The sequence below is a fragment of the Bos grunniens genome, chromosome 23, assembly GCF_055505025.1.
Source record: "Bos grunniens cultivar Pamir isolate PY7600 chromosome 23, Bosgru_T2T1.0, whole genome shotgun sequence".
Lineage (NCBI taxonomy): Eukaryota > Metazoa > Chordata > Mammalia > Artiodactyla > Bovidae > Bos > Bos grunniens.
This window is the reverse complement of record NC_141187.1, coordinates 28,013,593-28,157,771: the sequence shown is the minus strand read 5'-3', so window position 1 is coordinate 28,157,771 and position 144,179 is coordinate 28,013,593. Positions and strand designations below refer to the sequence as shown.

Genomic DNA, 144,179 nt, shown 5'->3' with positions numbered 1-144,179 from the left:
CTACCTGCCAATGCAGGAGACATAAGAGACATGAGTTTGAACCAAGGGTGGGGAAGATCCCCTGGAGGAGGAGATGGCAACCCAGTCCAGTATTATTGCCTGGAGAAGCCCATGGACAGACAGCCTGGCAGGCTACAGTCCATGGGGTCCCAAACAGTCAGACATGACTGAAGTGACTTAGCAATATGCCTAGGATCATAAAGGAATGCAGTGGAAGGTGAAAGTCCAAGGGAAAAACTGAAAAGGTAAAAAAATAGCAGTAATGAATAAGTAGATGTAAAAAGGGTAATGAAACTTACCTTCTTTTGCTTCCGAGCAATTTCCTGACAAACCTGTGTAAGAAAGATTGAATTCAATCAATACAATTAGGAAGCAGATAAATTATTCAGTTTGGTGTTACAAGTTCCCAAAGCAAGGTCGTCTGACAAATTGTAAATGGGCACATTCAATAATGACAGAATGACAAAGGAGAAATTAAAACTTTGATATTTAGAGATGTTAATAAAGATTTCTTGAGAATGTCAGTTAAAAAGGATTTCTCTAAAGTAAAAAAGGATTTCTCTAAAGTAATAGCCACCAAAAAGAAATTTATTAGCCTCTTTATGGCACCCCACTCCAGTACTCTTGCCTGGAAAATCCCATGGATGGAGGAGCCTGGTGGGCCGCAGTCCATGGGGTCTCTGAGTCAGACAAGACTCAGAGACTTCACTTTCACTTTTCACTTGCCTGCATTGGAGAAGGCAATGGCAACCCACTCCAGTGTTCTTGCCTGGAGAATCCCAGGGAAGGGGGAGCCTTGTGGGCTGCCGTCTATGGAGTCGCACAGAGTCGGACACGACTGAAGCGACTTAGCAGTAGTAGTAGTAGGCTCCTCAAAGATTTGGAAAAATTAAAATGAGTGCTTCAAGGGAATTCTGTATCAGAAATTGCAATGCTGCTGCTGCTGCTAAGTCGCTTCACTCTGTGCTACCCTATAGACAGCAGCCCACCAGGCTCCCCCATCCCTGGGATTCTCCATGCAAGAATACTGGAGTGGGTTGTTATTTCCTTCTCCAATGTATGAAAGTGATAAGTGAAAGTGAAGTCGCTCCGTCGTGTCGGACTCTTGGCGACCCCATGGACCACAGCCTACCAGGGTCCTCCGTCCATGGGATTTTCCAGGCAAGAGTACTGGAGTGGGATGCCACTGCCTTCTCCGAGAAATTGCAATAGGTATCTAAAATTTAGAATGCTTTGCAAAAGATTCTACAAATAGCAGTGACTGCAGGGTCCATACATCAGTACTTCTCATTTGAAAATCTTAATGCCTCAACACCTCTCATCTCAATATCTCAAAGAATCTGATAATCATTGGGGCTCACTAAAGAAAAATATTACTCACCTGCTCTCTCTGTTTTGATCACTGGAAAACAAAAGAAAAACATTCTGCATTTATCTAAATGTCAGAATAATTAAGAAAATTTGTGTTTGTGTTCTAGAAAGGTGAGTAGACTAATTTTCAATTTGCTTCTCATAGATTATTTCACAGATTTTATTTCTGCCTCTTATCTCTATCATAGATACTATTATCATCCTGAATGACTACATCATTTATATGGACAAACTTCCATCACATTTGCCATTGCCATTTACAGGTAGATTGTATTATTTTCTATTTAATGCTTTTTCATGTGAATGTACAGTTTTTCCAACACTTTTGAAAAGACTGTTCTTTCCCCATTGCTAAAAATTAGTTGACCTTATATGCATGTGCTCATTTCTGGACCTTTCATTCTGTTTCATTGGTCTATATGTTAGTTTGCATGACAGCTGCATATTGTTTGGATTAGTATAATTTGAAATCAAGAAATCAATAAAACACTTCCATTTTATTCTTGCTCTAGATTGCTATGGCTCTTTGATGTCTTCCGGTTTCATACAAATTTTAGCATTGATTTTTCTATTTCTATGTAAAATGCCATGAGATTTTAATAGGCATTTCATTGACTCTTTGGATTACTCTGGGTAATATGACCATTTTACACTATCAATTCTTCCAATCCATGTGCATATTTTTTCCACTTATTTGTGTCTTCTTAAATTTTTTCATCAATACTTTGTAGTTTTCAGTATATAGATATTTTATCTCCTTGGTTAAATGTATAGGATTGTTTTCTTGATTTCTTCTTTAGATATTTTGCTGTTATTGTAAAGAAATGGTACTGATTTTTGTGGTTTTTTATCTTGAAAATTTATATAATTCATTTATGAGTTCTAGAAGTTTTTTGGTGAAGTCTATGGTCTTCTACATGTAGAATACGCAATTTGGGAATAGAAACAATTTTACTTTTCCACTGTGACTTGGAGAGCTTTACCTTTTTCATGTGTAATTTCTATTGCCAGTACTTTCATGACTATGTTGAATAAAAGAGAGAGAGTGGGCATGCTTGCCTTTTTCAGGATCTTTAAGAAGAAGCTTTTTCCTATTAATTATAATGCTAGCTGTGGGCTCTTCACATATGGCCTTTATTGTGTTTGAAAAGTGAAAGTGAAAGTTAAGTGGCTCAGTCATGTCTGATTCTTTGTGACCCTGTAGACTGTAGCCTACCAGGTTCCTCTGTCCATGGGATCTTCCAGGCAATAGTACTGGAGTGGATTGCCATTTCCTTCTCCAGGGGATCTTCCTAACCAGGGCTCAAACCCGAGTCTCCCGAATTGTAGACCGACACTTTACTGTCTGAGCCCCCAGGAAAGTCCTGCCTGTGTTTAGTTATTGTGTTTAGTTCCTTCTATATCTATTTTGTTTGGAATTTTTCTTTTTTTTAAAAGTCTGAACGGATGTGGAATTTTGTCAAATGCTTTTTCTGCACCTATTGAGGTGATCTTTTTGTTTTAAATATTGCATTCTGTTATATTGTATCACATTGATTGATCTGTGTATATAGAATCAACCTTGTATCCCAGGGGTAAATCCCATTTTGTCATAGTGTACAGTTTTATGACATGCTAGAATTTGACTGAGGATTATTACATCTATGTCTAAGCAGTATTAAGAGGGAAGTTCATAGTTATAAAAGAAAGTGAAAATGTTAATCACTCAGTCATGTCCAACTCTTTGCAACCTGATGGATTGTAGCCTGTCAAGCTCTTCTTGTCCTTGGGATCATCAAGGCAAGAACACTGGAGTGGGTTGCTGTTCTCTTCTCTAGGGGATCTTCCCGACCCAGGGATTGAACCCCAATCTTCTGCCTTGCAGGCAGATAAAATGGAAAGAAAATGAAAGTGTTAGTCTCTCAGTCGATAGTTAAAAAAGACTACACTAAAAAATCTCTAAAATTAAAAAAAATCAAATAATTTAATGTAAGAAAGGCAATGTCAAAGAATGCTCAAACTACTGCACAATTGTACTCATCTCACACGCTAGTAAAGTAATGCTCAAAATTCTCCAAGCCAGGCTTCAGCAATACGTGAACCGTGAACTTCCAGATGTTCAAACTGGTTTTAGAAAAGGCAGAGGAACCAGAGATCAAATTGTCAATATTCGCTGGATAATGGAAAAAGGAAGAGAGTTACAGAAAAACATCAATTTCTGCTTTATTGACTATGCCAAAGCCTTTGACTGTGTGGATCACAATAAACTGTGGAAAATTCTGAAAGAGATGGGAATACCAGACCACCTGATCTGTCTTTTGAGAAATCTGTATGCAGGCAGGAAGCAACAGTTAGAACTGGACATGGGACAACAGACTGGTTCCAAATAGGAAAAGGAGTATGTCAAGGCTGTATATTGTCACCCTGCTTATTTAACTTATATACAGACTACAGCATGAGAAACGCTGGGCTGAAAGAAGCACAAGCTGGAATCAAGATTGCTGGGAGAAATATCAATAACCTCAGATATGCAGATGACACCACCCTTATGGCAGAAAGTGAAGAGCAACTAAAAAGCCCCTTGATGAAAGTGAAAGTGGGGAGTGAAAAAGTTGGCTTAAAGCTCAACATTCAGAAAACGAAGCTCATGGCATCTGGTCCCATCACTTCATGGGAAATAGATGGGGAAACAGTGTCAGATTTTATTTTTTTTTGGGCTCCAAAATCACTGCAGATGGTGACTGCCGCCATGAGATTAAAAGATGCTTACTCCTTGGAAGGAAAGTTATGACCAACCTAGATAGCATATTCAAAAGCAGAGACATGACTTTGCCAACCAAGGTCCATCTAGTCAAGGCTATGGTCTTTCCTGTGGTCATGTATGGATGTGAGAATTGGACTGTGAAGAAAGCTGAGCACTGAAGAACTGATGTTTTTGAACTGTGTTGTTGGAGAAGACTCTTGAGAGTCCCTTGGACTGCAAGGAGATCCAACCAGTCCATTCTAAAGGACATCAGTCCTGGGTTTTCTTTGGAAGGAATGATGCTGAAGCAGAAACTCCAATACTTCGGTCACCTCATGCGAAGAGCTGACTCATTGGAAAAGACTCTGATGCTGGGAGGGATTGGGGGCAGGAGGAGAAGGGGATGGCAGAGGATGAGATGGCTGGATGGCATCACTAACTCGATGGATGTGAGTCTGGGTGAACTCTTGGAGTTGGTGATGGACAGGGAGGCCTTGTGCGCTGCAATTCATGGGATGGCAAAGAGTTGACTGAACTGAGCAACTGAACTGACCTGAATCAACGAAGTACAAAAAGAATAAACTAAACTCAAAGCAAAAGGAAGGAAATAATGAGGTGCAGAGCAGAAAACAAAAACAATGAAAAAAATTAACCAAAAAATGAGTGAGATTTTTTAAAAAAGACAAAATTTGGAAGTACTTAGCCAGACCTTAATAGCTCAGTTTTTTGGGGGGGCTCCAAAATCACTGCAGATGGTGACTGCAGCCATGAAATTAAAAGACGCTTACTCCTTGGAAGGAAAGTTATGTCCAACCTAGATAGCATATTCAAAAGCAGAGACACTACTTTGCCAACAAAGGTCCATCTAGTCAAGGGTATGGTTTTTCCTGTGGTCATGTATGGGTGTGAGAGTTAGACTGTGAAGAAGGCTGAGTGCCGAAGAATTGATGCTTTTAAACTGTGGTGTTGGAGAAGACTCTTGAGAGTCCCTTGGACTGCAAGGAGATCCAACCAGTCCATTGTGAAGGAGATCAGCCCTGGGATTTCTTTGGAAGGAGTGATGCTAAAGGTGAAACTCCAGTACTTTGGCCACCTCATGCGAAGAGTTGACTCATTGGAAAAGACTCTGATGCTGGGAGGGATTGGGGGCAGGAGGAGAAGGGGACGACAGAGGATGAGATGCCTGGATGGCATCACTGACTCTATGGACGTGAGTCTGAGTGAACTCCGGGAGTTGGTGATGGACAGGGAGGCCTGGCGTGCTGCAATTCATGGGATGGCAAAGAGTTGGACACGACTGAGCGACTAAACTGAATAGCTCAGTTGGTAAAGAATCTGCCTGCAATGCAGGAGACCCTGTTCAATTCCTGGGTGTGGAAGAACCCCTGGAGAAGGGATAGGCTTCCCACTCCAGTGTTATTGGGCTTCCTTTGTGGCTCAGCTGGTAAAGAATCTGCCTGCAATGTGGGAGACCTGGGTTGGATCCCTGGGTTGGGAAGATCCCCTGGAGAAGGGAAAGGCTAACTCCAATATTCTGGCCTGGAGAATTCCCTTGGGTCACAAAGAGTCAGATGCAACTGAGTGACTCTCACTTTCACTTTCTTTCACTTAGCCAGACAAGATTAATTAAGAAAAAAAAAGAAGACTCCAATAAGTAAAATAAAAAATGAGTGAAAAGACTTTAAACAAGATACCTGGGAAAATTTTTAAAAAAGGATACTAAGCCCTGTTTGTCATCTGTATAATTTCTTTGGAAAAAACATCTATTCAGTTCTTCTGCCCTTTCATAAATCAGGTTTATTTTTTTTTTATATTGAGTTATATGAACTGTTCATTTTGAATATTAACGCATTTTGGTCATATCATTTGCAAATATTTTCTTCCATTCAGTAGATTGTCTTTCCTTTTGTACAAAAACTTTTAAGCTTAATTAGGTTCCATTTGTTTATTTTTTTGTGTCCCTTGCTTGAGGAGAAAGTTCTAAAAAATATTGCTAAGACATGTCAAAGAGTGCACTGTCTATGTATTCTTCTGGAGTTTTATGGTTTCTGGTCTTACATTAAGGTCTTTAATCTGTTTTTAATTTATTTTTGTATATAGTTTGAGAAAATATTCTAATTTCATTCTTTTATATGCAGCTGTCCAGTTTTCCCAGCACCAAACTTTCAGCTCTAGATGAATAACTACTAAATAATAAACAACATGACAGAGGTAATTAACACTGCTTTACATTATAGATGAACATTGTTCAGAGAATAAATCTTAAGAGGTCTCATCACAAGAAATTTTTTTCTATTTTATGAATATGTATTTATATGAGATGAGGATGTTTATTAAAATTATTCTGATAATCATTTCATGATAAATGAAAGGCAAAAGATGCCATATGCCTTAAACTTATACAGTGCTGTTACACCTTAATAAATGTGAAAGAAAAAAAATTACTGTGGATTTAAAAAAGAATTCGTACAGATTAGTCTTAATTCTGCCTGAGTAATTCTATCAGTTGACTACTAATCAAACTAGATAGTTCATTATGTATTTGAAAGTAAAATAATTGCTACATCTCACAAAGCTTTCCTTTCCCTAAGTCTTTTATTTATTTAATCATTCTTTCTCCATTAGAGTTTGTGGACCCTGCAGATTCTGGAAAATATAATCTGATGTCTTTAGAACTGTTGATCCCAGAGTTAACACAGATTTTATGTGACCACTGAATGATGATGCCGGGAAAGACTGAAGGCAGGAGGAGAAGGGGACAACAGAGGATGAGATGGTTGGATGTCATCACTGACTCAATGGACATGAGTTTGAGTAAAGTCCGGGAGGTCGTGATGAACAGGGAGGCCTGGCATGCTGCAGTCCATGGGGTCCCAGAGAGTCAGACACGACTGAGCGACTGAACTGAAGTGAATGATGAAATGATAGAGCGAGTTTATCAGATATGGTCCATGGAAATTACTTTGTTCAGATACATTAAAACACTGTTCATATCTTTTCTTGGCACCATGCAGAAGTCTAGTATTATAAATACCACTTCACTCATTTTTCAAACTTACCACTTCCTCCAGGCTTCTGAGAGATGCCTTGATAAGACAAAGTTAGCGTGCAGATTAGAAGAGCAGCTAAAATGATACGGAATAATTTAATCATAATGTAAGATATGAAGAATGGAAACCCAGAGATTTCTTAGTTGGCTTCTACGTAGAAAACAAAGTTTTTCTTCGCTTCTTCCCTGTAAACAAACAAAAATCATAACTGAGGTCCATTTTCCCCAGGAAAGCTGACCTCCATTATCCCCTGGGGAGTCAAGGGAAGACTGCTGTCTGGGTTGACCCAAGGTGGGAAATCAAGGAGGGGTTGGGATGAGGAGGAGCTTCTCTCCTGGGTCCTATGCTGTGAGTGAGGTACCTTCATCTGACAGCACCAGCACATGGGAGTGAGGGAAGCTCCACCTGACCACAGACCTGCTGTCATTCTCATCTTCCTTCTCAAAGGAGGTATGAGAAGCTGGAAGGTGTTGGAAAGATTCCAGACCTTTAGAAGAAGGTTTGCCTGAATGAATTCTTGCATTGGTTTTGGATGAATGATTGAGTTCAGGTGAAGGAGTGCAGGTGAAAAGAGACTCACTGTGTTCTCGTCTGACAAAGAATAAATGTCTCTGCTGGCTAGACAGTGATGAAGGAAAACCAAGGGATGTAGAGATAATGCAAGGAACATGCAGAGGATCGAGAACCAACTAGGACTGATCCCCCTGGTGGCTCAGACGGTAAAGCGTCTGCCTGCAATGCGGGAGACCTGGGTTTGATTCCTGGGTCGGGAAGATCCCCTGGAGAAGGAAATGGCAATCCACTCCAGCACTCTTGCCTGGAAAATCCCATGGATGGAGGAGCCTGATAGGCTACAGTCCATGGGGTCGCAAAGAGTCGGACACAACTGAGCGACTTCACTCAGGATTGAACTAGATAAGTTCAGGACCAGAGACAGCAAGATAAAAGCCTAATATCTAAGGTTGGAGAAGATTACAGCTTTTCTAGAAGAGCCCTTAAGGCTTTCCAACTAGAACAAAGATGAACAAATCATGAGAGTTGAAGATGCTAAATTTATTTTGCTTAGACTCTTTACTGTCTCTATTGACCTTTCTCAGATTCTTCACACACACACACACACACACACTCTCTCTCTCTCTCTCTCTCTCACTCTCTCTCTCTCTTCAACACTACCCTTCTTCTACATGATAGAAGTTTCTTTTTACACTTACCTGGCTTAATCAGCGACAGAAAATATCCGTTTCTTAGCATACACTGGGCATTTCTTTTCTCCTTTTAAGCCTTCTCTGAAATACTGAAGCCCTAGAAGCATTAGTTAGACCACTCACTTGTGTCTCTTCTATGTACTCCAACCAACAGGGATATAAGTGTAGCACAAGGAAAGGAGGTAGCTGGGAGGGGACTTTAGACTGCACTCTGCTCTTCTGCATTCATGTGACCATAATAAAAACCTCACAGGGCAATAAAGCCAAGTACTTTGAATGTAATGAATTTGAGTAACTTTTCATATTTATTCTTATAAATATGAATATATAAGAATAAAAATTCTCATATATTCAAAAAGAAAAACAAACAAAAAAAATAAAATAAAATACAATTAACTCTATAGAAACAGAATAAAAGTGACCCTAAAAAAAAAAAAAAAAAAAGAAAATGCAATTAACATGGTTTTCTTTTCATGATGCTATGACGGGGCTCTTGGATATTCTGAAAAGGCACTGGGAAATGAGTGAAAGAGAAAGCAAGTCAGCACAGAAGTCACCTTTTTACATTATTTATGTATCGTGTACATGAAAGTTAGGCAAGAGTGAAGAAATCCATTTGTTTTCTTGCCTGTTATAAGTCAGCTTTTAGGGCCATGCATAGAATGAAACTGACATATTATGCCAAGCAATATCTTTCTTTCTCTTCAATATCTTTCTTCTGACCAAGTTTCTGTACATTTTTCAGGATGTTCACAGACATATAAATGAAGTCTTCAGACCCTATTCACTGAAAAAGTATGCTTGGGAGAGGAGTAAATTAGAGAATGAAATATTTTCGTTAAGTGTGATTAGTCACCAGGAGTGGGACCCAGAAGTTCTTCTCGTTCATTTTCCTCTGAAAACCCTGTGAGTTATAGAAACTCACCTTGCCCTTGTGGTGGACATAGGACTCATATGTTATTTGCCCGTTCCCCAAAGAAGGCATCCACTTTAATCCATTCGATTTTCTTTTTCTTTTTTTTTCCCCTGTTACATTAAAAAAAAAAAATCATAGCATATAGTGTGTGTATGTGTGTGTTAATTGCTCAGTCATATCCAACTCTTTGCAACCCCATAGACTGCAGCCCACCAGGCCCCTCCATCCATGGGATTCTCCAGGCAAGAACACTGGAGTGGGTTGCCATTTCCTTCTCCAAAAGGAACTATAGAAAGAAAGAAAGTGAAGTCGCTCAGTCGTGTCCAACTCTTTGCGACACCATGGAATGTAGCCTACCAGGCTCCTCCATCTGGAGAAGGCAATGGCACCCCACTCCAGTACTCTTGCCTGGAAAATCCCATGGACGGAAGGGCCTGGTGGGCTGCAGTCCATGGGGTCGCTAGGAGTCAGACACGAATGAGCGACTTCACTTTATTTTTTCACTTTCATGCATTGGAGAAGGAAATGGCAACTCACTCCAGTGTTTTTGCCTGGAGAATCCCAGGGATGGGGGAGCCTGGTGGGATGCTGTCTATGGGGTTGCACAGAGTCGGACACAACTGAAGCGACTTAGCAGCAGCAGCAGGTTCCTCCATCCATGGAATTTTCCAGGCAAGAGTACTGGAGTGGGTTGCCATTTCTTTCTCCTAACATATAGTAGAGACTGTAAATGATACTTTCTCACACCAGGGCCCCAGATTTACGTATTTACCTAGATCAGAGGGAGGAATGCGTATATATGCTACCTCTACAAGTTCTTGCAGTCTTAGCCTTATTTATCCTACAGTTTATGGAAAATCTGCCCAGGATGTTGAGAATAGCTGATTTCTACATCTCCAGCCCCATAAATATTTCTAGCCCATTCATTCAAAAAGCTGATGCAGATATTTACAATCATCAAGAGTTCATTTTCTCTAGGATATTCCCATGAATTATGTATTATTAGCCCATAAAATTAATTAGAATTCTAATGACTGCTCTAGGCAAGAACACACCTTTCATGTGTTGTTGGAACATCTGCATTCAGTCTAATCAATTAGGACAAAAACTAAATTCTAGGGATCATCAGCTGAATTTACAAGATGTTTCCTGGTTTCTTGCATTTGATCCCTGATAGACAAGTGTAACTGATTCTAAAGGTTCTCAGGTCCCATGCTGATGTCAACATGATGCATTTCTTTGGCCTTGGAGGTGTTTACACCTGGTCTTGAGAATGCTGTACATGGTCCGGCCTCTCATATGGCAATTTGGATGACTTAGTGCAACAAATTCTCAAACCTATCCCATCCTGCTGTTAAGCTAGAGAATATATACACACAGAAACCTTTGTAGATGAGAAATGCTGAATGATGCTATTTGGAGGATGTTCTTTTAGATTAATGGACAAGATTAAGAACAGATTTCAGTGGTCTTAAATGCACAAGGGACATCAGAAAGGCAAATGCCTCTTTAAACCTCTCACCTGCTTTGGAGAATTTCAGGGACTTGGCCTGCAACTGTGCAGCACCTGTATGGCCTGCAACTCTGTAGCACCTGTGGATAACTCATCTCTCTGAGTCTACCTAGTAATCACTAATAACTTTCTTTTTTACTGGACAAATTGTTAATTCTGTGGTTACTGACAAACAAAAGAGTTAAATAGGAAAGATCTAAGGCAAAAAGTAACAGGCAAGTCCTACCATAAAAATTCCATTAAAAATATCATGAATTTACATGAAGTAAACCCACTCTTGGACTTCCCAGGTGGTGCTAGTAGTAAAAAACCCATGTGCCAATGTAGGTAGACATTAGAGCTATGGGTTCTATCCCTGGGTGGGGAAGATCCCCTGGAGGAGGGCATGGCAACCCACTCCAGTATTCTTGCTGAGAGTATCTCATGGACAGAGAAGTGTGGCAGGTTGCAGTCCATAGGGTTGCACCGAGTTGGACACAACTGAAGTGACTTAGCATGCTCACAAACCCACTATTATTCTAAGGTGGTCAGGTGAGAGAGTTTGCTTACTGCTATAGAGGAATGGGGGTTGGTTTCTCTACCACTTAACTTTATGGAGGGCTCCAAAAAGGAAAAAATGATAAAGACATTTCTGAGATTTTTTGCTTTAAATCCTGGTTTCCCTTGGTAAAGGCAACTGCTTATGCTTCCCTGATTTAAGACTATGTCTTGTGCTTACGTATAAACGTCCTGTGTAATTTTCCTATTTTAGTTTTTGGCATTTCTGCTGAAATATATATATTCTTTCTCCAGTTACATAGTAGCTCATGAAAATTTATTTCCAATAGTAGAATTCCATCACATATCAAATCAAGGGACTATAATTTGTCTCTCCTAATGCTCAGGAGACAATTTCCTTGATTGCGAGCTTTTAAAAATTTTGTTACTTTATACTGACCTGCACAATGTGACTGGGTTAGAACCTAGTAAATACATTTACAACAAATGAGCAATTGAATGAATGAATTTCATATTTCCTTATTTCACTGTATATACCATTCTATTTTATTTTCAAAGTAAGTCATATAGAATAATCTTCAAATTGTCCCCCAAGATTTGCTGATTTTCTCATCTCTGTTTCCTCTTTATGAACTCTCTACTGAGTGTAATAAGTGCCTGTCTCTCTGTCCTTCTCTTTTTTCTTCCATTTCAGTATATTGTTGATCTTTAAACGTTTTACTTTAGATAATGAGAAATCAAGTCTTATAAAGTTTTATTGCCTACATAAGAATGATTGCAATAATAACGCAGCTACAACTGATGAGTTAGCAAAGATATCTGGGATGTATCTGGTTGACCTTTGTCCATAAGGGAGGGGGGAGATATAGTTTTATTGCTGAGAAAATAACTTGATAAGAAACTTTACATGTTTCTTTTTTTAAAAACCAAGAAGATCTTCCAGGTTTAAAAACATATTGGGACATTTCAGAGGCAAAATCCTGACCTAATTGGTGCAAAAGAGCAATTAGAGAAAAGATTTGAAAAGATTTTAACAATTGAATATGATACAGGTCAAAGAGCTTTTGAGGAAGCAAGAGCAAATATCTGGAGGGAGTTGACAGAATCTTGGAAGATTATTTCTATACCAAGATATAATGATGGCTGTGAGGGTTGTTGGTACTGCATTTATAGGGGAATGACTTTGGGCTCAGCCCGGGGGTTGTTATAAATAGATACAACCTTCATGGGACTTGGCAGTGTTTGAGCTCCCCACTTGAAAAAGCCAAATGGTGACAAAGCAAAAGCATAAGTAAGTAAGAGGCAAAAATGCAACTGGAACCATTTTTATGATTTACCTGTACAGACAATTCCATTTTCTCATACTTGTTCATTGTCCTAAACACTCAGAGATGCCCCCTTTCCCAGAGCCTGCTGTCCCCTCTGCTCTCATCATATTTCTCCCAGTTTTTGAGAGTCTTGGCCTCCAGAAGCAGTCACTCTCCATGGGATCTAACCTTGTGTAGATTACTTTAGTCAATTTATAACTGTAGCTTAACTGAGTACTTTGGCTTCCTTGTTGACTCAGTGGTAAAATTTTGCCTGCCAAGCAGGAGATGTGGATTCAATCCCTAGGTCAGGAAGATCTCCTGGAGAAGGCAATGGCCACCCACTTCAATATTCTTGCCTGCAAAATGTGTGGACAGAGGAGCCTCGAGGGCTACAGTCCATGGGGCAGCAAAAGATTCAGACACAACTTAGTGATTAAACAACAACAATTGACTACTCTAACCATGGTTTGGTGGTAATGTTCTTCTGCCTTGAAGATATTTTCTACCATCTAAAACTGGATCTGTTTGCCAAGGACTATATTCTGTCCTTCCTATACCAACTATCTACCTGTTTTGGTTTCTGCTTCCTGGGCATGTCCATCAGACTCTCTGTAGATTTTTCTGCTGTGTCCTCATGAAGGGCCCTCCTTGATGTTGGCTACTTGTGTAGCTATCCCTCCTATTATTTGAGACCTTTCTACCTTGATGGACTCCTTCATCTTCTTGCTGCTGGAACTGAGTCTAATATTTGCCTCATGTTCACCACCTCCCTCAGTGTGTCTAGTTTCTCTAGCCTTCCTGTCTAGCTTGTCCAGTTGCCACCCAAACTCTAGTGCTGGAATTAGGAAGGGCAGGTTTATGAAACTTAAATAAGAAGGTGGTGTTGGTGGGCCACTGGGGCTTTCTTGACTCCACAACAAGTGTTTGTGTGTGTGTGTGTGTGTGTGTGATTTCAGAAAAGTTCTCATAATTCTGTGGACCAGGGACCTTATAAAATATGATAAATGTTTTCATTAGTATAGTATATAATGGTAACGAACATTCAGAAAGTAAGTGTTCAAGGTCAATAAGCATTAGAATTTGCAGAGTGCCGGGAGCCAGTACGGGAGTTCCCACCCATGACAAGGTCATGCGGGAGAGCCCTGATGGGCAAGGCGAGTCAGGACTCGAGGGGCCCCCTGGATCTGCTTGAGCATCTACCCCAAAAACCAGAATCATTCTGTTTTACTATTTCATGACTTTTACCAACTCCTCTGACATTTATGGGGGGCTATCTCCGACCACCTTTCTCTGTAAGAAAATCAACTTAGAGCTCTAGTTAATAATTCTCCAGGGTACAATAGGTGTGTTCCAATTCAAATCCCTTAGATAGTTTTCTAACTTGCCTGACAGGTTTTCGGACTCTTACAGCTATGCATGTGACTGTTCACAGCCTCCCAACCACAAGAGGCACGGAAAGCTTAAGATATTCTAACAATGCAGGGCTTCTTGGGGAGTTAAAATTATTAGGATAGAACTAGTAGAAGATTTCATTGTTGAGCTAATGCTTGCTGCCAAGTTTCCATATCCCTTACCCACTGTGTCCCTGGGAGTATATTAATTAATATAGTTGGTATATAGAAAAAATAACTAGTGGCCTTGGTGTTAACAACTTTAGACCCTTGAGGTAGTAAATTCTTTCCTTGCTACAGCCCACTGCACCTTTGCCCTATAGGAATGTAACTTTAGTGCTTTTGGAGCGTGGCACCAAACTTTAGAAAAATTACTTTTAGAGAAAATAAGTTTTCTGGTTAACTAACCTTTATCAAAACAAAGAGTCATAAAATGTTAATAGACCTCCTGGCCAGAAGATGATGTAAATCACCTAAAGCATTTGTATACAGAAAAGAAAGCCTGGTCTCGATAAGGGTCAAGGACTGCTGACTTTGCATGACTCTGCAACCCCTATTATCCTCTATGTACAACTTAAGGTATAAAAACTCCTTTTGAAAATAAAGCTAAGGGCCTTGCTCATCAGGCTTGGTCTCCCCGAGTCGTTCTTGCTTCCCTTTCTCTCCTTTTCTTCTCTGTTCTTCCTTCAGGATGACTAATTTGGAGAGTGGGGGCCCTCTGAGACCACTTACCTGCCCAGGCTTCTAAGACCTACTTGAGAAGGTGCCTAAGGTGGGGGCACCTTCAGCTATTCGAGAGGGTGCCTGTGGCCTCCGTGGTCAGAGCAAGTTTGGTGTCACGAATTTTATTGGCTTTCCATGTAAACCAGTTAGATCAAGCCTCTTTCTCTCCCTTTTTGCTATTCTTTCACCAATGCCGTCCTCCTGAGGGAATCCCTGGATCCAACTGGGACAGGACCCCGGTAGCAGAGTAAAACTTTCAGAACCCAGAGTGTGCAGATTGCTATAAAGTTAAAGAGAAAGATCTCCTGGAGAAAGGAATAACTACCCATTCCAGTATTCCTGGGACTTTTCTGGTGGCTCAGATAGTAAAGAATCTGCCTGCAATGCGGGAAATGTGAGTTTGATCCCTGGATGGGGACGATTCCCTGGAGAAAAGATTGGATACCCATGCCAGTATTCTTGCCTGGAGAATTCCATGGACAGAGGAGCCTGGCTGGCCACAGTTCACGGGGTCACAAAGAGTCAGATAGGACTGAGTGACTAACACTTTCACTTTCGAAAAGAAAAGGAACACCTGGGCTTCTGAGGGTCTAGTAACTTGTAAGTGTAGGTTCAGATCTAGGTGACACAGGCAGTCTATTCCCAAGTCTAAGATGCAGTGGAAGGTGTGGATTTGGCCAGTGTCCAAAGCTCAGGTGAACTATTAGGAAAAAGTTTCAAAAGTGATTGGCACTGGCCACACTTGCTCTCTGTGACAGTCTGCACTCTGTCTGTGGCGTATGTTTCTAAATAAATCCACTTCTTACTTCTAAAAGAGACACACTTTATCTCTCACTGGATTCTTTCTGCATTCAGCCATCAAGAACCTGAGCTTCATTAGGTCCTGAAACCAGCCCATAGCTGATATGGCTTGAAGAAATATGTGGAAGAGGATATCAAAAGTCTCAGATATACAACTTCTCCATGGGCAGTTATTTCATTTAATGAATCTATTTTTCAGAGCTGACTTGGGCTTCCCTGGTGGCTCAGTGATCAGGAATTCACCTGCCAAAGCAGGAGGCACAGGTTTGCTCCCTGATCCTAGAGAATCCGGCATGCCACAGAGCAAATAAGCTCATGTGCCAGAACTATTGAACCTGTGCTCTAGAGCTCAGGGCCTGCAACTACTGAAACCTGTGCTCCCTAGAGCCCATGCTCCTCAACAAGGGAATCCTGCACTCTGCAACTAGAGGGTTGTCCCCGCTCACCATAAGTAGAGAAAAGCCCACACACCAATGAAGACCCAGCATAGCCAAAAATAAATAAATAAATTAAAAATTTGTTGGGACTTAGGGATCAGTTGAGGGAACTGCTATGCAGAAAATATGTTCAGTTCAGTTCAGTTTCTAAGTCATGTCCAACTCTTTGTGACCCCATGGACTGCAGCACACCAGGCTTCCCTGTCCATCACCAACTCCTGAAGTCTACTCAAACTCATGTCCATTGCGTCAGTGATGCCATCCAACCATCTCATCATCTGTCATTCCCTTTTCCTCCTGTTTCAGTCTTTCCCAGAATCAGGGTCTTTTCCAGTGGTCAGTTCTTCACATCAGATGGCCAAAGTATTGGAGTTTCAGCTTCAGCATCAGTCCTTCCAATGAATATAAGGACTGATTACCTTTAGGAATGACTGATTGGATCTCCTTGCAGTCCAAGGGACTCTCAAGAGTCTTCTCCAACACCACAGTTCAAAACATCAGTTCTTCAGTGCTCAGCTTTCTTTATAGTCTAACTCTCACATCCACACATGACTACTGGAAAAACCATAGCCTTGACTAGACAGATCTTTGTTGGCAATAATCTCTCTGCTTTTTAATATGCAGAGGCATAGCTTTTCTTCCAAGGAGCAAGCATCTTTTAATTTCATGGCTGCAGTCACCATCTGCAGTGATTTTGGAGCCCCCCAAAATAAAGTCTGTCACTGTTTCCATTGTTTTCCCATCTATTTGCCATGAAGTGATGGGACTGAATGCTAGGATCTTAGTTTTCTGAATGTTGAATTTTAAGCCAACTTTTTCACTCTCCTCTTTCACTTTCATCAAGAGGCTCTTTAGTTCTTTTTCGCTTTCTGCCACAAGGGTGGTGTCATCTGCGTATGTAGGTTATTGATATTTCTCCTGGCAGTCTTGATTCCAGCTTGTGCTTCATGCAGCCTGGCATTTCCCATGATGTACTCTGCATAGAAATTAAATAAGCTGGGTAACAATATACAGCCTTGACATACTCGTTTCTCAATGTGGAACCAGTTTGTTGTTCTATGTCCAGTCCTAACTGTTGCTTCCTGACCTGTATACAGATTTCTCAAGAGGCAAGTCAGGTGGTCTGGTATTCCCATCTCTTTCAGAATTTTCCACAGTTTATTCTGATCCACATAGTCAAGGGTTTGGTGTAGTCAACAAAGCAGAAGTAGATGTTTTTCTGAAACTCTCTTGCTTTTTTGATGATTCTACAGATGTTGGCAATTTGATCTCTGGTTCCTCTGCCTTTCTAAATCCAATTTGAACATCTGGGTATTCATGGTTCATATACTGTTGAAGCCTGGCTTGGAGGACTTTGAGCATTACTTTGCTAGCGTGTGAGATAAGTGCAATCATGCATTAGTTTGAACATTCTTTGGCATTGCCTTTCTTTGTGATTGGAGTGAAAATTAACCTTTTCCAGTTCTGTGGCCACCGCTGTTTTCCAAATTTGCTGGCATATTGAATACAGCACTTTAAAGTATCATCTTTTAGGATTTGAAATAGCTCAACTGGAATTCCGTCACCTCTACTAGCTTTGTTTGTAGTGATGCTTCCTAAGGCCCGCTTGAGTTCACATTCCGGGATGTCTGGTTCTAGGTGAGTGATCACACCTTTGTGGTTATCTGGGTCCTGAAAATCTTTTTTGTATAGTTGTTCTGTGTATTCATGCCACCTCTTTTTAATACTTTCTGCTTTTGTTAGGTTCATACCATTTCTGTCCTTTACTGTGCTCATCTTTGCATGAAATGTTCCCTTGATATCTCTAATTTTTGAAGAGATCTCTAGTCTTTCCCATTCTATTCTCTTCCTCTATTTCTTTGCACTGTTCCTGAGGAAGGCTTTCTTCCTCACTTCATGGCATATTTGTCGGGGCTAAGGGGAAGCAGTGAGAGATTTTGATGGGCTCCAAAATCACTGCTGCCGGTGACTGCAGTCATGAAATTTAAAGACACTTGCTCCTTGAAAGTGTCACGCGAGTGTATGTTCCTCGGTTCTTTGTCTCGTCACAACAAAGATTTGGAGCAACGGACATTAAAGCCCTCGGTGCATGACAGCTCTCAGGTCTTGGACAAACCATGTTACAGCTCTTAGGCAAATCAGTGTTACAGCTCTATTTTATTTAGAAGATAGCAGGAGAGTGAGAGAGAGAGAGAGAGAGAAAGAGAGAGAGAAAGAGAAAGAGAGAGAGAAAAGAGCGCACGCACGCGCGCGACAGAGTCCGAGACAAAGTGCTTTGGCTCTGTCTTTTATATGTTTTTTCCTCCACCTGGGCCTGCCCTATGCAAATTGGGCTTAGCCAGGAGTGCTGTTTGTTCTGTTTGTTCTGACTGAAGTCTTCACTCTGGTCCTCGGACCTTCCTTTGACCTTCCTTGTCTTTTAGCCACCGCCATTTTGGACTCCTTTTCCCTATTCTACCTACCTAACAAAAGGAAGCTATGACAAATCTAGACAGTGCATTAAAAAGCAGAGACATCACTTTGCCAATGAAGGTCCACATAATCAAAGCTGTGGTTTTTTCAGTGGTCATGTTATGGAGGTGAGAGTTGGACCATGAAGTAGGCTGAGCACCAAAGAACTGATACTTTGATACTGTGGTGCTGAAGACTCTTAAGAATCCCTTGGACTGCAAGGACATTGAAAGTTTGTAGCTAGGAACCAGGAGCTACACCACGATTTGTAACTTTTGGAGGATAGGATATCGATCCGGGGTCAGAGACGAGGCTTTATCTCATGAAACTTTTGTGTAATAAAGTTTTATTAAAGTATAAAGGGATAGAGGAAGCTTCTGACATAGACATCAGAAGGGAGTAGAAAGAGTGCCCCCCTTGCTAGCTTTTAGCAAAGAGTTATATATCTGTTAAAGAATCACCTCAAAACTGAGAGAGTTCCATCAGGCCCTTCTCCCACAACATGCATTTTGAGATAGCCTGGGCACAAGGTGAGTCATTCCCAGCCATGAAACAATGGACATGAATCTTAAAGGCAGCTTTTCAAGCAAATGCAGAATTTCATTAGCATAGCTTAAGAGAACATTTCCATGAGTAAGACACACTGGTTTGTTCAGCCTTTAGTGGTTCAAGGTTTGAGTCTTAGGCAGAACTGACTTGAAAAAAGGCAGATCCTAAGGCAGATACGTAGTTCATTAACACAGCTTAAGAAAAACATTTCCATAAGAGAAATGCATTGGTTAGCTTAAGGTTTGAGAAAAGTTAAGTTCAGATGGAACCAGGTGTAGTCATGAGAACGCAGAATTTTAAAAGAAACCTCCTTTTAATTTTGTATAGAGAAGGAAACAAAAATGTCTGTCACTTGAGTTTGTTTCTTCCTGCTGCTTTAGAGAGAAAAAAAGTCTGACACTTGTAGTCTATTTCCTTTGCTTGGGGACCTCTAGCCTTCCTGCCTGTTACTCTCTCAAGATCAAACCAGTCAATCCTAAAAGAAATCAACTCTGAATATTCATTGGAAGGACTGTTGCTGAAGCTGAAGCTCCAATACTTTGGCCACCTTATGCAAAGAGCTGACACATTGGAAAAGACACTGATGCTGGGAAAGATTGAAGGCAGGAGGAGAAGGGAGTGGCAGAGGATGAGATGGTTAGACAGCATCATAACTCACGGACATGAATTTGAGCAAATTCCAGAAGATAGTGGAGGACAGAGGAGCCTGGCGTGCTTCTGTTCATGAGGTTGCAAAAAGTCAAGCATGACTTAGAGACTAAACAACAACAGCAACAACAAAATTATAGAGCCAGAATCAGAGGTACCCTGGTACATAAAGCTACATTTTGGAGAGTGTCTATTGTCGTGGTCTGTGCGTGGGTTGGAAAAGAATTTCCAGACATGAGGCAGAATAAGAGGAGAATAAAGTTTATTAGAGTGGGAGATGCTGTTAGAACAGTGGGCCAACCAAAGGGAGAACCGATGTCGAAAAGGAGTCCTTAGTCCACTTTTATACCCAGGGTACAAGGAGCAGGATAGGGGTCTTGGGGGTCATTTGCTGATTGGATGAGGCATGTACACTGGTTGGGAGAAGAGTAAGGGAAATACCTTCTCACTGTGTGGGGTAGGAGGGGAGACAGGCTCAGGAGGACCTGAAATCTGTTAATAGTTACAACATGGGGGAGGGAAGGATGGTAAGGGTCTGATTTTTCTGTTCTTGCATTCCAAGACCCTCCTTGGTTTCATCTGGTCTTTCATCCTTGGGTCACCTTATTCCTTCCTCTATTTTTAGGGGCAATTCTTTGGCCCCTTTTGATACCCTACTCATGTCTCACTATCTACCTATTTCCCTTCTCAGGCTTTTGGGAACCCAATCTCAAAGGAAAAGGGGCAATAACCATTCTCACTTCTTCAGGCTGTACAGGGGTGTCGTTGGGCTCTGGGTTCTCTTTGCCTGCTCTCTGTCAGGTGATTTATGGAGGGAGACGAGAGTTCACAGAAGTATAAGTCAGCTTGTTTCAGCATTGTCTGGGTGTTGGCTAGGGACTATTCTTGTACTACCACTTGGGAATTTGTTGTATTCTAGAAGAAACAGACTTAACAAGAAAGTTAAAGATACATGGCCCAAAGATTAATAGAAGTAGAAAATCGCTGAGGAGGTAGCCTCAGGAGAACCAGGACTAGACATTGCTTTGTGAGATTAGTGTTTCTCTAGGTATGAGAAGATGCAAGAATTTGGGCTCATAAAATCTTTATCTCAAAACATATGACTTTCTGAAGGCTTGTTCTTCCAGTTTTTTCCCAGAACACAGAGTGCCTTATTTCTGATCTCCAAGCTGAACTCCTTTCAAGGGGTGTTGAAGGTCAGCAGCCTGCAGTGGTAATGATTTAATCTTTGTAGAGGCAACTGGCAAGTGCCAACTTCTAGTCAGTAAGGCCCCTTCAGAGCCACATATTTGACCGTGCGTTGGAGCATTTCATGACCATTGTGTCCCGTGGTGCTGGGAAGGCTCATTCCCAGGTCAAACGAAGACTCCATTGACAAGCCACTCAATGTATTGTTACTAGACCAAATCTTGCAAGTAGCAAAAGTCTCTGGACCATACCTGTCTTACTAGCCTCTTGGTCCTGGAAAATATTCCCTCTTGTTGCTTTTCCCATATCTAGAGTTACTTAATTACAGTCATTGATCTCATATGGTACTGCATATTAGCATTTTATCATAGGCTCAGTCACACATTTGGTAACATAAGAAACAATCTTCTGAAACAAGCGACATAGAAAATAATATAGCTAGCAGTTATTAGTAAGGTCACAAGCAAGAATTTAAGTCAAGAACTTTCATTAGCTATAACACAGTATATCCCAGGTCATCCGGCTTAGGTAAATGATTATAGCCAGGTGTTAATCTCCTGGTTGTACATCATGGGGCATCTGACCTTTATCCAAAGACTGGTTACTGAGATAAGCTTTAGAAGCAAACTTAGAGTGTCCTTTTAAATAACTTAGTTAAACCTTTTAGCAATAACAACAAGGAACTAGCTCAGAAGTGAGTTGCTGTAAACACAGACCTTAATTAACAAAATTAGAACTTAATAGTAAGTGAAACACAATTTTTTGGTCAGTATGAAGGCATTAACCATGTAGCCAGGGAAGGCTTTAATCCATCAAATAAGAATGAGATTTGTCAGGGAGCCCAGGAAAGCCAAGCGGCCATCTTGGATTTCCCATAGCCATGACTCTTTGATTTACAGCTATTGTTCACCCATTTTTAATTCCCTGATTTAGGAGCAGACCATGCCATGTTTTAAGGATGTCAGGATAGCAAAAGTCTAACCATGAGGGGTTATTTTTGTAGAAGCAGAATGAGCCTTGTCTACATGTACCATAATCTTAAATAATGCTTATTTACTTTACCAAAGTAACAAAAGATTTAAACAACAAATATAAATCACTTAAAGGCAAAGAAATTCAAAATCTGTTATTGAAAGCTTCATTCTAAGAAAACTTTGTTCTCTTAACTTTGAGAGTAGACTAAATTCCAGCCTGGTACCAGCTTACCAGATAACAAACAAACAAAATTTGTTTATTGGTTAACCTTAGAAAAGTCTTTTCCATACATCTTGAAGTAGCAATATTCTTGCAAAGGCATCAGAATGAAACCATAGAAGGCATGTTTAAAATCTGATTAAATTGCAATTGACAAAGTAACCTGGTCATTGCTGTGACTTGTAACACTTTAATATGTTAACTAGAATTATAACTGGCAACATTTTACCAGGACATATCAGATTTTCATGAATTTCACATAATTTCTGGGATATCTATATTAGTAACATCAACCATACGATATAACCTGAGAAGATTCATCACTCTTCTAACAATACTCCCCGTGTAATTAAACATGTCAAATGAACTCTCTTTGGGATGTCTCAGGGGCCCTTTGAAGCATCCCAAAGTTAGCTAGAAGTCAAGATATTTAGGAAGTTTTGTCAATAAATATCAAAAGGGTTTATAACAGTCAGGTAGGATCATATAAGTCACCGTGAAACATAATCATTCGCTTAGCCAAAGTTAACAAAAGATTTCAAAGGTAAACATAGAACAGATCACTTCAGAGGTAAAGGAACTTAAAATCTATTATCAAAGGCAGTTCAACATCTCAAGAAAACTTGTATTATGTGCAAAATTCTTTTCTGGGAGTCCACTTTTCATGAAACCTCCTTATGACTTTCTGTACCCATTCCTTTGTTTTCCTATCCCGAAACAGCCACATGTGTGTCAGAACTACTTCTTTTTCCCTTCATAAAATGCAGTTTCACTCCTCATACCTTCTTTGTTAACAAAATATACATCCTACTTTCCTTAAGCAACCAAAACCTGACCTTTATATTAGCATTCTATAGATTGGTGAACATAAAATTTAGAAATGATAATTTCTAAAAAAAAATTTTGCTTTCTTATACAGAACATCTCAGGATGGCACCAAATGCTGTTCATTAATACTCAAAAATCTCTTTGGTTTCTGTGTAAGAGGAAGTTAGTGTTAAGTAGTGAATGTTTCAGAATCTTATTTTATTTGGAAATAACCTAACTATTCAATAAACTTTCACGACTTAGTTTAGCACAATGTTAGTAATTCATGTTACCAAAATTTGGAAAGACTATTTTAGACAGACATTTTTAAAGTATAATTATTTTGAATAGTTTATCTAAAAGCTCATATCTCATTTACATTTTTTAGGAGTTTTTTTTTTTTTTTTTCTAGAAGTACTTTTCTTGTTGACACACTTGTAACAGATATAACAATATAGCAATATTTAACTTATAATAAACCTATTATAATATAATGTATAATATATAATATAATATAAGCCTATTTAACTTATAATAAACCTATTATAATATAATATATAATACATAATAATATAATATAAACCTATTTAACTTATAATAAAACTTGGCACAATGAAAATATTATGCTTAATATTAATTAATGGCTCTTAGACACTCATAGCTCAGTTGGTAAAGACTCTGCCTGCAGTGCAGGAGACCAGGGTTCGATTCCTGGATCAGGAAGATCTCCTGGAGGAGGGCATGGCAACCCACTCCAGTATTCTTGCCTGGAGAATCCCTGGACAGAGGAGCCTGGCAGGCTACAGTCCATGGGGTCCCAAGAGTCAGTCATGACTGAGCGACTAAACTACCACCACCACCAGACATGTCTATATCTGATTATCAAGCAAACATTAACACTAGATATTTAGTATTGAATATTTCCCAGTTCAAGTGAATCTGAAATTCATTTAGGATAATTTTTTTGTTGTTGTTTAGAACTGTTTGATTTGTAAGTGCTTACTTTTCTTTAGGCCAATTAAGTAAGAACTCATTTACAACTTCAGCAATATTATCAAAAAACGAAAGACACACAGTGAGACATACATAAATCCACATAGACAGACAGACAGACATATTCTCGTAGTTTTCTGCCTGAGATTTAAAATATTTCTTTGGAACTGTTTTTTTGGCTTGAAGTTCTAATTTGCCTAAGGCTGAGGTCTCAGGCAAAGTGGGCAGTGTATTTCAAGGATATGGAAAGGGTTAACTTTAGCTTTTCCCTAGGCAGGCTTTTTAAACAAGCTAGTTGTTTTTAATTGCATATGCAAAAAAGAACCGGTTTTGTGGTTTCCAAGAAAAAAAATGTCACTTTAACATTTTTCTCTGGAGTCCAAAGAATATCAGGGCCATCAAATCATCTTTTCTGTAGTCATAGTTTTATACCTGAATTATAGACCCAATAGTGTTCAAATTGATCTGATATCAGGGGCAGATCAGCTGATAAAAATCTTGGATTGTCCCTCTGGTGGGAAGTGAGACCTTTGTCCCATCAGAAGAATCTGAAGGGTTAAGGGAATTTGCTAGAGTGGGGGAAGCTTGGTTCATCCCCACCCTGAGAGATAGGAAGAAGTTAGAAGGGAATTCTTTAGAATGTTTGGAAAGTTTTGATCCCACATGTCAGTTCAGTCACTCAGGTGTGTCTGACTCTTTGTGACCCCATGGACTGTAGCATGCCAGTCTTCACTGTCCATCACCAATTCCCAGAGCTTGCTCAAACTCATGTCCATCAAGTCAGTGATACCATCCAACCATATCATCCTCTCTTGTCCCCTTCAATCTTTCCCAGCATCAGGGTATTTTCAAATGACTTAGTTCTTCCAATTAGGTGGCCAAACTATTGGAGTTTCAGCTTCAGCATCAGTCCTGGTGAATATTCAGAACTGATTTCCTTTAGGATTGACTGGTTGGAGATCCTTGAAGTCCAAGGGACTCGCAAGAGTCTTCTCCAACACCACAATTCAAAAGCATCAATTCTTCAGCACTCAGCTTTCTTTATAGTCTAACTTTCACATCAATACAAGCCTACTGGAAAAACCATAGCCTAGATAAATAAGAAAAAAGTGAGTTTGTTTAGGAAAAGTTGCCTTGGATTTGTTGAGTTAAAAGACTGGGACTCTAGTTCCAGTTCTGGCATCTAGTAAATGTGTGACTTTGGGAAATATTAAAAGTCTGATAACAATATAAATAATCAAAGCCTTACTTTACTCATCTGTAAAATAGGAATTAAGGATATTGATAGCTTTAACATGAAACAATGGGTATTAAGGCATGTGGAATTATGAACACTGAAATACAGACATAATTATCATAGAATTAAGTACTTTACATAAATTCATTACAGTCATAGAATTTAAAACTTTTTTTGTATGTTGGTTTTCAACTGTTTCATGAAGTTTATATAAATGCAGAAATTCTCTGGAGTTTCTGTAGCAGGTTTTGGGTTATTAATTTTTTTAAAGAATAAATGAATCTCCACACTGTTCTCCATAGTGGCTGTACTAGTTTGCATTCCCACCAACAGTGTAAGAGAGTTCCCTTTTCTCCACACCCTCTCCAGCATTTATTGCTTGTAGACTTTTGGATCGCAGCCATTCTGACTGGCGTGAAATGGTACTTCATAGTGGTTTTGATTTGCATTTCTCTGATAATGAGTGATGTTGAGCATCTTTTCATGTGTTTGTTAGCCACCTGTATGTCTTCTTTGGAGAAATGCACTGTTTATAATAGCCAGGACATGGAAGCAACCTAGATGCCCATCAGCAGATGAATGGATAAGAAAGCTGTGGTACATATACACAATGGAGTATTACTCAGCCATTAAAAAGAATACATTTGAATCAGTTCTAATGAGATGGATGAAACTGGAACCTATTATACAGAGTGAAGTAAGCCAGAAAGAAAAACACCAATACAGTATACTAACGCATATATATGGAATTTAGAAAGATGGTAACAATAACCCTGTGTACGAGACAGCAAAAGAGACATTGATGTATAGATCAGTCTTATGGACTCTGTGGGAGAGGGAGAGGGTGGGGAGATTTGGGAGAATAGCATTGAAACATGTATAATATCATGTATGAAATGAGTCGCCAGTCCAGGTTTGATGCACGGTACTGGATGCTTGGGGCTGGTGCACTGGGACGACCCAGAGGGAGGGTAGGGGAGGGAGGAGGGAGGAGGGTTCAGGATGGGGAACGCGGGTATACCTGTGGCGGATTCATTTCTATATTTGGCAAAACTAATACAATATTGTAAAGTTTAAAAATAAAATAAAATTAAAAAAAAAAGAATAAATGATCAGACTGTGCTTAACAAACCAAAATAAAAAATAGTACATTGGCTTGCTATGACTATTAATAGACTGTAATGAAGTATCACACATTAACTAACCTTAAGTGACTGAAGTTTATTATATCACAGCTCTGGGGCCAAGAATTGTGATACTAAGGTGTGGCAGGGCAATGCTCTTTCTGAAGGTGCTGGGGAGGAATTTATTCCAAGTTTCTCTCCTAGCAGCTGATATTTTGTTAGCAATCTTGGGCATTCCTTGGCTGTGGAAGCAGACTTCAGACTTCACATGGCATTCTCCTTGTGCCTATGTGGATGTCTAAATTTCGCCCCCTCTTTTTAAAGCCAACAGTTTTACTGTATTAGGGATGCACTCTACTCCATCTTTAATGACACCTGCAATGACCCTATTTTCAAACAAAGTCCCATTCAGAGGTACTGGAGGTAAAGGATTTCAATATGTGAATTTAGGAGAGGTGGTGAGGGAGATACAGTTTAACCCCATAACCTAGAGTATATTCTGAAGGAAATGGGAATCACAGAAATACGAACACAGTTTTTATGTAATTATTTTGAGGAATTTATGAAAAAAGAGTATAGAGGAGGATCCAGAGTAGGTAGAAAATTGTATTGTTTTGATTTTTAAGGTGGACAAGATTTTGAAAAACATAAGGTTCGTGGGAAAAAGCTTGTGGAAAGTCTGAGAGGAACAAGTGAAGGATCGAAGTCCAGAGAGCACAGTACAGAATGAGTGGAGATAAAGATGGGTTGGTGTTCCCTATGAAGAAAGGGAAATAATTCTGTTAATAACACAGTGAGAGAGGAGTAATGGAGAGGTAGAGATTTAGATTTGTTATATTTATTATTGCAAAGATGAGATAATTGTCTTCTAATTGATTATTATTATTATTAATATTATTTTTCAAAGTGGGAACATGGTCATATATTGAGTATAAGGTGGGAGTAGATTTGGAAGTTTAACGAAGGTAGATTTTTTTAATGAATGAGAGGATTACTTGATAGTGCTGGTGTCCAAGTTGTGATAGGTAATCACACATGTAAAGAGGAACCATCTGCTCACATGTGTGGATTTCTATACCAGTATGAGAGATAGGTAATTAGACTTATTCATATTTGGACTTTTTCTTTCCATGTGCATGTGATATAAGGGCAATGAGGCCAAGGATTTTTACTCATTAGTAAGATAATACTTAAAATTATTAACCATGGTAACCACAAAGGAGAGGGTGGGAAGTAAAGTCAAGAGGTACTGAGGATTCATGAGAAATTGAAAGACCCTAATGAGACTGACACACTGGAGTAGCTGAGCAAGCTAGTACAGGACTTTACATTTCCTGTTCCATCCGAATATTCAACTGTGGAAGTCATCTGCCACCATCCTTAAAGGGAGGGTGCTTGAGTTAGTATTGGATTTGTCACAACAGACAAAATACAACATACAAATGGTTTAAAGATATAAAATTTATTTCTTACTGGAAGAAATTCAGAAAGTGAGCATATAGTAGTTTCATAAAGCTGTCAAAACTCTAGACTCATTCTATTAATATCTTTTCTGTCTGTATCATATTACATGGTCAGAGATGTTCTTAGAGATCCATCCATCATGGCACATTCCAGCCATCCAAATAATTAGAGAAAAGGAGAAAATCACATAATTTTCCTTTAAGAACACATTCCAGAGATCATACTGAATATTGTTGTTTAGTTGACAAGCTGTACCCAACTTTTCACAACCCCACAGACTGCAGCACTCCATGCTTCCTTGTCCCTCACCATCTCCCAGAGTTTGCCAAGTTCATGTCTATTGAATCAGTGATGCCATCCAACCACTTCATCATCTGTCATCCTCTTCTCCTCTGCCTTTCCCAGGATCAGGGTCTTTTCCAAAGAGTCATATAGAATAATTCATCTTAAAATGCACTGGTCATAATTTAGTCATATTCAGCAGAGGATGTGAGGAAATTTAATCTTTGTACTAGGCTGTCATAGGCATAGTGATAAGAAGAGGGGCTTATAACTTAGGAAGAGGGGAGAGTTAATATGGGAGACAACCATCAGTCTGTGTATCAGAGCTTCAACTTAGAATAAATCAGTAAAGGAGGAAGAAAAAAATAAATTTGTGTCTAGTGGGGAGAACTGTAATCATCACGGAAGGTTAGGCATGTGAATGGACAACGGTCAGAGGGCCTGAGTCAGAGGACCAAAGTCTAAAAAGTGGTCTTAGGCCACCATAAAATGCTTGTTTGGAAAATGTGTAGATGTGGGATCCATCTGTCATGTTATAGAAAGATACATCTCCAGCCTTATAATCAAGGAATACTCCCACCCTACAGAGTTTTTCTTTTAGAGTAAGAGAAGTTTCTGGGGATGTGAGGCCCCAGTACTCCCCGTCATAGAGCCTAATGGCCCAGAAACCATTCTGCGGTGACATTGTGACCCTCCCCTCCCTTGCTACATTATTCCTACAAACTCCCAGGTCCCAGGAATGTGTGTCCTGAACCTCCACCTCCCAGAAGTATCTCTCTGAGCTGACGTGTAGCTGACCAAGCACACAGGGAATGGAGACAAATCTCTCTGGGCAGCTGGGAAGTTCCTGACATGGTTCTTGCCATGTTACTCTTCTCCCCTCTTCAGACAGGAAGAGGGCAGGATGGGCAGTGGCTGCATCCAGAGTCAGATTTACTGCAAAGACAAGGGATCATCAAGTTTCTGGGAGGGTCTCAGTAGGCTTTGGCCATGGTCTCCCTTCCGTGAGGGCTCCTCTGGCCCTGGGAAGATCCAGTTCACCTCCCTCACCCATCCTCCCTGGACCCCACAAGGGGACCCTGGACCCCACAAGGAGCTGGGTCTCTCTTGGATCATTACAGACTTACCAGTCTGGAACTCTTCTTTCCTCCAGTCTGCAAAGAGCAAATGAACGTAAGAATCCACCTTCTGACAGATAGAGCTTCCTGTCTGTCCAGAATACTATGGTAATAAACGTCTTAATTGAAGAATAACAGCAACCAAAAAAGAAAAGAAAAACCAACCTCTTTTTATACACTTGAACCTCTTTTTACAAGATACTAAATTATGTATGACTTGAAGACCTGTGTCAATGCTATGCTCTCCTCATCCAAAATTCATATAGGACAAATATTTGCAATCTATTTGGGATGTTTGAAAGGAAATATAGGATATGCTGGGTCTGAACATACAGAGTGAAGTAAGCCAGAAGGAAAAACACCAATACAGTATACTAACGCATATATATGGAATTTAAAAAGATGGTAACAATAACCTGGTGTACGAGACAGCAAAAGAGACACTGATGTATAGAACAGTCTTATGGACTCTGGGAGAGGGAGAGGGTGGGAAGATTTGGGAGAATGACATTGAAACATGTAAAATATCATGTAAGAAACGAGTTGCCAGTCCAGGTTCGATGCACCATACTGGATGCTTGGGGCTAGTGCACTGGGATGACCCAGAGGGATGGTATGGGGAGGGAGGAGGGAGGAGGGTTCAGGATGGGGAACACATGTATACCTGTGGCGGGTTCATTTTGATATTTGGCAAAATTAATACAATTATGTAAAGTTTAAAAATAAAATTAAAAAAAAAGAAAAAAAAAACAAATAACTTATTGTTCACTTTAGATTCTTCAGATTTTACAGGTGATAACCATTCTACCTTCACTCAAATCACAATGTTATATGCAACTAAAAATAATAACGCTGTTAAAATGTAATGTTCCAAACACATTATTATCTGTTAGAATAATGAGCAATATACTGAGTTCATGGAATAAAGCCTTGGAGTTTCCTTGATTTTCAGCAAACCATTTTGCACACAGTAGGGTGTTCATTGAAAATATCTTTGATAATAGAATTTTCTTCATCAGAGTCCATGTTGCTCACCAGCATATAATGGTATGTCCCTCCATGCTGCAAAAGAACAAAACAGAAAAAACTTAACTTTTATTCTTGCGTGTCCTCTTTCATTGTCTTTTTTGTTATATTAAAAGCAAATATAAGAAATATTTGTCTTTGTCCTATTTCTTCTATTGAATCCTTTGAACTTTCTCTTTTTATCCTATATCCTCATATTCCAATTTCAAACATGGTGATAAAATTATCAGGTGAAGGATAGATAGAAATATAGAAAAAACAAAGGTGGCAGGGACAGAAGCATGAAGGAAGGAGCAGAGATGGAAGAAAGGAAAGGGGAGAGGAAGGATTACATGCTGAGTCATCATTAGTGGCTTCACTTCAGAGAGAATTTAATAAAGCATTGATATTTATAAAGATAATGCTTCCAGTGCTGTTTTGCTTACACTAAACATTTTTTTAAAAAATATTTTTGCATTCTATCCCACAGGCATAGGGGTAGAACCTAAGAAAAACAGAACAATGAAGGTGTCTGAGAGATAATCATTACTCACCAGACTTGAATTGAGCCTTCCTCCTCTCTGAAAGAAAATACACAATCATGCATGTATATAAACAGATTTTCTTAACATCATGAAGAAGATGCAAGTAACGCCATACATCTGTCAATATTTGTGTCTGAAACTTGCTAAGTAATGTCCATTTCAAAAGCAATGAAAGAAATGTGTAAAGTTCATTCCATCTGGAAACTTCACTATAATTTGAAGAAAATAATCAGATATAAATAGACATGAAGATTTAATAATTCTTGTAGTAGGATACTAAAAATAATGTAGAATTATTTTAGAAAATAGCCATAGAATTTATGTATAAAATATCAATGAAGTTTACTGAGTGACTGAAAAATGTATGTTCAAGACCCTGAAGGAAGAGAAATTTGTTGAATTAGCTATTAAAAAGTTAAAATAAAAATGAATAAACAGTAATAATTTTGCTTGGAAAGAAAAAGTGATGCAAATTCATGTAAAAATATTTATATACCTTAGATTACTGGAGATTATGGTCAAGCAAAGTGTATCAAGATTACACTTGACATTAGTATATGCAAAGTGTTTGAAAGGTCAGCAAAGGAAGAACTTATTCAGCAGCTTTGGAGTCTGAACATTATTCTTAAGTTGAAAGAATATAATATATAAAAAATGGGGACCCCATCTCAGAGCACATAAGAAAAAACCGAAGTTAAAAGAAGCTTTCTATTGAATGGAAATAACAACATTCTTCTTAGCATAATCCCTTTGATCTCACCAATCTTTTTTTTTTCACCAACCTTATAATGAAGTCATGGTAATCACCAGAAAGATAAAATAAAAAGGAAGATTAAAAACTAGAGGAGGGAATTAAGAGACTTAATACAGGAGGAGTTCATGAAACCAAAAAGAAAATGGATAAGGTAATTTGAAATTCACAAGAAGGCAAAGGAAAGACAGGAGTATGTAAGAGGTGAATGTCATAAGAGGAAAACTATATCTAGGAAATAAATCTTTTTAAAAAAGTCACAGGAAAAGAGATACAGATGTATAGAACAGCCCTTTGGCTCTGTGGGAGAGGGTGAGGGTGGGATGAGTTGAGAGAATGGCATTGAAACATGTATATTATCATATGTGAAATGAATCACCAGTCCAGGTTCGATGCATGAGACAGGGTGTTCGGGGCTGGTGCACTGGGATGACCTAGAGGGGTGGGAGGCAGGGAGGTGGGAGGTGGGGTTCAGGATGGGGAACACATGTACACTTGTGGCAGATTCATGTCAAATTTTTCTTAATTAAAAAATATAAGTCACAAAGCTTACCAATTTCCTTCTTGAATTGTTCTGAAAAATATAATGGAAAAACACGTAAATTTCAAGGAAAACCAATACAGAAAATAAAATAAGAGGAAAAATATATATAAGAAATAAATCTTTTTAAAAAAGTCATAAAAATTACCCTTTTCTTTCTTGAGTTGTTCTGAAAAATATAATGGAAAAACTCATGTAAATTTCACGGAAAGCCAATACAGAAAATAAAATAAGAGGAAAAAAACATGTCTAGGAAATAAATCTTTTTAAAAAAGTCATAAAACTTACCATTTTCTTTCTTGAGTTGTTCTGAAAAACATAATGGAAAAACTCATGTAAATTTCATGGAAAGCCAATACAGAAAATAAAATAAGAGGAAAAAAACATGTCTAGGAAATAAATCTTTTTAAAAAAGTCATAAAATTTACCATTTTCTTTCTTGAGTTCTTCTGAAAAACATAATGGAGAAACTCATGTAAATTTCACGGAAAGCCAATACAGAAAATAAAATAAGAGGAAAAAAACATGTCTAGGAAATAAATCTTTTAAAAAAAGTCATAAAACTTACCATTTTCTTTCTTGAGTTGTTCTGAAAAATATAATGGAAAAACTCATGTAAATTTCACGGAAAGCCAATACAGAAAATAAAATAAGAGGAAAAAAACATGTCTAGGAAATAAATCTTTTTAAAAAAGTCATAAAACTTACCATTTTCTTTCTTGAGTTGTTCTGAAAAATATAATGGAAAAACTCATGTAAATTTCACGGAAAGCCAATACAGAAAATAAAATAAGAGGAAAAAAATATGTCTAGGAAATAAATCTTTTTATTTTTATTTATTTATTTATTTTTAAAAATAAATCTTTTTAAAAAGTCATGAAACTTACCATAATCTTTCTTGAGTTGTTCTGAAAAATATAATGGAAAAACTCATGTAAATTTCACGGAAAGCCAATACAGAAAATAAAATAAGAGGAAAAAAACATGTCTAGGAAATAAATCTTTTTAAAAAAGTCATAAAACTTACCATTTTCTTTCTTGAGTTGTTCTGAAAAATATAATGGAAAAACTCATGTAAATTTCACGGAAAGCCAATACAGAAAATAAAATAAGAGGAAAAAAACATGTCTAGGAAATAAATCTTTTAAAAAAAGTCATAAAACTTACCATTTTCTTTCTTGAGTTCTTCTGAAAAACATAATGGAAAAACTCATGTAAATTTCACGGAAAGCCAATACAGAAAATAAAATAAGAGGAAAAAAACATGTCTAGGAAATAAATCTTTTTATTTTTATTTATTTATTTATTTTTAAAAATAAATCTGTTTAAAAAGTCATGAAACTTACCATAATCTTTCTTGAGTTGTTCTGAAAAATATAATGGAAAAACTCATGTAAATTTCACGGAAAGCCAATACAGAAAATAAAATAAGAGGAAAAAAACATGTCTAGGAAATAAATCTTTTTAAAAAAGTCATAAAACTTACCATTTTCTTTCTTGAGTTGTTCTGAAAAATATAATGGAAAAACTCATGTAAATTTCACGGAAAGCCAATACAGAAAATAAAATAAGAGGAAAAAAATATGTCTAGGAAATAAATCTTTTTATTTTTATTTATTTATTTATTTTTAAAAATAAATCTTTTTAAAAAGTCATGAAACTTACCATAATCTTTCTTGAGTTGTTCTGAAAAATATAATGGAAAAACTCATGTAAATTTCACGGAAAGCCAATACAGAAAATAAAATAAGAGGAAAAAAACATGTCTAGGAAATAAATCTTTTAAAAAAAGTCATAAAACTTACCATTTTCTTTCTTGAGTTCTTCTGAAAAACATAATGGAAAAACTCATGTAAATTTCACGGAAAGCCAATACAGAAAATAAAATAAGAGGAAAAAAACATGTCTAGGAAATAAATCTTTTTATTTTTATTTATTTATTTATTTTTAAAAATAAATCTGTTTAAAAAGTCATGAAACTTACCATAATCTTTCTTGAGTTGTTCTGAAAAATATAATGGAAAAACTCATGTAAATTTCACGGAAAGCCAATACAGAAAATAAAATAAGAGGAAAAAAACATGTCTAGGAAATAAATCTTTTTAAAAAAGTCATAAAACTTACCATTTTCTTTCTTGAGTTGTTCTGAAAAATATAATGGAAAAACTCATGTAAATTTCACGGAAAGCCAATACAGAAAATAAAATAAGAGGAAAAAAATATGTCTAGGAAATAAATCTTTTTATTTTTATTTATTTATTTATTTTTAAAAATAAATCTTTTTAAAAAGTCATGAAACTTACCATAATCTTTCTTGAGTTGTTCTGAAAAATATAATGGAAAAACTCATGTAAATTTCACGGAAAGCCAATACAGAAAATAAAATAAGAGGAAAAAAACATGTCTAGGAAATAAATCTTTTTAAAAAAGTCATAAAACTTACCATTTTCTTTCTTGAGTTGTTCTGAAAAATATAATGGAAAAACTCATGTAAATTTCAAGGAAAGCCAATACAGAAAATAAAATAAGAGGAAAAAAATATGTCTAGGAAATAAATCTTTTTATTTTTATTTATTTATTTATTTTTAAAAATAAATCTTTTTAAAAAGTCATGAAACTTACCATAATCTTTCTTGAGTTGTTCTGAAAAATATAATGGAAAAACTCATGTAAATTTCACGGAAAGCCAATACAGAAAATAAAATAAGAGGAAAAAAACATGTCTAGGAAATAAATCTTTTAAAAAAAGTCATAAAACTTACCATTTTCTTTCTTGAGTTCTTCTGAAAAACATAATGGAAAAACTCATGTAAATTTCACGGAAAGCCAATACAGAAAATAAAATAAGAGGAAAAAAACATGTCTAGCAAATAAATCTTTTTATTTTTATTTATTTATTTATTTTTAAAAATAAATCTGTTTAAAAAGTCATGAAACTTACCATAATCTTTCTTGAGTTGTTCTGAAAAATATAATGGAAAAACTCATGTAAATTTCACGGAAAGCCAATACAGAAAATAAAATAAGAGGAAAAAAACATGTCTAGGAAATAAATCTTTTTAAAAAAGTCATAAAACTTACCATTTTCTTTCTTGAGTTGTTCTGAAAAATATAATGGAAAAACTCATGTAAATTTCACGGAAAGCCAATACAGAAAATAAAATAAGAGGAAAAAAATATGTCTAGGAAATAAATCTTTTTATTTTTATTTATTTATTTATTTTTAAAAATAAATCTTTTTAAAAAGTCATGAAACTTACCATAATCTTTCTTGAGTTGTTCTGAAAAATATAATGGAAAAACTCATGTAAATTTCACGGAAAGCCAATACAGAAAATAAAATAAGAGGAAAAAAACATGTCTAGGAAATAAATCTTTTTAAAAAAGTCATAAAACTTACCATTTTCTTTCTTGAGTTGTTCTGAAAAATATAATGGAAAAACTCATGTAAATTTCAAGGAAAGCCAATACAGAAAATAAAATAAGAGGAAAAAAATATGTCTAGGAAATAAATCTTTTTATTTTTATTTATTTATTTATTTTTAAAAATAAATCTTTTTAAAAAGTCATGAAACTTACCATAATCTTTCTTGAGTTGTTCTGAAAAATATAATGGAAAAACTCATGTAAATTTCACGGAAAGCCAATACAGAAAATAAAATAAGAGGAAAAAAACATGTCTAGGAAATAAATCTTTTAAAAAAAGTCATAAAACTTACCATTTTCTTTCTTGAGTTCTTCTGAAAAACATAATGGAAAAACTCATGTAAATTTCACGGAAAGCCAATACAGAAAATAAAATAAGAGGAAAAAAACATATCTAGGAAATAAATCTTTTAAAAAAAATCATAAAACTTACCATTTTCTTTCTTGAGTTGTTCTGAAAAATATAATGGAAAAACTCATGTAAATTTCATGGAAAGCCAATACAGAAAATAAAATAAGAGGAAAAAAACATGTCTAGGAAATAAATCTTTTTAAAAAAGTCATAAAACTTACCATTTTCTTTCTTGAGTTGTTCTGAAAAATATAATGGAAAAACTCATGTAAATTTCACGGAAAGCCAATACAGAAAATAAAATAAGAGGAAAAAAACATATCTAGGAAATAAATCATTTTTAAAAAGTCATAAAACTTACCATTTTCTTTCTTGAGTTGTTCTGAAAAATATAATGGAAAAACTCATGTAAATTTCAAGGAAAGCCAATACAGAAAATGAAATAAGAGGAAAAAACATGTCTAGGAAATAAATCTTTTTAAAAAAGTCATAAAACTTACCATTTTCTATCTTGAGTTGTTCTGAAAAACATAATGGAAAAACTCATGTAAATTTCAAGGAAAGCCAATACAGAAAATAAAATAAGAGGAAAAAAACATGTCTAGGAAATAAATCTTTTTTAAAAAGTCATAAAACTTACCATTTTCTTTCTTGAGTTGTTCTGAAAAACATAATGGAAAAACTCATGTAAATTTCACGGAAAGCCAATACAGAAAATAAAATAAGAGGGAAAAAACATGTCTAGGAAATAAATCTTTTTAAAAAAGTCATAAAACTTACCATTTTCTATCTTGAGTTGTTCTGAAAAATATAATGGAAAAACTCAGGTAAATTTCAAGGAAAGCCAATACAGAAAATAAAATAAGAGGAAAAAAACATGTCTAGGAAATAAATCTTTTTTAAAAAGTCATAAAACTTACCATTTTCTTTCTTGAGTTGTTCTGAAAAATATAATGGAAAAACACGTAAATTTCAAGGAAAGCCAATACAGAAAATAAAATAAGAGGAAAAAAAACATGTCTAGGAAATAAATCTTTTTAAAAAAGTCATAAAACTTACCATTTTCTTTCTTGAGTTGTTCTGAAAAATATAATGGAAAAACTCATGTAAATTTCATGGAAAGCCAATACAGAAAATAAAATAAGAGGAAAAAAACATATCTAGGAAATAAATCTTTTTTAAAAAGTCATAAAACTTACCATTTTCTTTCTTGAGTTGTTCTGAAAAACATAATGGAAAAACTCATGTAAATTTCAAGGAAAGCCAATACAGAAAATAAAATAAGAGGGAAAAAACATGTCTAGGAAATAAATCTTTTTAAAAAAGTCATAAAACTTACCATTTTCTATCTTGAGTTGTTCTGAAAAATATAATGGAAAAACTCATGTAAATTTCACGGAAAGCCAATACAGAAAATAAAATAAGAGGAAAAAAACATGTCTAGGAAATAAATCTTTTTAAAAAAGTCATAAAACTTACCATTTTCTTTCTTGAGTTGTTCTGAAAAATATAATGGAAAAACTCATGTAAATTTCACGGAAAGCCAATACAGAAAATAAAATAAGAGGGAAAAAACATGTCTAGGAAATAAATCTTTTTAAAAAAGTCATAAAACTTACCATTTTCTATCTTGAGTTGTTCTGAAAAACATAATGGAAAAACTCATGTAAATTTCATGGAAAGCCAATACAGAAAATAAAATAAGAGGAAAAAAATATGTCTAGGAAATAAATCTTTTTATTTTTATTTATTTATTTATTTTTTAAAAATAAATCTTTTTTAAAAAGTCATAAAACTTACCATTTTCTTTCTTGATTTGTTCTGAAAAACATAATGGAAAACTCATGTAAATTTCAAGGAAAGCCAATACAGAAAATAAAATAAGAGGAAAAAAACATATCTAGGAAATAAATCATTTTTAAAAAGTCATAAAACTTACCATTTTCTTTCTTGAGTTGTTCTGAAAAATATAATGGAAAAACTCATGTAAATTTCAAGGAAAGCCAATACAGAAAATGAAATAAGAGGAAAAAACATGTCTAGGAAATAAATCTTTTTAAAAAAGTCATAAAACTTACCATTTTCTATCTTGAGTTGTTCTGAAAAACATAATGGAAAAACTCATGTAAATTTCAAGGAAAGCCAATACAGAAAATAAAATAAGAGGAAAAAAACATGTCTAGGAAATAAATCTTTTTTAAAAAGTCATAAAACTTACCATTTTCTTTCTTGAGTTGTTCTGAAAAACATAATGGAAAAACTCATGTAAATTTCACGGAAAGCCAATACAGAAAATAAAATAAGAGGGAAAAAACATGTCTAGGAAATAAATCTTTTTAAAAAAGTCATAAAACTTACCATTTTCTATCTTGAGTTGTTCTGAAAAATATAATGGAAAAACTCAGGTAAATTTCATGGAAAGCCAATACAGAAAATAAAATAAGAGGAAAAAAACATGTCTAGGAAATAAATCTTTTTTAAAAAGTCATAAAACTTACCATTTTCTTTCTTGAGTTGTTCTGAAAAACATAATGGAAAAACTCATGTAAATTTCACGGAAAGCCAATACAGAAAATGAAATAAGAGGAAAAAACATGTCTAGGAAATAAATCTTTTTAAAAAAGTCATAAAACTTACCATTTTCTATCTTGAGTTGTTCTGAAAAATATAATGGAAAAACTCAGGTAAATTTCAAGGAAAGCCAATACAGAAAATAAAATAAGAGGAAAAAAACATGTCTAGGAAATAAATCTTTTTTAAAAAGTCATAAAACTTACCATTTTCTTTCTTGAGTTGTTCTGAAAAATATAATGGAAAAACTCATGTAAATTTCACGGAAAGCCAATACAGAAAATAAAATAAGAGGGAAAAAACATGTCTAGGAAATAAATCTTTTTAAAAAAGTCATAAAACTTACCATTTTCTATCTTGAGTTGTTCTGAAAAACATAATGGAAAAACTCATGTAAATTTCAAGGAAAGCCAATACAGAAAATAAAATAAGAGGAAAAAAACATGTCTAGGAAATAAATCTTTTTAAAAAAGTCATAAAACTTACCCTTTTCTTTCTTGAGTTGTTCTGAAAAATATAATGGAAAAACTCATGTAAATTTCACGGAAAGCCAATACAGAAAATAAAATAAGAGGGAAAAAACATGTCTAGGAAATAAATCTTTTTAAAAAAGTCATAAAACTTACCCTTTTCTTTCTTGAGTTGTTCTGAAAAATATAATGGAAAAACTCATGTAAATTTCAAGGAAAGCCAATACAGAAAATAAAATAAGAGGAAAAAAACATATCTAGGAAATAAATCTCTTTTAAAAAGTCATAAAACTTACCATTTTCTTTCTTGAGTTGTTCTGAAAAATATAATGGAAAACCTCATGTCAATTTCAAGGAAAAACAATATAGTATATGAAAGTGAAAATAAAATTCCACTGCTCAGTAAATAGATAAGATGAATGTAATTAGAAAAAAAAAACCAAAGAAACAAAAAGTCCTGAAAAATACCAAGGAAACAAGTATTTTTATCTTGGGAAGAATGGAAGATTTGTTCTTGCAGAGAAAAAAATCTTAACCTGACATTTTGGTAAGCAATGACTATTGCTCACCATGAAGCCATCAGAACCCGAGAGTCGATTCAGGATAGAGAAAAACAGGATACTGGCCCAGTAGTTATGATGCATGTCAAAGGAATAATTTCGGTGAGCCCAGACACTTGTATCTTACCACACATAGAAAAGCATTAACATCATTAACTTGAGATGCCTGTTTTGTTTCTTTTTAAAATTATTCTCAGAGGTAATCTTGATGTGTTTATACTACAGTTACCCCCATCCCCTCGGTAAAAACTTCAAGATATCTTGAATCCTTTCTTACCTCTCTGGAAGAGTTCCTCAGAACTCTCTGGGATCCTGTCTCCCAGATTGTAGTCCTGAGTAAGGTCCCCAGATAAAACATAACTTGACACTTTAAGCTTGTGCATTTGTTTTTCAGTCAATAATTTTGGTTTGGTGACCAACAAAGGAACCAAAAACATACTTCTCTCCTTCACCTGAACTCCATGAGGATCTCTAGCTTTGTCACTAGCAGAAGTTTTTTGTGCCCATCTGCCTCCTCAGAGAGTCCAGATGATTCTGGGTGGATCTTGAATCTCCCATTTTACTGATGAGCCTGAGTTTTAGTCTGTGGTGTTAAATCTCTGTCTGAAATTCAGTGTCAAGAAGAGATGCCTGGGTGAATGTAGTGGGAATTCTTGATAATGTACTTTCACAGCCCTGAGAAATTTCATAGAATTGCACCTGCAAAAACAGCATATATTAAGAAACTGTTTTTCTTAAGAATAATCTTCTTGTTACAAACCCCAAGGGTGAACCCGGAAGGGAGTATGACTGGGATCATGAAAGTATGGACTTTGGAACACCGGGTTGGCATCAGGCATGAATGTTGCCTAAGCAGTTGCTGATTGTTCCTGAAACTAGCCCAGATGGGAACAGCCTGGGGTAAAAACAAGATCTGGACTATGTCAGTGTAGTGTGTTGGGAAAGATAAGATCAAACAAAGTCTTGTAGTCTGCAATTAGCAACAAAAGCTGGACTCAGAGTGGACTCTGCATCTCAGTCCAGTAGAGGCTGCAGGTCTCCTGACCCATTGCTCCAGATTTTGTGTTCTGTCTTCATTATCATCGCTTGTTACCAGACCATTAGGTCAACAGGTAAAAGACACTGAGAAACTTTTGCTCAGTTGAAAGACACTGAGAGGTTTATCCTCAGGTGAGACACATTGGGAAGATTTTGTTGTGTATGTACAGCATTTATACTTACAAGTACTTGCTTTGTTGTGAATTAAAAGACATTTCACCCTAAAAATGGCCAAATTGAGGCTCTTTTGACATCACTTCATGGGAAATAGATGGGGAAACAGTGGAAACAGTGTCAGACTTTATTTTTGGGGGCTCCAAAATCACTGCAGATGGTGACTGCAGCCATGATATTAAAAGACGCTTACTCCTTGGAAGAAAAGTTATGACCAACCTAGATAGCATGTTGAAAAGCAGAGAAATTACTTTGCTAACAAAGATCCGTTTAGTCAAAGCTATGGTTTTTCCAGTGGTCATGTATGGATGTGAGACCTGGACTGTGAAGAAAGCTGAGTGCTGAAAAATTGATGCTTTTGAACTGTGGTGTTGGAGAAGACTCTTGAGAGTCCCTTGGACTGCAAGGAGATCCAATCAGTCCATTCTAAAGGACATCAGCCCTTGGTGTTCTTTGGAAGGAATGATGCTAAAGCTGAAACTCTAGTACACTGGCCACCCCATGCGAAGAGTTGACTCATTGGAAAAGACTCTGATGCTGTGAAGGATTGGGGGCAGGAGGAGAAGGGGAGGACAAAGGATGAGATGGCTGGATGGCATCACCGACTCGATGGACGTGAGTCTGAGTGAACTCTGGCAGTTGGTGATCAACAGGGAGGCCTGGCGTGCTGCAATTCATGGGGTCGGAAAGAGTCGGACATGACTGAGTGACTGAACTGAACTGACATACCAAAATTATATTTTTGCATGCACAGATAAAAAGACCTTGCTTGTTGGAACATCTTTTCAGAATTCTGACTTTAAAGGAAAAAAAAAAAAAAAGCTCTTCTATGGGCGAACTTGCACTTTTGTCCTTGTGTCTTTGAGATGTAAATGTTCTACCTCCTCTTCTCAGATTTTTTTCTGTGTTTTGAGGGTGTGTTCTCTGCATACCAAGGTAACATATTGCCAGGAGCCAGCCCGGGAGTTCCCACCCATGACAAGGTCATGCGGGAGAGCCCTGATGGGCAAGGCGAGTCAGGGCTCAAGGGCAGCTCCCCCCACCCTCCCGATCTACCTGAGCATCTACCCCAAAACCAGAATCTGTCTGTTTTACTATTTTATGACTTTTACCAACTCCTCTGACATTAACAGGGGGCTATCCCCGACCACCTTTCTCTGAAGAAAATCAACTTAAAGCTCTAGTTAATAAGTCTCCTGGGCATCATAGGAGTGTTTCAATTCAAACCCCTCTGATGACTTTCTAGTTTGCCTGACAGGTTTGTTCGGACTTCTGCAGCTACGCATGTGATTGTTAACAGCCTCCCAACCACGACAGGAGCGGGAAGCTTAAGATATTCTAACAATGCAGAGCTTATCAGAGTTAAAATTCTTAGAATAAGACTAGTAGAAGATTTCTTTGTTGAGCTAATGCTTGCTGCCAAGTTTCCATATCCCTTACCTACTGTGTCCCTGGGAGTGTATTGATTAATATAGTTGGTATATAGAAATGTAAGTAGTAGCTTTGATGTTTGTAACCTTGGACCCTTGAGTTAATTCTTTTCTTGTTATAGCCCACCACACTTTTGCCTTATAGGAATGCAACTTTATCTAATGCTTTTGGAGGGTGGCACCTGACTTTAGAATAATCACCTTTAGAGAAAAATAAGTTTTCTGAAGAAAGGGTCATAAAATGTTAACAGGCCTCCTGGCCAGAAGATGATGTAAATCACCTAAAGCTTTGCATACGATAAGTTTGCAGAAAGAAAGCCTGGCTTCGATAAGGATCAAGGACTGCTGACCTTGCATGACTCCACCCCTCCCCCCATTATCCTCTATGCACAACTTAAGGTATAAAAACTACTTTGGAAAATAAAGTGTGGGCCTTGCTCACCGAAGCTTGGTCTCCCCATGTCGTTCTTTCTCTTTCCTTTTCCTTTTCAGGCTGATTCCCTGGAGTGCAGGGGCCCTCTGTGTTCACTTTCCTGCCTGGGCTTCTGAGACCCACTCGAGAAGGTGCCTAAGGTGGGGCACCTTCAGCTATTGAGTGGGCGCCTTCAGCCTACGGGAACAGAGCAAGTCTCATGGTGGGGCTTTATTGGCTTTCTGAGTAAACTAAGGAATATCAGCCTCTTTTCTCTCCTCTATTTTCTTAACTGCAAAATTCTTTCCTTATCTCTTTCTCTATTTCTCTCAATCACCAACACCGTCCTCCCGAGGGAATCCCTGGATCCAACCGGGGCTGGACCCCAGTAACATATGGTCTATATATGGCAGCCCGTCAAATAGACTAGAATTCTGAGCAACCTTTTTGTCTGGTTATGACAACTCTTGGTAAATAATCTGCTTGCAGTGCAGGAGACCTGGCTTCAATCCCTGGGTCAGAAGATCTCCTGGAGAAGAGAATGGCTATCCACTCCAGTATTCTTGTCTGGAGAATTTCATGGACAGAGGAGCCTGGCAGGATATAGTCCATGGGGTCACATCAGACATGACTGAGCAACTCTCAGTCATGCCAACTCTCAGAGCGTGCCAGTTTTGAGGGAATTTGTCATAAGGGTCCCTAACTATAAGGCCTTTGCCATCTTCTCCTTCAGTGCACTGCCTGTACAATGAAGGCCCTTTACTTTCTTAGACTATTTTTGGGAGTAAACATTTTAGATCTTGTGAAGACTACATCGTTGCTCTCTCTTGTGGGGACACCTTTAGTGTCTGATTGGCTTGAGTTGCTATTAAGGTACTACTCATCAAAGGCCAAATAATAGAATCAACATTGATATGCTCTGGCTAATAACTCAAGGACTAGATGAATACCCAGAACAATTTCTAGCCAGGTTAACAGAAGTCCAGAAAAATATACAAGATTAGACCCCACTTCCACAGAGGGCACCACTGTCCTTAATACCCATTTTATCTCCCAATAGTCCCCAGACATCCTAAAGAAACTAAAAAGCAGAAGAAGCTCCTAAACCCTCCAAGAAGACCTTTTAAATTTAGCTTTTAAGATTTTCAATAACCAGGAAGAACAGGCAAAGCTAGAGGAGGCCCAATGAGATCAGGCCAAATACCACCTTTTAGCCTCTGCCCTCCATGGCTCCAAACCTCCATCAACCAACAAAGACAAGAAGCCACCTGCCTTGCTTCAAATGTGGCAAAGAAGGCCACTGGGCCATTCTTGCATAGACCTGCGGCTCTCTCCAGGTCAGTGTACCAGCTGTGGCATAAAGGGACATTGGAAGGTCAAGTTCCCAAATTCCCCTCTAGGGATCAGACATCCCCTCCTGGTCCTGAGCATGAATCCTCTGACCCAGCTCTGCCTAGCTTCCTCAGGCTTGCTGCTGAAGATTGAAGGTGCCCAGGGCTCCAGGCCCCAACTCTCATCACGTCTACTGAACCCAGAGTAACTCTTACAGTGGCAGGTAAGCCAATCTCTTTTCTCATCAACGCGTGGGCCACTTACTCTGCTATGCCTGCCTACCCTGGAAAAACCAAGGCTTCTCAGGTCTCTGTTATGCGGGTTGACTGTTTAATGTTTATGCCATGAAAACTGAGCCTTTACCTTGCACACTTCAAGATACCCCATTTTCCCATTCTTTTCTCATACTCCTAAAATGCCCCACTCCTATTCTTGGGAGAGAACTTTTTTCAAAATTCAAAGCCTCTATTACTATCCCAAGTCCACCTTCTGGTCTAGCCTGGTTACTGCTCCTCAATCCCACCTCCTCTTCCCCTTCTCCATTGCCCTCCTTGTCCATAAACCCCATAGTTTGGGATACAGACAACCCATCTCTCACCTCTCACCATGCTCCAATTCATATTTGTCTCAAAGGCCCCTCTATATTCCCCAATCAACAACCATACTCCATCTCTCAGAAATATCAATAAGGGCTAAAGCCTATTGTCACCAAACTCCTACATCAGGGTCTCTTGTGCCCAACCCACTCTCCCTATAATAGCCCTATCTTACCCATCAAAAAGCCAAATAGCTCCTATCACCTGATCCAGGACCTGAGACATCATTGCGGCTGTTATTTCCATACACTCAGTAATTCCAAATCCCTAGACTCTTCTCTCTCATTCCCTCTTCCACTACCCACTTCACTGTTCTAGACTGCAAGGATGCCTTCTTTACCATCCTTTTACACCCAGACTCTCAAGACCTCTTTCCCTTTACCTGGACTGATTCACACAATCATCACTCCCAATAGCTGACATGGACAGTCCTCCCACAAGGCTTTCGTGAAAGCCCTCATTTCTTTGGCCAAGCTCTAGCATCAGACCTAACCTCTCTTGATCTTATTCCAAGTACTGTCCTCCAATATGTGGGTGATATCCTCCTTTGTAGTCCTTCACTTACACACTCTCAACAATATACTATATAACTCAATTTTCTAGTCAATTGAGGGTATAGAGTATCTCCCACCAAGGTTCAGCTCTCTCTTCCTAGAGTCACCTATCTCAGAGTCTTTTTGACACCAACCAAAAGATATATCACTTCTGGTAGAAAGGCCCTTATATCCACCCTACCACTCCCTACATCCAAAACAGAGATCCTGTCCTTGGGATTAGCTGGATATCTAATTTTGGATTTCTAATTTTGCCCTCTTGGCACAATCCCTATATCAACCACCAGAGAAGATCTTTCAAAATCCCTAGGGCTAAAATCAAATACCCATTCAGGCTTTAACAGCCTTAAGCAAGCCATTATCTCAGCCCCAGCTCTAACACTTTCTGACCTTTCTCACTCCTTTATACTCTACACTACTGAGAGACACAAAATTGCCCTAGGAGTTTTGGGACAAAATCAGGGCCCCTCCTTTGACCCTATTACTTATCTATCAAAGCAATTAGATACCACAATTTGAGGATGGCCAGCCTGTCTGCATGCTCTGGCAGCAGCTGCACTCCTTGTTCAGGAAAGTAAAAAACTTACTTTTGAAGGACCCACTGTCATTCATTCACCACATGACTTTAAGGACTTACTTTCTCACAAATCCATGACCCTTCTATCTCTTTTACACATCCAACTAATTCATGTCACCCTTCCTGAATCTCCCATGTTCTTCTTTGAATGCTGTCCTACTCTCAACTCTGCCACACTTATTCCTAATTTTTCTGAGTCCCCCATCCATACTTGCAAAGAGGTATTAGAAGACCTGACCATTTCTTGCATATTTCCTCAGCCCCTTTAAATAACCCTGACTTTACTTGGTATATTGATGGCAGCTCTGCTATGACATCAGAAGGAAAAAAAAAGATAGCTGCATATGCAGTTGTCTGAAATTATTGATTCCCAACCCATCCCCTCAGGAACCTCTTCCCAATAGGCAGAACTTATTGCACCAACTAGAGCACTTACCCTCGTAGCTAACAGAGCAAACATGTACACTGATTCTAAATATACTTTCCACATCAGACACTCACATGCTGCCATCTTGAAAGAATGAAGGCTCCTATTTATGAAAGGCTCTCCCATAACTAATGCCCCATTTGTACTCCAGCCTTTAAATGCAGGTAACATGCCAACTGAAGTAGGCATCATCCATTGTCCAGGTCACCAGGTGGCCTCAGACCCCATTTCATGGGGCAGCAATGCCACAGACAGAACAAAATAAGCTTCACTCCCATCACCCACTCAACAATTCATAGTAATCCCGAACATAAGGCCTCTTTACTTCTCTGAGGAGAAAATCGTGATTATTACAAGAGGGAGCACAACCACAAGGAGAGAGTTTACAAAAACAGAGCTGTTATCTTCTCCCCAAATCTCAGGCCACACAGATTCTTATGGACCTTCATCAGGCCCTGCACATTCATCAGGCCCTACACATAGGCACTAAACTGCTTTATCACCTCTTAAGACCTCTTATCACCTACCCTAACGTTCTTTCACTCCTACAACAAATCACTCAGTCTTGCATTATCTGCTCCTCAGGCTCACTGCAGGGAGACTTAAAGCTTATTTTCTCATTCCCAACACACCAGGCTCAACTATCCCAGAGGAGGACTGGTAAATTGACTTCACTTACATGCCTCCAGCATGAAAAATAAAACTCTTGCTTACTCTAGTAGACACTTTTTCAGAGTGGATTGAGGCTTTGCTATGAGATCAGAAACTGCCTCAGAGGTAACACAGTTTCTCATATGAGAAATCATCCCTTGTTTTGGCCTCCCACTCTCCCTCCAATCTGAAAATGGCCAGCTTTTATCTCCCAAATCACTCAACAAGTAGCCCAATCCCTTGGCATAACCTGGAAACTATATATTCCTGCTGCTACTGCTAAGTCCCTTCAGTCGTGTCCGACTCTGTGCGACCCCACAGACAGCAGCCCACCAGGCTCCTCTGTCCATGGGATTTTCCAGGCAAGAGTACTGGAGTGGGGTGCCATTGGCTTCTCCGTATATTCTTTACAGACCCTAATCCTCAGGAAATATAGAAAAGGCAAAATCTATTCTCAAAACGCACCTAACCAAACTCTAGAACTACAAAGGCCATGGACTGAATCCCTTTCCATGGCTTTGGCTTGCATTAGGGCTACTCCATGGGCTCTGTCTTTCCTCAGTCCTTCTGAGCTCATGTATGGATGCCGTTTTCTCTTAGGTCAATTCCCTACTGCGACCCCCTTGCTAGGAGAGTATCTTCCCACCCTTAATCTTATTAGGTACCCCTTGTGAGAGAGCATGCAGATCACTCTCTCCCAAAGCCTCATCAAACAAATCCAGCTGACTTAACACTCATACTTGGAGTCCTACTTAAGACCTTATACCATAAAGCTCTCCAGCCTCGATGGTCTGGTCCATTTGAGGTTGTTCTAACCATACCACAGCTGCTAAACTGGCATGTCTTTACTCATCGTTTTGTGAAAATGAAAGTAAAAGTCGCTCAGTCATGTCTGACTCTTTGCGACCATATGAAATAGTCCATGGAATTCTCCAAGCCAGAAAACTGGAGTGGGAAGCCATTCCCTTCTTTAGGGGATCTTCCCAACCTAGGGATCAATCCCAGGTCTGCATTGCAGGTGGATTCTTTACCAGCTGAGCCACCATCTCTAGATTAAAATGGGCCCCAGGAGTCTCTCCATCTCCCCCAAGAAACATTCCTAGCTCAAAACTCTTTGCTACACCAGCACTGTTCTGAGACCCACCAGGCTTTGACTGGATTGAATTCCTGAAGAAACAGAATAGCCGAAACCAAATATCAATCAATAAAATAAAAACAGATGTATTGGTTGCTAATTGGACTGGGATTTCCCCTACCTACCCTATTCGCAATAGGACTTTATGTCTCCCCCTGAGTGGACTATTATTCAAAAGCTTTCCCTCTGCTTTACCTACTTCTCCATAGTTCTTGTTTTTTTTTTTTTTTTTTTGAGCATGGTCCTTCTCTTACTGTGATCAGCCAAGATGAATTCATTATCCACTTTTCTTCACGTAGTAACACAAACCCTTACCTTTCCTGGAGACACCATTGTTACTGATCACCCTTTACTCCTTGACTTTATAAACAATCTTTGGCTCCAGGGAGATTTCATAGAGTTCACACCAACCCAAATTTATTTCTACACCTGGATTCTTATTTTTGTAATTTTCTCCCCTTAGACATGAGACATCACATTATGATTTTACTATTACTCCCTCTTCTTTTACAGTCCAAACCTCACAGTAATACCCTGCCTATAATTCACCCTTCCCCAAACCTTGCCTACCTATTCAGAACTCTAAATCTGATCCATCATTTACTCAATACCTAAAACCCAAACCCTGGCCAGTGATTGTTGGATTTGCTTATCCATTTCCTCTCCTGGAGAATAGATGCATCTCATTTCCACAGGCAAATGGACTCACATAAACAACTCTCCTTATCACAAATATAGAGGAGAATCTTTTCATCATACATGTGTTATTTATATTCAATTGATCAAATTCACAATCCTGACAAGATATTGACTTCCCTCCTTACAGATCTCACTTTTACTCATAAAGGACCAGCTACAGGAAGACGCACCCCTACCCTCCCCAACCTCTGACGTTCATCTACAACAACAGAGTCCTTTCTGTTTTTCTAGACAAAACTCTGTAAACAATTCTTACCCCCAACTAGGAACTATGCCACTGCACCTCTGTAATTACACTTCACATCTCTCCTTTCCTTCAGACCAATCCATCTGCAACATATCAGGAACTTCAGGACATTGTTTTGCCTTCTCAGGGAGACTCCCTTCTACATACAGCATAAATACTTCTTTTGTAGGGGCTACACTGGTAAGTTCACTGTCAGTCTCAGAAACTACTAACAGGTTCCCAGAAAGACTTCTATTTACTATTAATTTCAGCTGTTGTCTTCTTACACTTGGAATATTTTTCTTATTTGGAACCACCACCTATTTATGTCTTCCCACTAATTGGACAGGAACATGCATCCTGGTATATCTAGCCCTGGATCTTTCTATTGCTCCTAAATATTAGACCCTCTCTATCCCACTAATTCATAACTGACCCAAATGGGCAATTCAACTCATTCCCCTGTTAATCAGTTTAGGAATAGAAACTGGGATTGGAACAGGGACTGCAGGACTCACAACCTCTTTAAATTACTACCAAAGCCTTTCTAAAGACCTCACTGAGAGCCTAGACTAACTAGCTACTAGACTTATCATTATCCAAAACCAGCTAGGTTCCCTGGCTGCCATGATCCTCCAAAATAGAAGGAGATTAGATCTTCTAACAGCAGAAAAAAGGGGCCTATGTCTATTTTTGGAGGAAGCTTGCTACTTCTCCACCAACAAATCAGGAAGCAGCAAGAAATCTGACAAACAGGGCCTTGAAATATGTTGACACCTCAGCAATTCATGGGAAAACTGGCTAAACAGTTGGAATTGGATGCCCTGGGTTCTACCTTTTCTAGGCCCTCTCCTTCTACTTACCCTTATTCCAAGTTTTTGCCCATGTTTAATGAGTCCTTTTTTTCAAAATTTCTTCAGGACCACTTACAAGCCTTCACCAATAAAACTATCCATAAGCTATTTCTAACTCATTCAGATTATCAAAAACTTTGGCCCCACACAAATCCCCTTGACCCATATTCCAACCTTTTCTCATCTTACCCCTATAACACCCCTGTCCCACAGGAAGCAGTTAGAGAAGATTGACCTTTGGCTCTTATCCTAAATCAAAAAGGCTGGAGTGAGAGGGCCTCCATGGGGGCTCCTGGTAGAAATGGCTCAGTATACTGACCTTGCAAACAAAGAATAAAGTCACAGTGACCCTTGAGACTGGCCAAGTTGCAAAAACGATATTCTGTTTTCCCACTGGTGCCGACCTTCTCAAGGCTATGAGACCACCAGATTCCAGACCTCTGGCTACATGACTGCAGGACTCAGCTACAGGCTAATAATTAACCATCCCTTCAGAGAATTTTTCATTGTCATGTTATAAGAAAGACCCCATCTAAAAGGGAGGATGCTGGTTCTCCTTAAGGGCCAGTGACCCTCTTGCTTCCCTCTAATAAATTTCCCTTTTCTTTGCCTGATTGCTAGGTTCACTCTCTTTCCTCCCTACTCACCTTACATCAGTATAATCTTACCTGAGAAAAAGAAAAAAGGAAGAGAAAAGCAGTTGAAAAGAAGCCAGTGTTTTAGGGGAAGATAGCTGTCAGTAAAAGGAAAGGATGAAAAAGGATAAAATTTAGATAATATAAAATGACAGTTTTTTTTTTTAAGGTACAAGTAACAGATTAAATAAGAACTAAAAACAGGTGAAAAAAAATTGACTTGCCTTTTTCCAGTGCAATATTATCTGAGGAAGAAAAAAAAGAGAAACAACTGAAAAGAAGCCAATGTTTTAGGGGGAGGTTGGTATGGATCAAAAGTAAGAACAATAAAAGATGGAATTTAGGTAACATAAAATGACAGTTTTTTTTTAAGGTGCAAGTAACAGATGAAACAAGAGCTAAGAACAGACAAAAAAAAATTGACTTGCCTTTTTCCTGTGCAATACTATCTGAGGGGGGAAAAAAAAAAGAAGAGAAAAACAACTGAAAAGAAGCCAATGTTTTAGGGGAAGATTGCTGTTGCTAAAAGGTAAGAATGGGAAAAGATGGAATTTAGGTAAGGTAAAATGACAGCTTTTTTTCAAGGTGCAAGTGAGAGATGAAACAACTAAGAACAGGCAAAAAAAAAAAAAAAAAAAAAAAATCCCCAATTTTTGACTTGTCTTTTCTCTGTTTAATCTTATCTGAAAAAAAAGAAGGAAAAAAGCATCTCATCAAAATGTGGGCCCAATGTAAAAAAAGGAGAGCAGAAATTTGAAATCCTTCTGTAGTTGACTCCATAAGTCATATTGACCAAAGTGTAAAGGTATGTTTCACAGGACATCTTGCATTCAGAGTTATTGTTTTATTGTATCCCACCATCTCGATCTCCAGTTCCTGGACCAAAGTAGCAAAGACAGATAATGACTCAAGGAGAGGAGGTAGAATAGGGCTACAAAGGCAAACAATATCTATCGTTCATCTTTCAGTGGACCTTCTCCTTTTTTTAGGGTGGAGGGAAACAAGCACACATACATGAGTCACATATTTAGCAAGTCATAAAGAGGTCTACAGTAGCAGTACCCATCAGTCTAAAATGGTATCTGTAACTGTAGTTTTATGAAGGCTGCTCAGTATAAAGAAGAGGTGTGTTGCTAAGTTCATTAAACTTGTAAACAAAAAATGACTGAAAACCATCATTCGCAAAACAAGGTTGTTAAATTTTGGATGTTTATAGTATTGTATTATTAAAAAATCTTTTAGAAGTATCATAGGACTCTAGTTTCTCATGTCATCCACTTAACAATTCAATATCGAGAAATATGTTATATATTTCCTTAAAAGTCTTTCTACCAAAATAAGTATAGATTGCTAAATTAATAATTATTTCAGAATAAAAATGAAGGAAAAGATGGAACAATTAGTACAGTATGAAAGAAAATAAAGCCAAGGAATGCCATGTAAATGTTTGTTATTTAGGGTACTTGGGTGCTACGATCAAGGGCAATGGAAGAGGGAGTCTAAACCTCACACTGGAACCATGAAGGATATCTGAGTTTACATAGTCCTTAAAAGGATTATAGACCAAGAAGCTTCACTCAGAAAGAATGGAATGTTAGCTTATCTCCTAAGGTTTGGGGAGATATCAACTGCGTGTAATGGCCTTTGAACTTTGAATATATGGTAGATGTACTAACAATGGCTAGTTTTCAGAAAATAAGTACAGAGTGTAATCATGTACCCATCAGTCTCTTCTTTTTTGTTTTATAAAATGCACACTGAAATTCTGGCAAGACTCTACAGAGTAGAAGACAGTGCTTATAGGGAAGGAACATCTGTTCTGAAAAAATAAAGGGGTGGAAAAGAACGAGGGTAGAGGGTAGGAAAACAGAAATGGAGACAACTTAATATAGATGATGCTTATGAAGCAAAATAACAGACATTGAGGGGTAGGGTATGCCAAAAGATGGTGTACAGATTAAAGGAATATGAAAGACTGTGAGGAAGCAGTCATTTAGAAGCATATTGGAGTATAAATGTTGTCAGAGAAATTTGCCAAAATGCAAACCCTGATCAGAAAAATAAAGTGAAAAGGTCCATATAAGTGTTAGAGAACAGAAAAAGAAGGAAAATATAAATTTAATGACAATTCATATGCAGTGTTACATGTATCAGGATGCAGGCCAACACACAAAATACACACACTCATGCAAGTATACACACACACACATGTACACATATACACAGAGCAGCTGAAAGTTATCTTTTTCAGGAGAATATTGGTTATGAATATAAAAGAACAAACAATGAATTTACTTAGGAAAAATATCTGGAACAGTTGAAATAAAAAATGTTTCTGACATGGTTTTATGTAATTTTTGCAAAGAATTTCTTTAAAAAATGAAAAAGATAAAAATGAGTGAACATTCTGAATTGAAAAAAAAATTATTTCTTCCTATTCAGTTCAGTTCAGTTCAGTCGCTCGGTCGTGTCCGACTCTTTGAGACCTCATGAATCGCAGCACGCCAGGCCTCCCTGTCCATCACCAACTCCCAGAGTTCACTCAGACTCACGTCCATCGAGTCAGTGATGCCATCCAGCCAACTCATCCTCTGTCGTCCCCTTCTCCTCCTGCCCCCAATCCCTCCCAGCATCAGAGTCTTTTTCAATGAGTCAAGTCTTCGCATGAGGTGGCCAAAGTACTGGAGTTTCAACTTCAGCATCATTCCAGCCAAAGAAATCCCAGGGTGGACCTCTTTCAGAATGGACTGGTTGGATCTCCATGCAGTCCAAGGGACTCTCAAGAGTCTTCTCCAACACCACAGTTCAAAAGCATCAGTTCTTTGGCACTCAGCCTTCTGACAGTCCAACTCTCACACCCATACGTGACCATAGGAAAAACCAGAGCCTTGACTAGACGGACCGTTGTTGGCAAAGTAATGTCTCTGCTTTTGAATATGCTATCTAGGTTGGACATAACTTTCCTTGCAAGCAGTAAGTGTTTTTTATTTCATGGCTTCAGTCAGCACCTGCAGTGATTTTGGAGGCCCCCAAAATAAAGTCTGACACTGTTTCCACTGTTTCCCATCTATTTCCCATGAAGTGATGGGACCAGATGCCATGATCTTCGTTTTCTGAATGTTGAGCTTTAAGCCAACTTTTTCACTCTCCACTTTCACCCTCATCAAGAGGCTTTTTAGTTCCTCTTCACTTTCTGCCATAAAGGTGGTGTCATCTGCATATCTGAGGTGTTTGATATTTCTCCTAGCAATCTTGATTCCAGCTTGTGTTTCTTCCAGCCCAGTGTTTCTCATGGTGTACTATGCATATAAGTAAAATAAGCAGGGTGACAATATACAGCTTTGTACTCCTTTTCCTATTTGGAACCAGTCTGTTGTTCCATGTCCAGTTCTAACTGTTGCTTCCTGACCTGCATTCAGAGTTCTCAAGAGGCAGGTCAGGTGGTCTGGTGTTCCCATCTCTTTAAGAATTTTCCACAGTTTATTGTGATTCACACAGTCAAAGGCTTTGGTATAGTCAATAAAGCAGAAATAGATGTTTTTCTGGAACTCTCTTGCTTTTTCCATGATCCAGAAGATGTTGGCAATTTGATCTCTGGTTCCTCTGACTTTTCTAAAACCAGATTGAACATCAAGAAGTTCATGGTTCACGTATTGCTGAAGCCAGAGAACTAAAATGGATTGGAATGGGTGAATTTAACTCAGATGACCATTATATCTACTAGTGCGGGCAGGAATCCCTCAGAAGAAATGGAACAGCCATCATGGTCAACAAAAGAGTCCAAAATGCAGTACTTGGATGCAATCTCAAAAACGACAGAATGATCTCTGTTCATTTCCAGGGCAAACCATCCAATATCAGAGTAATCCAAGTCTATGCCCTAACCAGCAACGCTGAAGAAACTGAAGTTGAATGGTTCTATGAAGACCTACGAGACCTTTTAGAACAAACACCCAAAAAGAATGTCCTTTTCATTATAGGGGACTGGAATGCAAAAGTAGGAAGTCAAGAAATATCTGGAGCAACAGGCAAATTTGGCCTTGGAATACAGAATGAAGCACGGCAAAGACTAATAGAGTTTTGCCAATAAAATGCACTGGTCATAGCAAACACCCTCTTCCAACAACACAAGAGAAGACTCTACACATGGACATCACCAGATGGTCAACACCGAAATAAGATTGATTATATTCTTTGCAGCCAAAGATGGAGAAGCTCTATACAGTCAACAAAAACAAGTCCAGGAACTGACTGTGGCTCAATCATGAACTCCTTATTATCAAATTTAGATTGAAATTGAAGAAAGTAGGGAAAACCACTAGACCATTCAGGTATGACCTAAATCAAATCCCTTATGATTATACAGTGGAAGTGAGAAATAGATTGAAGGGCCTAGATCTGATAGATAGAGTGCCTGATGAACTATGGACTGAGGTTCATGACATTGTACAGGAGACAGGGGTCAAGACCATCCCCATGGAAAAGAAATGCAAAAAGCAAAATGGCTGTCTGGGGAGGCCTTACAAATAGCTGTGAAACGAGAGGAGTGAAAATCAAAGGAGAAAAGGAAAGATATAAGCATCTGAATGCAGAGTTCCAAAGAAGAGCAAGAAGAGATAAGAAAGCCTTCCTCAGCAATCAATGCAAAGCAATAGAGGAAAACAACAGAATGGGAAGACTAGAGATCTCTTTAGGAAAATTAGAGATACCAAGGGAACATTTCATGAAAGATGGGCTTGATAAAGGACAGAAATGGTAGGGACCTAACAGAAGCAGAAGGTATTAAGAAGAGGTGGCAAGAATACACAGAAGAACTGTACTATCATGACCCAGATAGTCACGATGGTGTGATCACTGACCTAGAGCCAGACATCCTGGAATGTGAAGTCAAGTGGGCCTTAAAAAGTACCACTACAAACAAAGCTAGTGGAGGTGATGGAATTCCAGTTGAGCTATTTCAAAACCTGAAAGATGATGCTGTGAAAGTGTTGCACTCAATATACCAGCAAATTTGGAAAACTCAGAAGTGGCCACAGGACTGGAAAAGGTCAGTTTTCATTCCAATCCCAAAGAAACAGAATGCCAAAGAATGCTCAAACTACTACACAATTGCACTCATCTCACATGCTAGTAAAGTAATGCTCAAAATTCTCCAAGCCAGGCTTCAGCAATATGTGAATCATGAACTTCCTGATGTTCAAGCTGGTTTTAGAAAAGGCAGAGGAACCAGAGATCAAATTGCCAACACCTGCTGGATCATGGAAAAAGCAAGAGAGTTCCAGAAAAACATCTATTTCTGTTTTATTGACTATACCAAAGCCTTTGACTGTGTGAATCACAATAAACTGTGGGAAATTCTGAAAGAGATGGGAATACCAGACCACTTGATCTGCCTCTTAAGAAATCTGTATGAAGGTCAGGAAGCAACAGTTAGAACTGGACATGGAACAACAGACTGGTTCCAAGTAGGAAAAGGAGTACGTCAAGGCTGTATATTGTCACCCTGCTTATTTAACTTATATGCAGAGTACATCATTAGAAACGCTGGACTGGAGGAAACACAAGCTGGAATCAAGATTGCCAGGAGAAATATCAATAACCTCAGATACGCAGATGACACCACCTTTATGGGAGAAAGTGAAGAGGAACTAAAAAGCCTCTTGATGAGGGTGAAAGTGGAGAGTGAAAAAGTTGGCTTAAAGCTCAACATTCAGAAAATGAAGATCATGGCATCTGGTCCCATCACTTCATGGGAAATAGATGGGGAAACAGTGGAAACAGTGTCAGACTTTATATTCTGGGGCTCCCAAATCACTGCAGATGGTGACTGCAGCCACGAACTTAAAAGATGCTTACTGCTTGTAAGGAAAGTTATGTCCAACCTAGATAGCATATTCAAAAGCAGAGACATTACTTTGCCAACAACGGTCCGTCTAGTCAAGGCTCTGGTTTTTCCTGTGGTCATGTATGGATGTGAGAGTTGGACTGTGAAGAAGGCTGAGTGCCGAAGAATTGATGCTTTTGAACTGTGGTGTTGGAGAAGACTCTTGATAGTCCCTTGGACTGCAAAGAGATCCAACCAGTCAATCCTCAAGATCAGTCCTGGGTGTTCAATATAAGGACTGATGCTAAAGCTGAAACTCCAATACTTTGGCCACCTCATGTGAAGAGAGTTGATTCTATGGAAAGAATCTGATGCTGAGAGTGATTGAGGGCAGGAGGACAAGGGGACGACAGAGGATGAGATGGCTGGATGGCATCACTGACTCGATGGACGTGAGTCTGAGTGAACTCCGGGAGTTGGTGATAGACAGGGAGGCCTGGCGTGCTGCGATTCATGGGATGGCAAAGAGTCGGACACGACTGAGTGACTGAACTGAACTGAACTGAACTGAACACCCAGAGCAACTAGAAAAGGAAGAAATGAAGAACCTCCCAGTTAATAAAGAAAAGAAATCATAAAAACTAGGGCAGAAATAAATTCAAAAGAAACAAAAGAGACCATAGCAAAACTCAACAAAGCTACAAGCTGGTTCTTTGAGAAGATAATTAAAATAAACAAACCATTAGGCAGACTCATCAAGGAAAAAGGGAGAAGAATTAAGTCAACAAAATTAGAAATGAAAATGGAGAAATCACAACAGACAACACAGAAATACAAAGGATCATAAGAGACTACTATCAGCAACCATATGCCAATAACATCGACAACTTGGAAGAGATGGACCAATTCTTAGAAAAGTATAACTTTCCCAAACTGAACCAGGAAAAAATAGAAAATCCTAAAAGACCCATCACAAGCACAGAAATCGAAACTGTAATCAGAAATCTTCCAGCAAACAAAAGGCAAGCCCAGACGGCTTCACAGCTGAATTCTACCAAAAATTTAGAGAAGAGCTAACACCTATCCTACTCAAACTCTTCCATAAAATTACAGAGGAAGGTGAACTTTTAAACTCATTCTATGAGGCCACCATCACCCTAATACCAAAACCAGACAAAGATGCCACCAAAAAAGAATACTATAGGCCAATGTCACTGATGAACATAAATGCAAAAATCCTTAACAAAATCTTAGAAAACAGAATTCAACAATATGCTAAAAATATCATACATTATGACCAAGTGGGCTGTATCCCAGGAATGCAAGGATTCTTTAATATCCACAAATCAATCAATGTAATACACCATGTTAACAAATTGAAAGATTAAAACCATATCGTTATCTCAATAGATGCAGAGAAGGCCTTTGACAAAATTCAACAACCATTTATGACAAAAATCCTCCAGAAAGCAGGAATAGAAGGAACATGCTGCTGCTAAGTCGCTTCAGTCATATCCGACTCTGTGCGACCCCATAGGTGGCAGCCCACAAGGCTCCGCCATCCCTGGGATTCTCCAGGCAAGAACATTGCAGTGGGTTGCCATTTCCGTCTACAGTGTATGAAAGTGAAAAGTGAAAGTGAAGTCGCTCAGTCGTGTCCAACTCTTCAAGACCCCATGGACTGCAGCCTACCAGGCTCCTCCACCCATGGGATTTTCCAGGCAAGAGTACTGGAGGGGGTTGCCTTAGAAGGAACATACTTCAATATAATAAAAGCTATATATGATAAACGCACAACAAATATTATCCTCAATGGTGAAGAATTGAAAGCATTTCCCCTAGTCAGGAACAGGACAAGGGTGCCCACTCTCACCACTACTATTCAACATAGTTTTGGAAGCTGTGGTCACAGCAATCAGAGCAGAAAAAGAAATAAAATAATCCAGCTTGGAAAAGAAGAAGTAAAACTGTCACTGCAGATGACATGATCCTCTCCATAGAAAACAGAAAGACTCCACCGGAAAACTACTAGAGCTAATCACTAAATATAGTAAATTTGCAGTATATAAAATTAACTCACAGAAGTCCCTTGCATTCCTATATACTAACCATGAGAAAACAGAAAGAGAAGTGAAGGAAACAATTCCATTCACCATTGCAATGAAAAGAATAAAATACTTAGGAATAAATCTACCTAAAGAAACAAAAGACCTATATATAGAAAACTATAGAATATTGATAAAAGAAATCAAAGAGGACACTAATAGATGGAGACATATACCATGTTCATGGATTGGAAGAATCAATGTAGTTAAAATGTGTATACTACCCAAAGAAATCTATGGATTCAATGCAATCCCTATCAAGCTACCAACGGTATTTTTCAAAGAACTGGAACAAATAATTTCACAGCTTGTATGGAAATACAAAATACCTAGAATAGCCAAAGCAATCTTGAGAAAGAAAAATGGAACTGAAGGAATCAACCTATCTGACTTCAGGCTCTACTACAAAGCCACAGTCATCAAGACAGTATGGTACTGGCACAAAGACAGAAATATAGATCAATGGAACAAAATAGAAAGCCCAGAGATAAATCCATGCACCTATGGACATCTTATCTTTGACAAAGGAGGCAAGAATATACAATGGAGAAAAGACAGTCTCTTTAACAAGTGATGCTGGCAAACCTGATCTACCATTTGTCAAAGAATGAAACTAGAACACTTTCTAACACCACACACAAAAATGAACACAAAATGAATTAAAGATCTAAATATAAGACTAGAAACTGTAAAACTCCTAGAGGAAAACATAGGCAAAGCACTCTCCGACATAAATCCCAGCAGGATCCTCTATGACCCACCTCCCAGAGTAATGGAAATAAAAGCAACAATAAACAAATGGGACCTAATTAAACTTAAAAGCTTTTGCACAATGAAGGAAACTATAAGCAAGGTGAAAAGACAGCCTTCAGAACAGGAGAAAATAATAGCAAACGAAGCCACTGACAAAGAATTAATCTCAAAAATACACAAGCAGCTCCTGCAGCTCAGTTGGAGAAAAATAGCTGAGCCAATCAAAAAATGGGCCAAAGAACTAAACAAACATTTCTCCAAAGAAGACATACAGATGGCCAATCACTTCATAGGAAATAGATGGGGAAACAGTGGAAACAGTGTCAGACTTTATTTTGGGGGGCTCCAAAATCACTGCAGATGCTGACTGAAACCATGAAATTAAAAGACACTTACTCCTTGGAAGAAAAGTTATGACCAATCTAGATAGCATATTGAAAAACAGAGACATTACTTTTCCAACAAAGGTCCGTCTAGTCAAGGGTCTGGTTTTTCCAGTGGTCATGTATGGATGTGAGAGTTGGACTGTGAAGAAAGCTGAGCGCTGAAGAATTGATGCTTTTGAAATGTGGTGTTGGAGAAGACTCTTGAGAGTCCCTTGGACTGCAAAGAGATCCAACCAGTCCATTCTGAAGGAGATCAGCCCTGGGTGTTCTTTGGCAGGAATGATGCTAAAGCTGAAACTCCAGTACTTTGGCCACCTCATGAGAAGAATTGACTCATTGGAAAAGACTTTGATGCTGGGAGGGATTGGGGGCAGGAGGAGAAGGGGACGACAGAGGATGAGATGGCTGGATGGCATCACTGACTCGATGGACGTGAGTCTGAGTGAACTCTGGGAGTTGGTGATGGACAGGGAGGCCTGGCGTGCTGCGATTCATGGGGTCTCAAAGAGTCGGACAGGAATGAGCAACTGAACTGAACTAACACATGAAAAGATGCTCAACGTCACTCATTATCAGAGAAATGCAAATCAAAACCACAATGAGGTACCATCTCACACCTCTCAGAATGGCTGCTATCAAAGCGTCTACAAATAATAAATGCTGAAGAGTGTGTGGAGAAAAGGGAACACTCTTACACTGTTGGTGGGAATGCAAACTAGTACAGCCACTATGGAGAACAGTGTGGAGATACCTTCAAAACCGGATACAGGGCTGCCATACGACCCAGCAATCCCACTGCTGGGCATACACACTGAGGAAACCAGAAGAGAAAGAGACACGTGTACCCCAGTGTTCATCGCAGCAGTGTTTATAATAGCCAGGACATGGAAGCAACCTAGATGTCCATCGGCAGAGGAATGGATAAGAAAGCTGTGGTACCTATATACAATGGAATATTACTCAACCATTAAAAAGAATACATTTGAATCAGTTCTAATGAGGTCGATGAAACTGGAGCCTATTGTACAGAGTGAAGTAAGTCAGAAAGAAAAACATCAAAGCGTATAATAATGCATGTATATGGAATTTAGAAAGATGGTAATAATGACCCTATGTGCGTAACAGCAAAAGAGACAAAGATGTATTAAACAGTCTTTTGGACTCTGTGGGAGAAGGCGAGGGTGGGATGATTTGAGAGAATAGCACTGAAACCTGTATATATTAATATGTGAAACAGATGGCCAGTCCAGGTTCAATGGATGAGACAGGGTGCTCAGGGCTGGTGCACTGAGATGACCTTGAGGGATGGAATGGGGAGGGCAATGGGAGGGGTGTTCAGGATAGGAAAGACATGTACACCCATGACTGATTCATGTCAATGTATGACAAAACCCACTACAATATTGTAAGGTAATTAGCCTCCAATTAAAATAAATAAGTTTAAAAAAAAAGAAAAAAAAAGAAAATAACTAGGCCATATCTGGCAAAAATATTTACATACACTCGATCACTTGAGGGTATGGTCAAGAGAAGTAGATTAGCAAGTCTTACGTTTACTCCTGATATCAGTGATAGACAAAGTGTGTAAATCAAAAGGAAAAAGTTCTCTCTCTCACCGGGTTGGAAGCCTGAAGCCTTCCCTTAAAAACAGGGACAATATCATGTACAAAACAATGGGCATTCCATCTCAGAAGACACTTTGGAGAGCCCAGGCTAAAGAAAGCTTTCTATTAAATGGAGAAAATCACATTCTTCTAAGTCTAATCCCATTCATGTCAACAAGCTTATGATGAAAATTTGGTAGTTGTTTGGAAGATAGAAGCCCAAGAATATACCAAAGGAAGGAAGCAAAACAAAGAAAAATATTTCTAGGACATATATCCATTAAAAAGTCAGAAAGAAGTTACTCATTAATACTGAAGTAATTATGAAAGGTCTTAGCTGATTCATGTTGATGTATGGCAAAAACAAACCACCACAATATTATAATTATCCTCCAATTAAAATAAATTAGTTAATTAAAGAAAGAAAAAAACTCATGTAGATGTCAAAGAACTCCAGCAAACACAAAAGGAAATATTTCGAATGTTCTCACTTTATGTAAAATTGGTAGGAAGAATAAAAAAACATAAACAAAAACAACCCCCTGCTCAAAAAACAAAGAAAGAAAAAATATAGTAAGGAAGCACTTGGAAAAGTTAAGAAAGGGAATCAATTTCTCAATTGACTTAATAAAAGAACCATGTGAAATGTGTAGGTAGAATGAAAACCAGGATTTCATATCATACATGTTTCATTTTTGGAGAGTTTTACAGGATATAAGTATTTCAAATTTAGACCAAGATGCCTGTTTAATAAAATAGTTTTGCAACAATAATTTTATTTTGGTAGTAGTTTACCAAAATTGATTTTTAGTTTTCAAGTGTTTCTGACTATGTCAGATTAAACAAGATGTCTATAACAGAAAATGTCATTTGTATGATTAGGGTGAAAGTGAAACTGTTAGTTGGGCCTGACTCTTTACAACCCCATGGACTGTAGCCCACCAGGCTCTTCTAACCATGATGGAATTTTCCAGGCAAGAATACTGGAGTGGTTTGCTGCTCCCTTCTCCAGTGCTTCCCAATCCAGGGACTGAACCCGTGTCTCCTGCACTGCAGGCAGATTCTTTATGTCTGAGCCACGAAACACATGTATAAGTCCTAAAAAGGTATTTTTAGAAGATGCCACAGCCATTGAGAAAATTAATGACTATATGTCTTGGTACAATGTTTTTGCAAGTCTGTTGGTTTCTGATTGTTTACACTTAATAAAACTGGGATAAATTAGTGGTCAATAGAAGGACTTCCAAATTAGCTTTGAAAGCCCATACTTTCTTATTTTATCATTTACTTCAGAAAGTAAAAAAATTGAATGACATGGTTCTAACCAAATTCTTTCCATACTTTTCCACTTTCATTATCAAGAATTTTCAGCAAACAAATCTTTTACAAACAGAAAATAAATGGAAAGATTGATGTAGATGACTGATTTGTGCATTTGGGGCAAATATAATCTTCAGCACTGAGTCAATGGTGGAAAACAAATGCTGTGATTATACCATATAATCAAAGCAAAGTGTTAGAAGACTGTACTTTAAGCACGAATTTTATCTCTTTCTATAATGTGACTCTGGGTTATATTGAAGTCACTTATAAAGCTTTCCTATAAATTTCAAGAGATTAGCTCATTTATAGAAATTGACATTTTGTCAAACGACAGTATTTGGGAGTCCTTGTGATTTATAGGTTTCAAGGTGTTTGCACTGTGCACACTGTTCCTTGTCCTACTTTTGGAGGAAAGCTCTCTGGTAGTGTTAATCCACTGTGTGGTCTTTCCCACATCTCTCCTGTGTTCACTAGACTAAAATATCTATTAATACTCACCTCTGCCTCTCAAGTTATAACCTTCCTAAATTTAGATGTCTTTTAGGATATACTTCCTAACTTAAAAAAGGGGAGAATAATGTAATCTCATATACATTACTGTGAGGAAAAACGCATCCTTGCAAAGCAAATAGGGTAGAAAAGGAATAGAACAGAGATGTAATGTGGGAATGAAGAGAGATCGAAATTGAAAAAGCCTATCTTGAGGAAAACTGACAGATCAGAACTTTACTCAAATCTGACACATAACTTGATGCTAAAATTCTGTTCACAGAAGGGCCTTGCCTTCTTGATATAGATAGAAATATGAAAGAGGTAATAATGGCATGAACTGAATTGCAAATGATACTAGGTAACTGAGTTGAAAGTTAAGATACTGACATAAAATCATGTAAAAACATGTCGCTGTTTGACATATGGCAGGTGATCAGCAGAAGTTTCAATATTAAGAGTTTCAAAGATACAGGAAATAGATAAGAGAATAGCAAAGTACACAACGGAAAACTTATTGGTACTTGCCTCTTTCCTGTTCACTCTTCCTTGAAAAGTAAAAGGAAGAAACAAAAATTCATTCCAAATAAAAGCATATTGCCGGGAAGAAAGGAGAACAAAAACTGGGATTCCTTTCATAGTTTACTCCGTGGTACAACTTGACCCATATTTGTGAAAACTGGAGCCATAAGGTTGCAAAGGATATCTCATCAGTCAGAGACAGTGTCATTTTACATCATTCCACCCCTTAGTGCAAAAGAAACTAAATTAGGAAATGAAACCATTAAGGAGAATTAGGGTGGGAATTCTTTTGGGATGTACAAGATCAGCCATTCTTCTTTCATTGGGACATTCTTTTTCACTTTAAAATGGAAATGTACACACATGCACAAGACAGGTACTCATTAAATAGTGAGGAAGAATACAGAGAAGGCATGTATTTGTGCCAAACTGAATTTGTTGCCATAGTCATGTGAGATATATTATATTCATTGTTGTTGTTCAGTTGGTAAGTCATGTCTGACTCTTTGCAATCCCATGAACGCCAGGCTTCTCTGTCCATCACCATCTCCCCGAGTTTGCTCAAACTCAAGTCCATTGAATCAGTGATGCCATGCAACCATCTCATCCTCTGTTGCCCCCTTCTCCTCTTGCCCTCAATGTTTCCCAGCATCACAGCCTCTTCCAGTGAGTCAGCTCTTCACATCAGGTGGCCAAAGTACTGAAGTTTCAGCTTCAGCATCAGTCCTTCCAGTGAATATTTAGGATTGATTTCCTTTTGGATTGGCTGGTTTGATCTCCTTGCAGACCAAGGGACTCTCAACAGTCTTCTCCAGCACCACAGTTTGAAAGCGTCATTTCTTCGGTGCTCAGCTTTCTTTATGGTCCAGTTCTCACATCCATACATGACTACTGGAAAAATCATAACCTTGACTATATAGACCTTTGTCACTGATGCCTCTGTTTTTTAATACACTGTGTAGGTTTGTCATAGCTAATCTATATTAGCTATATTCATTAAAGTCATATATTTCTAAGATACATTCCTCCAAAGCAAAAATGTAATTTGAATTTTTATAAGAAAGGAAGAATATTAAAGTTTGAATGAATCTATTAGGTTTTCTTTTGAAAGCTTGCAAGACAATAGTGCTTGTGTCCTTCACTTAATGTTTTCAGTATGGAGAGATATTTTTAAACCTCATTTAAGATACACAATTCTTCCAAAAATATTTAATGGGACTGTGGCTGATGTTTCGATAATTATGTAAATAAATTGCAAAAGAATAAGGAACAATTAGTAAGGTTTGATTTTGTTAAAATTAAAACAGGAAACCTTCAGTAATATATTTAGATACCTGGGAACATTTTGTTCCTATGTTCAAGTACAGTGAAAGAGTGATATCCAAGTTCACACTTAACCAATGAATAATATCATATACTATTTAGATTTTGAAAGGGCAATGAATAGAGAAGATTAACCCAGCATTTTGAAAGGGCAATGAATAGAGAAGACACCCAGCATTGGTGTCTTCTCTCATCATTTATGTTTTAAAAGAAGTATTGATTGTGTCATAAGTAGCCTCAAACTTGAATAGCTGACAAAGAACACCAACTATGTATGGTACTTTGTATGGATGGTTTCCAACAATATATATCTGAATCGAAACCTTGTCAGCCTCATGCCTTTTATGTTACCAGCTTCCTAATGAAACCATGGGAAGTCCTTGTAAGAGAGAAGAAACCAGTCTTTAAAGGGATGGCATGGTATAAAGTGAAAATAGAAGGAATGGAAAAGTCGAGAAGGTAGAGAAACAGAAATGATCAGAATTAAAATGGGAGAAATTAAACACCAAAATATTGGGGTGGAACTAGTAGACCTGAGGAGGAGGCAAGCCAACACAAGACATTCAGACAAGAAGTCAGGCAATATTAAGTGATGAACCAGTCATTTTAAAGGGGATCAATCATAATGAGAGCAGAAATTTTACCTAGTTCTTTCCAAGGTTCTTCTTAAAAAAAAAAAAGGAAAGATAAATGTTAGCTTCATTAGACAGAACTACAATAAGAAAGAAAATTTACTGAAAAGTTTGTATCTAAAATGAACCCTATCCAGTTTCAGATAAACACACACACACACACACACAAATTGGTTCAGAAGTCAATATTGCCCAGATATTCTATAGTAAACGAAAAAAAGGGAAATGCAATCAATTTAATTAATTGACAAAATTTTCAGAAATATTCTGGTGGTTAATTTGTAAAAAATATTCTTGATCCCTTTGGCAATATTTAGGCTCCTGTTGTCCTGTTTGTTAGCTTTAATATGGTCATTGGCTTTTTTACATGTATAAATCAATTCTCATGATTGGAGTAGCTACATTGTATAAAGTTGCCACAAACACTATACAAGGGAATACTGAAACACTTTTGGATAGATAATACATTGTCAGGTTTCTGGGTGCCTCTTTTCACAATGTTACTGCCAGCGATTAATTTGCAACTTTGTTGTATTTGAATTTCTCTTTCAACTCATCAGTTCAGTTCAGTTCAGTCACTCAGTCTTGTCCGACTCTTTGCGACCTCGTGAATTGCAGCACGCCAGGCCTCCCTGTCCATCACCAACTCCCGGAGTTCACTCAGACTCATGTCCATCAAGTCAGTGATGCCATCCAGCCATCTCATCCTCTGTCGTCCCCTTCTCCTCCTGCCCCCAATCCCTCCCAGCATCAGAGTCTTTTCCAATGAGTCAACTCTTTGCATGAGGTGGCCAAAGTACTGGAGTTTCAGCTTTAGCATCATTCTTTCCAAAAAAATCCCAGGGCTGATCTCCTTCAGAATGGACTGGGTGGATCTCCTTGCAGTCCAAGGGACTCTCAAGAGTCTTCTCCAACACCACATTTCAAAAGCATCAATTGTTCAGCGCTGAGCCTTCTTCACAGTCCAACTCTCACATCCATACATGACCACAGGAAAAACCAGAGCCCTGACTAGATGGACCTTTGTTGGCAAAGTAATGTCTCTGCTTTTGAATATGCTATCTAGGTTGGACATAACTTTCCTTCTAAAAGTAAGCATCTTTTAATTTCATGACTGCAGTCACCATCTGCAGTGATTTTGGAGCCCAGAAAAATAAAGTCTGACACTGTTTCCACTCTTTCCCCATCTATTTCCCATGAAGTGATGGGACCAGATGCCATGATCTTCGTTTTCTGAATGTTGAGCTTTAAGCCAACTTTTTCACTCTCCACTTCCACTTTCATCAAGGGGCTTTTGAGTTCCTCTTCACTTTCAGCCACATGGGGGGTGTCATCTGCATATCTGAAGTTATTGATATTTCTCCCGGCAATCTTGATTCCAGCTTATATTTCTTCCAGTCTAGCATTTCTCATGATGTACTCTGCATATAAGTTAAATAAGCAGGGTGACAATATACAGCCTTGACGTACTCCTTTTCCTATTTGGATCCAGTCTGTTGTTCCATGTCTAGTTCTAACTGTTGCTTCCTGACCTGCATACAGATTTTTCAAGAGGCAGGTCAGGTGGTCTGGTATTCCCATCTCTTTCAGAATTTCCCACAGTTTATTGTGATCCACACAGTCAAAGGTGTTGGCATAGTCAATAAAACAGAAATAGATGTTTTTCTGGAACTCTCTTGCTTTTTCCATGATCCAGCAGATGTTGGCAATTTGATCTCTGGTTCCTCTGCCTTTTCTAAAACCAGCTTGAACATCAGGAAGTTCACGGTTCACATATTGCTGAAGCCTGGCTTGGAGAATTTTGAGCATTACTGTACTAGCATGTGAGATGAGTGCAATTGTGTGGTAGTTTGAGCATTCTCTGGCATTGTGTTTCTTTGGGATTGGAATGAAAACTGACCTTTTCCAGTCCTGTGGCCACTGCTGAGTTTTCCAAATTTGCTGGCATATGAGTGCAGCACTTTCCCAGCATCATCTTTGAGGATTTGAAATAGCTCAACTGGAATTCCATCACCTCCACTAGCTTTGTTCATAGTGATGCTTTCTAAGGCCCACTTGACTTCACATTCCAGAATGTCTGGCTCTAGGTCAGTGATCACACTATAGTGATTATCTGGGACATGAAGATCTTTTTCGTATAGTTCTTCTGTGTATTCTTTTAACTCATGGGTAAATGAAATTATCTGAAGGCAATCACATGGGTGCTGAATCCAGGAGAGAGAAAAAGATGGGTTCTCCAAGAAAGATTTTGCTTCTCAGCCACCATGCCTTTACTGTGCCACCTCCTCTCTGAGAGAAAATATCTAAACACACATATATGAACATTATAAAGAAGCTGCAACAAAGCTCTTCTTCTAATAGTTTTTTCCTGCAACATTTTTGTCACATCCATTCCATAATTAAAGAGGTAGATTTCTAAAATCTATTCCATTGAAAACATCACTACCATTTAAAGAACATCATTTAATATCTAGAGATATGAAGGTTTCAATAATTTTTGTGTTATGATACTGAAAAATGGTTCAAAAGAATCTTAGAACTAGCCTTAGGCTTTTGAGGCATGTTATCAACGAGATTTCCTAGAGTAACAAAATGTATATATACATATATATACATGCACGCACACACACACACACGCACATACAGCGAGAGAGAGAGAGAGAGAGAGAGAGAGAGAGAGAGAGAGAGAGAGAGAAACAGCATGGACCTAACAGGAGCAGAGACATCACTTTGCCGACCAAGGTCTGTACAAGGTCTGTTGGCTTTTCTAGTAGTCATGTATGGATGTGAAATTTGGACTATAAAGAAGGCTGAAAGTGTTACTCATTCAGTCATGTCCAATTCTTTGTGACCTATGGACTGAAGCCTGCCAGGCTCCTATGTCCATGTAATTCTCCAGGCAAGAATACTGGGGTGGGTTGCTATTCCCTTCTCCAGGGGATCTTCCTGACACAGGGATCAATCCCAGATCTCCTGCATTGCAGGAAGATTCTTTACTGTCTGAGCCACTAGTAGGCTCTCCTAAAGAAGGCTGAGTGCTGAAGAATTGATGCTTTCAAACTGTGATTCTGGAGAAGATTCTTGAGAGTCCCTTGGACTACAAGGAGATCAAATCGGTCAATCCTGAAGGAAATAAACCCTGAATATTCATTGGAAAGACTGCTGCTGAAGGTGAAGCTCCAATAATTTGGCAACTTGATGCAGAGAGCCGACTCATTGGAAAAGATCCTAATGCTGGGAAAGATTGAAGGCAGGAGGAAAAGGGGATAACAGAGGATGAGATCGTTGGTTGGCATCACTGACTCATTGGACATGAGTTTGAGCAAACTCTGGGAGATGGTGAAGGACAGGGAAGCCTGGCATGCTGCAGACCATGGGATCACAATGTGTCGGACATAACTTAGAGAGTGAAAAACAAGTTAAGGCAACTTGACCTTAACATTTTACATTACTACTTTTTAATCTCCTTTGGAGTTGGGAAGGCTGGTGAAAACAATTTTTAAAATTGCTTGTGTCATATTTGGGTTTATAGTTCATAAGATTTGGAAGAGCAAAGCAATACATTTTGCCATTCTGATTTAAACTAAAAAGTATAAGTGAGATCATGTGTTATATTTATGTTTCTGGCTTATTTCCACTTAGTATAATGTCCTCTAGGTTTACACATGTTATTGTAAATGACAATTTCTTTCTTTTTCTACAATATTCTATATTACAATAGAATACAATAATATTCAATATATCTATTCTGGATATATACAGTCCATATATTTATGTGTTTTTGTATTGATGAGGATAGAAGTTGTTTTCATATCTTGGCTTTTGTGAATAATGCTGCAGTGAACACAGGAGTGTAGATATCTCTTTGAGATACTGATTTTATTTGCTTTGGATTTATATCCAGAGGTAAGATTGCTGGATCATATGGTAACTTTACTTATAATATTTGAAAGAAATTACATAGCATTTTCCACAATAACTGTATCAGTTTACATTCTTAGCAACAGTGTTCCCTTTTCTCCACATCCTTGCCAAACTTTTCATTTTTTTCTTTTTGAATTTTTTGTCTTTTTGATAAAGCTGTTCAGCAGCTATGATGGTGTTAGTTGCTCAGTGGTGTCTGAGTCTGTGATCCCATGGACTGTAGCCACCAGGCTCCTCTGTCCATGGATTTCTCCAGGCAAGAATACTGTAGTGGGTAGCCATTCCCTTCTGCAGGTTCTTCCCGACCCAGGGATTGAACTTGGGTCTCTCACATTGCGAGCAGGTTCCATACTGTCTGAGTCACCAGGGAAGCCCCTTCAGCAGCTATGAAGTGATAGTTTATTGTGGCTTTTATTTGTATTTCCCTGAAGCTGAGTGGCAAAAAATTGATGCTTTTGAACTGTGGTGTTGGAGAAGACTCTTGAGAGTTCCTTGGACTGCAAGGAGATCCAACCAGTCCATCCCAAAGGATATCAGTCTTGAATATTCATTGGAAGGACTGATGTTGAAGCTGAAACTCCAACACTTTGGCCACCTGATGCGATGAACTGACTCATTGGAAAAGACCCTGATGCTGGGAAAGATTGAAGGTGGGAGGAGAAGGGGATGAGATGGTGGGTTGGTATCTCTCACTCAACGGACATGAGTCTGAGTGAACTCCGAGAGTTGGTGATGGACAGGGAGGCCTGGCGTGCTGCACTCCATGTGGTTGCAAAGAGTTGGACGTGACTGAGAGACTGAACTGAACTGAACTGATGAGTAGTGATTTGGAACATTTTTAAAAATTTGTTTTACAAACCTATTGGCCATTTGTATGTCTTTTTGGAGAAATGTTTTTTCAAATTTTTTGTCCATTTTTAATTGACTTATTTGGTTTTTGCTGTTTTGAGTAAAATGGTTTTTTGGTTTTTGCCATTTTGAGTTATTTGGTTTTTGCTATTGAGTTGACTTCTTTATATAGTTTGGATATTAACCCTTTCAGATACATGGTTTGTGAATATTTTCTTCTATTCTCTAGGTTGTCTCTTTACTTTGTTGGTCATTTCCCTTGCTGTGAGAAGCTTTTGATGAAATCCCATTGGTCTGTTTTCAAAAAATTTTTATTCCCTGTGCTGTTGGAATCATATAAAAAATATGCCCAGACTAATGTCAAAGAGGTTTTTCTCTAGGTTTTCTTCTAATAGTTTTAAGTCTGAAATTCAAGTCTTTAATCCATTTTGAGTTTTGGTATAAGTTTGAAAGAAAATTTCTATTTATTCTTCTATTTTATGTTATTGATGTCACAATTTACCTGTTTTTGCATTGCATATCTATTAACAAATTATTATTTTTTAATTCATTTTTAATCGGAGGCTAATTGCATCACAATATTGTGTTGGTTTCTGCTGTACAACAATGTGAATCAGCTATAAGTATACACATATCCCCTCCCTCTTGAGCCTCCCTCCTAGCCCCTATTCCACCCCTCTAGTTCATCACAGAGCACAGGGCTGAGCTCCCTGTATTATACAGCAGTTTCCCACTAGCTATCTGTTTGTTTCTTTATTTGTTTTAAACAGTTTTGTCTTTTAACTTTTTTAAAACTAGAGTTAAAAGTGATTTATGTACCATTTATGTAAAAGTGATTTATGTACCATTGCAGTATCATAATAATCTGAATTTGATTGCATAACTTCACCAGTGAGCTTCATATTTTCAAATGTTATGTTACTAATTAATATTCTTTCATTTCAACTGAAAAACTTCATTTAACATTTCTTGTAAAGCAGGTTTAGTGGTTATGAGTCAGCTTTTTGGTCTGCAAACTTTTTCTTTCTTTTTCATTTTTGGAATTTAGTTTTGCAGATATAATATACTTGGTGGGCAGTTATTTTTCTTTCAGTAGTTTGAGTATATCATCCAAGTCTCTTCAGACCTGCAAGTTTCTTCTGAGAAATCCATTGATAGCTTTATGAGGGTGTTTTTGTATATGGGTTTCTCTCTTCTCTTGATTCTTTCAAAATTCTCTATTTTCTTTGTACTTTTACTATGAAATATTTAAGAAAAATTAATGCCACCTAATGTGAAAATCTGACTCATATGAAAAGACCCTGATGCTGGGAAAGATTGAGGGTGGGAAAAGGGGACAACAAAGGATGAGATGGTTGGATGGGATCACTGACTCAATGGACATGGGTTTGGGTAGACTCTGGCAGTTGGTGATGGACAGGGAGGCCTGGCGTGCTGTGGTTCATGGGTTCACAAAGAGTTGGACACAACTGAGCGACTGAACTGAACTGAACTGAATGCCAAACTTTCTCAAATTCTTTCAAAAAAGAAGGGGAGAGGAAACTTTCAAACTCATTTTATGAGGCCAGCATCATCCTAAAGCCAAAACCTCAGAGGAAAATAAATCTAATACAAAAACCACAAGAAAAGAAATTTATAAGCCAATATACCAGCCACAAAAAGACAAATACTGCATGATTCCACGTAAATCTAGTAGCTACAACAGTCAAATTCATAGAATAAAAATGTGAAGTGAGGATTGTCAAGGGTCAGGCTGATGGTCAAATAAGAAATTATTAATGATTGGGCATGACGTTTCAGTTAAGCAAGAGAAGTAAATTCTAGAGATATTTTGTAAAACATTGTATCTATAATAAACAACATTGCATTGTACACATAAAGTTTTATTATATCTCACATAAGTGTTCTTAGCACAATATAATGAAATTATTGAATTATAGTTTGTTCAAATTTCCCATGGCCATTTTCTTTCTACAGGGAAACCTTCACTCAAAATTTTTCATCAGCTTAACACTCAGTATTGCTACTCTGAACCCGTGTCTTCAAAAAAATAGAGATGATGGCAATGAAACATGTAAAATATCATGTAGGAAACGAGTTGCCAGTCCAGGTTCGATGCATGATGCTGGATGCTTGGGGCTGGTGCACTGGGACGGCCCAGAGGGATGGTATGGGGAGGGAGGAGGGTTCGGGATGGGGAACACATGTATACCTGTGGCGGATTCATTTTGATATTTGGCAAAACTAATACAATTATGTAAAGTTTAAAAATAAAATAAAATTAGAGGAAAAAAAAAAAAGAGTCAGAAAAAAAAAAAACAAAAAACAATGTAATCTCATTAGAGAGAAACTAGCAACCCTCTACTATGTAACATAGAAGAAACAGATGGGTCTGTTTACTTGAACTGTTCTAAATAAATTTACATATTATTATATCAAAAAAAAAATAGAGATGAAAAGTGAGAGTTCATCCCCCCATAATTTGTCAATTAGTATTTTTTTCCATTTCCTCAGTTTTTACCTTTTACTGATGTTACTCACTGAGAACAAAAGATTATTTATTACCTAATATTCCTTCTAATAGAAGGTAATTAATTCTAAATATCTGCAATAAGAGGTAAAATAAACTTTACTTAATTTGTATAGTGGTTTAAAAAGCAAATTCTCTGAGATTTTAGACAAAGTGCATATTTCCTCCACTTAAAAATTCCAGAAATTCAGAAGTGTATAATTAATGGAATTCATTATCAAATATGGTTCATGTATGTCTATTTTTTAACAGAGAACAACTTGTAGCATGAATAATTTAAATGCCATAGTGTTTAAGTGCAAATGGAAACAACTTTGTTGACTTCAGTTGGAGTGAGAAAAAATAAGGCACAATGATGTAAATTTAAGTCATATAGCATATAAGAAACATGTTTGTTTCAAGGACAGTAAAACAACAAGGAACAAGGCAACATGGACAGAAGATCCAAAGACTATGTGCACAGTGTAAAATGGCTAACGGAACTTACCATTTTCTACTGCTACCGCATCTGAAAAACAGAGAGAAATATTAATTTATTTAGTTGATTATTCAATCCGAATAATCATAGGTTGTTGTCAGTGTCATATTTTCTGAAAAATATGTAGATGGGATTTTACTCAAACCCAGAGTCAGGGAGCTAATTGAAAATGGCCTTCTCTGATGCTTTTATAGATATTTTCTTGGGAATGATTATGGGAAAATGAATAAACTTTAGAGAGGAAATATGTACTCCTCTCTCAGGATAGATAGGGGCATATCAACTTAGAATTAAACAGATTGTAAAGGAGAAAATTTTGGAGCTTTTATCCAGAAAGTGACCCTGATGATCGTGGCAGTGGATCCTTTAATCTGTTTCTCAACAACCTTATCATGAAGATATAGAATACTTCTGAAGCACAAAGTGAAGATAATAAGCAAAAGGAAAGGGAATGAAGGAAGGGAAGAGAAAGCAAGAAGGGGAAAAAATGAAACAGAACATGGAGTAGACCTGAAAGCAGAAACATAGTATGACATGTGGGAAACGAAGTAGGAGTAAGAGAAAGTAAAAGACAAAAGAAACAAAACGAGAGAGTGGAAACAGGGGAAAAAAGTCTCTAACAGGCAAAGTAGCAGAATGCTTGAAGAACAAACATTACCAGGTATCTGCAAAAGTTGATCTGAAAAATAAAATGGAAAGTACCATATTAATGATGTAGGAAACAAACAGATTAAAATCTTAAAATCTGCTTGCACAAGGGTAAATGTAGCAAGTTGAGGGTGACGAAGAAGAAATTAACAACCACTGATTTTTGTGTTTTCAGTAACATTAATGTCCACTGTGTTGCAATAACATAGCCTTATATTCGACCACGGATGGATTAGTAAGTACTATGACTTTCTAAATCCCCAAATAGCCTCAACTGTCTTATACTTCTTTCTTATTCTTTCTTACTCTATCGTTTCTGCTTAACTTTTCCTTTGACATTATTTGTTCCCTTTCCTCAGTACTTTGAATTTTTTGCCATTTTCCATATAAAAAAAGAAACTTGGTAATTTGTGTCTTCTCATTTTTTTTTAAAAAATACTTGCCAGTCTGATTGATCAATTGCATTATTTTTTCAAAGAACAAACTTTGTTTTATTAATTTTCTCTATTGTTTTTTTGCTTTTAATATCATTGATTTCTCATATTATATTTATTATTTATCTTTTCAGAATTGCTTTGGGTTTATTTTGTTCATTTCAAAACTTTCTTAATCTGTAGTATTAGATAATTCATTGATATGTTCTTAATTTTGTATATAACAATATAATTTACTAAGATGGTGGAGGAATAGGACTGGGACACCACTTTCTTTCCAACAAATTCATCAAAAGAACATTTGAACACTGAGTAAATTCCACAAAACAACTTCTGAATGCCGGCAGAGGACATCAGGCACCCAGAAAAACAGCCCATTGTCTTTGAAAGGAAGTAGGAAAAAATATAATAGATAAAAAGAAAGACAAAAGAGTAGGGATGGAGCTCTGTCCCGGGAAGTGAGTCTTAAAAAAGAGAGAACTTTCCAAACACCAGGAAACACTCTCACTGCCGAGTCTGTGGCAAGCCTTGGAACCACAGAGGGCAACATAACCGGGAGGAAAAATAAATAAATAATTAAAACCCACAGTTTACGTGCCCAACGGTAACTCCCACCGTGGAGAAGCAGCGCAGACTTTTGCATCCGCCACTAGCAAGGGGGGCTGGGCAGGGAGGCATGGGCTGCATTGCTTAGAGTAAGGACCGGGCCTGAATGCCCCAAGGGCAATCTGAGGGAACCAACTTGGGATAGCAAACCAGACTGTGGGATAGCTACCACGTGAAAAGCCCTAACCTAAGACACTGCCAGGCCCGCTCAGAGAACAAAGGACTGGGCAGAGCTAGCCAGTTACAGACCGGCCCATCCTCCTCCATTGACAGGCAGGCGAGGGCAGCCAGAGCTGGAAGGGGGCAATCACGGCCCCAGAGAGGCATTATCTACCAAACTGCAAGCAGACTTCATTGCTAACCAAGACTTCTTGGGATTCTGGACGGTCAACATCCGCCTAAGAAGGTGCACCAGTTGTACACCCAGAAAACCAAGCTGCAGGGACAGGGGAGGCGATAAGTCGCAGAGACTGCGTTCACCAAACACCTGGTCACCTGAGCAGCTCGGACCTGGGAAGAGCACAAAACGCAGGTCCAATGGAGTCTGCACTACTGAGGACTACCCGAGTGCCTGAACCTGAGCGGCTTAGACCTGGGAGGTGCATACAACCCAGGGCTGGCCTCAGATCCTGGCAGAGCAACCTAGAGCCTAAGCAGTGTAGACAAGGAAAGAACACTCGCCATGAGCAGGGGCAAACCCAGTGTGGCCAAGACACTGCGAGCACACGCCAGTGTTATTTGTTTGCAGTGTCCCTCCCCAAGCACGACTGAGCAAGTGAGCCTAAAAAAGTGTCCACCACCGCCCCCTTGTGTCAAGACGGAAATTAGACACTGAAGAGACCAGCAAACAGAAGAAGCTAAAACAGAGGGACCCTCCTTGGAAGTGACAGGTGCAATAGATTAAAACCCTGTGCTAAGTACCGACTACATAGGAAGGGGCCTATAGATCTTGAGAAATATAAGCCGGACCAAGGAACTATCCGAAAATGAACTGACCCCACACTGTCCACAACAGCACCAGAGAAAGTCCTAGATATATTTTTACTATTTGTACTATCATTATGTAACTTAAAATATTTAAAAAAATTTTAAGTCCCCTGTTACTGCCTTAATTTTCATTTTTGTAACCTACTATTACTTTGCCAAAAAAGTAATAGTTTATTTTTTTAAAGCAAATTTCATATATATATATATATTATAATTTTTGTGATTTTATTTCTTTAATATTGTATTTTTGAAAATCCAACCTCTACTCTAGATTTTTAATCTTTGCTTTTTGGTATTTGTTATTAATTTTGTACATTTAAGAACCCAATCTTCAGTACCTGTTTTTACTTGGGAGCGAGATTATTGACTTGACTGCTCTCTCCCTCTTTGGACTCTCCTTTTTCTCCACCAGGTCGCCTCTCTCTCCTCCCTCCTCCTTCTCTTCTCTACCCAAATCTGTGAATCTCTGTGTGTTCTGGACGGTGGAGAACACTTAGGGAACTGATTACTGGCTGGATCTGTCTCTCCCTTTTGATTCTCCCTTTTCTCTTCCTGGTCACCTCTGTCTCCTTCCTCCGTCTTCTCTTCTCTGTATAACTCCGTGAACATCTCTGAGCGGTTCAGACTGTGGAGCGCACATAAGGAAGTGATTACTGGCTAGCTTGCTCTCTCCTCTTTTGATTCCACCACATCTCATCCTGGTCACCTCTATCTCCTTCCTGCCTCTTCTCTTCTCCATGTAACTCTGTGAACCTCTCTGGGTGTCCCTCACTGTGGAGAAACTTTTCATCTTTAACCTAGATGTTTTATCAATGGTGCTATATAGATGGAGAAGACTTGAAGCTACTGTAAAAATAAGACTGAAAACCAGAAGCAGGAGGCTTAAGTCCAAATCCTGAGAACACCAGAGAACTCCTGACTCCAGGGAACATTAATTGACAGGAGGTCATCAAACACCTCCATACCTACACTGACACCAAGGACCACCCAAGGGCCAACAAGTTCCAGAGCAAGACATACCATGCAAATTCTCTAGCAACACAGCAACATAGCCTTGAGCTTCAATATACAGGTTGCCCCAAATCACTCCAAACCTATTGACATCTCATAACTCATTACTGGACACTTCATTGCACTCCAGAGAGAAGGAATCCCGCTCCACCCACCAGAACATCAACACAAGCTTCCTTAACCAGGAAACCTTGACAAGCCACCCATACAACCCCACTCACAGTGAGGAAACTCCACAATAAAGAGAACTCCACAAACTGCCAGAATACAGAAAGGCCACCCCAAACACAGCAATATAAACAAGGTGAAGAGACAGAGGAATACCCATCAGGTAAAGGAACAGGATAAATGCCCACCAAACCAAAAAAAAAAAAAAAAGGAAGAGATAAGGATTCTACCTGATAAAGAATTCCAAATAATGATAGTGAAATTGATCCAAAATCTTGAAAACAAAGTGGAATCACAGATAAATAGCCTAGAGACAAGGATTGAGAAGATGCAAGAAAGGCTTAACAAGGACCTAGAAGAAATAAAAAAGAGTCAATCAATCATGAATAATGCAGTAAACGATATCAAAAACACTCTGGAGGGAACCAACAGTAGAATAATGGAGGCAGAAGATAGGATTAGTGAATTAGAAGATAAAATGGTAGAAATAAATGAATCAGAGAGGAAAAAAGAAAAACGAATTAAAAGAAATGAGGACAGGCTCAGAGACCTCTGGAGCAATGTTAAATGCCCCAACTTTCGAGTCATAGGAGTTCCAGAAGAAGACTAAAAGAAAGACCATGAGAAAATACTTGAGGAGATAATAGTTGAAAACTTCCCTAAAATGGGGAAGGAAATAATTACCCAAGTCCAATAAACCCATAGAATCCCAAATCGAATAAACACAAGGCAAAACATCCCCAGACACATGATAATCAAATTAACAAAGATCAAACACAAAGAACAAATATTAAAAGCAGCAAGGGAAAAACAACAAATAACACACAAGGGGATTCCCATAAGGATAACAGCTGATCTTTCAATAGAAACTCTTCAGGCCAGGAGGGAACAGCAGGACATACTTAAAGTGATGAAAGAAAATAAACCTACAGCCCAGATTACTATACCCAGCAAGGATCTCATTCAAATATAAAGGAGAAATCAAAAGCTTTACAGACAAGCAAAAGCTTAGAGAATTCAGCACCACCAAACCAGCTCTTCAAAAATGCTAAAGGATCTTCTCTAAACAGGAAACATAGAAAGGGTGTATAAACTCAAACCCAAAACAACAAAGTAAATGGCAATGGGGTCATACTTATCAATAATTACCTTAAATGTAAATGGGTTGAATGGCCAAACCAAAAGACAAAGACTGGCTAAATGGATACAAAAACAAGACTCCCTATATATGCTATCTACAAGAGACCCACCTCAAAACAAGGGACACATACAGACTGAGACTGAAAGACTGGAAAAAGATATTCCACGCAAATAGACACCAACAGAAAGCAGGAGTAGTAATACTCATATCAGATAAAATAGACTTTAAAACAAAGGCTGTGAAAAGAGACAAAGAAGGACACTACATAATGATCAAAGGATCAATCGGAGAAGAAGATATAACGAGTATAAATATATATGCATCCAACATAGGAGCACCTCAATATGTAAGACAAATGCTAACAAGTATCAAAGGGGAAATTAATAATAACACGATAACAGTGGGAGACTTTAATACCCCACTCACACCTATGGATAGATCAACTAAACAGAAATTAACAAGGAAACATAAACTTTAAATGATACAATAGACCAGTTAGACCTAATTGATATCTATAGGACATTTCAGCCCCAAACAATGAATTGCACCTTTTTCTCAAGTGCACACGGAAAATTGTCCAGGATAGATCACATCCTGGGCCATAAATCTACCCTTGGTAAATTCAAAAATTTGAATTTTGAATTCTTGAAATCATTCCAAACATCTTTTCTGACCACAATGCAGTAAGATTAGATCTCAATTACAGGAGAAAAACTACTAAAAATTCCAACATATGGAGGCTGAACAACACGCTGCTGAATAATCAACATATCACAGAATAAATCAAAAAAGAAATCAAAATATGCATAGGAACGATTGAAAATGAAAACACAACAACCCCAAACTTGTGGAACACTGTAAAAGCAGTGCTAAGGGGAAGGCTCATAGCAATACAGGCATACCTCAAGAAACAAGAAAAAAGTCAAATAAATAACCTAACTCTACATCTAAAGCAACTAGAAAAGGAAGAAATGAAGAACCCAAGGGTTAGTAGAAGGAAAGAAATCTTAAAAATTAGGGCAGAAATAAATGCAAAAGCAACAAAGGAGACCATAGCAAAAATCAACAAAGCCAAAAGCTGGTTCTTTGAAACAATAAATAAAATTGACAAACCATTAGCCAGACTCATCAAGAAACAAAGGGAGAAATTTCAAATCAATACAATCAGAAACAAAAATGGAGAGATCACAACAGACAACACGGAAATACAAAGGATTATAAGAGACTACTACTAGCAATTATATGCCAATAAAATGGACAACTTGGAAGAAACGGACAAATTCTTAGAAAAGTACAACTTTCCAAAGCTGAACCAGGAAGAAATAGAATCTTAACAGACCCATCACAAGCACGGAAATTGAACCTGTAATCGGAAATCTTTCAGCAAACAAAAGCCCAGGTCCAGACAGCTTCACAGCTGAATTCTACCAAAAATTTAGAGAAGAGCTGACACCTTTCCTACTTAAACTCTTCCAGAAAATTTCAGAGGAAGGTAAACTTCCAAACTCATTCTATGAGGCCACCATCACCCTAATACCAAAACCTGACAAACATGCCACAACAAAAGAAAACTACAGGCCAATATCACCGATGAACATAGATGCAAAAATCCTTGACAAAATTCTAGCAATCAGAATCCAACAACACATTAAAAAGATCATACATCATGACCAAGTGGGCTTTATCCCAGGGATACAAGGATTCTTCAATATCTGCAAATCAATCAGTGTAATAGATCACATTAACAAATTGAAAAATAAAAGCCATATGATTATCTCAATAGATACAGAGAAAGCCTTTGACAAAATTCAAGATCCATTTATGATAAAAACTCTCCAGAAAACAGGAATAGAAGGAACATACCTCAACATGATAAAAGCTATATATGACAAACCCACAGCAAACATTATCCTCAATGGTGAAAAACTGAAAGCATTTCCCCTAAAGTCAGGAACAAGACAAGGGTGCCCACTTTCACCACTACTATTCAACATAGTTTTGGAAGTTTTGGCCACAGCAATCAGAGCAGGAAAAGAAATAAAAGGAATCCAAATTGGAAAAGAAGAATTAAACTTTCACTTTTTGCAGATGACATGATCCTCTACATAGAAAACCCTAAAGACTCCACCAGAAAATTACTAGAGCTAATCAATGAATATAGTAAAGTTGCAGGATATAAAATTAACTCACAGAAATCCCTTGCATTACTATACAATAATAATGAGAAAATAACGAGAAAGAGAAATTAAGGAACAATTACATTCACCATTGCAATGAAAAGTATAAAATACTTAGGAATATATCTACATAAAAAACAAAAGACCTATATGTAGAAAACTATAAAACAGTGGTGAAAGAAATCAAAGAGGACACTAATAGATGGAGAAATATACCATGTTCATGGATTTGAGGAATCAATATAGTGAAAATGAGTATACTACTCAAAGCAATCTATGGATTCAATGCAATCCCTATCAAGCTACCAATAGTATTTTTCACAGAACTAGAAAAAATAATTTCACAATTTGTATGGAAATACAAAATACCTTGAATAACCAAAGCAATCTTGAGAAAAAAGAATGGAACTGGAGGAATCAACCTGCCTGATTTCAGGCTCTACTACAAAGCCACAGTCATCAAGACAGTATGGTGCTGACACAGAAACAGAAATATAGATCAATGGAACAAAACAGGAAGCCCAGAGATAAATCCATGCACCTATGGACAAGTGAAAGTGGAGAGTGAAAAAGTTGATTTAAAGCTCAACATTCAGAAAACGAAGATCATGGCATCTGGTCCCACATGGGAAATAGATGGGGAAACAGTGGAAACAGTGTCAGATTTTATTTTTCTGGGCTCCAAAATCACTACAGATGGTGACTGCAGCCATGAAATTAAAAGACACTTACTCCTTGGAAGGAAAGTTATGACCAACCTAGATAGCATATTCAAAAGCAGAGACGTTATTTTGCCAACAAAGGTTCGTCTAGTCAAGGCTATGGTTTTTACTGTGGTCATGTATGTGAGAGCTGGACTGTGAAGAAGGCTCAGCGCCGAAGAATTGATGCTTTTGAACTGTGGTGTTGGAGAAGACTCTTGAGAGTCCCTTGGACTACAAGGAGATATAACCAGTCCATTCTGAAGGAGATCAGCCGTGGGATTTCTTTGGAAGGAATGATGCTAAAGCTGAAACTCCAGTACTTTGGCCACCTCATGCAAAGAGTTGACTCATTGGAAAAGACTCTGATGCTGGGAGGGATTGGGGGCAGGAGGAGAAGGGGACGACAGAGGATGAGATGGCTGGATGGCATCACTGACTTGATGGACGTGAGTCTGAGTGAACTCTGGGAGTTGATGATGGACAGGGAGGCCTGGCGTGCTGCGATTCATGGGGTCACAAAGAGTCGGACACGACTGAGTGACTGATCTGATCTGAACTGATGGACAACTTATCTTTGACAAAGGAGGCAAGAATATACAATGGAGAAAAGACAATCTCTTTAACAAGTGGTGCTGGGAAAACTGGTCAACCACTTGTAAAAGAATGAAACTAGAACACTTTCTAACACTATACACAAAAATAAACTCAAAATGGATTAAAGATCTAAACGTAAGACCAGAAAGTATACAACTCCTAGAGGAGAACATAGGCAAAGCACTCTCCGACATAAATCACAGCAGGATCCTCTATGACCCACCTCCCTGAATATCGGAAATAAAAGCAAAAATAAACAAATGGGACCTAATTAAAATTAAAAGCTTTTGTACAACAAAGGAAACTATAAGCAAGGTGAAAAGACAGCCTTCAGAATGGGAGAAAATAATAGCAAACAAAGCAACTGACAAAGAATTAATCTCAAAGATATATAAGCAACTCCTGCAGCTCAATTCCAGAAAAATAAACGACCCAATCAAAAAATGGGCCAAAGAACTAAATAGACATTTCTCCAAATAAGAAATACAGATGGCTAAAACAAATGAAAAGATGCTCAACATCACTCATTATCAGAGAAATGCAAATCAAAACCACAATGAGGTACCATTTTACGCCAGTCGGAATGGCTGCGATCCAAAAGTCTACAAGCAATAAATGCTGGAGATGGTGTGGAGAAAAGGGAACCCTCTTACACTGTTGGTGGGAATGCAAACTAGTACAGCCACTATGGAGAACAGTGTGGAGATTCCTTAAAAAACTGGAAATAGAACTGCCTTATGATCTAGCAATCTTACTGCTGGGCATACACACTGAGGAAACTAGAATTGAAAGAGACACTTGTACCCCAATGTTCATTGCTGCACTGTTTATAATCGTCAGGACATGGAAGCAACCTAGATGTCCATCAGCAGAGGAATGGATAAGAAAGCAGTGGTACATATACAGAATGGAGTATTACTCAGCCATTAAAAAGAATACATTTGAGTCAATTCTAATGAGGTGGATGAAACTCGAGCCTATTGTACAGAGTGAAGTAAGCCAGAAAGAAAAACACCAATACAAACGCATATATATGGAATTTAGAAAGATGGTAACAATAACCCAGTATATGAGACATCAAAAGAGACACTGATGTATAAAACATTCTTTTGGACTCTGTGGGAGAGGGAGAGGGTGGGATGATTTGGGAGAATGGCATTGAAACATGTATACTATCATGTATGAAATGAGTCGCCAGTCCAGGTTCGATGCACGATACTGGATGCTTGTGGCTGGTGCACTGGGACGGCCCAGAGGGATGGTACAGGGAGGAGGATTCAGGATGGGGAACAGGTGTATACTTGTGGCAGATTCATGTTTATATATGGCCAAAACAATACAATATTGTAAAGTTAAAAAATAAAATAAAAAATCCAAATACTGTGGGGGAGGGTAATCCATTTACCTTTCTGTTAATGATTTATAATTAAATTTATTTATGGTCATAGAACATAACTTCTATTATTACAGATTTGTTACAGCATGTGTTGTCACCTGGATTTTGTTTTAGGTGTACATTCTATGAAAAATTGAGAAAAAAAGTGTGTTCTACAATTATGTGTAGAGTGCTTCATAAATATCAAGTTGAGGGTCTTATTTAGATCTTCTATCAATAAATCCTATTGTTTCCTGTCTACTGAAAGAGGAATATTGGTGTATTCAAGCATTATTCCATGAAGTTTTTGCTTCATGTATTTCATGCTTTTTATTGTAAAGTTTATATTTGTTGTAAATTTAGATTATGGTATTTTGATGAATTTACTGTTTCCTCATTAATTAATGTCCACTTCTACTCAAAATATTCTACTTTGAATTCTTTTTTATATTAGTATAAAAAAGCTTTATATTAGTGTTTATACTGCATATCTTTTTGTACTTTGTTTACTATTCATATTTTTTATTTAATTGATAATATTCTTATGTGAACTTTTAAGTGTGTTAAAAATATGGTATAACAGTCTGCCATTTTAATTGTCATATTTAGTTCATTTTGATTTAATATAGCTATTTATATGGCTGGACTTAGGTTTACTACTTTATATTTGGTGTATGTTTGTTCCTTGTTTTCTTCTGTTTCCCCATTTTTACTTTTAAATACGTTATTCCAGTACATTTTAGCATTTCATTTAAATCTGATTATTAGCCTTTGGCCATGTCTCTTTATATTCTATTTCATATATGAGTGTTCTAGAAATTTAAAAAAGTGTATACCTAAGTTTTCATATTCTACTCAGAATGAATATTCTACCATTTGAAGTAAAACGTAGAACTCTTACATCCATATATGTATCTTTCCTTTTTTGCATGCTTCACCTCTACACATATTAAGAACCACACAATGTTAAAATTATTTCACTTAATAGTCATACATATTTTTGAAAATTTAAAATTGGAAGGGGGGCGGTCCTGAGATGGCAGAAGAATAGGATTGGGAGACCACTTTCTCCCCTACAAATTCATCGAAAGATCATTTGAACGCTGAGTAAATTCCACAAAACAACTTCTGAATGCTGGCAGAGGACACCAGGCACCCAGAAAGGTAGCCCATTGTCTTCAAAAGAAGATAGGACAAAATACAAAAGATAAAAAGTGAGGCAAAAGAGTTAGGGACAGGGACCTGTCTCGGGAGGGAGTCTTAAAAGAGGAGAAGTTTCCAAACACCAGGAAACCCTCTCACTGGTGGGTCTGTGGGGAGTTTTGGAATCACAGAGGACAACATAACTGGGAGGAAAAATAAATAAATAAATAATTTAATAAATAAACCCCACAGATTACGTGCCTAATGGCAACTCCCAGCAGAGAAGCCCAGATGCTCCCATCCATCACCAGCAAGCGGGGGCTGATCAGAGAGGTGCAGGCTACATTCCTTAGGGTAGGGACTAGGCCTGAATGCCCTGAGGGCAATCTGAGGGAGCTAACATGAGCTAGCAACACAAACTGTGGGATGGCCACAGAGAGAGAGAGAAAAGAGAGAGAGAGTGTGAACTTTCCTTTGAAAAGCTCTAACCCAAGGCATATGGCACCCCACTCCAATACTCTTGCCTGGAAAATCCCATGGACGGAGAAGCCTGGTTGGCTGCAGTCCATGGGGTCACTAAGAGTCTGACACGACTGAGCGACTTCACTTTCACTTTTCATTTGCATGCATTGGAGAAGGAAATGGCAACCCACTCCAGTGTTTTTGCCTGGAGAATCCCAGGAACGGGGGAGCCTGGTGGGCTGCCGTCTATGGGGTCGCACAGAGTCGGACACGACTGAAGCGACTTAGCAGCAGCAGCAACCCAAGACATGCCGGCCCACTCACAGAACAAAAGACTGAAGGAATACCAAAAGAGAGGTAGCCGGCTGCATACCGGCCCATCCCCCACCAGAGGCAGAGAGGCAGGCAGCAACAGCCAGAGCCAGAAGGCAAAGGGCAAACTCGGCTCCAGAGATGGCATCCTTTACCAAACTGTGAGCAGGCTCCCAGTTGCTAACCAAGTCTTCCTGGGATCTTGGACGGTTGACATCCCCTGGGAGGGTCGCAGCCAGAGATCAGCTGCCTGGGGAGAGTGCACTTGCCAAGCACCTGGTCGACTGAGCTGCTTGCACTTGGGAAGGGCACAAAACGTAGGCCCAACCAAGTCTGCACCTTTGTGGAGTACCCGAGAACCTGAACCTGAGCGGCTTAGACCTGGGAAGTACACACAACCCAGGGCCCACTTTAGACAGCTCCCCTGCAGAGCAACCTGGAGCCTGAGCAATGTAGACTGGGAAAGCACACACGCCATGAGCCAGGCCAAACCCAGTGTGGTCAAGACACTGTGAGCACACTGCGAGCATTCCCCACACATGCCAGTGATATTTGTTTGCAGTGTTCGCTTCCCTGGTGGCTCAGAGGTTAAAGCATCTGCCTGCAATGTGGGAGATCTGGGTTTAATCCCTGGGTCGGGAAGATCCCCTGGAGAAGAAAATGGCAACCCGCTCCAGTATTCTTGCCTGGAGAATCCCGTGGATGGAAGAGCCTGGTGGGCTACAGTCCATGGGGTCGCAAAGAGTCGGATACGACTGAGCGACTTCACATTCACTTTTCCCACCCCAGAGCAGGACTGAATAAATGAGCCTAAAAAAGTGTCCACCACCGCCCCCTTGTGTCAGGATGGAAATTAGACACTGAAGAGACAGATGAAGCCAAAATAAACAGATGGAACTGCTTTGAAGTGACAGGTGCAACAGATTAAAACCCTGTAGTTAGCACCGACTACATTGGAAGGGGCCTATGGACATTGAGAAGTAAAAGCTGGAACAAAGAACTACCTGAAACTGAACTGACACCACACTGCCTGCAATAGCTCCAGAGAAATTCCTAGATATATTTTTACTATTATCATTTAAAAAAATTTTAAGTCCTTTGTTACTCCTTCAATTTCCATTTTTATAACCTTGCAAAAAAAGAAAGATTCTACTTTTAAAGCAAATTTCATATATATTTTTTATAATTTTTGTGATTTTGTTCCTTTTTTTAAAAATATTGTATTTTTGAGGGTCTAACCTCTACTCTAGATTTTTAATCTTTGCTTTTTGGTACTTGTTATCAATTTTGTACCTTTAAGAATGCAATCTTCAGTACCCATTTTTACTTAGGAGTGTGATTACTGGCTTGATTGCCCTCTCACCCTTTTGACTCTCCTTTTTCTCTCCCAGGTCACCTCTATCTCCTCCCACCCCTTCTCTTCTCTGTCCAACTCTTTGAATTTCTTTGGGTATTCCAGGCTGTGGAGAACACTTAGGAAACTGATTACTGGCTAGATCGGTCTCTCTCCTTTTGACTTCCCTCTTCTCCTCCTGGTCACCTCTATTTACTGCCCCCACCCCCCCCCCCCCCACCACCTCTTCTCTTCTCTATGTAACTCTGTGAACCTCTCTGGGTGTTCCAGGCTGTGGAGAGCACATAGGGATTTGATTAGTGGCTAGATTGCTCTCTTTCCTTTTGATTCCCTCTCTTCTCCTCCTGGTCACCTCTATCTCCCTCCTTCCTCTTCTCTTCTCCATGTAACTCAGGGAACCTTTCTCAGTGTCTTTCACTGTGGATACTCCTTTCTCCATTAACCTAGATGTTTTATCATTGGTGCTGTATGGATGGAGAAGTCTTGAGGCTACTGTAAGAATAAGACTGAAAACCAGAGGCAGGAGGCTTAAGTCCAAATCCTGAGAACACCTGAGAACTCCTGACTCCAGGGAACATTAATTGATAGGAGCTCATCAAACGCCTCCATACCTACACTGAAACCAAGGACCACCCAAGGGCCAAGAAATTCCAGAGCAAGACATACCACGCAAATTCTCCAGCAACACAGGAACATAGCCCTGAGCTTCAACATAAGGCTGCCCAACGTCACACCAAACCCATAGACATGTCAAAACTCATTACTGGACACTTCATTGCACTTCAGAGAGAAGAAATCCAGCCCCATCCATCAGAACACTGACACAAGCTTCCCTAGCCAGGAAACCTTGAAAAGCCACCTGTACAACTGGAACCACAGGGAGGAACCTCCACAATAAAGAGGAAACACAAACTGCCAGGATACGGAAAGGCCACCCCAAACAAAGCAATATACATAAGATGAAAAGGCAGAGAAATATGCAACAGGTAAAAGAGTAGGATAAATGCCCACCAAACCAAACAAAAGAGGAAGAGATAGGGAATCTACCTGATAAGGTATTCTGAATAATGATAGTGAAAACGGTCCAAAATATTGAAAACAAAATGGAGTTACAGATAAATAGCCTGGGGACAGGGATTGAGAAGATGCAAGAAATATTTAACAAGGACCTAGAAGAAATAAAAAAGAGCCATCAATAATGAATAATGCAATAAATGATATCAAAAACACTCTGGAGGGAACCAACGATAGAATAACTGAGGCAGAAGATAGGATAAATGAGGTGGAAGATAGAATGGTGGAAATAAATGAAGCAGAGAGGAAAGAAAAAAAAAAAAAGAATGAAAAGAAACGAGGACAACCTCAGAGACCCAAACGCCCCAACATTCGAAACATAGGAGTCCCAGAAGAAGAAGACTAAAAGAAAGGCCATGAGAAAATACTTGAGGAGATAATAGTTGAAAACTTCCCTAAAATGGGGAAGGAAATAGCCACCCAGGTCCAAGAAACCCAGAGAGTCCCAAACAGGATGAACCCAAGGCGAAACACCCAAGACACATACTAATCAAATTAACGAAGATCAAACACAAAGAACAAATATTAAAAGCAGCAAGGGAAAAACAACAAATAACACACAAGGGGATTCCCAAAAGTATAACAGCTGGTCTTTCAATAGAAACGCTTCGGGCCAGGAAGGAATGGCAGGACATACTTAAGGTGATGAAACAGAAAAGCCTATAACCAGATTACTATACCCAGCAAGGATCTCATTCAAATATGAAAGAGAAATCAAAAGCTTTACAGACAAGCAAAAGCTGAGAGAATTCAGCACCACCAAACCAGCTCTTCAAAAATGCTAAAGGATCTTCTCTAGACAGGAAACACAAAAAGGCTGTATAAACTCAAACCTAAAACAAGAAAGTAAATGGCAATGGGATCATGTTATCAGTAATTACCTTAAATGTAAATGGGTTGAATGGCCAAACCATAAGACAAAGCTTGGCTGAATGGATACAAAAACAAGACCCCTATATATGCTGTCTACAAAAGACCCATCTCAAAACAAGGGACACATACAGACTGAAAGTGAAGGGCTAGAAAAACATATTTCACACAAACTGAGACCAAAAGAAAGCAGGAGTAGCAATACTCATATCAGATAAAATAGACTTTGAAATAAAGGCTGTGAAAAGAGACAAAGAAGGAGACTACAAAATGATCAAAGGATCAATCGAAGAACAAGATATAACAATTATAAATATATATGCACCTAACATAGGAGCACTGCAATATGTAAGGCAAATGCTGACAAGTATGAAAGGGGAAATTAACAGTCACACAATAACAGTGGGAGACTTTAATACCCCACTCAAACCTATGGATAGATCAACTAAACAGAAAATTAGCAAGGAAACACAAACTTTAAATGATACAATAGAACAGTTAGACCTAATGGATATCTATAGGACATTCCACCCCAAAACAATGAATTTCACCTTTTTCTCAAGTGCACACGGAACCTTCTCCAGGATAGATCACATCCTGGGCCATAAATCTGGCCTTGGTAATTTAAAAAAACATTGAAATCATTCCAAACATCTTTTCTGAACACAATGCAGTAAGATTAGATATCAACTACAGGAAAAAAACTATTAAAAATTCCAACATATGGAGGATAAACAACACGCTTCTAAATAACCAACAAATCACAGAAGAAATCAAAAAAGAAATCAAAATATTCATAGAAATGAATGAAAATGAAAACACAACAACCCAAACCTATGGGACTCAGTAAAAGCAGTGATAAGGGGAAGGTTCAAAGCAATACAAGCTTACCTCAAGAAACAAAAAAAAGGTCAAATAAATAACCTAACTCTACACCTAAAGCTTGGATTAAAGCTCAACATTCAGGAAACTAAGATCATGGCATCTGGTCCCATCACTTCATGGGAAATAGATGGGGAAACAGTGGAAACAATGGCAGACTTTATTTTTTTCAGCTCCAAAATCACTGCAGATGGTGATTGGAGCCATGAAATTTAAAGACGCTTACTCCTTGGAAGGAAAGTTATGACCAACCTAGATAGCATGTTGAAAAGCAGAGACATTACTTTGCCAACAAAGGTCCAGCTAGTCAAGGCTATGGTTTTTCCAGTGGTCATGTATGGATGTGAGAGTTGGACTGTGAAGAAAGCTGAGTGCTAAAGAATTGATGCTTTTGAATTGTGGTGCTGGAGAAGACTCCTGAGAGTCCCTTGGACTGCAAGGAGGTCCAATCAGTCCATCCTAAAGGAGATCAGTCCTGGGTGTTCAATGGAAGGACTGATGCTAAAGCTGAAACTCCAATACTTTGGCCACCTCATGCGAAGAGAGTTGACTCATTGGAAAAGACTCTGATGCTGGGAGGGATTGGGGGCAGGAAGAGAAGGGGACAACAGAGGATGAGATGGCTGGATGGCATCACTGACTCAATGGACATGAGTTTGAGTAAACTCCAGGAGTTGGTGATGGACAGGGAGGCCTGGCATGCTGCGATTCATGTGGTCACAAAGAGTCAGGCACGACTGAGCAACAACTGAAATGAAAACCTAGAGCAACTAGAAAAGGAAGAAATGAAGAACCCCCCAGTTAATAAAGTAAAGAAATCATAAAAATTAGGGCAGAAATAAATTCAAAAGAAACAAAAGAGACCATAGCACAAATCAACAAAGCTACAAGCTGGTTCTTTGAGAAGATAATTAAAATAGAAAAAACCATTAGCCAGACTCATCAAGGAAAAAGGGAGAAAATCAAGTCAACAAAATTAGAAATTAAAATGGAGAAATCACAACAGACACCACAGAAACACAAAGGATGATAAGAGACTACTATCAGCAACCATATGCCAATAAAATCGACAACTTGGAAGAAATGGACAAATTCTTGGAAAATTATAACTTTCCAAAACTGAACCAGGAAAAAATAGAATTTCCTAAAAGACCAATCACAAGCACAGAAATCGAAACTGTAATCAGAAATCTTCCAGCAAACAAAAGGCAGGACCAGATGGCTTCACAGCTGAATTCTACCAAAAATTTAGAGAAGAGCTAACACCTATCCTACTCAAACTCTTCCATAAAATTACAGAGGAAGGTGAACTTCTAAAGTTATTCTATGAGGCCACCATCACCCTAATACCAAAACCAGACAAAGATGCCACCAAAAAAGAAAACTATAGGCCAATATCACTGATGAACATAAATGCAAAAATCCTTAACAAAATTTAGCAAACAGAATCCAACAACATATTAAAAATATGATACATTATGACCAAGTGGGCTGTATCCCAGGAATGCAAGGATTCTTTAAAATCCACAAATCAATCAATGTAATACACCGCATTAACAAATTGAAAGATTAAAACCATATCGTTATCTCAATAGATGCAGAGAAGGCCTTTGACAAAATTCAACAACCATTTATGACAAAAGTCCTCCAGAAAGCCGGAATAGAAGGAACATGCTGCTGCTGCTGCTAAGTCGCTTCAGTCATGTCCGACTCTGTGGGACCCCATAGGTGGCAGCCCACCAGGCTCCGCCATCCCTGGGATTCTCCAGGCAAGAATACTGCAGTGGGTTGCCATTTCCGTCTACAGTGTATGAAAGTGAAAAGCGAAAGTGAAGTCACTCACTTGTGTCCAACTCTTCACGACCCCATGGGCTGAAGCCTACCAGGCTCCTCCACCCATAGGATTTCCAGGCAAGAGTACTGGAGTGGGTTGCCTTAGAAGGAACATACCTCAATATAATAGAAGCTATATATGACAAATGCACAGCAAACATTATCCTCGATGGTGAAGAATTGAAAGGATTTCCCTTAGGTCAGGAACAGGACAAGGGTGCCCACTCTCACCACTACTATTCAACATAGTTTTGGAAGTTTTGGCCACAGCAATCAGAGCAGAAAAAGAAATAAAAGATTGGAAAAGAAGAAGTACAACTGTCAATGCAGATGACAAGATCCTCTCCATAGAAAACAGAAAGACTCCACCAGAAACTTACTAGAGCTAATCACTAAATATAGTAAATTTGCAGAATATAAAATTAACTCACAGAAGTCCCTTGCATTCCTATATACTAACAATGAGAAAACAGAAAGAGAAGTTAAGGAAACAATTCCATTCACCATTGCAACGAAAAGAATAAAATACTTAGGAATAAATCTACCTAAAGAAACAAAAGACCTATATATAGAAAACTATAAAACATTGATAAAAGAAATCAAAGATGACACAATAGTTGGAGAAATATACCATATTCATGGATCGGAAGAATCAATGTAGTGAAAATGAGTATACTACCCAAAGCAATCTGTAGATTCAATGCAATCCCTATCAAGCTACCAATGGTATTTTTCACAGAACTAGAACAAATAATTTCACAATTTGTATGGAAATACAAAATACCTCGAATAACCAAAGCAATCTTGAGAAAGAAGAATGGAATTGGAGGACTCAACCTACCAGACTTCAGGCTCTACTACAAAGCCACAGTCATCAAGACAGTATGGTACTGGCACAAAGACAGAAATATAGATCAATGGAACAAAGTAGAAAGCCCAGAGATAAATCCACGCACCCCACTCCAGTACTTTTGCCTAGAAAATCCCATGGACGGAGGAGCCTGGTAGGCTGTAGTCCATGGGGTCGCTAGAGTCGGACACGACTGAGCGACTTCACTTTCACTTTTATGCATTGGAGAAGGAAATGGCAACCCACTCCAGTGTTCTTGCCTGGAGAATCCCAGGGATGGGAAAGCCTGGTGGGCTGCCATCTATGGGATCTCACAGAGTCGGACACGACTGAAGTGACTTAGCAGCAGCAGCAGCATGGACAACTTATCTTTGACAAAGGAGGCAAGAATATGCAATGGAGAAAAGACAATCTCTTTAACAAGTGGTGCTGGCAAAACTGGTCAACCACTTGTAAAAGAATGAAACTAGAACACTTTCTACACAATACACAAAAATAAACTCAAAATATATTAAAGATCTAAATGTAAGACTAGAAACTATACAACTCCTAGAGGAGAACATAGACAAAACACTCTTCGGCGTAAATCACAGCAGGATCATCTATGACCCACCTCCCAGAGTAATGGAAATAAAAGCAACAATAAACAAATGGGACCTAATTAAACTTAAAGGCTTTTGCACAACAAAGGAAACTATAAGCAAGGTGAAAAGACAGCCTTCAGAATGGGAGAAAATAATAGCAAACGAAGCAGCTGACTAAGAATTAATCTCAAAAATACATAAGCAGCTCCTGCAGCTCAAATGGACAAAAATAGATGGGCCAATCAAAAAATGGTCCAAAGAACTAAACAGACATTTCTCCAAAGAAGACATAGAGATGGGTAACAAACACATGAAAAAATGCTCAACATCACTCATTATCAGAGAAATGCAAATCAAAACCACAATGAGGTATGATCTCACGCCGGTCAGAATGGCTGCTATCAAAACGTCTACAAGCAATAAATGCTGGAGATGGTGTGGAGAAAAGGGAACCCTCTTACACCGTTGGTTGGAATGCAAACTAGTACAGCCACTATGGAGAACAGTGTGGAGATTCCTTAAAAAACTGGAAATAGAAGTGCCATAAGACCCAGCAATCCTACTGCTGGGCATATACACCAAGGAAACGAGAATTGAAAGAGACACATGTACCCCAATGTTCACCTCAGCACTGTCTACAATAGCCAGGACATGGAAACAACCTAGATGTCCATCGGCAGAGGAATGGATAAGAAAGCTGTGGTACCTATACACAATGGAATATTACTTAATCATTAAAAAGAATACATTTGAATCAGTTCTAATGAGGTGGATGAATCTGAAGCCTATTGTACAGAGTGAAATCAGTAAGAAAAACACCAATACAGTATAGTAATGCATGTATATGGAATTTAGAAAGATGGTAATAATGACCCTATAAGTGAAACAGCAAAAGAGACACAGATGTATAGAATAGTCTTTTGGACTCTGTGGGAGAAGGTGAGGGTGGCATGATTTGAGAGAATAGCACTGGAACCTGTATATTATCATGTGTGAAACATATCGCCAGTCCAGGTTCGATGGATGAGACAGGGTGCTCAGGGCTGGTGCACTGGGATGACCTTGAGGGATGGGATGGGGAGTGCAGTGGGAGGGGGGTTCAGGAGAGGGAAGACATGTACACCCATGACAGATTCATGCCAATGTATGGCAAAATCCACTACAATATGGTAAAGTAATTAGCCTCCAATTAAAATAAATTAATTAAAAAAGAAAAAAAAAAAAGAAAATAATTAGGCCATATCTGGCAAAAATATGTATACACTGGATCACTTGAGGGTATGGTCAAGAGAAGTAGATTAGCAAGTCTTACGTTTTACTCCTGATATCAGTGATAGACAAAGTGTGTAAATCAAAAGGAAAACGTTCTCTCTCTCACCAGGTTGGAAGTCTGAAGCCTTCCCTTAAAAACAGGGACAATATCATGTACAAAACAATGGGCATTCCATCTCAGAAGACACTTTGGAGAGCCCAGGCTAAAGAAAGCTTTCTATTAAATGGAGAAAACCACATTCTTTTAAGTCTAATCCCATTCATGTCAACAAGCTTATGATGAAAATTTGGTAGTTGTTTGGAAGATAGAAGCCCAAGAATATACCAAAGGAAGGAAACAAACAAAGAAAAATATTTCTAGGAAATATATTCATTAAAAAGTCAGAAAGAAGTTACTCATTTAATACTGAAGTAATTATGAAAGGTCTTGGCTGATTCATGATGTATGGCAAAAACCACCACAATATTGTAATTATCCTCCAATGAAAATAAATTAGTTAATTAAAGAAAAAAAAAAAAAAAACTCATGTAGATGTCAAAGAACTCCAGCAAACAAAAAAGGAAATATTTTGAATGTTCTCACTTTATGTAAAATTGGTAGGAAGAATGTATTTTAAGGAAAAAACATAAACAAAAACAACCCCCTGCTGAAAAAACAAAGAAAGAAAAAATATAGTAAGGAAGCACTTGGAAAAGTTAAGAAAGGGAATCAATTTCTCAACTGACTTAATAAAAGAACCATGCGAAATGTGTAGGTAGGATGAAAAGCAGGATTTCATATCAAACATGTTTCATTTTTGGAGAGTTTTACAGGATATAAGTATTTCAAATTTAGACCAAGATACCTGTTTAATAGCTAGTGGAGGTGATGGAAATCCAGTTGAGCTATTTCAAATCCTGAAATATGATGCTGTGAAAGTGCTGCACTCAATATGCCAGCAAATTTGGAAAACTCAGCAGTGGCCACAGGACTGGAAAAGATCAGTTTTCATTCCAATCCCAAAGAAAAGCAATGCCAAAGAATGCTCAAACTACTTCACAATTGCACTCATCTCACATGCTAGTAAAGTAATGCTCAAAATTCTCCAAGCCAGGTTTCAGCAATACGTGAACAGTGAACTTCCTGATGTTCAAACTGGTTTTAGAAAAGGCAGAGGAACCAGAGATCAAATTGCCAACATCCGCTGGATCATGGAAAAAGCAAGAGAGTTTCAGAAAAGCATCTATTTCTGCTTTATTGACTATGCCAAAGCCTTTGACTGTGTGGATCACAATAAACTGTGGAAAATTCTGAAAGAGATGGGAATACCAGACCACCTGACCTGAATCTTGAGAAATCTGTATGCAGGTCAGGAAACAACAGTTAGAACTGGACATGAAACAACAGACTGGTTCCAAATAGGAAAAGGAGTACGTCAAGGCTGTATATTTTCACCCTGCTTATTTAAATTATATGCAGAGTACATCATGAGAAATGCTGGGCTGGAAGAAGCACAAGCTGGAATCAAAATTGCCGGGAGAAATATCAATAACCTCAGATATGCAGATGACACCACCCTTATGGCAGAAAGTGAAGAGGAACTAAAAATCCCCTTGATGAAAGTGAAAGTGGAGAGTGAAAAAGTTGGCTTAAAGCTCAACATTCAGAAAATGAAGATCATGGCATCTGGTCCTATCACTTCATGGGAAATAGATGGGGAAACAGTGTCAGACCTTATTTTTTTGGGCTCCAAAATCACTGCAGATGGTGACTGCAGCCATGAAATTAAAAGATGCTTACTTTTGGAAGGAAAGTTATGACCAACCTAGATAGCATTTTGAAAAGCAGAGACTTTGCCAACAAAGGTCTGTCTAGCCAAGGCTATGGTTTTTCCTGTGGTCATGTATGGATGTGAGAGTTGGACTGTGAAGAAGGCTGAGCACCGAAGAATTGATGCTTTTGAACTGTGGTGTTGGAGAAGACTCTTAAGAGTCCCTTGGAGTGCAAGAAGATCCAACCAGTCCATTCTGAAGGAGATCAGCCCTGGGGGTTCTTTGGAAGGAATGATGCTCAAGCTGAAACTCCAGTACTTTGGCCACCTCATGCGAAGAGTTGACTCATTGGAAAAGACTCTGATGCTGGGAGGGATTGGGGACAGGAGGAGAAGGGGACGACAGAGGATGAGATGGCTGGATGGCATCACTGACTTAATGGATGTGAGTCTGAATGAACTCCAGGGGTTGGTGATGGACAGGGAGGCCTAGCGTGCTGTGATTCATGGGATTGCAAAGAGTCGGACAGGACTGAGCAACTGAACTGAACTGAACCATACATGACCACAGGAAAAACCATAGACTTGACTAGACGGACCTTTGTTGGCAAAGTAACGTCTCTGCTTTTCAACACGCTATCTAGGTTGGTCATAACTTTCCTTCCAAAATTAAACGTCTTTTATAATAAAATAATTTTGCAACAATAATTTTATTTTGGTAGTAGTTTACAGAAACTGATTTTTAGTTTTCAAATAGATTTTTAGTTTTTTTTTAGTTTTGGTTTCTGATTGTTTACACTTAATAAAACTGGTATAAATTAGTGGTCAATAGAAGGACTTCCAAATTAGCTTTGAAAGCTTATACTTTCTTATTGTATCATTTACTTGAGAAAGTAAAAAAATTGAGTGACACGGTTGTAACCAAATTCTTTCCATACTTTTCCACTTTCATTATCAAGAATTTTCAGCAAACAAATCTTTTACAAACAGAAAATAAATGGAAAAATTGATGTAGATGACTGATTTGTGTATTTGGGGGAAATATAATCTTCAGCACTGAGTCAATGGTGGAAAACAAATGCTGTGATTATACCATATAATCAAAGCAAAGTGTTAGAAGATTGTACTTTAAGCACGAATTTTATCTCTTTCTATAATGTGACTCTGGGCTATATTGAAGTCACTTATAAAGCTTTCGTATAAATTTCAAGAGATTAGCTCATTTATAGAAATTGACATTTTGTTAAAAGACAGTGTTTGGGAGTCCTTGTGATTTATAGGTTTCAAGGTGTTTGCACTGTGCACACTGTCCTTTGTCCTACTTTTGGAGGAAAGCTCCCTGGCAGTGTTAATCCACTGTGTGGTCTTTCCCACATCTCTCCTGTGTTCACTAGACTAAAATATCTATTAATACTCACCTCTGCCTCTCAAGTTATAACCTTCCTAAATTTAGATGTCTTTTAGGATATACTTCCTAACTTAAAAAAGGGGAGAATAATGTAATCTCATATACATTACTGTGAGGAAAAACTCATCCTTCCAAAGCAAATAGGGTAGAAGAGGAATAGAAAAGAGATGTTATGTGGAAATGAAGAGAGATCGAAATTGAAAAAGCCTATCTTGGGGAAAACTGACAGGTCAGAACTTTACTCAAATCTGACACATAGCTTGATGCTAAAATTCTGTTCAGGGGCCTTGCCTTCTTGATATAGATAGAAATATGAAAGAGGTAATAATGGCATGAACTGAATTGCAAATGACACTTAGGTAACTGAGTTGAAAGTTAAGATACTGACATAAAATCATGTAAAAACATGTCGGTGTTTGAGATATGGCAGGTGATCAGCAGAAGTTTCAATATTAAGAGTTTCAAAGATACAGGAAATAGATAAGAATAGCAAAGTACACAACGGAAAACTTATTGGTACTTGCCTCTTTCCTGTTCACTCTTCCCTGAAAAGCAAAAGGAAGAAACAAAAATTCATTCCAAATAAAAGCATATTGTCAGGAAGAAAGGAGAACAAAAATTGGGATTCCTTTCATAGTTTACTCCGTGGTACAACTTGACCCATATTTGTGAAAACTGAAGCCATAAGGTTGCAAAGGATATCTCATCAGTCAGAGACAGTGTCATTTTACATCATTCCACCCCTTAGTGCAAAAGAAACTAAATTAGGAAATGAAACCATTAAGGAGAATTAGGGTGGGAATTCTTTTGGGATGTACAAGATCAGCCATTCTTCTTTCATTGGGACATTCTTTTTCACTTTAAAATGGAAATGTACACACATGCACAAGACTGGTACTTATTAAATAGTGAGGAAGAATACAGAGAAGGCATGTATTTGTGCCAAACTGAATTTGTCACCATAGTCGTGTGAGATTTACTATATTCATTGTTGTTGTTGTTCAGTTGATAAGTCATGTCTGACTCTTGCAATCCCATGAACGCCAGGCTTCTCTGTCCATCACTATCTCCCCGAGTTTGCTCAAACTCAAGTCCATTGAATCAGTGATGCCATGCAACCATCTCATCCTCTGTTGCCCCCTTCTCCTCTTGCCCTCAATGTTTCCCAGCATCACAGCCTCTTCCAGTGAGTCAGCTCTTCACATCAGGTGGCCAAAGTACTGAAGTTTCAGCTTCAGCATCAGTCCTTCCAGTGGATATTTAGGATTGATTTCCTTTTGGATTGGCTGGTTTGATCTCCTTGCAGACCAAGGGACTCTCAGCAGTCTTCTCCAGCACCACAGTTTGAAATCGTCATTTCTTCGGTGCTCAGCTTTCTTTATGGTCCAGTTCTCACATCCATACATGACTACTGAAAAAATCATAACCTTGACTATATAGACCTTTGTCAGTACATGGATGCCTCTTGCTTTTCAATACACTGTTTAGGTTGTCATAGCTAATCTATATTAGCTATATTCATTAAAGTCGTATATTTCTAAGATACATTCCTCCAAAGCAAGAATGTAATTTGAATTGTTATAAGAAAGGAAGGATAATTAAAGTTTGAATGAATCTATTAGGTTTTCTTTTGAAAGCTTGCAAGACAATAGTGCTTTTGTCCTTCACTTAATGTTTTCAGTATGGAGAGATATTTTTTAACCTCATTTAAGATACACAATTCTTCCAAAAATATTTAATTGGATTTGTGGCTGATGTTTTGATAATTATGTAAATAAATTGCAAAAGAATAAAGAACAATTAGTAAGGTTGGATTTTTTTAAAAAATAAAACAGGAAACCTTCAGTAATATATTTAGATACCTGGGAACACTTTGTTCCTATGTTCAAGTACAGTGGAAGAGTGATGTCCAACAGTTCACACTTGACCAATGAATAATATCATATACTATTTAGATTTTGAAAGGGCAATGAATAGAGAAGATTAAGCCAGCATTTTTGGTGTCTTCTCTCATCATTTATGTTTTAAAAGAAGTATTGATTGTGTCATAAGTATCCTCAAACTTGAATAGCTGACAAAGAACACCAGCTATGTATGGTACTACGTATGGAAGGTTTCCAACAATATATATCTGAATAGAAACCTTCTCAGCCTCATGCCTTTTATGTTACCAGCTTCCTAATGAAACCATGAGAAGTCCTTGCATGAGAGAAGAAACCAGTCTTTAAAGGGATGGCATGGTATAAAGTGAAAATAGAAGGAATGGAAAAGTCGAGAAGGTAGAGAAACAGAAATGATCAGAATTAAAATGGGAGAAATTAAACACCAAAATATTGGGGTGGAACTAGTATACCTGAGGAGGAGGCAAGCCAACACAAGACATTCAGACAAGAAGTCAGGCAATATTAAATGATGAACCAGTCCTTTTAAAGGGGATCAATTGTAATGAGAGCAGAAATTTTACCTATTTCTTTCCAAGGTTCTTCTAAAAAAAAAAAAAAAAGGAAAGATAAATGTTAGCTTCATTAGACAGAACTACAATAAGAAAGAAAATTTACTGAAAAGTTCATCTCTAAAATGAACCCTACACAGTTTCAGATAAACACACACACACACACACACACACAAATTGGTTCAGAAGTCAATATTGCCCAGAGATATTCTATAGTAAATGAAAAAAAGGGAAATGCAATCAATTTAATTAATTGACAAACTTTTCAGAAATATTCTGGTCGTTAATTTGTAAAAATTATTCTGGATCCCTTTGGCAATATTTAGGCTCCTGTTGTCCTGTTAGTTGGTGATGGACAGGGAGGTCTGGTGTGCTGCAGTACATGGGGTTGCAGAGTCGGACACGACTGAGCGACTGAACTGAACTGAACTGTCCTGTTTGCTAGCTTTAGTATAGTCATTGACTGTTTTTACATGTATAAATAAATTCTCATGATTGCAGTAGCTACATTGTATAAAGTTGCCACAAACACTGTATAAGGGAATACTGAAACACTTTTGGTATAGGTAATACATTGTCAGGTTTCTGGGTGCCTCTTTTTACAATGTTACTGCCAGCGATTAATTTGCAACCTTGTTGCATTTGAGTTTCTCTTTTAATTCATGGGTAAATGAAATTATCTGAAGGCAATCACATGGGTGCTGAATCCAGGAGAAAGAAATGGGTTCTCTGAGAGAGATCTTGTTTCTCACCAACCATGCTTTTACTATGCCACCTCCTCTCTGAGAGAAAATATCTAAACACACATATATGAACATTATAAAGAAGCTGCAACAAAACTCTTCTTCTAATAGTTTTTTCCTGCAACATTTTTGTCACATCCATTCCATAATTAAAGAGGTATATTTCTAAAATCTATTCCATTGAACATATCACTACAATTTAAAGAATATCATTTGATATCTAGAGATACGAAGGTTTAAATAATTCTTGTGTTATGATACTGAAAAGTGGTTCAGAAGCATCTTAGAACTAGCCTTAGACTTTTGAGGCATGTTATCAATGAGATTTCCTAGAGTAACAAAATGTATATATACATACATATACATGCACACACACACACACACACACACACACACACACACACACACACAGAAACAGCAAGGACCTAACAGAAGCAGAGATATGGCTTTGCCCACCAAGGTCTGTACAAGGTCTGTTGGCTTTCCTAGTAGTCATGTATGGATGTGAGAGTTGGACTGTAAAGAAGGCTGAAAGTGTTACTCGTTCAGTCATGTCCAATTCTTTGTGACCCATGGACTGAAGTCTGCCAGGCTCCTATGTCCATGTAATTCTCCAGGCAAGAATACTGGGGTGGGTTGCTATTCCCTTCTCCAGGGGATCTTCCTGACACAGGGATCAATCCCAGATCTCCTGCATTGCAGGAAGATTCTTTACTGTCTGAGCCACCCTTATGCTCTCCTAAAGAAGGTTAAGTGCTGAAGAATTGATGCTTTCAAACTGTGGTTCTGGAGAAGATCCTGAGAGTCCCTTGGACTACAGGGAGATCAAACTGGTCAATCCTAAAGGAAATCAACCCTGAATGTTCATTGGAGAGACTGCTGCTGAAGGTGAAGCTCCAATAATTTGGCAACTTGATGCAAAGAGCCCACTCATTGGAAAAGATCCTAATGCTGGGAAAGATTGAAGGCAGGAGGAGAAGGAGACAACAGAGGATGAGATCATTGGTTGGCATCACTGACTCATTGGACATGAGTTTGAGCAAACTCTGGGAGATGGTGAAGGGCAGGGAAGCCTGGCATGCTGCAGACCATGAGATCACAAAGTGTTGGACATAACTTAGAGAGTGAACAACAAGTTAAGGCAACTTGACCTTAACATTTTACATTACTACTTTTTAATCCCCTTTGGGGTTGGGAAGGCTGGTGAAAACAATTTTTAAAATTGCTTGTGTCATATTTGGGTTTGTAGTTCATAAGATTTGGAAGAGCAAAGCAATACATTTTTGCCATTCTGATTTAAACTAAAAAGTATAAGTGAGATCATGTGTTATATTTATGTTTCTGGCTTATTTCCACTTAGTAAAATGTCCTCTAGGTTTATACATGTTATTGTAAATGACAATTTCTTTCTTAATATTCTACAATATTCTATATTACAATAGAATACAATAATATTCTATAATATTCTACATATCTATTCTTGATATATACATTCCATATATTTATGTGTTCTTCTGTTGCTGAGCATAGAAGTTTTCATATCTTGGCTTTTGTGAATAATGCTGCAGTGAACACAGGAGTGTAGATATCTCTTTGAGATACTGATTTTGTTTGCTTTGGATTTATATCCAGAGGTAAGATTGCTGGATCATATGGTAATTTTAGTTATACTTTTTGAAAGAAATTGCATAGCATTTTCCACAATAACTGTATCAGTTTACATTCTTAGCAACAGTGTTCCCTTTTCTCCACATCTTGTGAAACTTTTCGTTTTTTTCTTTTTTAATTTTTTGTCTTTTTGATAAAGCTGTTCAGCAGCTCTGATGGTGTTAGTTGCTCAGTGGTGTCTGACTCTGCGATCCCATGGACTGTAGCCCACCAGGCTCCTCTGTCCATGGATTTCTCCAGGCAAGAATACTGTAGTGGGTAGCCATTCCCTTCTGCAGGATTCTTCCCGACCCAGGGATTGAACTTGGGTCTCTCACATTGCGAGCAGGTTCCATACTGTCTTGAGTCACCAGCAAAGCCCCTTCAGCAGCTATCAGGTGATAGTTTATTGTGGTTTTCATTTGCATTTTCCTGAAGCTGAGTGGCAAAGAATTGATGCTTTTGAACTGTGGTGTTGGAGAAGACTCTTGAGAGTCCCTTGGACTGCAAGGAGATCCAACCAGTCTATCCCAAAGGATATCAGTCTTGAATATTCATTGGAAGGACGGATGTTGAAGCTGAAACTCCAATACTTTGGCCACCCGATGCGAAGAACTGACTCATTGGAAAAGACCCTGATGCTGGGAAAGATTGAAGGTGGGAGGAGAAGGGGATGAGATGGTTCGTTGGTATCACTCACTCAACGGACATGAGTCTGAGTGAACTCCGAGAGTTGGTGATGGACAGGGAGGCCTGGTGTGCTGCAGTCCATGGGGTTGCAAAGATTTGGACACGACTGAGTGACTGAACTGAACTGAACTGATGAGTAGTGATTTGGAATATTTTAAAAAATTTGTTTTACAAACCTATTGGCCATTTGTATGTCTTTTTAGAGAAATGTTTATTCAAATTTTTTGTCCGTTTTTAATTGACTTATTTGGTTTTTGCTGTTTTGAGTAAAATGGTTTTTTGGTTTTTGCCATTTTGAGTTATTTGGTTTTTGCTATTGAGTTGAATTCTTTATATAGTTTGGATATTAACCCTCAGATACATGGTTTGTGAATATTTTCTTCTATTCTCTAGGTTGTCTCTTTACTTTGTTGGTCATTTCCCTTGCTGTGCAGAAGCTTTTGGTGAAATCCCATTGGTCTGTTTTCAAAAAATTTTTATTTTTTGAATATATATATATATATATATATATATATATATACATACACACACACACACTCTGGGCATATAAAAAATATGCCCAGACTAATGTCAAAGACGTTTTTCTCTAGGTTTTCTTCTAATAGTTTTAAGTCTGAAATTCAAGTCTTTAATCCATTTTGAGTTTTGGTATAAGTTTGAAAGAAAATTTCCATTTATTCTTCTATTTTATGTTATTGATGTCACAATTTACCTGTTTTTGCATTGCATATCTATTAACAAATTATTATTTTTTAATTCATTTTTAATCGGAGGCTAATTGCATCACAATATTGTGTTGGTTTCTGCTGTACAACAATGTGAATCAGCTATAAGTATACACATATCCCCTCCCTCTTGAGCCTCCCTCCTAGCCCCTATCCCACGCCTCTAGTTCATCACAGAGCACAAGGCTGAGCTCCCTGTATTATACAGCAGTTTCCCACTAGCTATCTGTTTGTTTCTTTATTTGTTTTAAACAGTTTTGTCTTTTAACTTTTTTAAAACTAGAGTTAAAAGTGATTTATGTACCATTTATGTAAAAGTGATTTATGTACCGTTGCAATATCACAATATTCTGAATTTGATTACATAACTTCACCAGTGAGCTTCATATTTTCAAATGTTATGTTACTAATTAATATCCTTTCATTTCAACTTGAAAAACTTCATTTAACATTTCTTGTAAAGCAGGTTTAGTGGTTATGAGTCAGCTTTTTGGTCTGCAAACTTTTTCTTTCTTTTTCATTTTTGGAGTTTAGTTTTGGAGATATAATATACTTGGTCGGCAGTTATTTTTCTTTCAGTAGTTTGAGTATATCACCCAAGTTTCTTCTGACCTACAAAGTTTCTTCTGAGAAATCCATTGATAGCTTTATGAGGGTATTCTTGCATACGGGTTTCTCTCTTCTCTTGATTCTTTCAAAATTCTCTGTTTTCTTTGTACTTTTACTATGAAATATTTAAGAAAAATTAATGCCACCTGATATGAAGAGCTGACTCATTTGAAAAGACCCTGATGCTGGGAAAGATTGAGGGCAGGAGGAGAAGGGGACGACAGAGGATGAGATGGTTGGATGGGATCACCGACTCAATGGACATGGGTTTGGGTAGATTCTGGCAGTTGGTGAAGGACAAGGAGGCCTGGCGTGCTGTGGTTCACAGGTTTGCAAAGAGTTGGACAAAACTGAGCGACTGAACTGAACTGAACTGAATGCCAAACTTTCTCAAATTCTTTCAAAAAGGAAGGGGAGAGGAAACTTTCAAACTCATTTTATGAGGCCAGCATCACCCTAATTCCAAAACCACAGAAGAAAAGAAATCTAATACAAAAACCACAAGAAAAGAAATTTATAAGCCAATATACCAGCCACAAAAAGACAAACACAGCATGATTCCACATAAATCTAGTAGCTACAACAGTCAAATTTATAGAATACAAATGTGAAGTGAGGATTGTCAAGGGCCAGGCTGATGGTCAAATAGGAAATTATTAATGAATGGGCATGAAGTTTCAGTTAAGTAAGAGAGGTAAATTCTAGAGATTTTCTGTACAGCATTGTATCTATAATAAACAACATTGCATTGTACACATAAACTTTTATTATATCTCACATAAGTGTTCTTAGCTCAATACAAGGAAATTATTGAATTATAGTTTGTTCAAATTTCCCATGGCCATTTTATTTCTACAGGGAAACCTCCACTCAAAAATTTTCGTCAGCTTAATACTCAGTATTGATACTATGAACCCATGTCTTCAAAAAAATAAAGATGAAAAATGAGAGTTCATTCCCCCCATAATTTGTCAATTAGTACTTTTTCCCGTTTCCTCAGTTTTTATCTTTTACTGATGTTACTCACTGTGAACAAAAGATTATTTATTACCTAATATTCCTTCTAATAGAAGGTAATTAATTCTACACATCTGCAATAAGAGGTAAAATAAACTTTACTTAATTTGTATAGTGGTTTAAAAAGCAAATTATCTGAGATTTTAGACAAAGTGCATATTTCCTCCACTTAAAAATTCCAGAAATTCAGAAGTGTATAATTAATGGAATTCATTATCAAATATGGTTCATGTATGTCTATTTTTAAACAGAGAACAACTTGTAGCATGAATAATTTAAATGCCATAGTGTTTAATTGCAAATGGAAACAACTTTGTTGACTTCAGTTGGAGTGAGAAAAAATAAGGCACAATAATGTAAATTTAAGTCATACAGCATATAAGGAACATGTTGTTTCAAGGACACTAAAACAACAAGGAACAAGGAAACATGGACAGAAGATCCAAAGACTATGTGCACAGTGTAAAATGGCTAATGGAACTTACCATTTTCTACTGCTACCGCATCTGAAAAACATAGAGAAATATTAATTTATTTAGTTGATTATTCAATCGGAATAATCATAGGTTGTTGTCAGTGTCATACTTTCTGAAAAAAATATAGATGGATTTTACTCAAACCCAGGATCAGGGAACTAATTGAAAATGACCTTCTCTGATGGCTTTTATAGATATTTTCTTAGGAATGATTATGGGAAAACAAATAAACTTTAGAGAGGAAATATGCACTCCTCTCTCAGGATAGTTGAAAGAATATAATGTGCCCAGATAGGGACATATCAACTTAGAATCAAACAGACTGTAAAGAAGAAAATTTTGGAGCTTTTATCCAGAAAATGACCCTGATGATCGTGGCAGTGGATCCTTTAATCTGTTTCTCAACAACTTGATCATGAAGATACAGAATACTTCTGAAGCACAAAGTGAAGATAATAAGCAAAAGGAAAGAGAATGAAGGAAGGGAAGAGAAAGGGAGAAGGGGAAAGAATGAAACAGAACATGGAGTAGACCTGAAAGTAGAAACATAGTATGACATGTTGGAAACGAAATAGGAATAAGAGAAAGTAAAAGGCAAAAGAAACAAAATGAGAGAGTGGAAACGGGAAAAAAAATCTCTAACAGGCAAAGTAGCAGAGTGCTTGAAGAACAAACATTACCAGGTGTTTGCAAAAGTTGAGCTGAAAAATAAAATGGAAAGTACCATAGTAATGATGTGGAAAACAGATTAAAATCTGCTTGTACAAGGGTAAAGGTTTGTCTAGTCAAGGCTATGGTTTTTCCAGTAGTCTTGTATTGATGTGAGAGTTGTGGGCTATAAAGAAAGCTGAGTGCTGAAGAATTGATGCTTTTGAACTGTGGTGTTGGAGAAGACTCTTGAGAATCCCTTGGGCTGCAAGGAGATCCCACCAGTCCATCCTAAAGGAAATCAGTCCTGAATATTCATTGGAAGGACAGATGTTGAAGCTGAAACTCCAGTAGTTTGGCCACCTGCTAGGAAGAGCTGACTCATTAAAAAAGACCCTGATGCTGGGAAAGATTGAAGGGGGAAAGAGAAGGGGATGACAATGGATGAGTTGGTTGGATGACATCACTGACTCTGTGGGCATGAGTTTGAGTAATCGCCAAGAGTTGGTGATGGACAGGGAAGCCTGGTGTGCTGCAGTCCATGAGGTTGCAAAGAGTTGGAAACGAGTGACTGAACCCAACTGAACTGGGTTGCTTCCATGTCTTGGCTATTGTAAATAGTGCTACCATGAACATTGGGGTACATGTAACTTTTCAAATTAGAATTTTTTTCTTTTCCAGTTATCCCAAGAATGGGGTTGCTGGATCATATGACAACTCTATATTTATGTTTTTAAGGAAAATCCATACTGTTTCAATAGTGGTTGCTACAGTTTACATTCTCACTAACAGTGCATGAGGTTTCCTTTTCTCCAGCCTCTCTCCAACATTTATTATCTGTAGACTTGTTGATGATGGCCTTTCAGACAAGTGTGAGGTGATACCTCACTATAGCTTTCATTTGTATTTCCTTTAATAATTAGCAATATTGAGCATCTTTTCTTGTTCCTTTTTGGCCATTAGTATATCTTCTTTGGATAAATATCTATTTAGGTCCTATGCCTACTTTTTTTCTTATTCCCATTTTTTGATTGCTGTGACCTTTTCCACAAAACTAGGAAAAAATAATCCTAAAATGTTTATAGACCCACAAAAGACCCAGAATTGCCAAAGCAATACTGAAGCAAAAGAACAAAGCTGGAAGCATAGGCCTTCCATAACAGAGACAATACTACAATGCTACAGTAATCAAAACAGTATGGTATTGGCAGAAAAACAGACATATGGATCAATGGAAGAGAATAGAGAACCCAGAAAGAAACCCATATGCCTAAGAACCCAGAAATAAACCCATGTGCCTATAGTCAGTTAATCTTTAATAAAAGAAGGAAGCATATACAGTAGAGAAAAGACAGCCTTTTTGGAAAGCTACACAGTCACATGTAAATCAGTTATGTTAGAACATACCCTAACAGCATACACAAAAAGAAAATCCAAATGCCTAAAATACTTAAATATAAGACTTGACACCATAAAACTCCTAGAAAAGAGCATAGGCAAAACATTCTTGACATAAATGATAGCAATATTTTCTTAGATCAGTTTCCTAAGACAAATAAATAGGGATTTTAACAATAAGTGTGTACCATCAAGAGCACTGTTGTTTAGTTGCTAAGTCATGTCTGACTCTTTTATGACCCCATGGGCAGTAGCCCATCAGTCTCCTCTGCCCATGAGATTTTCCAGGCAAGAATACTGAAGTGGGTTGCCATTTCCTTCTCCAGCGATCTTTCCAACCCAGGGATCGAACAGATTTCTCCTAATTGGTAGTCAGATTCTTTACTGTGGAGCCGCAAGAGAATCTCCAGAAGGAAATAAAAGTAAAAATAAACAAATAGATGCATGCATGCTCAGTTGCTCAGTCATGTCTGACTCTTTGTGACCTCATAGGCTATAGCCTGCCAGGCTCCTTTTTTCATAGGATTACCCCAGCAAGAATACTGGAGTAGGTGGCCATTTCCTCCTCCAAGGGATCTTCCTGACCCAGGGATCCAACCTGTATCTCCCTAATCAAAATTATAAGCTTTTGCACAGCAAGATCAGATCAGTCTCTCAGCTGTGTCCGACTCTTTGTGACCCCATGAATCGCAGCATGCCAGGCCTCCCTGTCCATCACCAACTCCTGGAGTTCACTGAGACTCACATCCATCGAGTCAGCGATGCCATCCAGCCATCTCATCCTCTGTCGTCCCCTTCTCCTCTTGCCCCCAATCCCTCCCAGCATCAGGGTCTTTTCCAATGAGTCAACTCTTCGCATGAGGTGGCCAAAGTACTGGAGTTTCAGCTTTAGCATCATTCCTTCCAAAGAAATCCCAGGGCTGATCTCCCTCAGAATGGACTGGTTGGATCTCATTGCAGTCCAAGGAACTCTCAAGAGTCTTCTCCAACACCACATTTCAAAAGCATCAATTCTTCGGTGCTCAGCCTTCTTCACAGTCCAACTCTCACACCCATACATGACCACAGGAAAAACCATAGCCTTGACTAGATGAACTTTTGTTGGCAAAGTAATGTCTCTGCTTTTGAATATGCTATCTAGTTTGGTCATAACTTTCCTTCCAAGGAGTAAGCATCTTTTAATTTCATGGCTGCAGTCACAAAGTTTCCTTTGGTAAACAAAATGAAAAACAACCTACAGACTGGGAGAAAATATTTGCAAATGATAGAACCTACAAAGGCTTAATTTTCCAAATATACAAACAACTCATACTGTTGAATATTTGAAAAACACAAAGAATATAATAAAATTCTTAATTTACACTCTATTACAAATGTATGTCTCTTCTATATATCAGTTAAATGTCACTATTCATCTAGCAGTTGACCTTATATACATGAAATTCATTTTCTGACATTTTTATTTCTATAGATGCACTAAATTATGATGGTTTAAAAAAATCATCTATAGTGCTAATAGATGTCAGAAAAGTGGTTCTTTGTGGATAAGGGGGCTATAATTGGGAGGTGCAAGAAGGAAGCTTTCTGTGTGTGTTGATGTTCTATTCCTAATCTCACTGTTGGTGACATAGGTATGTTCGTTTTGTGGCAAATCAATAATGTGCACAACTATGATTGTTGGACACTACTGTCTCTTGATCCCAGAGTTATATTCTCCAGAATTATAAGACAATTAATTTCTGTTACTTAACCTATCCAATTTGTTATGGAAGCTTTAGCAACTAATAAGCAAATCTTCATAAATAAGCTCTGAAAGGAGGAAAATGTGCTCAGTTGTGTCTGACTCATTGCGACCTCAGGGACTGTAGCCCAACAGACTCCTCTGTCCATGGAATTCTCTAGGCAAGGATACTAGAGGGGGTTGACATTCCCTTCTCCAAACCCCAGGGATCAAACCCCGGTCTCCTGTGTCTCCTACATTGGCACACAGATTCTTTATCACTAGCACCAAGTTATAGTTTATAATATTATCTTATTTTTATGCTTAAGTAACTTAATTATTTCTATTGGGGGGATTAATATTTCAATCTTACCTGAGTGTCCTTGGTAAAAACCTGAAAGGGAAGGGAATCTTTCATTAGGCCTCTTAGACTGATGGGGAATAGAGAGCAGAAGCATAATATTAAATCAATATTTTATGTTATAAAAAAGTCAAAATGTTATAGTTTTTTATATGATTATATAGTTGCTTAATAATTTTCAGAAAAACTATTTTCAGTCATTATGATGTGTGTAAAGCTTTTAAATCCTACTGTTTTCAATTCTCATAGTTTTTCAAAAATATATTCATTAATAGCTAAATTAAGTAAAGCTTGATATTTTATTGGCCTTGGCCAAATTTACATGAAATTTAATTAGAACATCCTATAAACCTGAGAAAAGAATTATTATGGAATAAATGAGATTTATAAGTATGAATGCAAAGTTCACATCAAAAATTTAGTTAGCCTTATATGACAATATATGAAGAAATTATACCTCTTGAACAAGTAAGTTTTGATCAGAATAAGAATAATTTAAAAATGAGAAAATATGATAATGTGTATTTCCAAAATATGATAATGTGTATTTCCAAAATAATTTCTTCCTCATTAATTAGTACCAAAGCCTCAGGTTTTTTTGCCCTGTCATTTCTTCACAAATTTATTTTCTTTGTTTAAAAAGTATATAAAATCCTACTTTGATGACTTCTTAGTTTTTACACCTATGAGATCTCTGTATGGACAAAATTAATTTTTTTATCTTGCTAATTTACCTGTGTCAACTTAATTATTAGACTAGCTAAAAAACAAAAGGAGAGTGGGGAAATTTTTTTCCTTCCCAGGGAATCTCTTTTTTTTTTTACCTAAATAACACAGGAAAAAATTGATATTACTCTTTCCTTATTTTTATTTTCCCAATTATTTTGTTGGGCTTTGTTATAATTTATTGCATTGATTTTTTATATCTTACCCCGTTCTTTGTATCTTTTTATGCGATAATAGAGAAATGCATTTATTATTATTAGGACAATTATTCCGATTCCAAACACAATTAAAGTTATATCTTTCCATGAAAATTTTTCTGAAAAACAAAATATAGACATGTACAGTTAAATTCAATATTCATTTTTTGACCCCTTACATCCCCCAAAAATCCACTTTCATTTTTCTTCTCCCATCTGTAGGAGTTTAAGAGTTGTCTCTTTGTTCAAAAAAACAAAAACATGTTTTTTAACATCAGCTATGTTTGGCCAGTGAATGGTTGGTTAATTTAATTTAGCCATAGAGGACTAAATTAGGAAAGAAAACTTGCAGAGACTTTTTATGGCACCCAATCAAAACAGCAAAAGGAAATAGAATTTAAAATTTGCAGAGAGTAAAGCACAAAATCTATAAAACATCTCCATATACTGTTGAGAATGAGCAGAAGTATATTTTGTGATAGAAAGAATAATGGCCTTCTAAAAATTCTGACATACTAATTAATCCTTGGATTCTGGAGTATGTTACCTTACATAGCAAAAGGGACTATGCAAATGTGATTAAGCTAAAGACATCCAGATGGGGAGGTTATCTTTGATTCTTTTGGTGGGTCAAATGCAGTCACAAGGATCAAGTGAAAGATAGAGGTGGAATGTCAGAATCAGAGGAGGTGTGAAGAAAAAAGAAGGCAATGTGTGGAAGAAAGGTACATTTAAAAATTGTGTAGGCTTCAAACTGAGAGACAAATTTAAATATATTTGTACGCCTTCTCAGGTGACACAGTGATAAGGAATCCACCTACCAATGGAGGAGATGCGAGTTAGGTCCCTGGGCCAGGAAGATTCCCAGGAGTAGGAAATGGCAACCCACTCCAGTATTCTTGCCTGGAAAATTCCAGGGACAGAGGAGCCTGGCAGGCTACAGTCCATGGAGTCACAGAGAGTTGGACATGATTGAGCACATGCAAGCTTCAATCTGAGAGATAAATTTTTCCAGGTGGCTCTAATGGTAAAGAACCTGCCTGCCAATGCAGGAGACATGAGTTTGAACCAAGGGTGGGGAAGATCCCCTGGAGGAGGAGATGGCAACCCTCTCCAGTATTGTTGCCTGGAGAAGCCCATGGACAGACAGCCTGGCGGGCTACAGTCCATGGGGTCTCAAACAGTCAGACATGACTGAAGTGACTTAGCAATATGCCTAGGATCATGAAAGAATGCAGTGGAAGGTGAAAGTCCAAGGGAAAAATTGAAAAGGTAAAAAAATAGCAGTAGTGAATAAGTAGATGTAAAAAGGGTAATGAAACTTACCTTCTTTTGCTTCCGAGCAATTTCCTGACAAACCTGTGTAAGAAAGATTGAATTCAATCAATACAATTAGGAAGCAGATAAATTATTCAGTTTGGTGTTACAAGTTCCCAAAGCAAGGTCGTCTGACAAATTGTAAATGGGCACATTCAATAATGACAGAATGACAAAGGAGAAATTAAAACTTTGTATTTAGAGATGTTAATAAAGATTTCTTGAGAATGTCAGTTAAAAAGGATTTCTCTAAAGTAATAGCCACCAAAAAGAAATTTATTAGCCTCTTTATGGCACCCCACTCCAGTACTCTTGCCTGGAAAATCCCATGGATGGAGGAGCCTGGTGGGCCACAGTCCATGGGGTCTCTAAGAGTCAGACAAGACTCAGAGACTTCACTTTCACTTTTCACTTGCCTGCATTGGAGAAGGCAATGGCAACCCACTCCAGTGTTCTTGCCTGGAGAATCCCAGGGAAGGGGGAGCCTTGTGGGCTGCCGTCTATGGAGTCGCACAGAGTCGGACACGACTGAAGCGACTTAGCAGTAGTAGTAGTAGGCTCCTCAAAGATTTGGAAAAATTAAAATGAGTGCTTCAAGGGAATTCTGTATCAGAAATTGCAATGCTGCTGCTGCTGCTAAGTCGCTTCACTCTGTGCTACCCTATAGACAGCAGCCCACCAGGCTCCCCCATCCCTGGGATTCTCCATGCAAGAATACTGGAGTGGGTTGTTATTTCCTTCTCCAATGTATGAAAGTGATAAGTGAAAGTGAAGTCGCTCCGTCGTGTCGGACTCTTGGCGACCCCATGGACCACAGCCTACCAGGGTCCTCCGTCCATGGGATTTTCCAGGCAAGAGTACTGGAGTGGGATGCCACTGCCTTCTCCGAGAAATTGCAATAGGTATCTAAAATTTAGAATGCTTTGCAAAAGATTCTACAAATAGCAGTGACTGCAGGGTCCATACATCAGTACTTCTCATTTGAAAATCTTAATGCCTCAACACCTCTCATCTCAATATCTCAAAGAATCTGATAATCATTGGGGCTCACTAAAGAAAAATATTACTCACCTGCTCTCTCTGTTTTGATCACTGGAAAACAAAAGAAAAATATTCTGCATTTATCTAAATGTCAGAATAATTAAGAAAATTTGTGTTTGTGTTCTAGAAAGGTGAGTAGACTAATTTTCAATTTGCTTCTCATAGATTATTTCACAGATTTTATTTCTGCCTCTTATCTCTATCATACATACTATTATCATCCTGAATGACTACATCATTTATATGGACAAACATCCATCACATTTGCCATTGCCATTTACAGGTAGATTGTATTATTTTCGATTTAATGCTTTTTCATGTGAATGTACAGTTTTTCCAACACTTTTGAAAAGACTGTTCTTTCCCCATTGCTAAAAATTAGTTGACCTTATATGCATGTGCTCATTTCTGGACCTTTCATTCTGTTTCATTGGTCTATATGTTAGTTTGCATGACAGCTGCATATTGTTTGGATTAGTATAATTTGAAATCAAGAAATCAATAAAACACTTCCATTTTATTCTTGCTCTAGATTGCTATGGCTCTTTGATGTCTTCCGGTTTCATACAAATTTTAGCATTGATTTTTCTATTTCTATGTAAAATGCCATGGGATTTTAATAGGCATTTCATTGAATCTTTGGATTACTCTGGGTAATATGACCATTTTACACTATCAATTCTTCCAATCCATGTGCATATTTTTTCCACTTATTTGTGTCTTCTTAAATTTTTTCATCAATACTTTGTAGTTTTCAGTATATAGATATTTTATCTCCTTGGTTAAATGTATAGGATTGTTTTCTTGATTTCTTCTTTAGATATTTTGCTGTTATTGTAAAGAAATGGTACTGATTTTTGTGGTTTTTTATCTTGAAAATTTATATAATTCATTTATGAGTTCTAGAAGTTTTTTGGTGAAGTCTATGGTCTTCTACATGTAGAATACGCAATTTGGGAATAGAAACAATTTTACTTTTCCACTGTGACTTGGAGAGCTTTACCTTTTTCATGTGTAATTTCTATTGCCAGTACTTTCATGACTATGTTGAATAAAAGAGAGAGAGTGGGCATGCTTGCCTTTTTCAGGATCTTTAAGAAGAAGCTTTTTCCTATTAATTATAATGCTAGCTGTGGGCTCTTCACATATGGCCTTTATTGTGTTTGAAAAGTGAAAGTGAAAGTTAAGTGGCTCAGTCATGTCTGATTCTTTGTGACCCTGTAGACTGTAGCCTACCAGGTTCCTCTGTCCATGGGATCTTCCAGGCAATAGTACTGGAGTGGATTGCCATTTCCTTCTCCAGGGGATCTTCCTAACCAGGGCTCAAACCCGAGTCTCCTGAATTGTAGACCGACACTTTACTGTCTGAGCCCCCAGGAAAGTCCTGCCTGTGTTTAGTTATTGTGTTTAGTTCCTTCTATATCTATTTTGTTTGGAATTTTTCTTTTTTTTTAAAGTCTGAATGGATGTGGAATTTTGTCAAATGCTTTTTCTGCACCTATTGAGGTGATCTTTTTGTTTTAAATATTGCATTCTGTTATATTGTATCACATTGATTGATCTGTGTATATAGAATCAACCTTGTATCCCAGGGGTAAATCCCATTTTGTCATAGTGTACAGTTTTATGACATGCTAGAATTTGACTGAGGATTATTACATCTATGTCTAAGCAGTATTAATAGGGAAGTTCATAGTTATAAAAGAAAGTGAAAATGTTAGTCACTCAGTCATGTCCAACTCTTTGCAACCTGATGGATTGTAGCCTGTCAAGCTCTTCTTGTCCTTGGGATCATCAAGGCAAGAACACTGGAGTGGGTTGCTGTTCTCTTCTCTAGGGGATCTTCCCGACCCAGGGATTGAACCCCAATCTTTTGCCTTGCAGGCAGATAAAATGGAAAGAAAATGAAAGTGTTAGTCTCTCAGTCGATAGTTAAAAAAGACTACACTAAAAAATCTCTAAAATTAAAAAAAATCAAATAATTTAATGTAAGAAAGGCAATGTCAAAGAATGCTCAAACTACTGCACAATTGTACTCATCTCACATGCTAGTAAAGTAATGCTCAAAATTCTCCAAGCCAGGCTTCAGCAATACGTGAACCGTGAACTTCCAGATGTTCAAACTGGTTTTAGAAAAGGCAGAGGAACCAGAGATCAAATTGTCAATATTCGCTGGATAATGGAAAAAGGAAGAGAGTTACAGAAAAACATCAATTTCTGCTTTATTGACTATGCCAAAGCCTTTGACTGTGTGGATCACAATAAACTGTGGAAAATTCTGAAAGAGATGGGAATACCAGACCACCTGATCTGTCTTTTGAGAAATCTGTATGCAGGTCAGGAAGCAACAGTTAGAACTGGACATGGGACAACAGACTGGTTCCAAATAGGAAAAGGAGTATGTCAAGGCTGTATATTGTCACCCTGCTTATTTAACTTATATACAGACTACAGCATGAGAAACGCTGGGCTGAAAGAAGCACAAGCTGGAATCAAGATTGCTGGGAGAAATATCAATAACCTCAGATATGCAGATGACACCACCCTTATGGCAGAAAGTGAAGAGCAACTAAAAAGCCCCTTGATGAAAGTGAAAGTGGGGAGTGAAAAAGTTGGCTTAAAGCTCAACATTCAGAAAACGAAGCTCATGGCATCTGGTCCCATCACTTCATGGGAAATAGATGGGGAAACAGTGTCAGATTTTTTTTTTTTTTTTGGTTCCAAAATCACTGCAGATGGTGACTGCCGCCATGAGATTAAAAGATGCTTACTCCTTGGAAGGAAAGTTATGACCAACCTAGATAGCATATTCAAAAGCAGAGACATTACTTTGCCAACAAAGGTCCATCTAGTCAAGGCTATGGTCTTTCCTGTGGTCATGTATGGATGTGAGAATTGGACTGTGAAGAAAGCTGAGCACTGAAGCACTGATGTTTTTGAACTGTGTTGTTGGAGAAGACTCTTGAGAGTCCCTTGGACTGCAATGAGATCCAACCAGTCCATTCTAAAGGACATCAGTCCTGGGTTTTCTTTGGAAGGAATGATGCTGAAGCAGAAACTCCAATACTTCGGTCACCTCATGCGAAGAGCTGACTCATTGGAAAAGACTCTGATGCTGGGAGGGATTGGGGGCAGGAGGAGAAGGGGATGGCAGAGGATGAGATGGCTGGATGGCATCACTAACTCGATGGATGTGAGTCTGGGTGAACTCTTGGAGTTGGTGATGGACAGGGAGGCCTTGTGTGCTGCAATTCATGGGATGGCAAAGAGTTGACTGAACTGAGCAACTGAACTGAACTGAATCAACCAAGTACAAAAAGAATAAACTAAACTCAAAGCAAAAGGAAGGAAATAATGGGGTGCAGAGCAGAAAACAAAAACAATGAAAAAAATTAACCAAAAAATGAGTGAGATTTTTAAAAAAGACAAAATTTGGAAGTACTTAGCCAGACCTTAATAGCTCAGTTTTTTGGGGGGGCTCCAAAATCACTGCAGATGGTGACTGCAGCCATGAAATTAAAAGACGCTTACTCCTTGGAAGGAAAGTTATGTCCAACCTAGATAGCATATTCAAAAGCAGAGACACTACTTTGCCAACAAAGGTCCATCTAATCAAGGGTATGGTTTTTCCTGTGGTCATGTATGGGTGTGAGAGTTGGACTGTGAAGAAGGCTGAGTGCCGAAGAATTGATGCTTTTAAACTGTGGTGTTGGAGAAGACTCTTGATAGTCCCTTGGACTGCAAGGAGATCCAACCAGTCCATTCTGAAGGAGATCAGCCCTGGGATTTCTTTGGAAGGAGTGATGCTAAAGGTGAAACTCCAGTACTTTGGCCACCTCATGCGAAGAGTTGACTCATTGGAAAAGACTCTGATGCTGGGAGGGATTGGGGGCAGGAGGAGAAGGGGACGACAGAGGATGAGATGGCTGGATGGCATCACTGACTCTATGGACGTGAGTCTGAGTGAACTCCGGGAGTTGGTGATGGACAGGGAGGCCTGGCGTGCTGCAATTCATGGGATGGCAAAGAGTTGGACACGACTGAGCGACTAAACTGAATAGCTCAGTTGGTAAAGAATCTGCCTGCAATGCAGGAGACCCTGTTCAATTCCTGGGTGTGGAAGAACCCCTGGAGAAGGGATAGGCTTCCCACTCCAGTGTTATTGGGCTTCCTTTGTGGCTCAGCTGGTAAAGAATCTGCCTGCAATGTGGGAGACCTGGGTTGGATCCCTGGGTTGGGAAGATCCCCTGGAGAAGGGAAAGGCTAACTCCAATATTCTGGCCTGGAGAATTCCCTTGGGTCACAAAGAGTCAGATGCAACTGAGTGACTCTCACTTTCACTTTCTTTCACTTAGCCAGACAAGATTAATTAAGAAAAAAAAAGAAGACTCCAATAAGTAAAATAAAAAATGAGTGAAAAGACTTTAAACAAGATACCTGGGAAAATTTTTAAAAAAGGATACTAAGCCCTGTTTGTCATCTGTATAATTTCTTTGGAAAAAACATCTATTCAGTTCTTCTGCCCTTTCATAAATCAGGTTTATTTTTTTTTTATATTGAGTTATATGAACTGTTCATTTTGAATATTAATGCATTTTGGTCATATCATTTGCAAATATTTTCTTCCATTCAGTAGATTGTCTTTCCTTTTGTACAAAAACTTTTAAGCTTAATTAGGTTCCATTTGTTTATTTTTTTGTGTCCCTTGCTTGAGGAGAAAGTTCTAAAAAATATTGCTAAGACATGTCAAAGAGTGCACTGTCTATGTATTCTTCTGGAGTTTTATGGTTTCTGGTCTTACATTAAGGTCTTTAATCTGTTTTTAATTTATTTTTGTATATAGTTTGAGAAAATATTCTAATTTCATTCTTTTATATGCAGCTGTCCAGTTTTCCCAGCACCAAACTTTCAGCTCTAGATGAATAACTACTAAATAATAAACAACATGACAGAGGTAATTAACACTGCTTTACATTATAGATGAACATTGTTCAGAGAATAAATCTTAAGAGGTCTCATCACAAGAAATTTTTTTCTATTTTATGAATATGTATTTATATGAGATGAGGATGTTTATTAAAATTATTATGATAATCATTTCATGATAAATGAAAGGCAAAAGATGCCATATGCCTTAAACTTATACAGTGCTGTTACACCTTAATAAATGTGAAAGAAAAAAAATTACTGTAGATTTAAAAAAGAATTCGTACAGATTAGTCTTAATTCTGCCTGAGTAATTCTATCAGTTGACTACTAATCAAACTAGATAGTTCATTATGTATTTGAAAGTAAAATAATTGCTACATCTCACAAAGCTTTCCTTTCCCTAAGTCTTTTATTTATTTAATCATTCTTTCTCCATTAGAGTTTGTGGACCCTGCAGATTCTGGAAAATATAATCTGATGCCTTTAGCACTGTTGATCCCAGAGTTAACACAGATTTTATGTGACCACTGAATGATGATGCCGGGAAAGACTGAAGGCAGGAGGAGAAGGGGACAACAGAGGATGAGATGGTTGGATGGCATCACTGACTCAATGGACATGAGTTTGAGTAAAGTCCGGGAGTTGGTGATGAACAGGGAGGCCTGGCATGCTGCAGTCCATGGGGTCCCAGAGAGTCGGACACGACTGAGCGACTGAACTGAAGTGAATGATGAAATGATAGAGCGAGTTTATCAGATATGGTCCATGGAAATTACTTTGTTCAGATACATTAAAACACTGTTCATATCTTTTCTTGGCACCATGCAGAAGTCTAGTATTATAAATACCACTTCACTCATTTTTCAAACTTACCACTTCCTCCAGGCTTCTGAGAGATGCCTTGATAAGACAAAGTTAGCGTGCAGATTAGAAGAGCAGCTAAAATGATACGGAATAATTTAATCATAATGTAAGATATGAAGAATGGAAACCCAGAGATTTCTTAGTTGGCTTCTACGTAGAAAACAAAGTTTTTCTTCACTTCTTCCCTGTAAACAAACAAAAATCATAACTGAGGTCCATTTTCCCCAGGAAAGCTGACCTCCATTATCCCCTGGGGAGTCAAGGGAAGACTGCTGTCTGGGTTGACCCAAGGTGGGAAATCAAGGAGGGGTTGGGATGAGGAGGAGCTTCTCTCCTGGGTCCTATGCTGTGAGTGAGGTACCTTCATCTGACAGCACCAGCACATGGGAGTGAGGGAAGCTCCACCTGACCACAGACCTGCTGTCATTCTCATCTTCCTTCTCAAAGGAGGTATGAGAAGCTGGAAGGTGTTGGAAAGATTCCAGACCTTTAGAAGAAGGTTTGCCTGAATGAATTCTTGCATTGGTTTTGGATGAATGATTGAGTTCAGGTGAAGGAGTGCAGGTGAAAAGAGACTCACTGTGTTCTCGTCTGACAAAGAATAAATGTCTCTGCTGGCTAGACAGTGATGAAAGAAAACCAAGGGATGTAGAGATAATGCAAGGAACATGCAGAGGATCGAGAACCAACTAGGACTGATCCCCCTGGTGGCTCAGACGGTAAAGCGTCTGCCTGCAATGCGGGAGACCTGGGTTCGATTCCTGGGTCGGGAAGATCCCCTGGAGAAGGAAATGGCAATCCACTCCAGCACTCTTGCCTGGAAAATCCCATGGATGGAGGAGCTTGATAGGCTACAGTCCATGGGGTCGCAAAGAGTAGGACACAACTGAGCGACTTCACTCAGGATTGAACTAGATAAGTTCAGGACCAGAGACAGCAAGATAAAAGCCTAATATCTAAGGTTGGAGAAGATTACAGCTTTTCTAGAAGAGCCCTTAAGGCTTTCCAACTAGAACAAAGATGAACAAATCATGAGAGTTGAAGATGCTAAATTTATTTTGCTTAGACTCTTTACTGTCTCTATTGACCTTTCTCAGATTCTTCACACACACACACACACACACACACTCTCTCTCTCTCTCTCTCTCTCTCTCTCACTCTCTCTCTCTCTTCAACACTACCCTTCTTCTACATGATAGAAGTTTCTTTTTACACTTACCTGGCTTAATCAGCGACAGAAAATATCAGTTTCTTAGCATACACTGGGCATTTCTTTTCTCCTTTTAAGCCTTCTCTGAAATACTGAAGCCCTAGAAGCATTAGTTAGACCACTCACTTGTGTCTCTTCTATGTACTCCAACCAACAGGGATATAAGTGTAGCACAAGGAAAGGAGGTAGCTGGGAGGGGACTTTAGACTGCACTCTGCTCTTCTGCATTCATGTGACCATAATAAAAACCTCACAGGGCAATAAAGCCAAGTACTTAATTCAGATATATATGTGCTCATATGAACATGTACAGACTGCCTTTCACCCTGCTTTTATTACTTTTATTATTATTTTAAAGATCATAGCATATAGTGTGTGTATGTGTGTGTTAATTGCTTAGTCATATCCAACTCTTTGCAACCCCATAGACTGCAGCCCACCAGGCCCCTCCATCCATGGGATTCTCCAGGCAAGAACACTGGAGTGGGTTGCCATTTCCTTCTCCAAAAGGAACTATAGAAAGAAAGAAAGTGAAGTCGCTCAGTCGTGTCCAACTCTTTGCGACACCATGGAATGTAGCCTACCAGGCTCCTCCATCTGGAGAAGGCAATGGCACCCCACTCCAGTACTCTTGCCTGGAAAATCCCATGGACGGAAGGGCCTGGTCGGCTGCAGTCCATGGGGTCGCTAGGAGTCAGACACGAATGAGCGACTTCACTTTATTTTTTCACTTTCATGCATTGGAGAAGGAAATGGCAACTCACTCCAGTGTTTTTGCCTGGAGAATCCCAGGGATGGGGGAGCCTGGTGGGCTGCTGTCTATGGGGTTGCACAGAGTCGGACACAACTGAAGCGACTTAGCAGCAGCAGCAGGTTCCTCCATCCATGGAATTTTCCAGGCAAGAGTACTGGAGTGGGTTGCCACTTCTTTCTCCTAACATATAGTAGAGACTTTAAATGATACTTTCTCACACCAGGGCCCCAGATTTACGTATTTACCTAGATCAGAGGGAGGAATGCATATATATGCTACCTCTACAAGTTCTTGCAGTCTTAGCCTTATTTATCCTACAGTTTATGGAAAATCTGCCCAGGATGTTGAGAATAGCTGATTTCTACATCTCCAGCCCCATAAATATTTCTAGCCCATTCATTCAAAAAGCTGATGCAGATATTTACAATCATCAAGAGTTCATTTTCTCTAGGATATTCCCATTAATTATGTATTATTAGCCCATAAAATTAATTAGAATTCTAATGACTGCTCTAGGCAAGAACACACCTTTCATGTGTTGTTGGAACATCTGCATTCAGTCTAATCAATTAGGACAAAAACTAAATTCTAGGGATCATCAGCTGAATTTACAAGATGTTTCCTGGTTTCTTGCATTTGATCCCTGATAGACAAGTGTAACTGATTCTAAAGGTTCTCAGGTCCCATGCTGATGTCAACATGATGCATTTCTTTGGCCTTGGAGGTGTTTACACCTGGTCTTGAGAATGCTGTACATGGTCCGGCCTCTCATATGGCAATTTGGGTGACTTAGTGCAACAAATTCTCAAACCTATCCCATCCTGCTGTTAAGCTAGAGAATATATACACACAGAAACCTTTGTAGATGAGAAATGCTGAATGATGCTATTTGGAGGGTGTTCTTTTAGATTAATGGACAAGATTAAGAACAGATTTCAGTGGTCTTAAATGCACAAGGGACATCAGAAAGGCAAATGCCTCTTTAAACCTCTCCCCTGCTTTGGAGAATTTCAGGGACTTGGCCTGCAACTGTGTAGCACCTGTATGGCCTGCAACTCTGTAGCACCTGTGGATAACTTATCTCTCTGAGTCTAACTAGTAATCACTAATAACTTTCTTTTTTACTGGACAAATTGTTAATTCTGTGGTTACTGATAAACAAAAGAGTTAAATAGGAAAGATCTAAGGCAAAAAGTAACAGGCAAGTCCTACCATAAAAATTCCATTAAAAATATCAGGAATTTACATGAAGTAAACCCACTCTTGGACTTCCCAGGTGGTGCTAGTAGTAAAGAACCCATGTGCCAATGTAGGTAGACATTAGAGCTATGGGTTCTATCCCTGGGTGGGGAAGATCCCCTGGAGGAGGGCATGGCAACCCACTCCAGTATTCTTGCTGAGAGTATCTCATGGACAGAGAAGTGTGGCAGGTTGCAGTCCATAGGGTTGCACCGAGTTGGACACAACTGAAGTGACTTAACATGCTCACAAACCCACTATTATTCTAAGGTGGTCAGGTGAGAGAGTTTGCTTACTGCTATAGAGGAATGGGGGTTGGTTTCTCTACCACTTAACTTTATGGAGGGCTCCAAAAAGGAAAAAATGATAAAGACATTTCTGAGATTTTTTGCTTTAAATCCTGGTTTCCCTTGGTAAAGGCAACTGCTTATGCTTCCCTGATTTAAGACTATGTCTTGTGCTTACGTATAAATGTCCTGTGTAATTTTCCTATTTTAGTTTTTGGCATTTCTGCTGAAATATATATATTCTTTCTCCAGTTACATAGTAGCTCATGAAAATTTATTTCCAGTAGTAGAATTCCATCACATATCAAATCAAGGGACTATAATTTGTCTCTCCTAATGCTCAGGAGAAAATTTCCTTGATTGCGAGCTTTTAAAAATTTTGTTACTTTATACTGACCTGCACAATGTGACTGGGTTAAAACCTAGTAAATACATTTACAACAAATGAGCAATTGAATGAATGAATTTCATATTTCCTTATTTCACTGTATATACCATTCTATTTTATTTTCAAAGTAAGTCATATAGAATAATCTTCAAATTGTCCCCCAAAGTTTGCTGATTTTCTCATCTCTGTTTCCTCTTTATGAACTCTCTACTGAGTGTAATAAGTGCCTGTCTCTCTGTCCTTCTCTTTTTTCTTCCATTTCAGTATATTGTTGATCTTTAAACGTTTTACTTTAGATAATGAGAAATCAAGTCTTATAAAGTTTTATTGCCTACATAAGAATGATTGCAATAATAACGCAGCTACAACTGATGAGTTAGCAAAGATATCTGGGATGTATCTGGTTGACCTTTGTCCACAAGGGAGGGGGGAGATATAGTTTTATTGCTGAGAAAATAACTTGATAAGAAACTTTACATGTTTCTTTTTTTAAAAACCAAGAAGATCTTCCAGGTTTAAAAACATATTGGGACATTTCAGAGGCAAAATCCTGACCTAATTGGTGCAAAAGAGCAATTAGAGAAAAGATTTGAAAAGATTTTAACAATTGAATATGATACAGGTCAAAGAGCTTTTGAGGAAGCAAGAGAAAATATCTGGAGGGAGTTGACAGAATCTTGGAAGATTATTTCTATACCAAGATATAATGATGGCTGTGAGGGTTGTTGGTACTGCATTTATAGGGGAATGACTTTGGGCTCAGCCCGGGGGTTGTTATAAATAGATACAAACTTCATGGGACTTGGCAGTGTTTGAGCTCCCCACTTGAAAAAGCCAAATGGTGACAAAGCAAAAGCATAACTAAGTAAGAGGCAAAAATGCAACTGGAACCATTTTTATGATTTACCTGTACAGACAATTCCATTTTCTCATACTTGTTCATTGTCCTAAACACTCAGAGATGCTCCCTTTCCCAGAGCCTGCTGTCCCCTCTGCTCTCATCATATTTCTCCCAGTTTTTGAGAGTCTTGGCCTCCAGAAGCAGTCACTCTCCATGGGATCTAACCTTGTGTAGATTACTTTAGTCAATTTATAACTGTAGCTTAACTGAGTACTTTGGCTTCCTTGTTGACTCAGTGGTAAAAGTTTGCCTGCCAAGCAGGAGATGTGGATTCAATCCCTAGGTCAGGAAGATCTCCTGGAGAAGGCAATGGCCACCCACTTCAATATTCTTGCCTGCAAAATGTGTGGACAGAGGAGCCTCGAGGGCTACAGTCCATGGGGCAGCAAAAGATTCAGACACAACTTAGTGATTAAACAACAACAATTGACTACTCTAACCATGATTTGGTGGTAATGTTCTTCTGCCTTGAAGATATTTTCTACCATCTACAACTGGATCTGTTTGCCAAGGACTATATTCTGTCCTTTCTATACCAACTATCTACCTGTTTTGGTTTCTGCTTCCTGGGCATGTCCATCAGACTCTCTGTAGATTTTTCTGCTGTGTCCTCATGAAGGGCCCTCCTTGATGTTGGCTACTTGTGTAGCTATCCCTCCTATTATTTGAGACCTTTCTGCCTTGATGGACTCCTTCATCTTCTTGCTGCTGGAACTGAGTCTAATATTTGCCTCATGTTCACCACCTCCCTCAGTGTGTCTAGTTTCTCTAGCCTTCCTGTCTAGCTTGTCCAGTTGCCACCCAAACTCTAGTGCTGGAATTAGGAAGGGCAGATTTATGAAACTTAAATAAGAAGGTGGTGTTGGTGGGCCACTGGGGCTTTCTTGACTCCACAACAAGTGTTTGTGTGTGTGTGTGTGTGTGTGTGTGTGTGTGTGTGTGTGATTTTAGAAAAGTTCTCATAATTCTGTGGACCAGGGACCTTGTAAAATATGATAAATGTTTTCATTAGTATAGTATATAATGGTAACGAACATTCAGAAAGTAAGTGTTCAAGGTCAATAAGCATTAGAATTTGCAGAGTGCCGGGAGCCAGTACGGGAGTTCCCACCCATGACAAGATCATGCGGGAGAGCCCTGATGGGCAAGGCGAGTCAGGACTCGAGGGGCCCCCTGGATCTGCTTGAGCATCTACCCCAAAAACCAGAATCTGTCTGTTTTACTATTTCATGACTTTTACCAACTCCTCTGACATTTATGGGGGGCTATCCCCGACCACCTTTCTCTGTAAGAAAATCAACTTAGAGCTCTAGTTAATAATTCTCCAGGGTACAATAGGTGTGTTCCAATTCAAATCCCTTAGATAGTTTTCTAACTTGCCTGACAGGTTTTCGGACTCTTACAGCTATGCATGTGACTGTTTACAGCCTCCCAACCACAAGAGGCACGGAAAGCTTAAGATATTCTAACAATGCAGGGCTTCTTGGGGAGTTAAAATTATTAGGATAGAACTAGTAGAAGATTTCATTGTTGAGCTAATGCTTGCTGCCAAGTTTCCATATCCCTTACCCACTGTGTCCCTGGGAGTATATTAATTAATATAGTTGGCATATAGAAAAAATAACTAGTGGCCTTGGTGTTAGCAACTTTAGACCCTTGAGGTAGTAAATTCTTTCCTTGCTACAGCCCACTGCACCTTTGCCCTATAGGAATGTAACTTTAGTGCTTTTGGAGCGTGGCACCAAACTTTAGAAAAATTACTTTTAGAGAAAATAAGTTTTCTGGTTAACTAACCTTTATCAAAACAAAGAGTCATAAAATGTTAATAGACCTCCTGGCCAGAAGATGATGTAAATCACCTAAAGCATTTGTATACAGAAAAGAAAGCCTGGTCTCGATAAGGGTCAAGGACTGCTGACTTTGCATGACTCTGCAACCCCTATTATCCTCTATGTACAACTTAAGGTATAAAAACTCCTTTTGAAAATAAAGCTAAGGGCCTTGCTCATCAGGCTTGGTCTCCCCGAGTCGTTCTTGCTTCCCTTTCTCTCCTTTTCTTCTCTGTTCTTCCTTCAGGATGACTAATTTGGAGAGTGGGGGCCCTCTGAGACCACTTACCTGCCCAGGCTTCTAAGACCTACTTGAGAAGGTGCCTAAGGTGGGGGCACCTTCAGCTATTCGAGAGGGTGCCTGTGGCCTCCGTGGTCAGAGCAAGTTTGGTGTCACGAATTTTATTGGCTTTCCATGTAAACCAGTTAGATCAAGCCTCTTTCTCTCCCTTTTTGCTATTCTTTCACCAATGCCGTCCTCCTGAGGGAATCCCTGGATCCAACTGGGACAGGACCCCGGTAGCAGAGTAAAACTTTCAGAACCCAGAGTGTGCAGATTGCTATAAAGCTAAAGAGAAAGATCTCCTGGAGAAAGGAATAACTACCCATTCCAGTATTCCTGGGACTTTTCTGGTGGCTCAGATAGTAAAGAATCTGCCTGCAATGCGGGAAATGTGAGTTTGATCCCTGGATGGGGACGATTCCCTGGAGAAAAGATTGGATACCCATGCCAGTATTCTTGCCTGGAGAATTCCATGGACAGAGGAGCCTGGCTGGCCACAGTTCACGGGGTCACAAAGAGTCAGATAGGACTGAGTGACTAACACTTTCACTTTCGAAAAGAAAAGGAACACCTGGGCTTCTGAGGGTCTAGTAACTTGTAAGTGTAGGTTCAGATCTAGGTGACACAGGCAGTCTATTCCCAAGTCTAAGATGCAGTGGAAGGTGTGGATTTGGCCAGTGTCCAAAGCTCAGGTGAACTATTAGGAAAAAGTTTCAAAAGTGATTGGCACTGGCCACACTTGCTCTCTGTGACAGTCTGCACTCTGTCTGTGGCGTATGTTTCTAAATAAATCCACTTCTACTTCTAAAAGAGACACACTTTATCTCTCACTGAATTCTTTCTGCATTCAGCCATCAAGAACCTGAGCTTCATTAGGTCCTGAAACCAGCCCATAGCTGATATGGCTTGAAGAAATATGTGGAAGAGGATATCAAAAGTCTCAGATATACAACTTCTCCACGGGCAGTTATTTCATTTAATCAATCTATTTTTCAGAGCTGACTTGGGCTTCCCTGGTGGCTCAGTGATCAGGAATTCACCTTCCAAAGCAGGAGGCACAGGTTTGCTCCCTGATCCTAGAGAATCCGGCATGCCACAGAGCAAATAAGCCCATGTGCCAGAACTATTGAACCTGTGCTCTAGAGCTCAGGGCCTGCAACTACTGAAACCTGTGCTCCCTAGAGCCCATGCTCCTCAACAAGGGAATCCTGCACTCTGCAACTAGAGGGTTGTCCCCGCTCACCATAAGTAGAGAAAAGCCCACACACCAATGAAGACCCAGCATAGCCAAAAATAAATAAATAAATTAAAAATTTGTTGGGACTTAGGGATCAGTTGAGGGAATTGCTATGCAGAAAATATGTTCAGTTCAGTTCAGTTTCTAAGTCATGTCCAACTCTTTGTGACCCCATGGACTGCAGCACACCAGGCTTCCCTGTCCATCACCAACTCCTGAAGTCTACTCAAACTCATGTCCATTGCGTCAGTGATGCCATCCAACCATCTCATCATCTGTCATTCCCTTTTCCTCCTGTTTCAGTCTTTCCCAGAATCAGGGTCTTTTCCAGTGGTCAGTTCTTCACATCAGATGGCCAAAGTATTGGAGTTTCAGCTTCAGCATCAGTCCTTCCAATGAATATAAGGACTGATTACCTTTAGGAATGACTGATTGGATCTCCTTGCAGTCCAAGGGACTCTCAAGAGTCTTCTCCAACACCACAGTTCAAAACATCAGTTCTTCAGTGCTCAGCTTTCTTTATAGTCTAACTCTCACATCCACACATGACTACTGGAAAAACCATAGCCTTGACTAGACAGATCTTTGTTGGCAATAATCTCTCTGCTTTTTAATATGCAGAGGCATAGCTTTTCTTCCAAGGAGCAAGCATCTTTTAATTTCATGGCTGCAGTCACCATCTGCAGTGATTTTGGAGCCCCCCAAAATAAAGTCTGTCACTGTTTCCATTGTTTTCCCATCTATTTGCCATGAAGTGATGGGACTGAATGCTAGGATCTTAGTTTTCTGAATGTTGAATTTTAAGCCAACTTTTTCACTCTCCTCTTTCACTTTCATCAAGAGGCTCTTTAGTTCTTCGCTTTCTGCCACAAGGGTGGTGTCATCTGCGTATGTAGGTTATTGATATTTCTCCTGGCAGTCTTGATTCCAGCTTGTGCTTCATGCAGCCTGGCATTTCCCATGATGTACTCTGCATAGAAATTAAATAAGCTGGGTAACAATATACAGCCTTGACATACTTGTTTCTCAGTGTGGAACCAGCTTGTTGTTCTATGTCCAGTCCTAACTGTTGCTTCCTGACCTGTATACAGATTTCTCAAGAGGCAAGTCAGGTGGTCTGGTATTCCCATCTGTTTCAGAATTTCCCACAGTTTATTGTGATCCACACAGTCAAGGGTTTGGTGTAGTCAATAAAGCAGAAGTAGATGTTTTTCTCAAACTCTCTTGCTTTTTTGATGATCCTACAGATGTTGGCAATTTGATCTCTGGTTCCTCTGCCTTTCTAAATCCAATTTGAACATCTGGGTATTCATGGTTCATATACTGTTGAAGCCTGGCTTGGAGGACTTTGAGCATTACTTTGCTAGCGTGTGAGATAAGTGCAATCATGCATTAGTTTGAACATTCTTTGGCATTGCCTTTCTTTGTGATTGGAGTGAAAATTAACCTTTTCCAGTTCTGTGGCCACCGCTGTTTTCCAAATTTGCTGGCATATTGAATACAGCACTTTAAAGTATCATCTTTTAGGATTTGAAATAGCTCAACTGGAATTCCGTCACCTCTACTAGCTTTGTTTGTAGTGATGCTTCCTAAGGCCCGCTTGAGTTCACATTCTGGGATGTCTGGTTCTAGGTGAGTGATCACACCTTTGTGGTTATCTGGGTCCTGAAAATCTTTTTTGTATAGTTATTCTGTGTATTCATGCCACTCTTTTTAATACTTTCTGCTTTTGTTAGGTCCATACCATTTCTGTCCTTTACTGTGCTCATCTTTGCATGAAATGTTCCCTTGATATCTCTAATTTTTGAAGAGATCTCTAGTCTTTCCCATTCTATTCTCTTCCTCTATTTCTTTGCACTGTTCCTGAGGAGGGCTTTCTTCCTCACTTCATGGCATATTTGTTGGGGCTAAGGGGAAGCAGTGAGAGATTTTGATGGGCTCCAAAATCACTGCTGCTGGTGACTGCAGTCATGAAATTTAAAGACACTTGCTCCTTGAAAGTGTCACGCGAGTGTATGTTCCTCGGTTCTTTGTCTCGTCACAACAAAGATTTGGAGCAACGGACATTAAAGCCCTCAGTGCATGACAGCTCTCAGGTCTTGGACAAATCATGTTACAGCTCTTAGGCAAATCAGTGTTACAGCTCTATTTTATTTAGAAGATAGCAGGAGAGTGAGAGAGAGAGAGAGAGAGAGAGAGAGAGAGAAAGAGAGAGAGAAAGAGAAAGAGAGAGAGAAAAGAGCGCACGCACGCGCGCGACAGAGTCCGAGACAAAGTGCTTTGGCTCTGTCTTTTATATGTTTTTTCCTCCACCTGGGCCTGCCCTATGCAAATTGGGCTTAGCCAGGAGTGCTGTTTGTTCTGTTTGTTCTGCCTGAAGTCTTCACTCTGGTCCTCGGACCTTCCTTTGACCTTCTTTGTCTTTTAGCCACCGCCATTTTGGACTCCTTTTCCCTATTCTACCTACCTAACAAAAGGAAGCTATGACAAATCTAGACAGTGCATTAAAAAGCAGAGACATCACTTTGCCAATGAAGGTCCACATAATCAAAGCTGTGGTTTTTTCAGTGGTCATGTTATGGAGGTGAGAGTTGGACCATGAAGTAGGCTGAGCACCAAAGAACTGATACTTTGATACTGTGGTGCTGAAGACTCTTAAGAATCCCTTGGACTGCAAGGAGATTGAAAGTTTGTAGCTAGGAACCAGGAGCTACACCACGATTTGTAACTTTTGGAGGATAGGATATCGATCCGGGGTCAGAGACGAGGCTTTATCTCATGAAACTTTTGTGTAATAAAGTTTTATTAAAGTATAAAGGGATAGAGGAAGCTTCTAACATAGACATCAGAAGGGAGTAGAAAGAGTGCCCCCCTTGCTAGCTTTTAGCAAAGAGTTATATATCTGTTAAAGAATCACCTCAAAACTGAGAGAGTTCCATCAGGCCCTTCTCCCACAACATGCATTTTGAGATAGCCTGGGCACAAGGTGAGTCATTCCCAGCCATGAAACAATGGACATGAATCTTAAAGGCAGCTTTTCAAGCAAATGCAGAGTTTCATTAGCATAGCTTAAGAGAACATTTCCATGAGTAAGACACACTGGTTTGTTCAGCCTTTAGTGGTTCAAGGTTTGAGTCTTAGGCAGAACTGACTTGAAAAAAGGCAGATCCTAAGGCAAATACGTAGTTCATTAACATAGCTTAAGAAAAACATTTCCATAAGAGAAATGCATTGGTTAGCTTAAGGTTTAAGAAAAGTTAAGTTCAGATGGAACCAGGTGTAGTCATGAGAACGCAGAATTTTAAAAGAAACCTCCTTTTAATTTTGTATAGAGAAGGAAACAAAAATGTCTGTCACTTGAGTTTGTTTCCTCCTGCTGCTTTAGAGAGAAAAAAAGTCTGACACTTGTAGTCTATTTCCTTTGCTTGGGGACCTCTAGCCTTCCTGCCTGTTACTCTCTCAAGATCAAACCAGTCAATCCTAAAAGAAATCAACTCTGAATATTCATTGGAAGGACTGTTGCTGAAGCTGAAGCTCCAATACTTTGGCCACCTTATGCAAAGAGCTGACACATTGGAAAAGACACTGATGCTGGGAAAGATTGAAGGCAGGAGGAGAAGGGAGTGGCAGAGGATGAGATGGTTAGACAGCATCATAACTCACGGACATGAATTTGAGCAAATTCCAGAAGATAGTGGAGGACAGAGGAGCCTGGCATGCTTCTGTTCATGAGGTTGCAAAAAGTCAAGCATGACTTAGAGACTAAACAACAACAGCAACAACAAAATTATAGAGCCAGAATCAGAGGTACCCTGGTACATAAAGCTACATTTTGGAGAGTGTCTATTGTCGTGGTCTGTGCGTGGGTTGGAAAAGAATTTCCAGACATGAGGCAGAATAAGAGGAGAATAAAGTTTATTAGAGTGGGAGATGCTATTAGAACAGTGGGCCAGCCAAAGGGAGAACCGATGTCGAAAAGGAGTCCTTAGTCCACTTTTATACCCAGGGTACAAGGAGCAGGATAGGGGTCTTGGGGGTCATTTGCTGATTGGATGAGGCATGTACACTGGTTGGGAGAAGAGTAAGGGAAATACCTTCTCACTGTGTGGGGTAGGAGGGGAGACAGGCTCAGGAGGACCTGAAATCTGTTAATAGTTACAACATGGGGGAGGGAAGGATGGTAAGGGTCTGATTTTTCCGTTCTTGCATTCCAAGACCCTCCTTGGTTTCATCTGGTCTTTCATCCTTGGGTCACCTTATTCCTTCCTCTATTTTTAGGGGCAATTCTTTGGCCCCTTTTGATACCCTACTCATGTCTAACTATCTACCTATTTCCCTTCTCAGGCCTTTGGGAACCCAATTTCAAAGGAAAAGGGCAATAACCATTCTCACTTCTTCAGGCTGTACAGGGGTGTCGTTGGGCTCTGGGTTCTCTTTGCCTGCTCTCTGTCAGGTGATTTATGGAGGGAGACGAGAGTTCACAGAAGTATAAGTCAGCTTGTTTCAGCATTGTCTGGGTGTTGGCTAGGGACTATTCTTGTACTACCACTTGGAAATTTGTTGTATCCTAGAAGAAACAGACTTAACAAGAAAGTTAAAGATACATGGCCCAAAGATTAATAGAAGTAGAAAATCGCTGAGGAGGTAGCCTCAGGAGAACCAGGACTAGACATTGCTTTGTGAGATTAGTGTTTCTCTAGGTATGAGAAGATGCAAGAATTTGGGCTCATAAAATCTTTATCTCAAAACATATGACTTTCTGAAGGCTTGTTCTTCCAGTTTTTTCCCAGAACACAGAGTGCCTTATTTCTGATCTCCAAGCTGAACTCCTTTCAAGGGGTCTTGAAGGTCAGCAGCCTGCAGTGGTAATGATTTAATCTTTGTAGAGGCAACTGGCAAGTGCCAACTTCTAGTCAGTAAGGCCCCTTCAGAGCCACATATTTGACCATGCGTTGGAGCATTTCATGACCATTGTGTCCCGTGGTGCTGGGAAGGCTCATTCCCAGGTCTAACGAAGATTCCATTGACAGGCCACTCAATGTATTGTTACTAGACCAGACCTTGCAAGTAGCAAAGGTCTCTGGACCATACCTGTCTTACTAGCCTCTTGGTCCTGGAAAATATTCCCTCTTGTTGCTTTTCCCATATCTAGAGTTACTTTATTACAGTCATTGATCTCATATGGTACTGCATATTAGCATTTTATCATAGGCTCAGTCACACATTTGGTAACATAAGAAACAATCTTCTGAAACAAGCGACATAGAAAATAATATAGCTAGCAGTTATTAGTAAGGTCACAAGCAAGAATTTAAGTCAAGAACTTTCATTAGCTATAGCACAGTATACCCCAGGTCATCCGGCTTAGGTAAATGATTATAGCCAGGTGTTAATCTCCCGGTTGTACATCATGGGGCATCTGACCTTTATCCAAAGACTGGTTACTGAGATAAGCTTTAGAAGCAAACTTAGAGTGTCCTTTTAAATAACTTAGTTAAACCTTTTAGCAATAACAACAAGGAACTAGCTCAGAAGTGAGTTGCTGTAAACACAGACCTTAATTAACAAAATTAGAACTTAATAGTAAGTGAAACACAATTTTTTGGTCAGTATGAAGGCATTAACCATGTAGCCAGGGTAGGCTTTAATCCATCAAATAAGAATGAGATTTGTCAGGGAGCCCAGGAAAGCCAAGCGGCCGTCTTGGATTTCCCATAGCCATGACTCTTTGATTTACAGCTATTGTTCACCCATTTTTAATTCCCTGATTTAGGAGCAGACCATGCCATGTTTTAAGGATGTCAGGATAGCAAAAGTCTAACCATGAGGGGTTATTTTTGTAGAAGCAGAATGAGCCTTGTCTACATGTACCATAATCTTAAATAATGCTTATTTACTTTACCAAAGTAACAAAAGATTTAAACAACAAATATAAATCACTTAAAGGCAAAGAAATTCAAAATCTGTTATTGAAAGCTTCATTCTAAGAAAACTTTGTTCTTTTAACTTTGAGAGTAGACTAAATTCCAGCCTGGTACCAGCTTACCAGATAACAAACAAACAAAATTTGTTTATTGGTTAACCTTAGAAAGGTCTTTTCCATACATCTTGAAGTAGCAATATTCTTGCAAAGGCATCAGAATGAAACCATAGAAGGCATGTTTAAAATCTGATTAAATTGCAATTGACAAAGTAACCTGGTCATTGCTGTGACTTGTAACACTTTAATATGTTAACTAGAATTATAACTGACAACATTTTACCAGGACATATCAGATTTTCATGAATTTCACATAATTTCTGGGATATTTATATTAGTAAAATCAACCATATGATATAACCTGAGAAGATTCATCACTCTTCTAACAATACTCCCCGTGTAATTAAACATGTCAAATGAACTCTCTTTGGGATGTTTCAGGTGCCCTCTGAAGCATCCCAAAGTTAGCTAGAAGTCAAGATATTTAGGAAGTTTTGTCAATAAATATCAAAAGGGTTTATAACAGTCAGGTAGGATCATATAAGTCACTGTGAAACATAGTCATTCGCTTAGCCAAAGTTAACAAAAGATTTCAAAGGTAAACATAGAACAGATCACTTCAGAGGTAAAGGAACTTAAAATCTATTATCAAAGGCAGTTCAACATCGCAAGAAAACTTGTATTATGTGCAAAATTCTTTTCTGGGAGTCCACTTTTCATGAAACCTCCTTATGACTTTCTGTACCCATTCCTTTGTTTTCCTATCCTGAAACAGCCACCTGTACGTCAGAACTACTTCTTTTTCCCTTCATAAAATGCAGTTTCACTCCTCATACCTTCTTTATTAACAAAATATACATCCTACTTTCCTTAAGCAACCAAAACCTGACCTTTATATTAGCATTCTATAGATTTGTGAACATAAAATTTAGAAATGATAATTTCTAAAAAATAATTTGCTTTCTTATAGAGAACATCTCAGGATGGCACCAAACGCTGTTCATTAATACTCAAAAATCTCTTTAGTTTCTGTGTAAGAGGAAGTTAGTGTTAAGTAGTGAATTTTCAGAATCTTACTTTATTTGGAAATGACCTAGGTATTCAATAAACTTTCATCACTTAGTTTAGCACAATGTTAGTAATTCATGTTACCAAAATCTGGAGAGACTATTTTAGACAGACATTTTTAAAGTATAATTATTTTGAATAGTTTATCTAAAAGCTCATGTCTCATTTACATTTTTTAGGATTTTTTTTTTTCTAGAGGTACTTTTCTTGTTGACACACTTGTAACAGATATAACAATATAGCAATATTTAACTTATAATAAACATTATAATATAATATATAATAATATAATATAAACCTATTTAACTTATAATAAACCTATTATAATATAATATACAATACATAATAATATAATATAATATAAACCTGTTTAATTTATAATAAAACTTGGCACAATGAAAATATTATGCTTAATATTAATTAATGACTCTTAGACACTCATAGCTCAGTTGGTAAAGACTCTGCCTGCAGTGCAGGAGACCAGGGTTCGATTCCTGGATCAGGAAGATCTCCTGGAGGAGGGCACGGCAACCCACTCCAGTATTCTTGCCTGGAGAATCCCTGGACAGAGGAGCCTGGCAGGCTACAGTCCATGGGGTCACAGGAGTCAGTCATGACTGAGTGACTAAACTACCACCACCACCACCAGACATGTCTATATCTGATTATCAAGCAAACATTAACACTAGATATTTAATATTGAATATTTCCCAGTTCAAGTGAATCTGAAATTCATTTAGGATAATTTTTTTGTTGTTGTTTAGAACTGTTTGATTTGTAAGTGCTTACTTTTCTGTAGGCCAATTAAATAAGAACTCATTTACAACTTCAGCAATATTATCAAAAAACAAAAGACACATACTGAGACACACATAAATCGAGACAGACAGACAGACAGATTCTCGTAGTTTTCTGCCTGAGATTTAAAATATTTCTTTGGCCTTGTTTTTTTGGCTTGAAGTTCTAATTTGCCCAAGGCTGAGGTCTCAGGCAAAGTGGGCAGTGTATTTCAAGGATATGGAAAGGGTTAACTTTAAAGCTTTTCCCTAGGCAGGCTTTTTAAACAAGCTAGTTGTTTTTGATTGCATATGCAAAAAAGAACTGGTTTTGTGGTTTCCAAGAAAAAAAATGTCATTTTAACATTTCTCTCTGGAGTCTAAAGAATATCAGGGCCATCAAATCATCTTCTTTTCTGTAGTCATAGTTTTATACCTGAATTATAGACCCAATAGTGTTCAAATTGATCTGATATCAGGGGCAGATCAGCTGATAAAAATCTTGGATTGTCCCTCTGGTTGGAAGTGAGACCTTTGGCCCATCAGAAGAATCTGAAGGGTTAAGGGAATTTGCTGGAGTGGGGGAAGCTTGGTTCATCCCAACCCTGAGAGATAGGAAGAAGTTAGAAGGGGATTCTTTAGAATGTTTGGAAAGTTTTGATCCCACATGTCAGTTCAGTCACTCAGGTGTGTCCGACTCTTTGTGACCCCATGGACTGTAGCATGCCAGTCTTCACTGTCCATCACCAACTCCCAGAGCTTGCTCAAACTCATGCCCATCAAGTCAGTGATGCCATCCAACCATTTCATCCTCTCTTGTCCCCTTCTCCTGCCTTCAATCTTTCCCAGCATCAGGGTATTTTCAAATGACTTAGTTCTTCCAATTAGGTGGCCAAACTATTGGAGTTTCAGCTTCAGCATCAGTCCTTCCGGTGACTATTCAGAACTGATTTCCTTTAGGATTGACTGGTTGGAGCTCCTTGCAGTCCAAGGGGCTCGCAAGAGTTTTCTCCAACACCACAATTCAAAAGCATCAATTCTTCAGCACTCAGCTTTCTTTATAGTCTAACTCTCACATCAATACAAGCCTACTGGAAAAACCACAGCCTTGACTAGATGAACCTTTGTTGGCAAAGTAATGTCTCTGCTTTTTAATATGTTGTCTAGGTTGGTCATAACTTTCCTTCCAAGGAGCAAGCATCTTTTAATTTCATGGCTGCACTCACCATCTGCTGTGATTTTGGAGCCCAAGAAAATAAAGTCTGTCACTATTTCCACTGTTTCCCCATCTATTTGCCATGAAGTGATAGGACCAGATGCCATGATCTTTATTTTCTGAATGTTGAGTTTTAAGCCAACTTTTTCACTCTCCTCTTTCACTTCCATCAAGAGGGCTCTTTCGTTCTTCTTTGCTTTCTGCCATATGGGTGGTGTCACCTGCATATCTGGGTTATTGCTATTTCTTCTGGGAGTCTTGATTTCTGCTTGTGCTTCATCCAGCCTGAATTTGGCTTGATGTACTCTGCATGTAAGTTAAATGAGCAGGGTGACAATGTACAGCCTTGATGTACCTCTTTCCCAATTTGGAACCAGCCTGTTGTTCCATGTCTGGTTCTAACTGTTGCTTCTTGACCTGCATATAGATTCCCTAGGAAGCAGGTAAGGTGGTCTGGTATTCCCATCTCTTCAGGAATTTTCCACAGTTTGTTGTGATCCACAGAGTCAAAGACTTTGGCGTGGTAGGCTGCAGTCCATAAGGTCCCTAACAGTCAGACACAACTGAGCGAATTCACTTTCACTTTTCACTTTCATGCACTGGAGAAGGAAATGGCAACCCACTCCAGTGTTCTTGCTTGGAGAATCTCAGGGACAGAGGAGCCTGGTAGGAGGCCATTTATGGGGTCGCACAGAGTCAGACATGACTGAAGCAACTTAGCAGCAGAAGCAGATGTTTTTCTGGTATTCTCTTGCTTTTTCGATGATGAAAAAGTGGAACTATGAGCCATGCCGTGTATGGCCACCCAAGATGGGTGGGTCATGGTGGAGAGTTCTGACAAAACGTGGTCCAGTGGAGAAGGGAATGGCAAACCACTTCGTATTCTTGCCTTGAGAACCCCATGAATAATATGAAAAGGCCAAAAGATATGATACTGAAAGATGAACTCCTCATGTCGGTAGGTGCCCAATATGCTACTGGAGAAGAGTGGAGAAATAATTCCAGAAAGAATGAAGAGAAGGAGCCAAAGTGAAAACAATGCCCAGTTGCGGATGTGACTGGTTGATGGAACTAAAATCCGATGCTGTAAAGAACCATATTGCATAGGAACCTGGAATGTTAAGTCCATGAATCAAGGTAAATTGGAAGTGGTCAAACAGGAGGTGGCAAGAGTGAACATCAGCATTTAGGAATCAGTGAACTAAAATGGACTGGAATGGGTGAATTGGATCCCTCAGATTTTGCAAAATAGGAGAAAGACCTGGACCAAAGGGAACCTCAGAATCCTTTCCTAGAGATCATGTGGATATGAAAGGTCGAGTAGGGGTCATCTGGAAATCTGATAGAGAGAAAGAGAGAGGGACAGGAGATAGGGAGGCAACAGAAAGACACATGTGGTATGAATCCCTCAAATCTGGATTCTGACTGAGGGCTTTGAAGGAATGAACATAAGGAAATTCTGAGTCCTTTCTCTGTTTTTGGCAAAGCTACTGTGCTCTTCAGAGGCCACTTTTTGGGGGTTCTCCCAGTTTGTATTTGGGCCATGCCTTTTGCAGGGTCAAAATTTTCCAGTTTCTGAGACTGTAGCCAAGGAGTGAGTCTGAGAAAGGCTTCCAGGACATACCAGAACCCACTCTTAGCTTACCTGACATAGAATGGGGGTACTGAGAGAAAGTTGTCCCTTTGGTCCCAGTGATCTCGCCATGTGACTAATAGCACACAATGGCCAACCGTCCCAACAGTCACATCCGCAGTGAGAGGTGACCCCTGAGAACCATGTGCTAAGGCACCATGTGACCCCAGCAGACAGACATTCCTGGGTGACTCACCATTTGGTGATTCCCTGAAACATGGAAGGCACTCTTGGGATGGCTCAGAGGTAATATCTAGGCTCCATAAATTAATCCAGACCGAAAAGAGAAGTGAAAGTGACAGGGAAGAAGGCTGAGGAATCCGCCTTACTATCCTATTGGGGAGGCATGGCCAGGGGACAATCGTCTCTGTTTTGCTTCAACCACTATGTTCCTGACGGAGTGCATGGAAGTTGTCTTCCTGGGGCTGAATGCCCTTGTGGCCTGATCCATTCCATGTCCCCCTTATCCTCACACAGGAGTCCTCATGTGGCAGGCACCCTAATTGCTTTTAAGTGCCTGACCTGTGCCCATGCAATATTGGTTGGCCTAGTCCTCAGTTAGAAAGGAGTCTAAAGGAGAGACCCTTACCCATTTGGGTGGCAGCTACTGGGGCACAGTGAGCAGTGGGGCCTTTGGAACACACCAGAGGGTAACCCTGGCCAGAGTTCCTCAGTTGCTTCTATAGCACTTGCCAGTTTGTAGAGGGTCCCTATGAGAATGGAGAAGTGAGGAGGTGGGGGAGGAGACCCCAAGTCCCCCTATGGGCCATCAAAAATGTCATGGACCAAGTGAGGATTGGAAAAGAATTTCCAGAAATGAGGCAGAATTAGAGGAGAATAAAGTTTATTAGAGTGGGAGATGCTGTTAGAACAGTGGGCCAGCTCAAGGCAGAACTGACGTTGAACAGGGGTCTTTAGTCCATTTTTATACTCAGGGTACAAGGAGTGAGATAGGTGTCTTGTGGGTCATTTGCTGATTGGATGAGACATGTGTACTGGCTGTGGGAAGAGTAAGGCAAATACCTTCTCACTGTGTAGGGTAGGAGGGGAGACAGGTTATACTGCTCAGGAGGACCTGAAATCTGTTAATAGTTACAACATGGGGAGGGAAGGATGATAAGGGTCTGGTTTTTCAGTTGCTGCATTCCAAGACCCTCTTTGGTTTTATCTGCTCTTTCATCCTTGGGTCACCACGTTCTTCCCTCTATTTTAGGACCAATTCTTTGGCCCCCTTTGGCAAGCCTCAGGTATGGGATGTGTTATTTTCTTCCTTCCTGCCGTCCACAGGTGGACAGGGTTCTGAACAAAGGCACTTTAGTTTAACGATCAGGCAGAGGGGCAGGATTCTCTGAAGCAAATCATTCTGTATGATTATAATAACAAAATCAATGAAAGCAAGTCAAAGAAACAGTTCCATAATGGAGTCAGAATTGGCTTCCATGATTTACTTATTGAGAGGGTAAGGGAAGTTGGTTTAATTATTGTGAGGACTATCAAATCTGAAATCCATAGGGAAGGGCAAGCTGGCAGATTCTATTTCTTTTGATGGCTTCATTTTTAGGGTTGAAATAATTTAGAATAGCACTTTCTAGAAAATACAGCAACCTATGCTGCTGATGCTGCTAAGTCACTTCAGTCATGTCCGACTCTGTGTGACCCCATAGACGGCAGCCCGCCAGGCTCCCCCGTCCCTGGGATTCTCCAGGCAAGAACACTGGAGTGGGTTGCCATTTCCTTCTCCAATGCATGAAAGTGAAAAGTGAAAATGAAGTTGCTCAGTCGTGTCCGACCCTCAGCGACCACATGGACTGCAGCCTTCCAGGCTCCTCCATCCATGGGATTTTCCAGGCAGGAGTACTGGAGTGGGGTGCCATTGCCTTCTCCGACAGCAACCTATTTAATTTTATAATTTTGAGAGCTTTATTTAAGCAAAAGGCTATCGCAGAAAAGATTTGAGAGCTTTATTTAAGCAAGAGGCTATCATAGAACTAATATTCCTTGGAATCATACTTCGAGAATTAATAGCTTGTGATCGTTTAAACTAAGAGCTTTAACACCCACCGTTTAACTATAAAGTGGGCTTGTCAGGTGGTGCTAGTGGTAAAGAACCCACTTGCCAATGCAGCAGATGTAAGAGACATGGGTTTGATCCTTGAGTTGGGAAGATCCCCTGGGGGAGGGCATGGCAATCCACTCTAATATTGTTGCCTGGAGAGTTCTATGAACAGAGGAGCCTGGTGAGTTTCAGTCCCTGGGGGCACAAAGAGTTGGACACAACTGAAGCAACTTAGCATAGCATACATACATTTACTATAACTCTTTGGTCACACTGCTGTTGATTTTACTTCTTTAATCATAAACCTGTAACTGGTCCTCATCATGAAGTATATGTATCGTGATGTTTTGGTCTAGATAAATAAGAAAAGAGTGAGTTTGTTTAGGAAAAGTTGCCTTGGATTTGTTGAGTCAAAAGACTGGGACTCTAGTTCCAGTTCTGGCATCTAGTAAATGTGTGACTTTGGGAAATATTAAAAGTCTGATAACAATATAAATAATCAAAGCCTTACTTTACTCATCTGTAAAATAGGAATTAAGGATATTGATAGCTTTAACATGAAACAATAGGTATTCAGGCATGTGGAATTATGAACAGTGAAATACAGACATAATTATCACAGAATTAAGTACTTTACATAAATTCATTACAGTCGTAGAATTTAAAATTTTTTTTCTATGTTGGTTTTCAACTGTTTCATGAAGTTTATATAAATGCAGAAATTCTCTGGAGTTTCTGTAACAGGTTTTGGGTTATTATTTTTTTTTTAAAGAATAAATGATCAGATTGTGTTTAACAAACCAAAATAAAAAATAGTACATTGTTTTGCTGGGACTATTAATAGACTGTAATGAAGTATCACACATTGATTGCCTTAAATGACTGAAGTTTATTATATCACAGTTCTGGGGCCAAGAATTGTGATACTGAGGTGTGGCAGGGCTATGTTCTTTTTGAAGGTGCTGGGGAGGAATCTGTTCCAAGTTTCTCTCCTAGCAGCTGGTACTTTGTTAGCAATCTTGTGCATTCCTTGGCTGTGGAAGCAGACTTCAGACTTCACATGGCATTCTCCTTGTGCCTATGTGGATGTCTAAATTTCTCCCCCTCCCCCCACCCTTTTTAGGGTCAACAGTCTTACTGTACTAGGGATGCACTGTACTCCATCTTTAATGACACCTGCAATGAACCTATTTCCAAACAAAGTCACATTCAGAGGTCCTGGAGGTAAGGGCTTTCAATACGTGAATTTAGGAAAGGTGGTGAGGGAGATACAGTTTAACCCATAACCTAGAGTATATGAAGAAGGAAATGGGAATCACAGAAATACACAGTTTTTATGTAATTATTTTGAGGAGTTTATGAAAGAAGAGTATAGAGGAGGATTTAGGGTAGGTAGAAAATTGTATTGTTTTGATTTTTAAGGTGGACAAGATTTTGAAAAACATAAGGTTTGTGGGAAAAATCTTGAGGAAAGTCTGAGAGGAACAACTGAAGGATTGAAGTCCAGAGAGCCCAGTACAGAATGAATGGAGATAAAGATTGGTTGGTGTTCCTGTGAAGAAAGGGAAATACTTCTGTTAATAACACAGTGAGAGAGGAGTAATGGGGAGGTGGAGATTTAGGTTTGTTGTATTTATTATTGCAAAGATGAGATAATTGTCTTCTAATTGATTATTATTATTAATATTATTTTCAAAGTGGGAACACGGTCATATATTGAGTAAAGGTGGGAGTAGATTTGGAAGTTTAATGAAGGTAGATTTTTTTAATGAATGAGAGGATTACTTGATAGTGCTGGTGTCCAAGTTGTGATAGGTAAATCATACAAGTAAAGAGGAACCATCTGCTCACATGTGTGGATTTCTATAGCATGTTTAACTGCCAGTATGAGAGATAGGTAATTAGATTTATCCATATTTGGATGTGTTTTTCCAAGTACATGTGATATAAGGGCAATGAGGCCAGGGATTTTTACTCATTAGTAAGATAATACCTAAAATTATTAACCATGGTAACCACAAAGGAGAGGGTGGGAAGTAAAGTCAAGAGGTACTGAGGATTCAGGAGAAATTGGAAGACCCTAAATGAGACTGACACACTGGAGTAGCTGAGCAAGCAAGTACAGGACTTTACATTTACTGTTTCATCTGAATATTCAACTGTGGAAGTCATCTGCCACCATCCTTAAAGGGAGGGTGATTGAGTTAGTATTGGATTCAGTCACAACAGACAAAAATACAACATACAAATGGTTTAAAGATATAAAATTTATTTCTTACTGGAAGTAATTCAGAAAGTGAGCATATAGTAGTTTCATAAAGCTGTCAAAACTCTAGACTCATTCTATCAATATCTTTTCTGTCTGTATCATATTACATGGTCAGAGATGTTCTTAGAGATCCATCCATCATGGCACATTCCAGCCATCCAAATAATTAGAGAAAAGAAGAAAATCACATAATTTTCCTTTAAGAACACATTCCAGAGATCATACTGAATATTGTTGTTTAGTTGACAAGCTGTACCCAACTTTTCACAACCCCACAGACTGTAGCACTCCACGCTTCCTTGTCCCTCACCATCTCCCAGAGTTTGCCCAAGTTCATGTCCACTGAATCAGTGTTGCCATCCAACCACTTCATCCTCTGTCATCCTCTTCTCCTCTGCCCTCAATTTTTCCCAGGATCAGGGTCTTTTCCAAAGAGTCATACAGAATAATTCATCTTAAAATGCACTGGTCATAATTTAGTCACATTCAGCAGGGGATGCAAGGAAATCTAATCTTTGTACTAGGCTGTCATAGGCATAGTGATAAGAAGAGGGACCTATAACTTAGGAAGAAGGGAGAATTAATATGGGAGACAACCATCAGTCTGTGTATCAGAGCTTCAACTGAGAATAAGTCAGTAAAGGAGGAAGAAAAAAAATTTGTGTCTAGTGGGGAGAACTGTAATCATCATGGAAGGTTAGGCATATGAATTACAGCATCATTGTGTTCTAGTCCACCTGGACAATGGTCAGAGGGCCTGAGTCAGAGGACCAAAGTCTAAAAAGTGGTCTTAGGCCACCATAAAATGCTTGTTTGGAAAATGTGTAGATGTGGGATCCATCTGTCATGTTATAGAAAGATACATCTCCAGCCTTATAATCAACGAATACTCCCACCCTACAGAGTTTTTCTTTTAGAGTAAGAGAAGTTTCTGGGGATGTGAGGCCCCAGTACTCCCCGTCATAGAGCCTAATGGCCCAGAAACCATTCTGCGGTGACACTGTGACCCTCCCCTTCCTTGCTACATTATTCCTACAAACTCCCAGGTCCCAGGAATGTGTGTCCTGAACCTCCACCTCCCAGAAGTATCTCTCTGAGCTGACGTGTAGCTGACCAAGCACACAGGGAATGGAGACAAATCTCTCTGGGCAGCTGGGAAGTTCCTGACATGGTTCTTGCCATGTTACTCTTCTCCCCTCTTCAGACAGGAAGAGGGCAGGATGGGCAGTGGCTGCATCCAGAGTCAGATTTACTGCAAAGACAAGGGATCATCAAGTTTCTGGGAGGGTCTCAGTAGGCTTAGGCCACAGTCTCCCTTCCGTGAGGGCTCCTCTGGCCCTGGGAAGATCCAGTTCACCTCCCTCACCCATCCTCCCTGGGACTACCCCACAAGGAGCTGGGTCTCTTTTGGATCATTACAGACTTACCAGTCTGGAACTCTTCTTTCCTCCAGTCTGCAAAGAGCAAATGAACATAAGAATCCATCATCTGACGGATAGAGCTTCCTGTCTGTCCAGAATACTATGGTAATAAACGTCTTAATTGAAGAATAACAGCAACAAAAAAAGAAAAGAAAAACCAACCTCTTTTTATACACTTGAACCTCTTTTTACAAGATGCTAAATTATGTATGACTTGAAGACCTGTGCCAATGCTATGCTCTCCTCATCCAAAATTCATATAGGACAAATATTTGCAATCTATTTGGGATGTTTGAAAGGAAATACAGGATATGATGGGTCTGAACAAATAACTTATTGTTCACTTTAGATTCTTCAAATTTTAGCAGATGATAACCATTCTACCTTCACTCAAATCACAATGTTATATGCAACTAAAAATAATAAAGCTGTTAAGATGTAATGTTCCAAACATATTATTATCTGTTAGAATAATGAGCAATCTACTGAATTCATGGAATAAAGCCTTGGAGTTTCCTTGATTTTCAGCAAACCATTTTGCACACAGTAGGGTGTTCATTTAAAATATCTTTGATAATAGAATTTTCTTCATCAGAGTCCATGTTGCTTACCAGCATATAATGGTATTTCCCTCCATGCTGCAAATGAACAAAATAGAAAAAACAACTTTTATTCTTGCATGTCTTCTTTGTCTTTTTTGTTATGTTAAAAGCAAATATAAGAAATATTTGTCTTTGTCCTATTTCTTCTATTGAATCCTTTGAACTTTCTCTTTATATCCTATATCCTTATATTCCAATTTCAAACATGGTGATAAAATTATCAGGTGAAGGATAGATAGAAGTATAGAAAAAACAAAGGTGGCAGGGATAGAAGCATGAAGGAAGGAGCAGAGATGGAAAGAAGGAAAGGGGAGAGGAAGGATTACATGCTGAGTCATCATTAGTGGCTTCACTTCAGAGAGAATTTATTAAAGCATTGATATTTATAAAGATAATGCTTCCAGTGCTGTTTTGCTTACACTAAACATTTTTTTTAAAAATATTTTTGCATTCTATCCCACTAGCATAGGGGCAGAACCTAAGAAAAACAGAACAGTGAAGGTGTCTGAGAGATAATCATTACTCACCAGACTTGAATTGAGCCTTCTTCCTCTCTGAAAGAAAATACACAATCATGCATGTATATAAACAAATTTTCTTAACATCATGAAGAAGATGCAAGTAATGCCATACATCTGTCAATATTTGTGTCTGAAACTTGCTAAGTAATGTCCATTTCAAAAGCAATGAAAGAAATGTGTAAAGTTCATTCCATCTGGAAACTTCACTATAGTTTGAAGAATATAATCAGATATGAATGGACATAAAGATTTAATAATTCTTGTAGTAGGATACTAAAAATAATGTAGAATTATTTTAGAAAATAGCCATAGAATTTACATATAAAATATCAATGAAGTTTATTTGAGTGACTGAAAAATGTATGTTCAAGACCCTGAAGGAAGAGAAATTTGTTGAATTAGCTATTAAATAGTTAAAATAAAAATGAATAAACAGTAATAATTTTGCTTGGAAAGAAAAAGTGATGCAAATTCATGTAAAAATATTTATATACCTTAGATTACTGGAGATTATGGTCAAGCAAAGTGTATCAAGATTACACTTGACATTAGTATATGCAAAGTGTTTGAAAGGTCAACAAAGGAAGAACTTATTCAGCAGCTTTGGAGTCTGA

At 38.5% G+C, this 144,179-nt stretch overlaps 1 protein-coding gene and 1 pseudogene across 2 annotated transcripts; both read right to left on the bottom strand.

Moving 5' to 3' along the window:
• Window positions 1–27,571: 27,571 nt before the first annotated feature.
• Window positions 27,572–136,768, bottom strand: LOC147347012 (butyrophilin subfamily 1 member A1-like). Its single transcript, XM_086370568.1, has 18 exons — window positions 136,709–136,768; window positions 111,071–111,103; window positions 108,834–108,854; window positions 39,491–39,545; window positions 35,414–35,434; window positions 35,095–35,115; window positions 34,776–34,796; window positions 34,457–34,477; window positions 34,138–34,158; window positions 33,819–33,839; window positions 33,500–33,520; window positions 33,181–33,201; window positions 32,722–32,742; window positions 31,847–31,867; window positions 30,552–30,578; window positions 30,028–30,054; window positions 29,002–29,028; window positions 27,572–28,810 (listed from the first exon to the last, which is right to left on the bottom strand). Exons 1-18 carry the CDS (start codon window positions 136,766–136,768, stop codon window positions 28,284–28,286), a joined length of 987 nt encoding a protein of 328 aa, XP_086226694.1. The 3' UTR covers window positions 27,572–28,283.
• A 4,233-nt stretch (window positions 136,769–141,001) lies between these two features.
• LOC147347011 (butyrophilin subfamily 1 member A1 pseudogene) lies at window positions 141,002–142,280 on the bottom strand (annotated as a pseudogene). The gene has a single exon (XR_015152670.1). The product of XR_015152670.1 is annotated as a butyrophilin subfamily 1 member A1 pseudogene (transcript).
• Between the last annotated feature and the right edge of the window lie 1,899 nt (window positions 142,281–144,179).

Excerpts from the sequence above, each read along its gene's own strand:
- LOC147347012 (XM_086370568.1), bottom strand. The coding sequence starts at position 136,768 with ATGGCGAGATCACTGGGACCAAAGGGACAACTTTCTCTCAGTACCCCC. Across the intron at positions 35,116-35,413 it reads ACAACTCAAGAAAGATTATG|AACAACTCAAGAAAGATTAT; the intron begins GTAAGTTTCATG and ends TATATTTTTCAG. Across the intron at positions 34,797-35,094 it reads ACAACTCAAGAAAGATTATG|AACAACTCAAGAAAGATTAT; the intron begins GTAAGTTTCATG and ends TATATTTTTCAG.